The following is a 144,179-nucleotide window of genomic DNA, read 5'->3' as shown; positions in this document are numbered from 1 at the left end:
ACTTGTCCTTGTTTCGGAATTTACGACGACAGTACTTTCCACAACGATGGCTTTGGAAACGTAGAACTTTTTCTCTTAGGCTTTTCTTCTCCTTTGCGTTTGGAACAGCACACGTAGAATACTGTTGTATGAAACTCATCACTGAGTCTTCTGGATCTGTTCCAAATTTAGGTGCATCCTTGATCCACAACAGCATATGTATGTGAGGAGCACCTCTTGCTTGGTACTCCTTTCTCCATAAGAAATCCAACACCTCTCCAAGAGGTTGATTCTTCTTATTCATGATGAAAGACATCATAGCTTCAAATCTATGATTGAAGTACCGGCATACATTGACTGGATCCAAAGAGCACAGTTCTCCGGGTGTCTTGAATTCGATGTTTTCGATGTTTCCATTTGCCTCTCGTAGAAATTCAAGTAAGTCTTCCCAGCCATACTCGGCACAGCTCAGAGTGAGGAACCATGTGGGAGTTCCTAAGTTCCTCAGCATACATTTTAAATCACCATGACGACGGTACCAGTACTCATTAGTACCACGCTGACACGCCATGAGATTAATCAGGTAAGAATCCAAAATACTGTCTTGGACATTGACTTTATCCTTAAAGTCACTTGCCGAGATGTTTTGCATGTGTATACCACTTTTCAAGATGTGGTTCACTGCATATGACAGTCCAGACAGATCGCTTTCAAACAGGAGATGAAACAAATAGGGAATACATTGTCGAAACCTAGCATCTCCTGCATACAATCGCATAGTCCGGTATTCAGAAGCAGGAATTTGATGAGGTCTCTCATCATATCTTCCTCCCTGACCTGTTGGAAAAAGCTGTGGGAAACACTGAGCTTCCAAACTTTCCTCTCAAACACTAATGGGACTCCCTTTGGCTTGTTTCATTTGAAACAACTCAATAGCATTCCCCATGACTTCCTTGGAATGCAAAGGATGAACACTATAATGTTCATATATTTCTTCACTAGTAGAGGGTTCTACTTTCTCAATTTGACCAGCACACAAATCGCTATCCTCTTCCTCACTTACTTCCTCTTCTGCAACATATATATTCTTATAGTACTTATTATTTTTTTTCAAATACAATGTTGCCTTTTTGACTTTCCTAACATCCACTAAATCTTGCCATATTTTCTTATTCTTTGTTGGAACCCCATTAACTAAGATAACCAGAGGGTCCTCTTCCACTTTTTCTACTCCAATTGTGTTAATGTTTTTCTTGAAATCTAGAGGCAAATAAACAACTCTTCCCTTTAATCCTCTCTGTAAATCTGATGGAGGCAATTTCCCTGTCTTTGGCTCCATTCTTACAATAGCCTGAAAGGGATGGATACTTTGAATCAAAATAGATTCATAAGTATTTAAATCCTTCAATTCAGAAGGAATCTCAACCAATTCCAGATTATTATGAACTGCTCTAGCAGGCATCTGGTTTTGATTTAATTTGCTACAACAATAAGTACACACACGTTGATCCGATCCCAAATCAAAACAATTTTCTACCATCAAGTATGTTGTGAAATCCTTCCATTCACTATTATTTTCCCTTTCACTTTTTGCATATAAATCCACTAACTTAGTCTGATTCTTATAATAAGTGCGTCGACAACACACACAAGTGAAATTAGGCCTCTCACTTGATTTCACCTGAAACGTCGCAATTTCCCTCTGAAAATTATCTGTACTGGAAACCTGTACACTATCTTCCACATTACCCTCTTCTTCTTGGTCAATTTCAACATTCTCCTTTTTTACTTCCAAAGTAACAAAACTCAATTTCTTCACAAATATTCTTCACATCTATGTCAGAACCATGCAAAAGAGCAGCGCATAATTGTTTAAGCATAACTGCTGGACTCTTAGCATAATACAACATTCTAACTAATTTCCTCACTTTGTTATGATGCACTGCTAGCATCCTGAAATGATGAAAAACACTATGGCATACTCTCCTGGAAAGACAAGCCAGTGAATGACCATGCAAACCTGTCACTTCTCTCACTCTGCAAGGATCTAATTCTTGCAACAACTTCATTTTCGGCTTCAAACTTTTCTTATTAAATGTCCGTACAAAATCACAAAGCAAATTGATGGAATCCTGTCGCACACTGCAAATACTACTACACTTCCAGGTGTACACAGGACCCTTAGTACGTCTTCCTAAAACCTCATTACCTAACACCTCTTCTGTCTCTGTTGTCACAAGTTTTTCTTTTTCAACTGGACAACCATCTTTCACTTCATAAGCTCGACCACTGGTGTCAACTGCATGCACCAAATCATTATCCTGGAAATAACTCTCCTCATTAAAAAATGCCTCACAACTTGAACTATGCATCCATTCTCCGGAAAAAACTTCACAAAAATTACTACGATTAACTATTCTCTTCCATCTACTATTTCTTTTGAAATCATAAATTGCCTTGTTTAGCTTCCTAATTCTATTGATTATCAAAATAAATAACTTACGTTTAATTTCAAATGCCTGATCAATAACTTTCTCAACTTTTATTTTTCTCTTATAAAAAACCACTTTCTGTTGACCTTTCTTAATATTTTTTAACAAATTGCCAATTATCCTGTTGTGGAACATTCGTTTACGAATGTCCCTAAACTGTTGTTTCCTTCTACTATCATGCACAGAGTTATCTCTTGCTCTAGCAGTAACATTTTTGATTGGCCTTTCCTTTCCGTTTAAATTGCTTCTCTTTTTCTGGACTGAAACATTTTCTGTAGTAATACTTTTTTTACTACAAATATTTCTTATGAATGTTTTTGTGGTCTTACCCGGTGCTTTCTTGGTGACTTGACAAGTTTTTTTGGTAGAGGACTGCTGCATTATTTCATGGACCTGCTGTCTTTGACGTTTTGCAGCCTTTCTAAGTCTATCCTTGGTTGGCATGCTGAAATCTTGAAATGATCTGCAGTTGAATCTGTGGTAAAATATAATAAAAAATGTTATTAACCACTATTACCAAACAGTAAATCAATAACAGTCATCAAAAACTTAACACACTACTTCACATTTTTACATAGAATATTTTTTAGTGCTTGGCAAATTTAGAATACAGAAATAGCAGAAAAGAAATGGAATTCATATTCATTTTACCTGTGCTGTTTTATATGTGAATCTGATCTAATTTTATGAGCATATTTTAATATTTTATTGAAGACACTACACATAACCTGTTTTTGAAGGTGTGTTTAATTTAAAATTAAACAGTTTACATTTTTACTTTTCATTTATTGTAAATTTTAAAAAGAAATGTATATAGTTCCATAGGCTCAAGCAGGTCAGCTTCCCACCCTATGTCATACAATTCTGACAAATCTGCATCCTCATCATGTTCTTCTTCATCCTCAGGATTTAAATCATCCAAGGGATCTACTTCCACTGACGTTTCAATTACGAGTTCAATGATGAGGTCAAGATCAACTGATTGCTGATTGTCGCTCATGTTGATGTTGTCGTTATCTTTAAAGAAAGATAACAACAATGAGATGTTGCAGACTAAGAGACAAATCTCAGAGACTATAATTGTAAAATTGTTTAACAAGAGTAACATTTTGCAGCTATTATTTAGCCATGTCCAGCGATGCTGAGGAGGTGAGGCCTATGTCCAAGTTTTCAGTGAACAGGACTCATCTCTTCTTAACCTTGGATAAGCCTCACCAACTCTGTGTCCCCTGCTAATACTTAAATGTAAAGGGGCAGATTTATGTTAACTGGCACATCCCCAGGGATGCACCAGTTAACGTGCGCCGCTGCTCTGCCACCCATGATGTGCAGCATTTACAATGCAGAGCACCATTGAGCAAAAATAGCACAGATGCGTCACGCATCTGTTCCACAAAAATGGCGCATTGCACGAATCACGTCGTAAGCGCGACATGTCTACTGCAATGCACAGGGGCAAGCCACACATTGCATGGTGCATCACTCCTTATGCCTGTTTCAAACAGGTGTAAGGATTTGATTCAGCAATGCCATAAATGTGACTCAGTGAAATCTTCTTAATTTTACTGTGTTAGTTTTAAGGGCTTTCATGCAAATGACTGCCCACCCTACAACAAAACGCTCACATGAAATCTGACGCAGGTTTCATGTGGTACAGGACTTTACAGCATGACACATCTGCCTAGATGCATCAAGTTGTAAATATGTCGCAACATAGCAAATCTTTTGCACCGCCGCTGCGTCACAAAAGTGACGCACAGCGGTGCAAAAGAGGCACACGGCTATCATAAATCTGTCCCTAACATTTTAAATGATTGATTCAGGATGACGATAAGGTGTGGCCTATCCAGAGGTTTGTTTAAGGTGAGGCCTACTCAGGGTTGCAGATCAAATTTACGCTTGTTGAAGAATACAGAGGAGATAATACATGTGAAGGCCGACTAATGAAGTAAGTCATGTGCAATTCACTCTTGAACAAAGGCCAGACCTCTTTTGTGTCCGTGGACAGACCTTAACTTCATCTGCACAATGTCATTCGTAAACTTAAGAAACACAGGTGATGTAATTGAAAAATGTGGAGTTTCTTTTCCTCATTTCACAATCACATCACCTATGTTTCCTTTGCTTAGGTATCTCATAGTGCAGATGGAGTCTAGCATATCAAAGACTACGCAGAAGGTTAGAACTGTATGGAACATGGCTATGTAAGTCAAATAATCAAAATCTAAATTTGCCAAGCACAGGTGGGAGCATATTTACAAGGAACTTGCCCCACGGAGAAAGGTCTTAAATTAAAATGGGAAAAATAACATCAGAGACACTCAAATGCCTTATAAAGAAGCAGACACCATTATGTCCTTGTCATAAATTTTAAAAGCATTCCTTTTCCTCAAAAACGATTTTCAAGTCATAATTTGAACACACTGCACATGGGGAAATGACTGAAAATGTCCTTAAGACACATGAAAGCGTTTTTTGATTGCCTTTGCAGCATTTTTGGGTCACTTTTTAACATGGCTATGTAACTCAAAGACTCAAAATCTAAATTTGCCAAGCACAGGTGGGAGCATATTTACAAGGAACTTGCCCCACGGAGAAAGGTCTTAAATTAAAATGGGAAAAATAACATCAGAGACACTCAAATGCCTTATAAAGAAGCAGACACCATTATTTCCTTGTCATAAATTTTAAAAGCATTCCTTTTCCTCAAAAACGATTTTCAAGTCATAATTTGAAAACACTGCACATGGGGAAATGACTTAAAATGTCCTTAAGACACATGAAAGCGTTTTTTGATTGCCTTTGCAGCATTTTTGGGTCACTTTTAACATGGCTATGTAACTCAAAGACTCAAAATCTAAATTTGCCAAGCACAGGTGCGAGCATATTTACAAGGAATTTGCACCACGGGGAAAGGTCTTACATTAAAATGGGAAAAATAACATCAGAGACACTCAAATGCCTTATAAAGAAACAGACACCATTATTTCCTTGTCATAAATTTTAAAAGCATTCCTTTTCCTCAAAAACGATTTTCATCAGAGACACTCAAATGCCTTATAAAGAAACAGACACCATTATTTCCTTGTCATAAATTTTAAAAGCATTCCTTTTCCTCAAAAACGATTTTCAAGTCATAATTTGAAAACACTGCACATGGGGAAATGACTTAAAATGTCCTTAAGACACATGAAAGCGTTTTTTGATTGCCTTTGCAGCATTTTTGGGTCACTTTTAACATGGCTATGTAACTCAAAGACTCAAAATCTAAATTTGCCAAGCACAGGTGGGAGCATATTTACAAGGAACTTGCCCCACGGAGAAAGGTCTTAAATTAAAATGCGAAAAATAACATCAGAGACACTCAAATGCCTTATAAAGAAGCAGACACCATTATGTCCTTGTCATAAATTTTAAAAGCATTCCTTTTCCTCAAAAACGATTTTAAAGTCATAATTTGAAAACACTGCACATGGGGAAATGACTGAAAATGTCCTTAAGACACATGAAAGCGTGTTTTGATTGCCTTTGCAGCATTTTTGGGTCACTTTTAACATGGCTATGTAACTCAAAGACTCAAAATCTAAATTTGCCAAGCACAGCTGCGAGCATATTTACAAGGAATTTGCCCCACGGAGAAAGGTCTTAAATTAAAATGGGAAAAATAACATCAGAGACACTCAAATGCCTTATAAAGAAGCAGACACCATTATTTCCTTGTCATAAATTTTAAAAGCATTCCTTTTCCTCAAAAACGATTTTCAAGTCATAATTTGAAAACACTGCACATGGGGAAATGACTGAAAATGTCCTTAAGACACATGAAAGCGTTTTTTGATTGCCTTTGCAGCATTTTTGGGTCACTTTTAACATGGCTATGTAACTTAAAGACTCAAAATCTAAATTTGCCAAGCACAGGTGGGAGCATATTTCCAAGGAACTTGCCACACGGAGAATGCTCTTAAATTAAAATGGGAAAAATAACATCAGAGACACTCAAATGCCTTATAAAGAAGCAGACACCATTATTTCCTTGTCATAAATTTTAAAAGCATTCCTTTTCCTCAAAAACGATTTTCAAGTCATAATTTGAAAACACTGCACATGGGGAAATGACTGAAAATGTCCTTAAGACACATGAAAGCGTTTTTTGATTGCCTTTGCAGCATTTTTGGGTCACTTTTAACATGGCTATGTAACTTAAAGACTCAAAATCTAAATTTGCCAAGCACAGGTGGGAGCATATTTCCAAGGAACTTGCCCCACGGAGAAAGGTCTTAAATTAAAATGGGAAAAATAACATCAGAGACACTCAAATGCCTTATAAAGAAGCAGACACCATTATTTCCTTGTCATAAATTTTAAAAGCATTCCTTTTCCTCAAAAACGATTTTCAAGTCATAATTTGAAAACACTGCACATGGGGAAATGACTGAAAATGTCCTTAAGACACATGAAAGCGTTTTTTGATTGCCTTTGCAGCATTTTTGGGTCACTTTTAACATGGCTATGTAACTTAAAGACTCAAAATCTAAATTTGCCAAGCACAGGTGGGAGCATATTTCCAAGGAACTTGCCCCACGGAGAAAGGTCTTAAATTAAAATGGGAAAAATAACATCAGAGACACTCAAATGCCTTATAAAGAAGCAGACACCATTATTTCCTTGTCATAAATTTTAAAAGCATTCCTTTTCCTCAAAAACGATTTTCAAGTCATAATTTGAAAACACTGCACATGGGGAAATGACTGAAAATGTCCTTAAGACACATGAAAGCGTTTTTTGATTGCCTTTGCAGCATTTTTGGGTCACTTTTAACATGGCTATGTAACTTAAAGACTCAAAATCTAAATTTGCCAAGCACAGGTGGGAGCATATTTCCAAGGAACTTGCCCCACGGAGAAAGGTCTTAAATTAAAATGGGAAAAATAACATCAGAGACACTCAAATGCCTTATAAAGAAGCAGACACCATTATTTCCTTGTCATAAATTTTAAAAGCATTCCTTTTCCTCAAAAACGATTTTCAAGTCATAATTTGAAAACACTGCACAGCTCCTATGCACAAAAACACCCTGTCAGTACTAATACTTCACATTTTCTCCAATTACAATTTCTCAAAGAAACATAATCTATTTGTAAAACACTTGAGACAAAGCAACATTTTAAAAACACAACTTTCTTCATAATTTTCTCCTTAAAACACACTATTCTCTATCTAAATTAAATAAATCTTTCCTCACCTTAGCAAATACTTTATGAGTTTCAAAACAGTCTCAGAAATACACCAATTTGTCTTCAGCAGAACAATGGGTATGCACTCCAGAGGCTGCAGCTATAGAAAGCACAGAAATGCTGTAATTCTTCACACATATCTCTCATGTCACCCAATCAAAACTCTTCCCTCACTTTTTTCAAATCAAAACCCTTCCCCCCTCTGCCCTCTCTGCCTTTTTTACATAGCAACCACCTCCTGGAAGACCTCTGGTGTTTGCAAGTTCACACAACAATGTTTCAATTGAACTCTGAACTCTCAGTGCACCTGCGTATCCGGTGCAATCTTTCATTAAATGATTTTTTTTTGACCATTCAAATTACATCTTTCAAAGAACTCATCCATGCACCCTAACTTTCTGTTTTCAGCAATCAAAATCCACCAATCACTGTTACTGCTTCATTAACACAGAAACTCCACAGTTTTTTTCATTTTAAACTCTTATTTTTTCAACTGCCATTTCATTACCACACTTCATCTGACTGCAGCAGAACCTTCTCTCACCATGTTTTCTCTCTGGATTGTTGGACATAGTTACATCTATTGGGCTCAGAGGTATGCTGAGAACAGAAATTTACCTAACCTCAATTTACAAGATGTGGAAATTAAGTGGTTTGGCCACAGAGGATTAAAATGTCACCAATTGATACCATTGGTGAAAACCTTTATGCATTTGCCAAAACCTGACCTGTTAATTGTGCACTGTGGAGGTAATGATTTGGGCACTTTGACTGGAGTAGGTCTGGAAATGCTTTTAAAGGACACCTTTGAGCAATTAATGGCACTTTTTCCTCAAACTGCCTTGGTATATTCAAATATATGCCAAAGACAGAAATGGAGGTGGTCGAACCAATTTTGTCCACAAATTGAGAAGTCGAGGAAGCATGTAAACAAATCTGTTTCAGCTTACATGAGAGACCATGGAATGGGCTCCGTGTACAACAATAACTTGCGTTACTACATGCAAGATATCTACAGATGAGATGGAATTCACTTCTCAGATGAAGGGAACAGAGTTTTCATTCTGAATTTAAAAATGTGCATTGGTACCTACTTATAAGTACCTAAATGTACCATAAACCCAAAAGCTCTTCTCAGAGCTACCCTACATCTGATCACTCACAATTATTATTTTACTCTAACTGGTGACTAGCACATCCAGAAAAGGGAGATGATGCTTCTGTTTGGTATTGCTTATATATATTTTATATATATAATATATATATAAATATCTTCATGGGCAAACTAGAGAACAGTATACTTGCTACTTCTAGCATCAAACCACTGGTATGGCTACGATACATTGATGACATATTTATAATATGGAATGCAGGAAGTAGAACATTGGAACAATTTACAGCTAATATCAACAATATCCATCCTACCATCAAATTACCCAGCAGCAATACCAAACAGAAGCATCATCTCCCTTTTCTGGATGTGCTAGTCACCATTTATGAACACAAAATTACAACTGATCTGTACCACAAGCCTACAGATGCTCATTTGTATCTAAACTGGACTTCATGTCACCCTCATCACACTAAATTGAGCATCATCTACAGCCAAGCACTCAAAATAAGACGCATCTGTAGCAATGAGGAAACCTGTAAAGACTATCTACAGGAGCTTGCTACATTATTTAGAAGGCGAGGCTATCCTCTGCATATCATACAGCAACTAATTGACAAGTCTTTGCAGTTACCCAGAGAAACACTTATTTGAAATACCAACGCCAGAAACAAAAGTGACAGAACTCCATTTGTAGTTGACTATCATCCATCAGCTCCCAACTACAGAAATATAATGCAAAAAACATTTCCCTTACTGTCCACTTGTGAAAAACTGCAAAAGGTTTTTCCAAAACTGCCAGTCATTGCTTACCGCAGAGCTCCAAATTTACGATCTCTTATTGTGGGAGCTGAACTCAAGCAAGCTGTAATAAATGCAGGAGTTCATTGCTGTGACTCTAAAAGGTGCATCACGTGTGAATACCTTTTACAAACATCATCAGTTACTAGTTATGTTACCAGAAGAACCTATGCAATAAGGCAGCATCTAACATGTCGCTCAACATGCATTATTTATGTGATTCAGTGCCAACGCCAGAGCTGTAAAAAACAATATGTAGGCCAAACAGTGAATGACCTCCGCACACGATTCAGGAACCACAAATCAGCAATAATTAATAAGAAAATTGACCAGCCTGTAGCCAAGCATTTTAACCTTGTGGATCATTCACTATCAGATTTGAAGATTTTCCCCGTCGAACATGTCTCAAAGGAAGAACTACTAGACTCCAGGGAAAACTTCTGGATGTACCGTTTAAAATCATTGCATCCAGATGGACTGAACATTACTGACAATACAACCTGATTACTGCATATCTCAGGAACTCTCAGAACTGCATTGATTCCACATTCCAAATGGAATCTTCACTCATGATGCTGTTTGAAAATTCAGCTATGTCATCTGTGCAGCCACTGAGCTTACCATCTTGAAAGTACCTGAGGAAGGCGGAAGCTGAAACGTTGTAGTGGAAATATATTTTTGTTCTTTGGTAAATCTATCTGTTTGAGTCACTTCTTTCTTGGATATATATATATATGTATATATATATATTACCTACTGGCGGTCGCCAGTAGGTAGTTATAGTTAGGACCTAGTTTCTATAGGAAATCCTCAACATTCTATTTGGATCAACTTTGGCCCTGGTGGATGAATCTTTGCGAATTTCTCAAAGAAGATGGCTCGGTCCGCTGCGCTCCTTCCCTGAAAGTTTGGGGGGGATTGGTGAAGTGGGGGCTGAGATAAAAGGGGGGTCCCAAAACGTGTTTTCTCCATGTTATTTTCCATAGGACCTTTAGACACGGCTACAGGTCGAACGGCTGAATGGATTTATAAGAAATTTGGCAAAACTGTAGAGTCCGGCTCGCAGATTACGCTTTTTTTGGAATGGTGTAAATCTGTTCAGTAGTTGCTGATAAAATTAAAGTTAAAGTCAATTATATATCTATAAGCGCGCACGGGTGCGCGCACCCAAGCGGCTGCGCGTGAGCGGAATGTTTTGTTTTGCTGCGTGACGTCTGTTAACGTTCGATTCAAAGGAAATCAGGAAGTGTTGACCGCCATTTTGTCACTGCGAGTAAATATATTGTCATTTCAAAGCGTTGGAACATGGAAAGGGGAGAAGGTAGAGATTGTTTTGCTGCGTAGGTTCTCTCAGGGTGTGCAGTAAGGCCCTTAAACGCGAAAATATATATATATATTTTTTTTTAAAGTTGCGGGGTGCGCGCACTCGGGCGCGCACACCTATTTACAAGAGTGTGAAAATGGAGATAAATCAGAAGTTTGAGTGCTTTGATATAAGGTGGCTCTGAAAAGAGCCCTTGTGTTAATTGAGTTTTTTCTGCATTTATAAGTAAGTACCGATGCAGAGTCTGATGTTGCAGAGGAAGATTCTGTTTCCCTCATCCATGAAATGAACACCATCTGTCCTATAGATGTCTTGCATGTGGTAACGCAAGTTGTTGTGGTAAATAGAACCCATGCTATAATCTCTGAGGAAAGCAGAAACAGATTTATTAACATGTCTCCTTGCTTTCTCAATTTGTGCACAATGTTGATTGGACCAATTCCATTTCTGTCTTTGGCATATATTGGAATATACCAAGGCAGTTCGAGGAAAAAGTGTCATCAATTGTGGAAAGGTGTCTTTTAGAAGCATTTCCAGACCTACCCCAGTCAATGTGCCTAGATCGTTCCCACCACAGTGCACAATTATAAGGTCTGGTTCTGGGAGATGCATAAAAGTTTTCACTAATGGTATTAATTGGTGGCATCTTAATCCTCTTTGCTCAATCCACGTTATCTGCACATTTGGTAAATCAAGGTTGGAAATTCGTCTGCTTGCTGCATATTTTCCACTCCAGTGAATACAGCTGAGTCCTAAAAGCCAAACCTTCATTTTCAAGGCAGATGTACTCGTACTCCGATGGGTTCTGGAAGTGGAATGGCAGTTAGAAGCTGAAAGTCAGGATAAAAAAATGGATGAAGCTTGGTGTGGTTGAAAAACGAAAAATGATTGGTTGATTCTAATACGTGAAGATTGAAGACTACGTTGCATGTTAATGTTATGTAAAAGAAAAAGTAGTATTGGGTGTGAAAAAAATGACATGTAACAGAGCTGTGGATAGGCAGGTGTTTCTGGAGGGAAAACAGTGTTGTTAGTTTGCTGTAGAACGTTGAGATATGAACTTTTGACCAGTGCCTTCAGCCCGGTGCAGAATGAGGTGTTACCATGGAAACAGTCAGAGATGGCAGTGGGTGATGGGTGACTTTTATGTGACATTGAAAATATTGTGAGGGACAACCAACTGAAATGTAAATTTGAATACAAAATTTTGCGGGAGGAAATATGATTGGCTGAAGAGACATATATGAGTCTGTATTGACTGGATATCTGTGCCATTGAATTTTGGTTGCAGTGATAGCAGCATAATTGAGACTTCCGTCAAACGAATATCTATTTTGTGACTGTCACTGTTGTACATCGTACAAAGCATTGGTAAAGGTAAGTCTGTAACTGTTTGTTTTGTCATGTACCGTAAAATATGATTTACTCACAAACAATGATTGATTTTCCTCATAGTTTGAAACTAAACTCATTTTTGGCTGTCATAATGTGTTGTATTTCTAAAACTATTTTTAATTTAAATGTGAAATATGAAGTATAAAATATGTTTAATATAAAGAGTAATTATTTGTGTGATTTTGAAGCCTTTATATAATGAGAGAAGTTGTTTATGAAGTGAAAAAATTATATTAGCAGAGAGACAGATAATGCAGATAGAGAGAGAAATGGTACATTACATGTGATACCGTCTTGAAAAAGTGGTAATGCTTAATGAATTCTTAAACTTTCTGACAGACGACAAAATTACATTGTAGTTTGTGGCCGCGGCTTGCACTGGTGGGGTGAGAGGGGGAGGTGGTCGAGTAAAATAAAATGAAAAGTAAAATGCTAATGGTTAATGAATTCGTAAACTTTCTGTCACACGACAAAATTAGAGTGCGGTTTCTGGACGCGGCCTGCATTGGTGGGTGTAGGGTGAGAGGGGCAGGTGGTTGAGTGAAATAAAATGAAAAGTTGGTATATTACATGTGATACCGTCTTGAAAAAGTGGTAATGTTTAATGAATTCTTAAAGTTTCTGTCAGACGACAAAATTATAGTGCGGTTTGTGGCCGCGGCCTGCATTGGTGGGCGTAGGGTGAGAAGGGCAGGTGGTCGAGTAAAATAAAATGAAAAGTTGGTACATTACATGTGATACCGTCTTGAGAAAGTGGTAATGCTTAATGAATTCTTAAACTTTCTGACAGACGACAAAATTACATTGTAGTTTGTGGCCGCGGCTTGTACTGGTGGGGTGAGAGGGGGAGGTGGTCGAGTAAAATAAAATGAAAACTTCTGACCATGAGGTTGTACACAGATTTGTGCAGTAAATGTGTTCGTAAATTGAGGTACCAAACGGAGTATAAAAATATCTCTCTCACTCCTGCTGTTTGACTGCATCTTCATCTGCCTTCTGTTTTCCATCTCCGTTGCCCTGTGTTATCTTATTGTGTGTGTGTCTGTCTGTGTCTGCCTTCAGTCCGGGTTGAGGAACTTTGCTGTGGAGGCACACACAGATAGTCTCATCAAAGTAGTTGGAACGTTTTGAAAAAAATATTTATATAATTGAAATGCTTTTTTGAAGCGCTAGTGAATGTTTTCTTTCAGAATTACCGCTCGGTTGCTTCCATAGAGCAGAGGGTATGTTGTATTTCACTACTTAGTGCCTCTGCATCTGCACTCTGTTCTCTGGTGGCTGGCGGAGAAGTGTTTGTTATTGTGGAGATTAAAGCGTGATAAGGAGTGAAATACGACATAGCGTCTGGTCTGTAGAAGCGTGGGAGCAGTGATTAACACTGAGTGAAGCGGAACTGCGACGGTGGTTGAGAAGAGTAATAAATTATTTTTTTACAGAGGTACAACTGTCTGCATGGTGCGTGACCTACTAAGAAAGGGTTCACGGGCAGTTATAGGCCTGTGGGTTCTAGTATGAGTAAATCAGGTCGACAAAAGAAAATATTAAGTTAGTATAGCTGAAGTTACGTGGAACACATGAATACTGTTTCAGTATACAATCTTTTTAGTTGAGATTATGGATTAAAAGAGAGAACGTGTATATTTGAAATGTTTATTCAGAAATGCACTGTTTTCAAGGCAAGTTTCTAATCTAATACGAGTAGAGACATTGCAAAAAACAAAGTAATCGGTATAGTCAGTAGTACATAGAATACAAACGGTATAGTTGATGAAAAATGAATATGGTTTTGCAAAATTAATTATACACTCTTATGAGGAAGTATATTATATTTTAATAAATGGAAGAAGGTCTCTGGCCTTTCAGTTTAGGAACGATACATAAAAATGCTAGTGGTTAGACATTATGTCTTTATCAATCAGCTCTCTGCATGCGAAGCACTATCACGTTTCTGTTATGCTATTGTGTAAGGGAAAAAAAACGCGCCAAAACCAACAAAATGGCGAGAGGTGCATGTATGTAATCAAAATATTTTAGTTTATGGAAAATTAAATGATCAGAGGTGTCTGAGGCGGAATTAAGCAGTTCAAATGCGAAATTGCGTTTACAGTTATAAAAAACTCATTCTATATTTACACATTAATTAGGGCACATATAGCATATATTAGCGAGTTTTGGTTCGAGTACGTTTGAAATAACATAAGATAAGATATACAATAGAATTGTTGAGATTAGACTTTAATAAAAAATAAAGTTCAAAATCGAGTAGGTGAAGAAAAAAAATTTAGTCCACATAAAAGATCAAAATTTAACCAGTAGGAAATTATAATGTCCACTGTTAGTAAAGCCAATAGGTCTGTTCATGTTAAGAAAATATCCAAGAAAACGTGAAAAAGATAGGGAGGCAAAACGAAATGTGGACGTCAATGGCTTGCATAATAGTCAACCCAGGATTGTATAGGCAAAGTAGGCAGCAACTGCTTCTAACAAGAAGTCACTGTTATGATCCGAAAACATGTCAGCCATCCAATTGAAAAGAGGAAAGCAGCATTCATGATCTGTTATTACCGGAGCCTCTAGTACCATCAGAGGACAGCTCGGTGGGTTTTCAATGTAGCTGTCTGTCAGGAAATCTTGCGCCGCTGCGAATATATCCCAATGACCCAGAACTCCTTGTATCGCTGCAAAGGCCATAATCCCTCCGTTGCAACAAAACTGTTCATGATCAATTAACGGATTCATGAGATGATTGTAATTCACTTCAGGAGGTACCAAGTTGCAGAGACATAAGTCCAGGGCCCACATGAAATCACAGCTCAGGCAATGAAATACAGGCTGCACACAGGTGAAATAGGAATATCGAAATGATATTCGATATGAAGTATTCAGAGTCGAGAGTGCTAAGATGCCGTAGTAGTCAAGCATCTTCTGGCGAAATAGTTCTAAGTGTTCCGGCTTGTTTGCGAAGACAGGAGGGACATCCATTTTGAAATAAACGAGATGGGAACACAAACGTCGCAGCACTGGCAGTTCAACAGGAAGTCCACAGAAATAGGTCGCCGAGCATGGAGTGAAGAGTAGCAGAATGACTTGATATAATTTTTGGCAGTCCGGTCACTAAACCATTGCTTAGTAGTTATAAAAAAAATAGCCTGTCTTAAAGTGGAGGATGCGTTTAAAATTAAGGGAGTCACCTCAGTACATTGTAAAGGAAGGCCACTCTTTTATAAGGAATGGTGTTGTCTGTGAATATTAGCTAAGTGAAAGATATGTTCGCGAACCGATGCTACGCTAACTTCTTTTTGTGACAATAAGGCTGTTGTTCATGTCTTGTGATTCAAGGCCGGAATTTGCTGCCAGATGGAAATATCAAGGTTCACATGCGTGGGGTAGATAAACTACATTCTTAAAGGGAAGCAAATGCAGAGTGATTTTTACCGCATAAGCTTTGTCGTTTAAAAAGACATAGTGATTTTCATTATATGTAAAAAATAATATCACTGATGAAGAATGAAAAAAAATCGTTATAATAATAGGCACTGGTGTATTTTTGGAAAGATATGCAACATTACAGGGATTCCACTTAAATAAGTCATGTAATTGAAAGTGCCTGCATGTGGACGACTAAATACATGTTTAGGCGTTTAATACGCAGCTTTGAAAAAAAACGTGCGTTTGTTTTAAAAATGAAATGTAAAGGTTTAGAGCAGGAGTTTCCAAAGCGGTCGTGGAGGGCTAGATGCATGGCAGATTAAAAAAATTACTACATGTTTTTCAATGGGGTTATCTTAAACATATGGGGGCATATTACCAAGCAATAGCGATAATTATCGCTATTGCTTGGTTAGAGACAAAAATGTACCGCTGCGCTGCGGCAATTTTTATCGCAGATAAACCTTGGTATTACCAAGGTTTATCGCAAATGCGATAAAAAACGGCCGCAATGCATGAATATCGCTGAAAAGTCAGCGATATTTATGCATTACCGAGCTAATGCTCTTAGCCATGTTATCCACCTCCCATTGGATAACATGGCTAAGAACTGCTCAGGGCAGGTGTTAGCTTTTGGAGATATTTGCACCTAGCACGAATATCTCCAAAAGTTGGTAATAGGAGATAGCGATGTTAGCGACTGTTTCCAGTCGCTAACATCTTGGCACGCCCACTTTGCATGTCATTAGTGATAAATATCACTGACATGCAAAGTGGGGTCCAAGATGGTCGCTATCTCCTACTAGCTGTCGCTAACTGGTGTTAGCGACAGCTAGGTAATAGGGAGATCATTTTATCTCCTCTTTCTTGGCTTTTAAAGCAAAACAAGCGGAGATAAACCCCCTTGATATTATGCCCTTCGTTTCTTTATCTACTGTGCAGTTTTTCTGCATGTTGCCTATTCTTTGATTTTTACTGTTGCTGTGTCTTATACATTTTCCAGGGTCGGGTATAGGGTCATGGCAGCCCTGGGCAGGGAGCATAGGTAGGGGGCTCTGTAACAGGGGGTTTGGGTGGGGCGGAGCGTGCAGCCCACTGAAGAGGGGGGGGGTGGATCAAGGTGTTTGGAAGTGGAACAGAGGCAGAGTACGCCAAATTCCTGCCATGGTCTGCTACGCAAATATGTATGCATCCTTAGAGGATTATTATATTAAGGATATATATTAATATGGTGGCTCCTGGGGTTTGGTGGTCCTGTGCAGGTGTACTGCTTGCATATGCCCATGGTTGGCCCTGTATTTTCTGTCTATGCACTTGTTCTCCGTCACATGGGCTTTTAGTTATGAAGGCCTTGTGTCGCTGGTGCATGAGTTTTAACATGGGAAAAAGTGATATATCTGTGGCGCAATGGTTTCATAAATGAGACATTTTGTATCTTATTTTAATGATAGAGAATCTTGGGGAATTTATCTGTTATGCTTGTTCTTTGCTATAATGGCTCTATGTTGTGTAAGAAATAAGTCTGTAATAAGTTAATTAAATTTTATTATTTTCTTTTTTACAGTGTTTGGTGCTGAAAAGCAACAACCTGCCTTCTGAATTACAGAATTTGAGGAATTATATTCTTTTTTTCAGGTGAGTTGGTATTTTTGCATAGGCAATTCTTTTGGGTGCACATGAAAATAATGAAGAAGATTTTTTTAAATGTTTGTAAAATTTCATTTTGGAATATGATTTTATCTTGAATTATTCACATGGGTTGTATCTGCTTATACTAGATATGTATTTTGAGATATTCTCCACTGACAGTTGAAATTATCTTTTAATGGGCTTGGTGCATGTGTTCTTTTTGATGGAGTTCAGATTTACGGATCACTGGAGTATAATTCTTTCATGTTTCCATTACTTAAATCTTGTGAAGTGCTCATGATTTTTGAAATCTTGTTGCATTATGTTTGGCAGTTTTTCTCCTTTATTTACAAAGAGGTATTATATATGGTTCTAGGTGTGATGGGTATCTTTCCTGCATATCTGTGATTATACTATGTATAGGCATTGTTTTACATATTCATGCAGAGGTTTATTATGAGGTTGTTCTTCATGCTTAGTATGACATTTTGTATATGCTATGACTTTTACATGGTGAGTATGCTGTTGAAACATAAAAGGAACTGTCTCTGTGGGAAGTAGTAATCTGTTAAGTGAATGCTATGGTTTGTATAGTGTGAGCCTTCTCTTCAGAGTGCATATAGTTTACATAGCTCTTTGTACTGGTGAACTGAAAAAATGGGTCTCTAAAAATTAATTCTACAGATTATCAATATTTGTGATATCTAGAAAATCTAAAAAGAAATTTTACAGTAAAATGTCTTTCAACAACAGTAATTATTTAATGGAAAAAAAAGATCAGTGTTAATGTTTAGGGTTATATTGCCAATTTCTTTTCAAAACAAGAGGAACGTGGTATCTTAAAATATATAGAGTTAATAAGTTAGAAATTATAAAAATATATGTAGTTTAAAAATTAGTAAAGGTACTTTTAAGTTATACATTTATGAAAAAAAGATATAATTTAGTCTCTATATTTTTTTAAAAGGATACAGAAGAACAAACTGAGTCTAGTTATGGAGAATTCCTCAGAAGAGAAACAAATTCATTTTGAAATCATTAACGAAGTGATGGAGGAAATTTTAGACGCAGTCTTTGAAGAGGAAATAGATAAAAAAAATTATTTTATGGACATGTCTTTAGACTCCGCTTACTTAGAGATGGTAGAAGGAGATGAGGACTTTGGACTTGAAGAAGTCCCTGATGATATAATGGTGGAAGTTCTACAAAATTATGAAGATTTAAATAAATAAAAAATTTTTTGATAGTAAAGCATTCTTGAAGACAGTTTTCTTGTCCTATTCGTCGTTGATGTGCTTTAGGAGAGTGATAAGACATGTTCTCATGAAGTGTAAAAGAGATTGTAGTAAAAAAGATTACCCATAGTTCTTGAAAAAAGTGTACTGTTTGTATGCTTTAAAAATTAGAATTAACAACTGTCTATAATGTTAAAACAGATATGGAGTGTGATAAAATTAAGAACCAACATTCACTACAGGATTTCCTACTCTGTTCAGAGACTTTCTGTTATTTTCTTTATTCTACTTAGAAAATGTGTACGTTATATGCTAATAGTCAACTATAATATTTGTTATGTTTGTGTTTTACAGATTGAGAATTTCATCAAAATCTTAAATTAAGATGCCGACCAGAACTGAAAAAAGAAAGCTGTATAAACGGACTTACAATTTGAAGAAGAACGGAATTGAAGAAGTATCAAAAGAACATAGGACGGATAAAAAGAAGAGTGCTCCTGGTAAGCAAACCAAAAAGTTTTTGAGAGCAATATGTGGAAGGAAAAATGTTAGTATTGAAGTGCACAAGGAAAAAAGTATACCAGTATCGAGAAGGAGACATGGAACCAAAGATAAAAATGTTTCTGGAATCAGGAGACAGGAAAATCTGTACAGTAAAACTCGGATGAATCAATTTAGCCAAATCAGGAAGCGTATGTTTTACAACAGAGTAGTTTCGAATTTATTACAAAAGGAGAACGTTTCTAAAAGAAGATCTGCTTTTCTTAAGAAGAAACAATATATAGAGGGTATTGTTGAGCGCGCGTTTGAGACAAAAAGAAAATTATTTATTTTAGTACTTAATAGAATAAATACGCTAAATAAGGCAACACGAGTTTTAAAAGCTAAAAGTAAATGGAAGAGACACATAAATAGGAGTAATTTTTGTAAAGTGTTTTCTGGGAAGTGGATGCATACTTCAACGTCTGAACCATTTTTTAATGAAGAGAGTTACTTTCAAAGTAACGATTTGTTGCATGCAGTTGACACCAGTGGTCGAGGATACGAGGTGAAGGAGGGATGTGTAATTGAGAAAGAGAAAATTGTGGTTAGAAATGCAGAAGAGGTGATGGCTGGAGAAGCTTCAGGGGGACGTGCTAATGTTCCTGTTTACAGTTGGAATTGTAGTAGCATTTGTAGTGTACGACAGGATTCAATTGATTTCTTTCGCAATTTCTTACGTAAGTACACTAAAGAAAGTCTTAGAAAAAAAATTGTTATGTTGCAAGAATTAGATCATTGCAGAGTGCGAGAAAAAATAGGTCTGCAAGGTCATTCTCTGGCTTGTCTTTCTAAAAAAATATGCCAGAGTGTGTTTCATCACTTCAGGATGTTAGCAGTGCATCATACTAAAATGAGAAAATTGGGGAGAAAGTTGTATTATGCAAAAAGTCCAGCACTTAAACTTAAACAGTTAAATAGTGCTCTTTTGTATGGATGTGAATTAGATGTTAAGAAGATTTGTGCAGAGATTGAGGTAAGTTATTTTGGTCCAGAGGAAGGTAATGCAGAAACTGATATAATTATAGAAGGAAATGTGTTAGAAAATGTTGGACATGTTAATATTGAAAATTTTGAACAGGAAATAATAAAGTTTAAGGTAATTGCAGGTGAGAAATCAAATTTTTCTTGTGTCTGTTGTCGACGCATTCATTACAAAAGTCAAACTAGGTTAGTTGATTTATATTTAAAAAGTGAAGATGAAAGTAATGGTCAATGGAAAGATTTTGCAACTTATTAGTTGGTGGAAAACTATTTTGATTTGGGTTTTGAGCAACGTATTTGTAAATATTGTTATAATAAATTAAATGAAAATAAAATGCCTGCTAGAGCTGTTCATAATAATCTAGAGTTGATAAATATTCCATCAGAATTGATGGATTTAAATACTTATGAGACTATTCTGATCCAATGTGCACATCCTTTTCAGGCTATTGTTCGTATGGAGCTTAAGACTGATAAATTAAATCCTTCAGATTTACAAAGAGGATTAAAGGGTAGAGTTGTATATTTGCCACTTGATTTAAAAAAAATATGGAAACAATTGGTGTTGAAAATGTAGAAGAGGAACCTCTAGTTATTCTAGTTAATGGTGTACCTACAAAGAGTAAGAAAATCTGGCAAGATTTAGTGGATGTTAGAAAAGTCAAAAAGGCAACATTGTATTTAGTTCAAAACAATAAGTACTATAAAGATGTATACGTAGAAGAAGAAGATGTAAGTGAAGAAGAGGAGAGTGATGTGTCTATTGGACAAATTGAAAAAGTTGACCTATCCAGAAGTGAAGAAATTTATGAACATTAAAGTGTTCATCCACTGCATTCCAAAGAAGCAATAGGGAATGCTATTGAATTATTTCAGATGAAAAAGGCGAAAGGAAATCCTATTAGTGTGTGGGAAGAAAGTTTGGAAGGTCGTTGTTTCCCACAGTTATTCCCTACAGGTGAAGGTACACGATATGATGATCGACCTATGCAGATTCCTGCATCTGAATACCGGACAACAAGATTATATGCAGAAGATCCGAGGTTTCGCCAATGCATTCCATATTTGTTTCATCTTCTGTTTGAGAGTGACTTATCTGGTTTCTCTTATGCAGTAAATCATATCTTAAAAAGTGGAGTTCATCTGCATAATATTTCAGCAAAGGAATTTATGGATAAAGTGCAACAGAAAGATAGTGTTTTGGATTCACACCTAATTAATTTAATGGCTTGTCAGCGTGGTACTAATGAGTATTGGTACCGTCATCATGGAGATTTGAAGTGCATGCTTAGAAACTTAGGAGCACCAACATGGTTTTTAACTCTAAGCTGTGCAGAGTATGCTTGGGAAGATTTACTTGAATTTCTTCAGGAGGCGAATGTAAACATAGAAAATATAAACTACAAGACACCTGGAGAACTGTGTTAGTTAGATCCGGTTAATGTTTGCAGATATTTTAATCATAGATTTGAAGCTATGATGTCTTTTCTTACAAACAAGAAAAATCCGCCTCTTGGTGAAGTACTGGATTTCTTTTGGAGAAAAGAATACCAAGCAAGAGGTGCTCCTCATATTCATATGCTGTTATGGATCAAGGATGCTCCTAAATTTGGAAGAGACTCGGATGAGACTGTACTGTCTTTTATTGAACAGTATGCCACTTGTGACATACCTAATAGTACAACTGATAAGGACTTAAGAGGAAAAGTGTTACGCTTTCAAAGTCATCGTTGTGGAAAATATTGTCGGCGAAAATTCAAATCAAAGAGTAAATTCTACACCAAATGTTGTTTTGGATTTGCACGACCGGTACTTTCAAAAGGAAGAGTCAACAATTTGATGTCATCTTTGCGACATAACATCAGAAGAAGGTCACCTAAAAATACGTACAATTTAAGAAGAGGTGAAGAATCCAAATATATAAATGACTATAACCCAGTCAATTTGTCCATGTGGAATGCTAACATGGACATACAATATGTTGCAGACAACTCTATTGCTGTGGCTCGATATGTAACGTCTTACATCACAAAATCTGAAAAGACGGAACTGAAGGAGATGTGGGAAGACATTTCTCATGAAAAGAGCCTAAGCAAGAAATTGTATACGTACAGTTTGAAGATGTTGTCTCATCGAGAAATTGGAGCATATGAATGTTGTGACCGATTATCATCAGCAAGTCTTTATGCTAAATTAAGGACTATTCTCTGGGTGAGTTTGGGTCTTGCAGAAACACGAAACCGTGTTCTAAAACCTGTGCAAGAAATTGAATATTTAGCCCAGAAAGAACCAAACAGTACAGACATTCTGAAAACAAATATGTTGGATACATACTATCCAAATAGAAGTACTCTTCTAGAAAACATTTGTCTGTATGAAATACTTCAAAACTACACTTTTAAAAGGAATGTTACAGAGAACATTGATAAAGGTGTATATGCTGTAATTGGACAAGAAGGATGTCTGGTGAAGCAAAGAAAAGGACACTTGATTAATCATCGGAAACTGAGTTGCGAAACAGCTGACAAAAGAGAATTTTACTATTTTGCTCTTTTGCAACTCTTTAAACCATGGCGTAGAGAAGAGGAACTACTTGGGGACTTTGATAGTTATGAATATTCATTCAACGCATCTAAAAGTAGTATTGAATGTACTGTTTTTAGTAATTATCTGCAAATGTTGAATGATGAAATAGAGCAAGAAGTGACAACTGCAGCGGAGATTGCTAGAGATAGTTCACAAGATAGTCAAAGTTCGGCTTCATTAAGTCAAGATCCACTGGGACAACCAATTATCCAAAATGAAGCAGCCACTGCCATGGATGAGGTGGAAAGAGCAATGCAGCAAGGTCAAGAGGAAGTAATCAACTTAGAAGAATTAAAGAAGCAATTTAATATTGAGCAAAGACAGATATATGATGAAGTGACAGAGCACATTGAGCATGGCTTTCGTCATGAGAGAAAAGATTGCTCATGTATGTCATTTGAACCTATTCGATTATATGTAAGTGGAGAAGCTGGAACTGGTAAAAGTTTCCTAATTAAAGGAATTACTACATATTTACAGCAAAGAACTCAGTCAACACTGTCGTGTGTTGTTACTGCTCCAACTGGATTGGCAGCACATAATATTAAAGGTATTACTTTACATCGTTTACTGATGCTGCCAGTTGAACATGAAAATAAATTACAATATCACAAGCTATCTGGAGAAGCTTCTTTTGAAGTTTCTAGAGTGCTTAAAAAAATAAAACTTCTTATTATTGATGAAGTAAGCATGGTATCTAATTTAATGCTTGCTTTTGTGCATTTAAGAATGCAACAGATACTTAAGACAGAGTATGATGTGTTATTTGGAGGTAAACATGTCATAGTTTTTGGAGATCTACTCCAACTAACTCCAGTGAAAGGACAACCTGTATTTGAAACTGTTACGCATGAGGAGACTAGAAAGTGCCTGGGCAGTATTGGAAATGTTAATTTATGGTCACATTTCAAATATACTGAACTGATTCAAAATATGCGACAGGCAAAGGATACTAAATATGAAATATTCTTCAAGATATCAGGATTGGAAAACTAACTGAAGATGCGAAACACACTCTACGAACACGATTACTTTCCAAGCTGTTTCCTAATGAAGATAATGTACCTGAGAAAATATATAGTAAAGAGGTAGCAGATAAATCAGTGATATGCTTGATGCCAACTGTGAAAGAATGTTCAGTTTTTAATGAGAAAATGTTGAATTTAGAAAATCAACAAATTAGGAAACTGGAAGCTAAAGATAGAATAGAGCATGAAGGTAGTACTATTGTTTTGTCTGAAAAGTTGAAGTTAAAATTGGATTCTCTTCAAAAAAGTATATCTAAAACTGGTGGTTTAGAGAAAAATCTGTATGTATGTTTAAATTGTCGGATAATTTTAAGGAGAAATTTACATGTAGAAAGAGGATTGGTAAATGGAGCAATGGGTAATGTTGTTGGTTTTGTTAATTATACAAATAGAGATGAGATTGAATTTTTAAGAATAAAATTTGATGGAATTGAGGAAGTTCAGCAAATTAGTCGCTGTTCAAATCGTTTTTTGCTTGTGAAAGACTTATATGTCCGTCGGAAGCAATTTCCAATTTGTTTGGCATATGCAGTGACTATTCACAAATCTCAAGGTTTAAGTGTAGATTGTGCTTTGGTAAATATTGGAAGCACTGTATTCAAAGAGGGTATGGCATATGTTGCTTTATCGCGAGTTAGAACTTTATGTGGACTTTATTTAATTGATTATGATGAGACAAAGATTAGTGCAGATTTAAATTGTGTGAAGGAGTATAATAGGTTAAGAAGAGAATATGCTCCAAGTTTACCTCAATATCCTTTAATTGAAAGGCGTATGGTTGGTCAGAAAAGGAAAAATGAGGAGAAATGTGCTGAAGTAGTTGAGAAACGACAAAAAAAAGATCTAGCTGTTGTTGGTAGGCATAAGAAAACGGTTAGTATTGAAGAGATTGTTGGATTTAAGATTGAAAACAGGTCTGGTGTCAACTGTTATGCAAATGTAGTAGTTAATGTTGTTTTTTTTCTAAAAAATGTTAGGGAACAGATTGTAGAAAATCAGGAGCAAACATTTTGCTATTCCTTAAATTCTATATTTGAAAAATGTAGTAGTGGTGAAAGTGAAGTAGGAAGTGTTTCAGAACTAAGGAATGTTTTAGACATATGTGCAGGAGTAAATCAATTTTCACAGAATATTCAGCAAGATTGTCAGGAATTTATTATGTATATGCTTACAGTTTTGGAAGATGAAGGTGTAGATATTGATAATCTTTTTGGCCTTTCTTATAAATGGGAACATAACTGTGATAATTGCTCATTTTCAAGTAGTACTGATATACACAGTGAAAGATTTATATATTTAACATTACCAGACTGTAAAGAAGTGTCTTTTAATAAACTAGTTAAAGATGCGCATCAGAACATGGTCTGTTCTCAATGTAAGTCTGAAATGTTATCAACTTTATTTATCCATAGATATGGACAATATGTAATATTAATGTTTCAACGATGCAGAGCTGATGGGAGTAAATTGTCAACTTTAATTAAAAATGTTGTGGCTACTCAAGTATCTATTTCTAGACGAACATTTGTAACTGTAGCCATTATTTTTCATGAAGGGCCTTCCACATCATCAGGACATTATACAGCTTATTTGAAGTGTGGAAGTGGCTGGACGCTTTGCAATGATACCCAATTGACTTTTAAGAAACGTTTGCCTTTTGCCTTAACTAACTCCTATCTGCTATTTTTGGAACCCAAATTTCAGTAGAATCACTTGCTGTAGGAAGATTAATACTGTAAAGATATGAAACTTTCTTGTTTACAAATATCATGTGACTGAGGGTCTACAAATCTATAAATGAAATTTGTGTTTGGTATAGTGATAACATCAGGTAGAAATTTAGTTAATGTTTGGTGGTATAAAGCATCTTACACATTTTTACTGTAAAGGTTCACAAAAGAATAGATAAGATTAAGATTAAGAAATTTCAGAAAAAAACTACTTAACTCATAGTATTTGGCCATGTGGAAAAATATGAGAGAAGAAAATGAGTACTTTAGATAATTATTTTAGAACATATATGGACGCAAGTTTTTGGGAGAGGTATTTAAAAGGTAATGAGTTAACTTATACAATTTGGCCATGCGGAAAGGTATGAGAGAAGAAAATGTATACTTAAGATAGATTTTTATAGGAGATACTTGCACGGTGTTTTTTTGAGATATATTTAAAAATAGGTCGTATAGTTTAATTAGTTTGTAACTGTGGAAGATGTAGTGTGCTTACTCAAGAAATTGCGAATTTGAGAAAAACATTTAAGATATGGTTTTTCAGGTATTTATAATATGTATGGAGATTTTGGATGGGTTTTTTAAACACAATCATTTTGATTGTGTTTTTTTTTCCCCGCTGTTATATGATGATTAATATTGAAATCACTGTTTATAGTGAAAATCAATGTATTCTGAGGACAGCAAAAATAAACCATTTAATATGTTGTTTGAGTTATTTTGTTACATTGAATTTAGAAATATGTGTTATAACATATTTTTTTACTGTCTTCCACAGATATTATATTTATAAGGTAAGTACAACTAATAACATCCGTGAGTTTTCTCTGCCTCTCTCTTAATGACTCCTACTTTTTTTTATTTTATGAAATGTACATTATAATCTTATTTTTACTTTTCTTCCACAGGTACTACGTTTTTAAAAGAAATGTACTTTACTTTTTTATTATTTTTTAGGTAAGTATAAAAAATAAAGAAACTTTTACATCACTGTGTCATTTCTTTGTCTATCCTGCTTAAAGCAATGTCATGTTTAATATAAGCACTTCCACATAGGATTGGGTGCATTGTTATAAGGCATGCTTTAAAAGTGATTTAATGAAATGAGCGACATTTCACTGAGTGAGTTCAGCAACACTGATATATGAAAACATTGGTGGGAAATGATATTAAATGTTACATGTTGTTCTTTCCAGGAGTTTAAGTTCTTTGCTGCAGTGGCAATTCTGCCACAGCATTAGGGGGCCGGGGGGCTGAGTGGTACTTCTATGCTCATGATAGAGCTACTCCTTCATGAGCCACGGTTGAGATCTGTTCATGATACAGTGGTTCTGTCATGGCTCTTCTTAGTCAATAGAACGTGTCATGGAGGCGCAATATTAGTGCTGTGCAAGCACAGCGGCAAGCCCATGACAAAACTGGTCCATCCTGAGGACAGCTGAGGCAATGCTCGTGATGGAGCGGCTCTGTCATGAGCATGGAAGGACTTAACAGGTGTTAAAAAAACCTGAGGGGTCTCTTCAAAGAGTGTTGGTTGTAATTTAAAGGGCACTTTAAAACACATTGTGGCAGCTTTATGTTGACGTTGCGTCTCTTTGTGCCACAATTTCGTCAGTTTATTTAATACAATGACAGTGGAAATAATGTACCATATTTACAACGTTATGGATCTAGGAGATATGTCACATTCTAAAGCCCTGCACCATAAAGAAGTGTTCCTCTGAAGGAATGCGTCTTGAAAGTGGCTGACTGTAATGCATGATATTTCACTCAGTGACTTTCAGACCCATGCTGTTTCAAAACTGTGCATGTGCTTGAAGCAGGCGTAGGTATTGACGCAGTATTGTGAATATAGTGCATTGGTGAGCCTTGCTGGAGCTGCATCACACTTGCGATGCAACTCTAGTAATGTATTACTTTTTCAGCACAGATGTGTTACGCATGTATGGTGTTTTTGTACCATGGTGCGCCACATTTCAAATGTGGCACACCATGGGTAACGGAGCACTATCATACTGTGGTGCACATTAACTGGTGCATATCTGGGTATGAAGTAGTTAACATAAATCTGCCCCATAGGTTACAAATCCGCGTTTAGTAGAGTGTTCGGCCTTTGTAGTGTTATGTTTTTTCTGTTATTCTATGTAGGTATGTAATATTGCAAGATTTTTGTCACGAAAAAGAAGCCATGAGTATTGGGTTTGTGAAAGATTGCAAGATTTTTAAAATTAAAAAGCAAGAACCATGGCATTGTTTAATATAGCATTGTAAATACTTATCTTTAATAATGATGAGAGAGTAAAAAAAGGTTAACCTGATGTTTTAAAGTTATTCACAGGCTTCTTTAGAGGAAGTGTTCTATATGATTGTAGCGTGGGTGTTTGACTTTTTTATAGGTAATAGAATGCATTTTGTATGCTGTAGCAGGAGGAGTACTACATACTTGAATATTCTTCAGTGCTTATTATCATTTTGTAAGTGGTATTGAGACCGACACAGAACTTCAATGGATCGGAGGGGCTGTTCCTGTGCATCTGGAGGACTGCCAAGCCGTTGCAGCAATGGGAGTGAGGCCTCTCACAGGGGCGTAGCGCAGCTCCTTTTGATGCTCACAATTGCAGATAACAGGGTAGAGATGTCTGTGGAATTTATAGATGGTTAGTCACACTAGACTGTGGGCGGCGCCCCTAGCACTTCATTACGGCACACAGGGGAGCCGCGTTGCACAGTTTGAGAATCAGAGACTTAGGAGATAAACCTTCATAATAGGAAGGCTTCTAAGTGATAAAAATCGCCGGTGCTCGGCGTTAAAAATATCACTGCTATCGGTGGAATTTTCCACGGTGTTAGTGCTTCAACAGAAATGGGAACACATATCTGATAGAAAATCCTGTAACAATCTCAGTATTTCACATTATCGCGTGAAAAGAAAGTCTTTCGAAAGATGTTGAACGTTGTTCTCTTTTGAGAGTAGAAAAGATAGTGAGAGAAGTGGGTGGAGTTCTCCGTGTAAATTGCAGAATAGAAACTACTAAGAACCAATTGGAAGTGTTGTTTTCAAGTCACATGACTTCACATGCGCGTCTCAGGACGTGTACGCGGTGACAGTATCTGGTCACGTACGCCATTTGGAAGTAGCAGTCTAATTCAGCGAAGTTTCAAAATGTGAAAAGGAGTAAATCCAAATACATCCGCATTTAATATATCTTCTGAGCTCGATTCAAGCATACAATTGTTAAAGTATAAAACCTTTTATATATTTTTTTGAAAAAATACCAAGGTGTGTACATTCGGTCACGCACGAAAGTTTAAAAAGACATTCGGCTCCATTTAATGAAAATTTTCATAATAATAAAAAAGAAGCCTAGGTTTAGTGTCTTTGACGTAGTATAAGTTCTTTGATGGGTCTATGAAGAAATTTAATAAGTTGCAATTGCAAAGTTTTCACGAAATATATAGGCGGGTGCGCGCACACGGTCGCGCACGAACGAAAGGCAAAAAAGCGGAGATAAACCCCCTTTATAATATGCTCCTGGAGCTGTTTTTGGTACAATGAGTTAGTTCTGAAAAGAACTTTTTTTTTCTTTTTTTTTTAAACAACTGTTGATTTTTTAAACTTGCAACAACATTTTCAAGTGTGACACAGGATCAAAATGAAATGAAGAAATGTATCTTTTCTCGGGGCATTTATGACTCTCAATTTTTAGTTTAGTAAGAACGAGGCTCTGCTCTCCGTACAGAAGAATTTCTCCACACTCGTTGCATTTCATGTGCACCTTTGCAAGATATGGTCTCAAGTCCATCACAGCACTCGATGGAGATACAGGTCGTCCACCAGAAGATGTGCTGGCCACCTCTGATGGTAATAGCGTGGCCAGGGCTCTTGTCGATGCCTTTGCAAATTCCACAGGGTGCACTTGTTTGACATGCCGCACCATGGTATGTATGGAAAAGGAATATTTTTTTCTTGGATTTCCTCTTGAGAGAACCGAATTGCATATCGTGCAGGTAACTTTTGGCGCATTCACTTTCTTTTGTTCTTCAGGATAAGTGAAAAATTGCCAAATAAAAGATTCCTTTTTTCTTTTTAAAGGTAGTCGCTCATTTCCTTCAGATTCGGAAGATGAATGCTGGGCGGCAGCCATTTCAGCAAAGTCTTCCGAAGGGTGTTGAACGTCGTTCTCTTTTGAGTGGAAGTGTAGTTTTCAAGTCACATGACTTCACATGCGCGTCTCAGGACGTGTACGCGGTGATAGTATCTGGTCACGTACGCCATTTGGAAGTAGCGGTCTAATTCAGCGAAGTTTCAAAACGTGAAAAGGAGTAAATCCAAACATATCCGGATTTAATATATCTTCTGAGCTCGATTGAAGCATACAATTGTTAAAGTATAAAACCTTTTATTTATTTTTTAAAATACCAAGGTGTGTACATTCGGTCACACACGAAAGTTTAAAAAGACATTCGGCTCCATTTAATGAAAATTTTCATAATATTAAAAAAGAAGCCTAGGTTTAGTCTCTTTGACGTAGCATAAGTTCTTTGATGGGTCTATGAAGAAATTCAATAAGTTCAGATTGCAAAGTTTTCACGAAATATATAGGTGGGTGCGCGCAGTCGGTCGCGCACGAAAGCCTGGAAATGCGCTATCCATTTTATTGAGAACTGTTGCCGAGAGTGCGCACACCGGGTCGTGCACGAAAGTTTAGAAAGGCTATTTTTATTTACAGGCAAATTTTAATGCGTTGAAAAAAAGGCAAGGTACAGACTTTCTAATTCTGTATCGCTTTACAAGGAGTCTCTATGCAACTTGAACAGTGAAGAAAACGGCTTGTTTCTGAAAAAAATATTGCCAGAACTTTATTGACAAAAGTATAGGTTGTATACACGAGATATTTCTGAATTAGCATTTTAAAAACCAATGAAATTCACTGAAAAAACCATAGGTTTTACACACGTTATAGTTAGGAAGTAGCATTTACAAAACCTATGAAATTCACTGAAAAAACCATAGGTTTGACACCATTTATAGTTAGCTGGAAATTTTACTGATATAAAACCAATGAAATTCCACGTTATAGTTAGTTGGACTCACTATAACTTGCGCGTGTAATGCACTGCTGATGACGTCACATATTACATCACTCATGACATCACTGATGACACCATCCTTGTGACACAGTGACAGACCTCCTTTCACTGTAATCTAACCCTTGAAACGCATATTCAAAAATAGAAACTAAAATGTTCAAAAAAATGGAGATACCCATACCAGTTACAACAACCAATTCAATAATTCCACCATCTATATACACATGCACTAATTCACCAACAGTTCTATATAGTCAGTCATACATATATTCACTAATCATATTTAGTGATACACGTACACATCCTGTTACACACCGACAGTCATCCAAAAGTTATTCACACACATACTCACACATGCAAATAAACTATTGAACATCCATTTATTTGCATAAACAGCTATACACACACTACCACTTTACTTCTAAGGAAACTTACACATACTTACTCTCTTAAAAAATCACTTATAGAAACACATACTAATTTAAACAGGAACTCTTACAATCCCTCACTCTCACATATAGTCACTTATATACATCAATATTCACATATACTACATTAAAACATATGTAGTTACTGATAAAGACACTAATTAGACAGTCATTCACTCACTAACACAGACATATGCACACTAATCCACCCATACAGTCGTGCACATATGCTGTCTTCAAAACACATACAAACAGAGACTCAGTCATTCTTGCATCTATGTAGTAAGTAATACCCCCACCAAACCATGCAAACACTCATACTGATACTAAGAAAAACATCTAATAACCTATATACATACACATGTACCTACTCATCAACCCATGCAGCCACTTATACACACAGTGAAACACTAATACATATATTTAAATATTTAAGCATTACTCAGTAATATATGTATTCACTAAGATATTCAATAATATATACATATATAACACATATTTATTTTTCAGAAAGACACACATTCACTGGATGGTGTCATCAGTGATGTCATGAGTGATGTAATATGTGACGTCATCAGCAGTGCATTACACGCGCAAGTTATAGTGAGTCCAACTAACTATAACGTGTAATTTCATTTTTTTTTATATCAGTAACATTTCCAGCTAACTATAACTGGTGTCAAACCTATGGTTTTTTCAGTGAATTTCATAGGTTTTGTAAATGCTACTTCCTAACTATAACGTGTGTAAAACCTATGGTTTTTTCAGTGAATATATATATATATTGTTCGCATGAGTAACTAGATGTGTGAGTAACTATGGATGAGTGGCGGTGTGTGTCTGTATAGGTGTATGAATGCAAATAATAGTGCTGTATTGATGAGTGATTGCATGTGTGAGTGACTGTATAGTTGAATGAGTGGATGTGTGTATAGATCTAGGAATCAGTGAGTGTGTATGTAGTAACTGGTATTGGTGTGTTTATGGTTTTGAAAATGGTAGTCTGTATTTCAGAGTAGGTGTATCAAAGATTGTATCAGAGCGTGAGGTTGTGCCTCAGATTATCATGTGAATGACATCATCAGTGATGTCATTTGAGATGTCATAAGTGATGTCACTGACCATGTCATGAATGATGTAATATGTGACGTCATCAGAGGTGCTTTGCGGGGGCACGAGTTATAGTTAGCTCAACTTACTATAAGGGCAAAATTTCTCTGGTTTTGTATGAGTGAAATGTCCAACTAACTATAATGTACCTCAAACCTATGTTTTTTTCAGTGAATTTCAAAGGTTTTTTAAATGCAAATTACTAATTATAACGTGTCTGAAACCTATGGTTTTTCATATATATATATATGTACAACACCAATTGGTCCCAAGGAAAGCATGCTGTTTCACAGTGGGTGCCGGTGTCGAGGACTGACCAGTCTTCATTTTAAATTATTCACCAATTCTCTTCTTCACAAGGAAGAAACCACACACCAGAGATTGTGAGTAATCTATTTTATTGCAAATGTGCAATTGTCATCACCAAACCATCACCAACGCGTTTGAACCCCCACGAGTCTTGCTCACGGTCCTATGTTTGTGTTTGCTATTGATAGTTCTCCCATTTTTGCCAATTATGAGGCATTTTGGGATATGTAGTTTTCATGTTTTTTCTTCTTTTTTAACTGGTTTCCACATGCAATCTTTTTGCTTTGTTTTTTCTTTCTGCGAGATTGCATGCTTCTTAGATGCTTGAAGTTCTCCATTTTCAGTCATTTCAGTGCATTTTCATGTTTTACGTTCTACATACTCCTTATGTTTGTTTGCTCATTAGCTTTTCTTTGTTTCATTATGATGCTTTATTGATTTTTGGACAGTTAATTTGTTTTTCCTCCAAGTAAGTATGCCATTTTTTGATTTGTATCCTAATGGCCTCTTTCCAAGTATTACAACTAAAGAATATCAATAGTGGCTAAGAGCCCTTATGTTATAGATTGATGTCACTTTTGGTTTCAGAGGGTTGGCAGTTTTACTAAACAATCATTTTATGCAATTTACAGATGAACATGGAGGTCCTCGTCCGCGCTGATGCCATATGGGATCTTGGTTTTGAATCAAATTATCATTTTTGACTATAGTCTCCGCAATTTTAGGATTCTGTTTCCCCCTCTCTCATTTTTTGGAATGGTTACAAGACCATAATATTTGATGTCTCCCCAAGATTTTGTTGTCATTATTATGAACTGCTCTCAAATGTTCGAGCATTTGTTTTTTTAAGGGGCAGATAGTGCTTACAATTTAGTGGAGATAGCAGTGGCATTTGATGACATATACCACATATGTTGTGTCACATGTGATTCTTTTCATTATTTTAATAGGTTTTCCCATGAAGTCTGTTGCCATCTGTGTGTTCTTGCCTATTTTGCAAGCCTTACATTTGTTGCAGTGTACAAATCCTTTTTGTTTTTCCTTTAGCCAGTCTTTAAATGATGGTGCTTTTCGGTAGGAGATATCTGGTCTTTCACCAATTTTGTCCATTAGTTCCAGGTCTTTCTTGATAATATGTCAGGATGTTTACAATCTCTGATAATGGCCTTGCTCTTGTCATGGCTCTTGCTTTCTTCTGTCCTTGTTTCACATCTTGGTACCTGTAGCTCCGTTGTAAGAAGGGTCTTTCGGTCTCTTGGAATGTTTTCTCCATTTCTTCATTGTCTGAGCAAATGCGCTGCACCCTTAAGAACTCGCACTAAGGGATGCTTCTTTTTAGCTGTTGGGGATGGAAGCTTTTTCCATGTAGTATACTGTTTGTCGATGTTGGTTTCCTAAAGACCTTTGTTTTCATCTGATTCTGCTCTATATATATTGTTACATCCAAGAACTGAATCTCTTTGTTGATGATATTATAGGTAAATTGGAGTCCCTCTTCATTGTCGTTTAAGATGATCATATAGTTTTTAAATTCCTCTTTGCTCCCACTCTAAATGACGAAAAGATCATCTATGAAGCATAGCCAGAGTTCAGTTTTGGCAGTGAATTCTTCATTTTCATCTCTCCAAGCTATTTTTTTTTCCCACCAACCCATGGTTAGGTTGGCATATCTTGGAGAGAATGAAACTCCCATCGCACGTCCGCAGATTTGAGAGTAGATTTGATTGTCAAAGATGAAGACATTGTTCCTGAGACCTAATCCTATCATTTCTTCAAGCATTTGTGAAAGTTTTAGTTGGTGTATGTTCCGCTGTTTTAAAAAGTAATTGACCGCCTTCAAGGCTACTTCGTGACTTATCGATGCATATACCGATACCACATCTATGGTGGCTAAGTAGAATCCTTCTTGCCAACCCATGTTTGACAGGATTCCCAAGAAGTTCCCTGTATCCTGTATGAAGGAACTTAAGTTCATGACAATTGGATTGAGAGAGAAATCTACACATGTGGATACATTTTCATATAACTTCGATTTCCTTAAGCCCTCGGGTGGGCCTGGTCCAGAGGGCAATGTGTAATTATATAGTGGTGGCCCATAGGGGCCCCTGCAGCCCCGGGGACCGCCACCTCCATAATCCATAATGTGCAAGGGCACGCACTTCTCCCCGCAGCCATGGGACTGCAACCTCCCAGGGCTTTTTGATAAAAACTGTGTGGGGGATACTGCCTCCCCATGCTGCCTGGGGTTTGCCATCTCCACGGGCCATACCTAAATATGTGCTGGGGCCTCCAAAGCCACCCAAGCCCCAGGGACCACCACCTCCCTGGGGCACTTATTTATTTTTGGTGGGGATGCCTCGAGGGCCCTCCAAGACCCAGGGACCACAACCTCCCTGGGGCCAAATGATTTAAATGAGGGGGCCCGGGGAGCGCCACCTCCCCAGGGCTATATTTAAAATCAAATAATTATGTTCATGGGGGGGTCTGTTACGGAGCCACCTCCCCAGTGCTTTAAAAATGCTTGGAGGGGGGCCACATGCCCCCGCTCCAGGAGGCCTTGATGGCCCTGGGGACTGCCACCCTCCAGGTTTGGCTCCTGCAATTTCCTGAGGTGCCCCTCACTGGGACATTGCCATTTGCTATGACTTTTAAAACTGGAGAACAACCAAAATGGAATCAATTGATGAAATGGAACATGAAGGAGAAATTATAGTAACAATTGGATTATTTGGAGGAGTCTGTATCTAAGACTGCTGGTTTAGAAAATACTTTATGTTTCCTTCTTCTAGACGTTGGGGAGGGCCAATCTTTAGTAGTGATTGTGGGAGAGGGAGGGAAGGAAGGGAAGGGTTGGGGGCTAACAGAAGAAAAGGTCAACGGTTGGGTAAACAGCAATGATAAATGTATAGTGGATTATTGTACCCGGATAGGTAAGATGACTACTAAAAGGAGCCATGTATTTTATTTAACATGGAGTTGGGTAAATATGTAGCATGGAATGTGGCGGGGGCTAAATAACAGGATTAAGAGACGGTTAGTGGCAGAATAGCTAAAAATGTATAAGCCTAGCGGGGCTATGTTAACCGAGACAAATCTTTCTTATAATTGACCGGGGTTTGTTAAAACAGCTTGGATTTGAAGTGAAAGTATGTTCTACTCAAAGTGCTTCTATTCATGGGATCACAATATTAAAAAACAAATGGCTTAGGGAAACAGTCTGTAAGACAATATCGGATAAGGGAGGTCATTGGGCTATTTCACAGCTTATGTTAAAAGAGAGAAAATATGTGTTTTGTGTAGGTATGGCCCTAAATATGATATTCCTACAGTGGTGGATAACATAAATATGGGACTGCTAAATTGGGAAGGTGAATGGGTGGTGATAGATGATTTTAATTGTATCATGGATTACGGGATCGGAACCACAAAAAGAGGGGCATTTCATAGGATGCATAGGGCAATTTGGGAACTGGGCCGACTACAGGCTATAAGTGATGCTTGGAGAACATTGCAACCAAGCATACCAGGGTATACTTACTTTTCTGCCCCACGTAAATCATATTCGAGAATTCATATGGCATGGATATCTGCACAAATATTATGGTTAACAGAAATAGATATATGTTCAAAAGTAACATCAGAACACAATCCTATTCTTCTTACTTTTAAAATCACGGAAGAGAATAGGCCACCGAGATCATTCTCATTTCCTAGATATCTTCTATCAGATGTGGAATACGTAGCTAGCACCCGGGAGTAAATTAAAAGCTTTTTCGAAGGGAATACAGGGTCAGTTATTCCCATCGTGGTTTGGGATACATTTAAAGTGGTTCTTAGGGGCCATACTCAAACATATATTTGGTGTCAAAATAAAATTGATAGAGGGGCACTTAAAGAGACAATTTCTGCAATTCGTATGGCTGATGATTTACATGCAGAGGCAGTTTTGAAGGGGCGGTCAGTCAGAACAATTGGGGTTTGAGGTTATTATCTTAGATTGGGGCTGAAGAAAACACTCAGAGAGCAGAGTATGGTTAAATAAATAAATACCGGCAGATACAGTATGAGTTTGGAGAAAAAATGGGGAATATTCTGGCCTACAAAGTAGCTGACGATAGAGCTAAACCCCATATAACATCCATCAGGGGACCTGCTGGTAGACTTTAAGAACATCCACAGCAGATTTTGGAGCAATTTGTGAGGTACTATCAAGTATTGTATACATCTACGATGCAGCCAAGGCAGGCGGGTATTCTTGATTATATTCAAGGATGCTCGCTGCCAAGAAAAGGGGAGGAGCTTGCCGAGTCCCTGGAGGCAGAGATATCGTGGGAGGAGATAGAAATGGCAATTAGGGCACTACCATCAGGCAAGGCTGCAGTGGAAGATTCTGTACCCCTAGAATTCTATAAAATCTTTCAGAATGATCTGAGGCTGCCTCTTAGTCAGGTGTTAGGGTCTATTAGTGCCTGCGGGCAAGTGCATGACTCCTGGAATATGACACAAATTGTTTTCTTCTTAAGAAAAGATAAGCCAGCAAAGGACTGTGGGTCACATAGACCGATGTCGCTCATTACACTGATGCAAACATTTTTGCAAAAGTACTGTCAAATCAGCTTGCTCTGGTGATGCCTCGTCTGGTTTCTCCCAAACAACGTGGGTTTATTCAAAATAGAAACCCAACTACCCATGTACATACAGTGGTGACAGCTTTCGATGTGGCTAATACAACACCTACCCCACTCAGTATGATTTTATTAGATGCTGAGAAAGCATTTGACCGAGTGGGGTGGGAGTTTTCTATGGGCTGTAATTGATGCTTTTGGGATTGGGAGTTGATTTAAGAAATGGGGACAAGCCCTATATAATAAGCCTAGTGCTAAATTGGCATATTCAGGTTTACTGTCATCTGCATTTCCGGTGTCTTGCGGTACGCGCCAGGGGTGCCCCCTTTCACCTTTATTATTTGCCCTATATATATAGTCATTTATTTGTGTTTTACAAAATAATCCCCTAATTAGTGCCTTTAGCAATGGAACAACTTCCTTAAAGGTCATTGCATATGCGGACAATTTGGCAGTATTTTCTATAGACCCAGGACGACCACTAAGGGAAATAACAGAGACGGCCGTCGGGTTCGGTCTAATATCAGGGTATAAATGAAATATTAATAAGACCCAAATATTAATTAATCATAAACTGGTAAATTGTATACAAGGGGTCTGCCCAGTCGTTACTTACCTGGGGGTACAGCTATCAGCGCAAATAGGGACAATTATCTCTTTGAATTACGAGGAGCTGCTGAAAGGTACAGTTAAATCTTTTAAAAACTGGCATAAGCTACCGATAGGCATAATAGGTCGCATTAATATAATTAAAATGAAAATCCTGCCTAAGTTTATATATCATCCCGCGACGGGTTCCCAATTCCTTTTTTAAATAGTTAGAACGGGCAATTGGCAGCTTCATTTGGGTATATAAGAAATCTGGGTGAGCGATAGAACGATTAATGCTACCTTTTAGTCAAGGAGGCTTAGAGCTACTAGATTTTAAGATGTATTTCTGGTCAGGCTTCTTTGGCCACTTTCATAGTTTGATTAATCCTGCGAGTATCTTATTTTTTCATACATTTATGTTGGGGGAAGAAAGTAAAATGTTTCTGTATAGAATAATGGATCCTAATTATTTTAAATTGGTTAAATTTAAGAATTGTGAGGACAGCATATTGATCCGGCGGGTGTTTTTGCAAAAGGCAATATATCTCTCTACCATGATAAACTTGCCCTGTATTCTAATCCTGCCTTACCCAGTATGTTTCATGAAGGGGTGGGGAAAAATTGGGCCAGATTGGGAGCAGGATGCTTGGGCAATCTTTTTGATTATAATAGTATAATATCTTTTGAGAGACTACAGCTCAGCTATTAGCTGCCAATTCATATGCTGCTAAAATATTAACAGATCCGAGTATACTTTTTAAAGCACTTACAGTTGACAAATACAGCTGGGTCTGAGGTTTGGGACTTCATATATGATGAAGCAGGGAAATCAATGATTAGCAAGGTGTATACATGGCTAGGTGGATATAGAGCAGATGATTGTGAAAAGCTAGCTAATCAATGGAGTAAGATACTAAAGATTCCGGTAGGGTCTAGCACTACAATGCAAGCACTGGGTACTATAAAAGAGGTGGTGCATTTTACTAATCTGAGATGTCTCCTCTATTATACTCCAGAGAGTATAGCTAAGTGGGCGGTTAACAATATAATTACGGATAGGATGTAGTGCCCAAGATATGATACGTATAAGGCAGATATCAAACATACGTTTGTAACATGCTCAGAGCTAAAAACATTCTGGCAGGATGTTCAGAATGTCCTCCATCAGAAACTGGGGCTTGAAAATACCTCTGACAGTAGGGGAAATTATGCTGGGTTGTAGTAATACGGGATCTAAAAAAGTAATGGCTTATTAACTATTCTGTTAGTCTCGGCAAGTTTGACTATTGCCTAAGAATGGATATCGCCAAAGCCCCCAAATGTGATCGATTGATGGCTCCTTGTCCGACAGACGCATGATATGGAACAGGCATTGGCCAAGTCAAGAGGCATCCGGTCAGTGGACAAATGTAATGCAATATGGGGGTCTTGGCTTTAGATAAACTCCTGCTAATATCAGGATATTTATCGCAGTGTAAATAGGTAAGTGGGGTCCAATAATTATATGTCTAATATTAATTTCTGCATGATTTTTCCCCCTTCTTCATTTGTTATCTTTATGTGCTCCTTGTCTATTTACTTTATTTGTGATATTATGTTATGAAATTGGCTATTTGTAGTATTGATACTGCATTGATGTATTTGTTTGTATCATGTATAACCCAATCATTGGCAAATGAAAAAAAAATAATAATAAAAACCTTTATATGTATATGTAAACTGTAAGATAATATTACGCCATAATTTGGCTGTAGAAAAAGGTTTAGTAAATGGATCAATGGGAAAAGTTGTTGATTTTGTAAATTTTCAGACCAGACATGGAATTGAATTTTTGAAGATTAAATTTGATCAGATTGAAGAGGAAAACAGATTGGACGCTGTGCTGTTCATTTTTTGCTTGTAAAAGACTTGTATGTTAGTTGAAAAAAGTTTCCACTTTCTTTAGCATATGCAGTGAGCATTCCTAAATCTCAAGGTTTACGTGTAGACCGTGCTTTAGTAAATATTGGAAGTACAGTGTTTAAAGAGAGTATGGCATATGTTGCATTGTCTTGAGTAAGAACAGTATCTGTATGTGATTTTTTTTATGAGAAAAAGGTTATTGCTGATGCAAATTGTGTAAAAGAGTATTATTGGTTAAAAAGACTGTATTCTCCTAACTTAGGTTAATCTCCCATATTTGAAAAACATGTAGTGTGCCCTAAACAGAAATATGACAAACATTCTAGTAAGGTTCAAAGAAAGAAACCAATTCAAGAAAATGATGACGCTGCTAAGAAAATGCAAATGGACACTGTTGATGATATTTTAGGCTACCAGTTAAGAAATATTTCAGGTATCAACTGCTATGCTAATGTAATTGTAAATGTTGTCTTTTATCTAGAGGATCTTCATCATGAAATTATGAAAAATCAAGAAAAAAGATTTTGTACTTTACTGCATTATACTTTTCAAAAGTTGGTAACTGGTAGAACTAAAATCCATACTGCTTCTGGCATTCGGCATATTTTGGATATAAATTCTGGTTCTTCACAATTTACACTTAATATACAACAAGATGCACAAGAATTTCTTATGTTTATGCTTGCAGCATTGGAAGATGAAGGAATAGAAATTGAAAATTTGTTTGGACTAAGTTACAGATGGAATCATAAATGTGAAGAGTTTTCATTTTGTTCTACCACTCAATCAGACACTGAGCGATTCATATATTTGACAATACCAGATTGAAAATCAGTGTCTTTTAACAAATTAGTAAAAACAACTAATGAAGATATGAAATGTTCTTATTGTAAATCAGAAATGTTGTCAACATTATATATTGAAAGACTTGGAAAAATATGTTATTTTAATGCTACAATGTTGCAGAGGAAATGGAAGAAAATTGTAAACTAAAATAAAAGTTTTGTGGCATGTCAAGTGACAATTTCGGAAAGAACATTTAAAGTAGTAGCTATTATATTCCATGATGGACCTACTACAACATCTGGACACTCTATTGTGTATTAAAAGTGCAATCAAGGATGGACACATTGCAATGATGCCCATTTGGAATTGAAATGTAGGTTGCCGTACGAATTACAAAATTCTCATCTGATATTGTTGATGCCAACATTTTAAAAACATCATTCAGCCTATTGGGAAGACGTGAACACAAAATCACAAGTTTATTTTGAATATTATCAATGTAAATGGATTTGGAAACATTATTCTGCCTATTGGGCAGATGTGAACAATTACTGTTTAGATTGTTATTTGTGCCATTTTTTATTTCATTTGCAAAATTGTGTTTGAAGGGACTAGTTTATATATTTGTTCTTTATATTATGCACAATGTAAATGAGAGTGTATATTTTAGAAAATGTACTTCAGAGAAATAAATAATTTAATGTAGTTGAAGAATGTAATTTAAAACTATAGCTAGGTAAACAAATAGTTGAATTTGCTGTAAATGTTTTCGACACAGATTTTTTTTTAAACAATCACATTGATTGTATTTTTCCCCGCTGTTATATGATGATCTTTGTTGAAATCACTGTGTATGGTGAAAATTACTAGAATCTAAAAACAGCAAAAAAGGCAAACTGAATAAGTTATATAATTGTATAATTATGCTGTGTTCTAAAAAACATAATATTATATGTAATAACAGTTTTCCTTCTTTTTTAACACAGAAAGTAATAGAAAACCTTAAAAAGATTTTCAATTCAGTTTACAACAAAACAACTGTAAAATTGTTTCACTGAGTTTGGTATCTATTTGAATAAAGAAGGTAAGATGAAATAATGCAATCACCCTGCTACTACTCATGCACTCCTCCAATCACCCAGGAACTCCCTGTGCATTTATAAAATCACTAAGGCACTACCTATACACTCGCCTAATCACTCAGACACTGCCCATGCACTCCTCCAATCGCCTAGACATTATCCCTGCATTCATACTATCACCCAGGCATTACCAATGTACTACTTAAATCACTCAGTCACTGCTCATGCAATCATACATGTGCTCCGGAACTTCTGCAGCTCTCATGCAATTAGCCAAGCACTACCCATGTAGTCTTGCAATCACCCAGGCACTACTCCTGCGCTCATGCAATCATCCTGAAACTACTCATGCACTTGTGCAATCACTCAAGATCTTCACATACAGGCCTACGTGTACCCTGACACTACCCATGCACTCTTCCATGTATCGAGGCATTATCATGAACTCTTTCAATCACCCCGACATTACTCCTGCACTCACACAATCACACAGACATTAGCCATGCACTCCTTAAATCACTCAGGCAGTACCCCTGCAGTCATGCAATCACCCAGGTACTAGTTATGTAACACTCCTGCAGTCATGCAATCATGCAGGCACCACTTATGCACTCATACAATACCCCAGGTACTACCCTTGCACTCCTCCAGTCATCCTGGCGCTATCTATGCACTCCTCCAATCGCCCTGCCACTACCCATGCACTTATAAAATTACCAAGGCACTACATATAAACTCATCTAATCATTCAGGCAGTGCCCAGGCACTCCTTCAATCACTCAGGCACAATGCCTGAAGTCACACAATCATCCAGGCATATGTATTCACTCATGCAATAATCCAGGCACTACCCATGTACTCCTCCAATCACCCATGCACTACCTATACACTTATAAAATCACCAAGGCGGTACCTATACACTCATCCAATCACTCAGGCACTGCCCATGCACTCCTTTATTCACTCAGGCATTACTCCTGCATTGATGCAATCACCCAGGTATTACCCATGCACTACTTGAATCATTCAGGCACTGCCCATGAAGTCTTACATGTGCTCTGGCACTTCTAAAGCACTCATGAAATCAACCAAGTACTACCCTTGCAGTTTTCCAATCATCCACACAATAAAACTGCACTCATGCCATCCCCTTCTACTGCTCATGAATTCCTCCAGTCACCCAGGAACTACCCAGGCAGTCCTATATGCAGCCACACACTGTTCCATGCACCCAGGTACCCATGTACTCCTTCAATCACCCATACATTACTCCTGCACTCATACAATCACACAAACATTAGCCATGCACTCCTTCAATCACTCAGGCACTATCCCTGCAATCATGCAATCACCCAGGCACTAGTTATGTACTCCTCCTTCAGTTATGCAATCATGCAGGCACTACTTATGCACTCATGCATTAATCCAAGCACTATTCTTGCACTCCTCCAGTCATCCAGGCATTATCCATGCACTCCTCCAATCACCCAGGCACCACCTATGCACTTATAAAATGACCAAGGCACTACCTATGAACTCATCTAATCACTCAGGCACTGCCCTTATATTCCTTTATTAACCCAAACATTATCCCTGTATTCATACAATGACCCAGGCATTACCCATGCACTACTTCAATCACTCAGGCACTGTTCTTGCAGTCATACATGTCATACAGGCACTTCTGCAGCACTCATGCAATCAAACACACACTACCCATGTGGTCTTCCATTCATCCACACACTACTCCTGCACTCCTGCAATCACCCTGCTACTACTCATGCACTCCTTCAATCACCCAGGAAATATCCAGGCAGTCCTAAATGCAGCCAGGCTCAATCCATGCACTCTTCTATGCACTCAGGCATTACCAATGCACTCATACAATCACCCAGACATTAGTCATGCACGTTTTCAATAACTCACACAGTACCCATGTAGTTATACAATTATCCAGGTACTACCAATGCACTCATGCAATAACCCAGGCACTACCCTTGTACTCCTCCAGTCACCCTGGCACTAGCCATGCACTCCTCTAATCAACCAGCCACAACTCATGCAATTATAAAATCAAGAAGGCACTACCTATGCACTTGTGTAATCACTCAGGCACTACCCGTGCACTTCTCCATTCAACTAGACATTACCCCTGCATTCATGCAATCACCCAGGCATTGTCTATGTACTCTATCAATCTCTCAGGCATTACCCCTGCAGTCATGCAATCACACACATTACTTATGTACTCATGGAATAACCCAGGCACTACCCTTCCACTCCTCCAGTCATCCTAGCACTATACATTCACCCATGCAATAGGTCAGACACTACCTACACACACATGCAATCAGTCAGGGACTACTACAGCACTCATTCATTCCCTCAAACATGATCAATGCACTCATTCAGTGACTCAAGCAATACTGCTGCATTCATTCACTGAGACAGCACTTATTCATTCATACAATCACTCAGACATAACCATAACAGTCATTCATAGAACACATACAATTTTGTCTATTTTAACCAATTAGGCGGCTCTGAAAAGAACCATTGTTTTTCTACTTTTTTCATTTCATATTGTTTTGTATTTTTTACCCTTTTTTTAATTTGTGGCTTTTTAAAAATGTATAAAAAAATAAACAGAACTAACAGTGAACATAATGAAAAAGTTATGCAATTATAAACTCATTGCAAAGAAACAAAAATAACTGTGGTGATGTCTTATAGCAAGCAGGACAGCCTCCAGGGATTGCTCACCAAAACAGAGAATTTGTTTGTATTTTATGCAACGCTGTTCCACTCGAGCGAAGTCAGGAAAGATATTCGCTGTGGTAGAAGATGTTGAAGCACTTGACGTGCTCAGTCCAGCAGCGTTGTTGTCACTACTTTGCCTCTCTTGTTCCCTTCTACGCTGTTCCTTAGCTTGACATTGAGGATGCATTGTTTGTAGATGTTTAAACATTGACGACGTCCCACAGGAATATTTTTTATCAGAACCTCGTGAGAGTACATTTTGACAGATGATGCACGTAACTTTATAGGCATTTACTTTTATTCTCCTGGAGGAATAGAGAAAATGTCCATACGACACTTTCATACCTCTTCTTTACAGGTTCCTCCAGGTCTTCTTCTTCTTCACGGGGAAGCTGTACAGCTGCCATTTTCAGTTCTGTTAAAAAGAACACCAAAAAAAGGCAAGCAAGACCAGAAGCTATTAGGTGCTCTTCAAGGAATGAGAAAAAATGGGTGTGGTCCTTCAAGTTCTAGAATCAAAAGGTTCTTAACCGATGAAATGCTTTCTTTTGAAGTCACATGGGATTCACAGACCCAGCGCGCACCGAGCGAGCAGCCGACGCGATTCCCGAAAAATATATTTAGCAATAATATATCTTTATTCCAGTTACAAATATATGATATTTACAATTATCTTAAATAATATCTTGGCATAATATATAATAAATGTAAATACATATACTTTTAAAACTTAAAGATTTGTGATAGATTTGCATTCACGGTGCAAGCCCTGGAGCTATGTACGTGATGTTACGTGGGGCCAAGATCAACACACCCATTACTTACCAAACATGCATCCTACACAACTTAACCAACATGGCAGCAAAATTCTTGGACAGGTAAACGATCGGTATGCAAATCCACTTAAAAAAAATATATATATTTCTATTTTAGAAAAGAGAAAGTATTATATTATTTTTCTAACAATTAAAAAACTAACAAAAATATTTTTGGGACAATATACTGAAATTAGCATTTAAAAAACCTTTGAAATTAACTGAAAAAACAAAGGTTTCCGGGACGTTATATTTAGAAATGAGCATTTAAGAAACCTTAGAAATTAACTGAAAATACCATAGGTTTCAGGGACATTATAGTTAGTTGGATATTACACTCGTACAAAACCAGAGAAATTCAGCCGTTATAGTTTGCTGAGGTAACTATAACTCACGCCTCCGCAAAGCACTGCTGATGACATCACATTTTACATCACTCTTGACATGGTCAGTGACATCACTGATGACATCACTGATTCCGACTACAGATTCGAGTCGGACGGCACGATTTGGGAAGGCTGTCCGAATACAGCATTGTACTTGTTCGTTCGGAAACGCAGCCCATAAAGACGTACAAGTCTGCTCCTTACGGCTCGGTCATTCCGAATGCCGTCTGGTTCAGATTAGGATATTCATAAAGCCTAACTCGCATTGTACTCGGTTGGTCGGACACTATTCTGATTCAGTCGGAAAGACACGTTCCCAATCTGATTCGAACAGAGCAAATGCTGTTAGGAGGCCTTTCAAACAGAATCGTACTTGGGCTCATAGTGTTGATGTACAAGTTCAGAAGGGTTTACTCGTACCATTTGAATTCGTCCATTTGAAAGTAAAAAAAGTGCATACTATACTATCTGACTGCCTAATTCTCTTTAAATGCCTTTATATTCAAACTCTGAAATGTTCTTTACTAAAAATAAGTGTAGCCTTTGTCTACTTGAATTCACTGGTATTTAGTCGTTGTGCACTAACCTTGTTATCTTTGTTTGTAGATTCTTTGCTAGGCTTGAAAACTGCCGAGCCCTTCTCTTACCTGTATCTTTGTTCTTATATTCAAGGGAGTGTTGAAGAGATTCTGTCCAAGAACAACAGGCGGGGATAAATCAATCAATCTTTCAATCAATCAATCAATCAAAGCATTAGCATTTGTCGAGAGTGGCACTGTCATCTCTGGGGGTATCTGGGCGCAGGAGTACTTGATCACCCTCCAAAAGCCAGGTTTTGAGTATACAGCAGGAAAGGCAAAACAGAAGAGAGAAAAATGAGCGAACAGAAAAGGTAAAACAGAGGGCAGAAAAGGTCAAACAGAGGGCAGAAAAGGAGGTGAAAGGTAAAACAGAGGTCAGAAAAATGAGCAGAACTGGCAAAACAGAGGGCAGAAAAACAAGCAAAATAACACAAAACCGCAGGCAGAAAAATTTGCATAAAAAGGCAAACCAGAGGGCAGAAAATGAGCAGAAAATGCAAAACCGAGGGTAGAAAAATATGCAGGAAAGGCAATACACAGAGGACAGAATAATGAGTAGGAAAGACTAAACAAAGGGCATAAAAACAAGCAGAAAAGGCAAAACAGAGGGCATAAAAACAAACAGAAAGGCAAAATAGAGTAGAAGAGGGCAAAACAGAGGGCATAACAAATGCAGAAAAGGCAAAACGGAGGGCAGAAAAACAAGCAGAAAAGGCAAAACAGAGGGCAGAAAAATGAGCAGGAAAGGTAAAACAGGGGGCAGAAAAGCAACCTTTGAATGGCAATACAGAGGGCAGAAATACGAGCAGGAAAGCAAGAAATGAGCTAAGGAGGCATAAATAGACATCTGCATGTAGACAGGAAACAGAAGGTAGCGGACTGCAGGCAAGCTGGACAGGAGAACGGTCGCAAGGACAGCTGGCACAAGGACCTGCTCAGGGAAGAGGAGACAACAGGACTTCTTCTCAGGTAAGACTTTCCAAGTGTTTACTTCTCTTATTTCTAGATGGTGGGCGTGAGCCACCATACCTCCGGCTCTGGCAAGGGAAACACAGCCAAGTGAGGCTCTCATGACTTGGGTTTGGCATTTACACCTTTTACAGTCTAAATCAGGGTTCTCTAAAGTCAGTCCTGCAGATCCGAAACCATGCCAGATTTTTAGAATATCTCCCTTAGATAAATGTAGTTATCCTAAAAATCTGGGATGGATCTGGCCCTCCAGTACTGACTTTGGAGAACCCTGGTCGTAATGACAGGTAGATAAAATGACTGCACCACATTCAAATGTAACTTTCAAGAGGTTGTTTAAATGAAAACAGTGCTAATTTTCATGAGAAATTACCCAGAAGAAAGTCGTGGAAACCTCCCTCACATCCAATTTCTCCCTCTCACAATGGAGGCCCTAATTAAACAGCAGGGTGGCATGATAATTGGTACAAAGAAGTTGTACCTCAAAGGGAAAAACCTTTGAGTAAACATGACCAAGCAGTAATGCTTGCAGCAAACTACAGATCACACCTGAGGCAGGCCCAAAACTCATACATTGGAAGGTAGACTATTTAAGTAAGACTGCCCAGTGACTGTTAGTTGAGAATGCTGGATTGGGTGTAGCTCTAATGACAGACCTCAACATAGAAATCCTGTATATTCCTGGAGTTGATAAAGTGACAACCTGTCTGGAAATGCAACTGGTATACAAGCACAAACAGACAAGCGATTCTACTTGACGGAAGATTAAATTATGTTTTGTGATGAAACCTCAGATGAGAATTTCGCTGGCTCAGAATAACATGGGTCTCCACAGGGCATTTTGCATTATCAATGAGCGGTGCATAAGTGAGCACACAACATGAAAACAATTAAGCACAATTTAACAATAATGAACCTTGTAGAAGACGTTAGGAGAGTAAATAATATGTATGAAGCAATAAAGAGACTTCCTATGTGTGGGGGTTTCTGAGTAGCTGTATGTGTGTGTGTGTGTGAGTGGTTGTGTGGGTGTGTGAGTGGGTTTGTGAGTGGTTGTATGGGGGTGTGATGCAGTACCTGTGTGGTTGTGTTGGTGTGTGAGTTGGTGTGTATGTGGTTGTATGGGTGTGTGAGTCGGTGTGTAAGTCATTGTATGGGTTTGTAAGAGGGTCTGTAAGTGCTTGTATACACGTGTGACAGGGTGTGTCAGTGGCCGTATGGATGTGTGAGTGGGTGTGTTAGTAGTTGTGGTGGTATGAGTGGGGTGTAAGTGATTATATGGGTTTGAATGAGGGTGTGTGAGTGGTTCTATGGATGTATGATGGGGTTTGTGAGTAGTTGTATAGATGTGTGAGAGGTTGTGTGAGTGGTTGTGTGTGTGGGTGTGGGAGTGGTTGTATAGGTGTGTGAGTGATTGTGTGGGTATATAAGTGGGTGTGTGTGAGTGGTTGCATGGGTGTTTGAGTAGATGTGTGTCATTTATGCGTATGTGAATGGGTGTGTGAGTATCTGTGTGGATGAGGGTGGACATATCCCAGCAGTCTGCCTTGACACACTGGCCTGCCAGACATGGACACAGTGATGACCCTTCCCACCTGAGTAAACAACAAGTAGAAACCAGGAGGGCCTAGGAGGAGGTAAGGCACCCTCTGAAACAAACTGAGAGGAAAGGCAGCACACGGAGTACGAGGTAAGTGCTTTGCACTAGGCTGTGAGCTCCAGGCTTTGGTGGTGGCCGGCAATAGGTCCTTGTGGCTTGTGCCACAGCACGGGCCGCATGCGCTGACCACTTTGGAAAACCCCAAATTGCATCTACTGAGCTCCACAAGTGGCTTGAGAGAGGCCTATAGCTTCAGCCACAGAGCAGAATTTAGCCCTCACAGCAATAATATTCATTCAATACCATAACCAAATGTTTTAGGGATTTCACACATGCCTTGGAATCTTGGAGCCATAACACTGTGGCTTAAAACTTAGCCTAATCCATGGGCCATTGAAGTCCGGATTTGGAGGATCCTCTTAGTTTTTGAGCCCACAGACATCAACCATAAAGAAATTTATCACTCAGAACTCAAAAATTAAGAGCACAGCGTTCCAGCTGCACTTGTCAGTGTATGCCCTTGAACACTAATGTGAAGCGAGTGAGTCCACTGTCACGTTTAGTTCCACGGTATAAGGCTTGGCGAAAACTCTGCGTGCACTCTTAAAGCACAAGGCATACAAGCATAGAGAAGTAAGAGCAACCAGGAAAAGCTAGCTAGTGCAACAATAAAGAACAAGGTGCCCATGCCAGATAAACCAGCTCAAAAGGTTGCATGCCCATTGACATATTTGGTAACCTTAGCGTCTACAATAGTTCAAACAAGGCATTCTGGCAAAGAAGAACCACAGAACGGTCGAACAAGATACAACAGAAGGTCTCTGCCTTTCACACCAATTGAAAACTCTCATATAGTGTCTTCAAGGCCCGCAGGAATGTCACAGATTCTAGAAGAGCTCAGAGAAAAGTTGTCCCTCTAGACCCAGGCATTGAAGTAGAAAGGGCAAAGCAACAAGAAGGGCTGAGCGTTATGCCCGGTTGCCGAAATATGGGGCTCCAGTCCCAAAGCATCTCAGAGAGAAGACCCAACCCAGTTGTAGAGGGAGGGGCAGACCAGGACCTGTCGTGGGGCATACCAATTCAGGTCCGCAGCCTGGCCATAACAAATAAGCCCATACACAAGTATTTTACAAGACTGAAGGTGGACATGCTGGAACCACTAAGGTGATCAAATATGGGGCATAGGAACATTGGAGCAAGCTACAATGGGGTACATAGGAGTAATGGAGCAAACTAAGATGGAATTAAGATCTGCTGGCCCAGAAGGGGTGAAGCAGTGTGAGGTAGTTGCACACACCCCAGGCTGTACTGAAAATCATTGTAAAACTCCAAAAGGAAAAGCCCCTTTGCACCACACAAAAAAGTGTGTGACAACAGTGCCATTATCAAACACCAAAACCAACTGGACAGCGCTTGAAACAGATAGTAGCCCAAAGGGTTTAGTGAACAACCCTATCTTTCAGAAAAAACGAATAACTCCTAATCAGGCATTGCAAGCTAAAAATCACACCTGCCTGATTAGAAGCAGTACTATCGGTGTGAGTGTGCAACCAGCAGCAAGTTTTAAAAAAGTAAAGCTCCACTCAGACATTACCTTGCATAGCACATAATTTATGGGGTAGAACTTATTCACAGGTTGTGAATTCTAATTTCAAAAGCTCTCCGATTAGGCAGGTAAAATCATAGCTAACCAGACAGAAGAAGGTGTCCCAAGAGACCACCAGTGAAACTGCAGTACAGGCAGAAATATACAGGCCATTGGGAATGCAATCTGGCAAGCAAATGGGCAACCAGCTTTGGACGAGAAAGCTGCGCCAGGGCGCATCAAAGGAACAAACAGCATTTACTGAGGCACATTGCGAAAAGCACCATGTAAACACTCAACAAACAACTACAGCAAGGGAGATAGTACCAATTGACTACAGCAATATGCAACAAATCAGTACCTAGCCAGTCAGGTTAATACTGGTTGAACTACACTCAGGAAAACATCAGACATGGACACATTAACCTAAAATTATGAGTGGCAACAAACCCATGTCACGATGACAATGAAGAAAAAGAAGAAAGTTCGAAGGCATCTACATCAGCTACATTGATTTTTATCCCAATTTTAAAACAAGAGGGCCATGCGATATATTAAACCGGTCAAACATCTTATTTCTCCTAAAGAGTATATTCCCACTTGCCTATCTAACATCGGCTCACTTAACAATAGTGCCTTTCAAGAACTTTCCTTGGATTAGTCAAAGTGAGTCTACACTGATGGAGTGGGCAAAAATGGAAGATGCCCAAGACATCCGTGCAGAGAAAGAGCAACATATGGAGTTAGGTATACTCATAGACAACTTTGCAACAGCAAAATATCCCCATATCTTATCACAGAGATTACAACACATAGGGCCACAACAAACCCCAAAAACCTTATTGAGAGGCACCAAAGTCACTCCTCAGACTTGGGAAAAAAGATCACAGTCCAGTTGACAAAGGGCTTTGTAGACAGGTACTGCATGGAGGAACTAACAACTCAATCTTGGTGGGAACAATCTTATTGGGCCTGGATACATACATTCTTGCACTCATAGGGGATGCCACATTCCTAGGCTCTATGGGGACAAGGGAAAAGGTCACAAGATCCAGAATTAGGATAATACGTTGGAACGTGGCAGGGCTCACCGCGGTAATAGCTAACAACGAATCCATAGAATGATTGCAAATGGGCGACGTCTTATGCTTACAGGAAACATGGCTGACAATACCCAGCTCCATTCCTGGTTTCCAGGCAATCCACACACTGGCTCACAAGAAAAGCTCATTTGGAAGACTGATGAGTGGTCTTTTTGTGCTTGTAAATTTAAATCTGCAAATATGTGTCAAGGAATGGCGCAATTGCACCATGACGTGCAGATCCTCAGCATAAATGGTATAGTAATAGAGGGAACCAAGCTCATGCAAACTAATGCAACCGCAAAAATCTATACAAACAAAGAGCTAAAACAGGGATGAATTATTGCTCCCACGTTGTTTAATTTGTATACTGCCGACCTAGGGCCAATATTATCGCCAGAAGGTGGGCCACACACCCCCTTCTTTTTTATGCATCAGATGGCCCCGGGGAGTGGGTTGTCCCTGGGTAGTATATGGCCCAGGAGGGGGGCTGGGCACTACAGTCAGTTTTTTTTAGTTCTTTTGTGCCCCAGGGAAGTGGTGGTCCCTGGGGCAAATACTGAATAGGAGGGAGTCTACGTGGACTCCCTCATTTATAATGTATAAGCCATAGGTAGGTGCTTGGCCCCGTGGCCTTTAAAGACATGAGGAAGGGGTCTGCAAAGCCACCCTCCCAATTCATAAATAAATCCCCAGGAAGGTGGAGGTCCCTGGGGTTCAAAGTGGACGTGGGCAGCATGCACTCCCCTCCCCATTTTTTAATAAAAAGGATGGCCCCAGGACCTGGCCCACCAGGGGGCTGAATAAGTAACAGGCATCAGAGACAGTGCTTGTTTTAGAGGGGTTTTCCCACGGATTTGCAACACTGTCATGATTTTGGGGCAATTTTTTTTTTGCTTTTATGTCCTGGCAGGGTCCTAGGAGGACTACAGCATCAAGGTTAGGGGGTCTTGGTATCCTACCCAGCCCCATTTTTTTGTGCCTTGACTTGATCAGAGTCCGAAAATACTTCCCTGCCTCCTTTATTTGGGCCTCAGCCTGAGCAGAGTAACAGAATAGCTGCCAACACTTCATGGTCCAAGTGTTAGCAGCCAATCAGATATCCGCACAGGGACTGTCTTATCTTTGAAGGATCCGCATCCCTATATATACACATTTGGATTTCTATTACTAATCAGCTGAACGGATTTACCCCAAATAATAAAAAGGGCACTTTCTAGACTAATAGCTACCTTTCTGCCAAATTTGTTGTAATTCTGTCCAATGGTTTGGACTGTAGTCGTGTTTAAAATCTCTATGTGAATTAACATGGCAAACATACTTTTTTGACCCTCACCCCCCACTATTTTTGCAGCCTCTACTTGATGGGTCATCCTCAAACTTTCCATGCACAACTAGACTCACCAGCACACTTTTTGTGGAACATTTCATGAAGATTCGACAAACGGTGCCAAAGAAATAGGAATTTCGAAAAATGATTTTCCAATGAAAACATGGTCCTAACTATAACTGCCTACTGGTAACTGCAAGTAGGTGATAGATAGATAGATAGATAGATAGATAGATAGATAGATAGATAGATAGATAGATAGATAGATAGATAGATAGATAGATAGATAGATAGATAGATAGATAGATAGATGGATAGATCAATAGATTGAAAGATAGATAGATAGAGTTTTATATAAGCCCCGGGGGATGGGGTCCCCGGGGATACTAGAAATTAGTGATAGGGGCTACTTTTTTTACCGTAAAATTAGAAGTCGTGCACCCAGCGCAGCGCTCAACGCGGCCCCCTGGTGTGCACGCGTTGAATGCACGACTCCTAATGTGTAGAGTGCGAGACTCCAGCGTGCTTGGTGCATGACTTCTATTTGTTGGGTGCACAATTCTGATGCGTTGAGTGCATGACTCCAAGCAAAAAAATATATATATTTTGCAGATATACATCAAGCTTTTGTGTTTAGTTCTTGGGTGGCTCTAAAAATAGCCCTTGTGTTTATTGAGAGATGTTGGTACCTACAAGTAAGTACCTATGCAGAGTCTACATTCAAGAGGAAGACTCTGTTACCCTCATCTGTAAAATGTACACCATCTCTCCTATAGATGCCATCCATATTGAAACGCAGATTGTTGTGGTAAATGGACCCCATCTTATAATCTTGGAGAAAAGCAGAATCAGATTTATTGACATGTTTCCTAGCTTTCTCAATCTGTGGACAACATTGATTGGACCAGTTCCCTTTCTGCCTTCGGCATATGTTAGAAAGTTAAAAGTGACATCAATTCTGTAAAGGTGTCCTTTATAAGCATTTCCAGACCTACCCCAGTGAAATTGCCTAGGTCATTGCCACCACAGTGCATAATTAAGGGGTCAGGGTGTTGGAGATGCAAAAAGGATTTAACTAATGGCATCACTTGGTGTCACTTTAACCCTCTCTGTCCAATCCATTTAATGTCTACATATGGCAAAGCTAGGTCTTTGTCCATGCATATGTTGTTTGCATATATTTAGCTCCAGTAAATATAGCTGTGTCTCACAATCCACACTCTAAGCATCTTGAAGGGAGGTCTGGATGCACTCAGATGGTCTCTGTTGGTGAAACAGAAGTTTGAGAAGTGAGATTTTTCTAAAATGGTGGATAAAGTGCAGTTTTGAAAAAAGAAAAGAAATGATTGGCTGTTTGATATCATTCTAGTCTAAAACGTAGGTTGCATGTGTTTGGTTTTTAAAAGCATGTTTCTTATTGGTTAAGAAAAAGTATTTGAAAGGAACATTACATAGGATATGCTGATATTTTGAAAAGTCAAGCACACTTGCTGTTTGGATTAGCAACATTGTGTGCTGAACTTGTGACCTATGAGTTTAGTTAAGTGTTCCAGGAACTGTTTCTATGGTAACAGGCAGCAAGCAGATTGGGGGTAGGGTTCAAATTGATGTCACTTGGAAAAGGCTGAAATGTGTAACCAGTAGAAATGTGTGTTAGCTTTTGAATTGATGTGGGAAGCAATGCGATTTTACATTTACATGTATATGTGTACAGAATAAGAGGGAAAGCTTGCCATTTTTTGGTTTTGTTAAGAGCTGCACAGTACAGAGATTCTGTATAAGACAATCTGGTGTGTGACTGACATACTTCTTAATCTACAAATCAATTTGAAAGGTAACTTATTCTTTTGTGAGAGGTTGTATGTGGTGTGTTTGTTTTTAATAAGATTACTGCGTTTCTCTTGGTAAAGTCCAGGGAGTAGCCTTGCTTGTCTAGATTCAGGTTGTGAGACTGTGGTCTAAAATATGTGGAATGTGTGCAGTCATGTTACCTGTTCCAGACTACTAAATGTTTTTCGGTAAAGTGCAAGGGATACTGTTATTTGTCTAGAATCACACTGTGAGTCAGTGTGCATTTGGGAAAATTGTGAGAGAAGCATTTGGTTGCTTGATGTGTTTGCAGACACATAAGTGTTTAAAAACATTTCTTGTTGTTAAGTTTTGGTAGAATTAGAAAATAGACATTGCTTATGTATTTGGAAAATGAGTTAGGCTTTAACACTGAAATGCAGAAATGAAATATGTGAAATGTGTGCTGTCACCTTAGTTTTTGTAGATCAGTCAATGTGTTTTGCTAAAGTCCAAGGGATAGTCTTGATGGGCTAGAATCACATTGTGAGTCTGTGTACATTTGGGAACTGTTGTGAGAGAAGCCTGTGGGTATTTTATGAGTTTGCAGATATATAACTGGTTAAAAACTTATGCTGTTGCCAAGTTTTGGTAGAATTTGAAAGCAGTCATTGCTTATGTGTTTGAAAAATGAATAAAACTTCTACAGTACAGTGCATTTCTAAAATATGTGGAATGTGTGCAGTCATGTCACCTGTTCCAGACTAGTAAATGTTTTTTGCTAAAGTGCAAGGGATACTGTTATTTGTCTAGAATCACACTGTAAGTCACTGTGTTAAAAACGTATGCTGTTGCCAAGTTTTAGTAGAATTTTAAAGCAATCATTGCTTATATATTTTAGCCCCTTCCATGCTGCCGCGATTCTCCTCCTGTGCTGGACATTCCGATCGCGGGTGCGGTCATGACGGCCCCCAGCCGTCATCAGCACACAAGCACTGTAATGCATGACGGCTGGGGGCCGTCATCAGCATGGAAGGGGTTAAAATGTGTCAGGCTTGTACTCTCAAATGTAGTAATGAAATATGTGAAATGTATGCAGTCATCTTAATTCTTCTAGACTAGTGAATAGTGTTGCTTCTCTAGAATCACACTGGGAGTGTGTGTTCATTTGTAAAGCATTGTGAGAGAAGCATTTGGTAACGTTATGTGTGGTTTACTACTATAATCATTCAGGTATTATCCAAGTACTTGTATGCAGAGATTCAGAGCCTTAGCACATGTACTGCTTCAAACCTCTATGGACTATGCATGTAGTGATCTAACCACCTTCACCCTTGGGAGTGCTCTTGCAATCCCAAAGTGACTTTTTCAGTACCATGCACTAATCTTTTCACTAAAGTAAAACTCAATGAATTATGAATTCACCCACTGTCTCTTCTTATAATACTGTCATTATTCAGTCAGTAACCTGCAAAGAAGTGGGCCCCCTGTAAGAATATAGTGAAGTTCACCTAAACAGGGAAATACATACTGTAAATGGGCTAGGGCAACTTCAATCAAAAGAACAGCTCGCATTGAGCTGCCTGCTCTTTGCTGTCATTTATTGATATACAGCAGGGGCCTTATGAATAAACGGGATCAGCAGCTCGTCCCCATGTCTTCATTGCTGACACCTAAGAACATCCTATGATGACAGAACATTGAAACATTGAGGACATCAGGCTAGTCCAGCCCTATTCTCAAGCTTTTAAGTATTAGGTTTTTAGCACGTTGAACCATCTCTGGATCGTTTTGTGTACCATCTCTATTTTAACTTGGACCCACTCTGATTAATATATAGGATTTAAGGCATTGGCTATTTTAATAAGCGTGGTTACAAATTACCGTTTAGACTGCCCACAGTCCCCAACATTTTTCAGCATCACAGATCCATTGAATATACTTTTTGGGAGGTGGAACTCCTACGGAAACCACCTGATAAATTGTTGTTCTATGGACATCGTTCTCAACAACCTGTATTGGTGATTAATTAATTGTATTTTATTTATATGAATTATTGTATTTGAAAGGCTGAATAATTGACTGAAGTACATAATATTGCTCATGTAAATCCTTGCCTAGAGATGTATAATCATTATACAACCTCTTTTTAGAAACACTGCCATGTATAACAAATACAATTATTTTTGTATTTTTCTATATACCAGTGTCACTATTGATTATTCACTTAATTTTATGTATTTTTTTGCTACCGTTGAGCTGTTCATTTGATTGAAGTTGCCCTAGCCTATTTACAGTAATTATTCAGTCCGTATGCATGTACTTATGCAGTGAGCCAGGATTTAGGGCATGGAGTGCTTCAAACTCCTAACCACTATGCATGCAATGGTCTAACGACCTTCACACTTGTGTTTCAGGCCTACAATTTCCCAGTTAGTATCCATGCACTCCAGCAAACACTCTGGCAGTGCTCTTGCAAACCCATTGTGACTCTTTCAGTACCATGTAGCAATCCTTTCAGTAAAGTAAAACCGAATCAATTATGAATTCACCCATTGTCTCGCCTTATAGTACTGTAATTATTCAGTCAGTATGCATGTACTGATGCAGTGAGCCAGGATTTAGGGCATGGAGTGCTTCAAACTCCTATGCACTATGCATGTAGTGGTCTAACCACCTTCACACTTGTGTTTCAGGCCTACAATTCCCCAGTTAATATCCATACACTCCAGCAAACACCCTGTGAGTGCTCTTGCAATCCTATAGTGACTCTTTCAGTACCATGTACTAATCCTATCACTAAAGTAAAACTCAATGAATTATGAATTCACCCACTGTCTCTCCTTATAGTACTGTAAATATTCAGTCATTGTGCATGTACTGATGCAGTGAGCCAGGATTTAGGGCACAGAGTGCTTCACACTCCTATGCACTATGCATGTAGTGGTCTAACCACCTTTACACTTGTATTTCAGGCCTATAATTCCCCAGTTAGTATCCACACACTCCAGCAAACACCCTGCGAGTGCTCTTGCAATCCTATATTGACTCTTTCAGTACCATGTACTAATCCATTCACTAAAGTAAAACTCAAGCAATTATGAATTCAACCAGTATATCTTCTTATAGTACTGTAATCATTCAGTTAGTATACATGTACTCATGCAGGGAGCCAGTCTTTAGGACACGGAGAGCTTCAAACTGTTATGCATTATGCATGCAGTGGTGTAACCACCTTTATACTTGTGTTTCAAGCCTAAAATTCCTCAGTCAGTATCTATGTAGAATGTGTTTGTATAGTAATACAAAAGTATACTTTATAAAGTTATTAATATACTTTTAGTTATGTTTATTTTTTACAGATATTGTTCATCATTATTAAAATAAAGTTATCATGCCTGAGAAATTCAGAAAAAGAAAAAGAGAGCTAAAGGACAGTTACCGAAGAAAACTCAACAAGAAGTATTGAATGACCAAGATAATGTGACTAAAAAGAGAAAATGTTCTGGTAAGACCACTAACAAATTTATTAAAAATATTACTAGACTCAGACAGAATATTGAAAATGTTGAAACCACTGAAAATTTTCCAAGCACCAAAAAAAGTCAAACAAATAGGAAAGGATAAAAAGGCAATGTACATTCAAAGGATACAACTTATGGCAAAAGAAGAGAAAATCAATATAAAGAAATACGTGAAAAATTATTTTATAATAGAGTAGTACATAATTTGTTGAAAGATATGAAGAAATATAAAAAGAGAGCACTGATTTACAAAAAGAAGAAGCATTTTGAATCTATTGTTGAAAAGGCTTTTGAAGTAAAGAGGAAATTATTTATTTTAGTTTTAAACAGAATGCGATCACTAGATAAACCAATCCATTTAATGAAGGCCAAAAGTAAGAGGAAAAGAGTAATTAATAGAACTAATTTTTATGATTTTTGGGGGGGAATGGAAACTCAGTTCAAGTTCAGAGCCTTTCTTTAATGAAGAGAGTTATTTTCAGACCAATGATTTGTTGCATGCAGTTGACACCAGTGTTCAAGCTTAGGAGGTTAGAAATGGTTGTCCAATTGAGAAAGAGAAAATGGTTCCCAGAAATGCAGAAGAAGTGATAGCTGATGAAGTTCTAGGCAGACGTCCTAAAGGCCCAGTGTTCACTTGGAATTGCAGTAGTATTTGCAGTGTATGACAAGAATCTATTGATATTTTACGCAATTTCTTACGAGAATATAGTAAAAAAGGTGTTAAACGAAAGATTAAGATGTTACAACGACTAGACCCTTGCAGAGTAAGAAAAAAAACTGATTTGCAAGGTCATGCTCTGGCTTGTCTTTCTAGGAAAGTATGTCAAAGTGTTTTTCACCATTTCAGAATGTGGGCAGTACATCAAATGCGGAAGTTAGTCAGAAGATTGTATTACGCAAAAAGTCCAGCACTAAAATTAAATGAGTTGAACAGTGCTCTTTTGCATGGGTCAGTATTAGATGTGAAGAAGGAGTGTGATGAAATTGAGTTTTGTTACTTTGGTCCTGAACAAGAGAGTGCAGAAACTGAGACATTAATAGAAGAAAATGTTGAAGTCAATGTGGAACATACTATTACAAAACATTTTGATGATCAAATTACAAAGTTTAAGGTGATTTCAGGTGAAAGGCAACATTTTTCTTGTATTTGTTGTCGGCGAACTCACTATAAAAATCAGACTAGGAGTGTTGATCTGTATTTAAAAAGTGAAAGAGAAAATAATAATATGTAGAAGGAATTTGCAACTTATTTGTTGGTAGAAAATTGTTTTGATTTGGGTTCTGACCAGGGTATTTGTAAATATTCATATAATAAATTAGATGAGAATAAAATGCCTGCTAGAGCTGTCCATAATGATTTAGAGCTGGTTGATATTCCTCCAGAAGTGATAGATTGAAATAATTATGAGTCTATTCTCATTCAATGTGTGCACCCATTTCAGGCTATTGTTCGTATGGAGCCTAACACAGGTAAATTGCCTCCTTCAGATTTACAAAGAGGACTAAAAGGATGAGTTGTGTATTTACCGTTAGATTTAAAGAAAAATATTGAAACTATTGGTGTAGAAAGTGCAGAAAGTGAACCACTAGTTATTCTACTTAATGGTGTGCCTACTAAGAGTAAGAAAATCTGGCAGGAGTTAGCGAATGTTACTAAAGTACAGAAGGCAACTTTGTATTTGATAAAAAACAATAAGCACTATACAAATGTTTATATGGGAGAAGATGAAATACGTTTAGCAGAAGATACTGAAACATCAAGTGCACAAATTGAAAAAGTGGACATGTCAAGATGTGAAGAAGTCTATGAACATTACAGTGTACATCCACTTCATTCAAAAGAAGTGATGGGGAACACTATTGAGTTATTTCAAATAAAAAAAAGCAAAGGGAAGTCCAATGAGTGTGTGGGAAGAGAGCTTGGAAGATCATTGTTTTCCGCAGTTGTTACCAACAGGAAAAGGTGGACGATATGATGAACGTCCTGTGCAGACTCCTGCATCTGAATGTTGGACAACAAGATTATATGCAGAAGATCCAATGTTTAGATAATGTATCTCTTATATATTCCATCTTTTGTTTGAAAGTGACTTGTCTGGACTTTCATACGCAGTTAATCACATCTTGAAAACAGGAGAACATCTGCAAAATGTATCTGCAAAGGATTTTATGGATAAAGTATATCAGAGAGATGATCATTTAGAATCTCAGCTCATTAATCTGATGGCATGTCAGCGTGGCACTAATGAATATTGGTACCGTCGTCATGGAGAACTTAAATGTATGCTAAGGAACTTAGTAACCACTACATGGTTTCTTACCCTAAGCTGTGCTGGGTATGCTTGGGATGATTTACTTGATTTTCTTCGAGAGGCAAATTCCAATCTAAAAAGTATTGAATACAAGACACCTGGAGAATTGTTCTCTTAGGATCATGTTAATGTATGCAGGTATTTTAATCATAGATTTGAAGCTATAATGTCTTTTATCTGCAATAAATAAATCTTCCTCTTGGAGAAGTTGTGGATTTCTTTTGGAGAATGGAGTATCAAGCAAGAGGTCCTCCTCATAAACATATGCTGTTATGGATCAAGGATGCTCCCAAATTCGGAGCAGATTCAGATGATACTCATTTGTCTTTTATTGAAGAATATGCCACATGTGCTGTACCCAAAAGCACAGAAGAAAAAAACTTAAGACAACAAGCCTTACGATTCCAAAGCCATCGATGTGGAAAATACTGTCGAGGAAAGGATATGTTCTATACCAAATGTCGTTTTACATTTCCACATCCTGTAATATCGAAAGGAAGAGTGAACAGTTTTATGTCAGCTATGCGACATACCATCACAAGAAAGTCTTCAAAAAATACTTACAATTTAGGAAGAAGCAAAGAGTCAAAATACATAAATGACTACAATCCAATTATTCTATCCATGTGGAATGCTAACATGGATATTCAGTACGTTGCGGACATTTCCATTGCTGTTGCTCGATATGTAACATCCTACATTACAAAATCAGAAAAGACGGAATTGAAAGAAATGTGGGAAGAGATTTCTCACGAGAAGACTCTAAGTAAGAAATTATACAGTTTCAGCTTGAAGATGTTATCCCATCAAGGAATCGGAGCATATTAATGTTCAGATCGGTTATCATCTGCAAATCTATACTCCACAACTAGAAGAATAATTTGGGTGAGTCTAGGTCTTGCAGCAATGCAAAATCGGGTACTGAAATGTGTACAAAAAATTGAATATTTAGCAGAAAAAGACCCAGAAAGTACAGATATTTTGAAAACGAATATGTTGGATACATATCACCCAAACAGAAGTCATCATCTTGAGGACATGTGTCTCTATGAAGTGCTGCAAAACTACACTTTTAAATGGAATGCTACAGAGAACATCAATGATGGAAAATATGGAGTGATTGGTTCCGAAGACTGTTTGGTGAAACAAACGAAAGGAAATTTGATTAATCACAGGAAGCTGAGTTGCCACACTGCTGATAAAAGAGATTTGTACTATTTAGCACTTTTGCAACTGTTCAAACCGTGGCGTTCAGAATTAGAATTACTTGGAGAATTCCAGAGCTATGAAGAGTCCTTCAATTCTTGTAAAGATACCATATAATGCACTGTGTTTGCAAATTATGTGAAAATGTTGAACAATGAAATTGATTAAGAAGTTACAATTGCAGTTGAGATTGCTAGAGACAGTTCTCAAGACAGTCAAAGTTCTGCTGCGCTGAGTAAAGATCCACTAAGACAACAAATTCTTGAAAATGAAGCAGCAATCGCCATGAATGAGGTGGAAACAGCAATGCATCAAGCTCAAGAAGATGTAACGGACTTAGCAAACTTGGAAGAACAACTAAATGTTGAACAGAAACAAATATATGAGCAAGTGAGACAACAGCTTGACCATGGATTTCTTCATGAAAAGAAAGAATGCACTTGCACATCATTCCAACCTATCCGAATGTATGTGAGTGTACAAGCTGGAACAGGCAAAAAGTTTCTTAATTAAAGCAATTACTAGTTATCTACAGAAAACAACTGAGTCACATTTGTCTTGTGTTGTAACCGATCCAACTGGGTTGGCAGCACACAACATTAAAAGAATTACATTACATTGTTTATTGATGCTACCTGTGGAGCATGAAAACAAATTGGAATATCAAAGGCTATCTGGAGAAGCTTGTTGTGAGGTTTCAAGAGTGCTGAAGAAAATGAAACTTCTGATTATTGATGAGGTAAGCATGGTCTCAAACTTATGGTTGCTTTTGTGCATATAAGAATGCAGCAAATTCTTAAAACAGAGTATGACGTATTATTTGGAGGAAAACATGTCATAGTTTTCAAAGATCTATTGCAACTTACTCCCGTAAAAGGATAACCAGTATTTAAAAGACTTGCACATGAAGACACCAGAAAGTCTCTGGGTAGTGTTGGAAACGTTAACATTTGGTCATATTTTGAATACAAAGAACTCATTATAAATATGCGACAGGCAAATGATGTTGATTATGGAACTATTCTTCAAGATATAAGAATTGGAGTACTGGCAGAAAATGGCAAACAAGCTTTGCGGAGTTGTTACTTTCCAAATGAATATATAGTTCCTGAGAAAATATACATGAAAATTGCAGAAAACAAATCTGTAATCTGCTTAATGCCAACACTGCGTGAGTGTTCTATATTCAACTAACAACTTTTGAAGCTGGAAAAAGAAGAAATAATAAAAATGGAAGCCATCGATAAAATAGAGCATGAAGGAATCACTATTATTTTGACAGAAAAATTGAAGGCAAAATTGGTTTCTTTAGAAAAATCGATATCTAAAACTGCTGGTTTAGAAAAGAATCTATATGCATGTAGAAACTATCGGGTCATTTTAAGGCCTAATTTGGATGTAGAAAAAGGTTTCGTTAATGGAGCAATGGGCAAAGTTGTGGATTTTGTTAAGTATTTGAATAAAGATGGTATTGAATTTTTAAAAATCAAACTATATCAGATTGAAGAAGTGAAACAAATTGCTCATTGTTCAGTTCGTTGTTTGCTTGTTAAAGATGTATATGTGCCAAGACCGCGCCCAGCGCCAGACCCCCTGGCCCGCTTCCCACCCACCCCACCCGCATTACTTACGACGCCTCCACCCTCCGAACCCTAAACACCAGCCGACTCCCCAACTGCGTCCAAGCCGCTCCTGGACACACCCATGGACCCTTCACATGTAACTCCTGCAAGTATGACGTCACCAAGACCAACTCCTCATTCACTAACACCAAACAGAGATCTGACACCAACGACCTAAAATGCATCCTGCTCAACACCCGCTCGGTCCACAAACACGCAATCGACCTTTGGAATCTACTAGACACCATCTCCCCGGACGTCGCCTTCCTAACAGAAACATGGATGAACGCCTCCTCAGCCCCAGACATCACCATTGCCATTCCGGAAGGCTACAAGATCATCCGAAAAGACCGCACCCACCATACAGGAGGAGGCATAGCTATCGTCCACAAGAATTCCATCCGCATCTCAACCAGCTCAGACGTCAACCTCGCTAGCGCCGAACACCTCCACTTCCAGATCCACATCGACACCAAGACCACACTCAGAGGCACACTCCTTTACAGGCCACCAGGACCACGCGCACAATTCAGTGAAGACATCACGGACTTTATCACCCCACACGCCCTCCCCTCCGAGGACTACATTCTATTGGGAGACCTCAATTTCCACTTGGAAAAGAGCAACGACAGCAACGCCACCACCCTTCTGGACAATCTCGCCAACCTCGGACTCAAACAACTTGTCAATACCCCCACTCACTACGCAGGTCACACACTCGACCCTATCTTCACCTCCAGCAAACATATCTTCTTCAGTCACACCACAGTTCTCAATTGGACAGACCACAGCTGCGTTCACTTTTTCCACAAAAAGACCACAACCCACATCCATCCTCAACCTACTCTGCGAAGAAACTGGAACAAAATCACCATCGACCAGTACTCCTCATCGCTCCTTCAAAACCCCCCTGCCCACTCTTCGAACCCCAACCAAGCAGCCATTAACCTCACTCAATGGCTAACCAACAGCGCCGACAACCTAGCACCTTTGAAAAAACGTCAAATCAAACTAGGCAGCAAAAACGCCCCCTGGTTTAACGATGATCTTAAGAAATCCAAGAAACTCTGTCGCTCCCTTAAGAAGGCCTGGAAAAAAGACCCAAACACCAGCACCTGGGACGCATTCAAAAACGCCACCCGCATACACCACCAACTGATCTGGACTGCCAAGAAAACCGCATTCAAAGACCGACTAGACAACAACGCCCACAACAGCAAGGAATTATTCAACATCGTCAAAGAGTTCACCAACCCCACTGCCAACTCCAACGACATCACTCCCTCTCAAACTCTCTGCGACTCCCTAGCTTCGTTCTTCCATGACAAAATCACAAACATCCACAACAGCTTCGACAACCAACCCGGAGACCAACCCACCCAACCTTCGGCCGTACCTTCACCCCCCTTGAACATCCTTAATGACTGGAACCCAATCTCCACTGAAGACACCATCCGCCTGATGAACTCCATCCACTCAGGATCCCCCACAGACCCATGCCCTCACCACATCTTCAACAAAGCTGACTCCATCATAGCACCACACCTCCGTGACATCATCAACTGCTCCTTCAAATCCGCCACCTTCCCGGAAAGCTGGAAACACGCCGAACTCAGCGCCCTTCCGAAGAAACCCACTGCAGACCCCACCGAACTCAAAAACTATCGCCCCATCTCGCTCCTCCCATTCCCGGCCAAAGTCATTGAGAAAGCTGTCAACAACCAGCTCGCTGCCTTCCTCGAAACCAACAAATCCCTCGACTCCTCACAGTCCGGCTTCCGAGCCAAACACAGCACTGAGACCGCACTCATCGCAGCAACAGACGACATTCGAACTCTACTGGACAATGGAGACACAGTCGCCCTCATCCTCCTCGACCTCTCCGCAGCCTTCGACACAGTCTGTCATAGCACCCTATTACAACGCCTCAGAAACATCGGAATCCAAGGAAAAGCACTGGAATGGATCACCTCGTTCCTCGCTGGAAGAACTCAACGAGTCCGCCTCCCACCATTCAAGTCAGAGGCCACTGAAGTCATTTGTGGCGTGCCACAAGGATCCTCACTCAGCCCCACCCTCTTCAACTTATACATGAGCCCCCTCGCGGCCATCGCACGCCAACACAACCTCAACATCATCTCCTACGCTGATGACACTCAACTGATCCTATCACTCACCAAAGACCCTAACACCGCCAAAACCAACCTACACGAAGGAATGAAAGAAGTTGCCGAGTGGATGAAGCACAGCCGTCTGAAACTGAACTCAGACAAAACAGAAGTCCTTATCTTAGGTACCTCCCCCTCCGCCTGGGACGACTCTTGGTGGCCAGAGGCCCTTGGAAAAGCACCCATCCCGACGGATCACGCACGGAACCTGGGCGTCATCCTGGACTCCTCACTCTCGATGACCAGACAAGTCAACGCCGTTTCATCATCTTGCTTCAACATTCTTCGCATGCTCAAAAAAACATTTCGCTGGATCCCTACCGAAACTAGAAAAACGGTCACCCACGCACTGGTTACAAGCCGCCTAGACTACGGAAACACCCTATACGCCGGTACCACCGCAAAACTTCAGAAAAAACTCCAACGCATCCAGAACGCATCAGCCAGACTCATACTAGACATCCCGCGTAAAGACCACATTTCCGATCACCTGAAAAACCTCCACTGGCTCCCCGTCAATAAGAGGATCACATTCCGCCTCCTAACCCACGCACACAAAGCACTTTACGAACTTGGACCCGAATGCCTCAACACGCGACTTTCCTTCTACACACCCCCCCCGCCAGCTTCGCTCTTCCAATCAAGCCCTTGCTGCCGTACCTCGCATCAACAAAACCACCATGGGAGGAAGATCCTTCTCCTACCTGGCGGCTAAAACCTGGAACTCACTTCCCATGCACCTTCGCCTCACCCAGAACCACCTAGCATTCAGAAAGCAACTTAAAACTTGGATATTCGACAAGTAATTCCCCACCCCTCTTCAAGCGCCTTGAGACCCTCTGGGTATGTAGCGCGCTATATAAATGATATGACTTGACTTGACTTGACTATGTCCATAGAAAACAGTTTCCAGTGTTTCTCTGGCATATATAAATGACTATTCATAAATTTCAAGGTTTAAGTGTAGACAGTGCTTTGGTGAACATTGGAAGTTCTGTGTTTAAAGAGGGTATGGCATATGTTGCTTTGTCGCGATTCAGAACATTATCAGGTTTGCTTTTGATTGATTTTGATGACACAATGGTTACTGTAGATGCAAACTGTGTAAAAGAGTGTAATAGGTTAAGAAAAACATATGCTCCCAATTTAGGTCAATATCCTGTATTTGAAAAGTGTGTAGTAGGTCGAAAAAGAAGGTATGAGAATATCTGTAGTGAAAGTGTACAGAAGATTGTCATTGCAAGGAAAAAGAAAAAGGACACTGTTGAAGAGATTGTTGGTTATCAGTTTGAAAATAGTTCAGGAGTCAGCTTCTATGCTAATGTAGTGGTCAATGTTGGGTTTTTTTTTCTTGAAGGTTTGCAACAGCAAATTATGGTGAATCTGGAAAAAAGATTTTGGGCCATATGTATCAAGCTCCCCTTTTGCAATTCTCAATTTAAGATTTTTCGCGAATCACAATTTGAGAATCGCAAAACGGTATGTATGTAAAAAAGCGCAAAAAAATAGTGATTCTGTAAAAATCGCTATTTTCATTGTGACACCACAAATTGCGATTCCTTAATGGAAAAAATCGCAATTTTGCGATTTTCACAAATCTGAGAATCGTAAACTCAGGTGCAGCTTGATGATATCACAACCAGGAAGTGTGACTACCCATGCTGCACCTGAGTTTCTGAAGGACAGTCAGAGAGACGGAGTGGTGGAGAGGGAACTCTGCAGTGCTGCAAACATTGGAAGACACAGGAGACATGGCCAGCCAGGACACACAGCAGCAGCAGCAGGGTGAAACACAGAGGAAAAGAAAGCAACAGTTCTCTGAAGCTGAGTTGGAGGTCCTGATACAAGAAATGGTGATAAGCCATGAGCAACTATTTGGGAAGAAATCACTCCGGGTGCCTGAGACACGCAAGCTTTGCGTATATGGGAAACATCACTTACAACACAACTTTTACCAAGCAATCCTTTTACATCGCAGCTTTTACAACGCAAACCATTACAACGCATTGCGCTGGGGGGCGCTCTAGGATAGGGAATATATTTAATTTACTATCCAACACCTTCCCTACTATCCACGGGGACAGGAGTTGGAATAGTAAATTAAATAATTCACAATCCAGGGCCCCAAAGCACTATGCGTTGTAATGGTATGCGTTGTAAAACTCGCGTTGTAAAAGCATGCGATGTAAAAGCATGCGTTGTAATGTCGTACATCCGGCATAAGATCTGAAATCTAGCACAAAGTGAACGCTGTCGGTGTCACACACAGGAGTGTGGAAGATTTAAGAAAGCGCTGGTATGATATGCGCCAGCGCTCCAAGGAGAAGGTGGCTGGCAGGTTGGAGCAGGCCAGGAAGACTGCTGGAGGGACCTCCACTGCCACTGACTCCACACCTCTAGAGGAACTGGTCGAGGGGACCCTGCTTTGAGAAAGTGTAATGGGCGTGGCCGACCTTGACAACTCCGACCCCCCGGTACCAGGACAAGGTAAGAAGCATGCCATCACACCCCTGATACCCCCAACCACCCCCACACACCCACCAGCGACCCAGGGGCAGGACAAAACTAGAAGTCCAGTGCAGGTACACAAGCACACACAGCAATGCATTATGGAAGATGTAGTCACATGCACATTACAGTGGTACATTTAAACCCAGCCAGTCCCCTATAGCATGTGCACAGCAGGAAAGGCAAATACAAGACACATGTAATTCCAAACAGTGATATTTAATACATGACAAGTGCAAGTTAGAACAGTAAATAAATGTGTGCTTTTACGTCCACAGCACCATCTGGAACACAGGCAACAGGCAGTGGAAGACAGGACAATTCCCCTAACACACAAGCAGCAGGGTAAGAGGAGGAAACAGAGAAGGAGGACATCCCAGTACACCCTCCAAAGCGCCGCAGGAGAAATGTAGTTCCACCACTGCCCCTATTGGAGGACGAGGGCCAGGACACCAATGGCGATGTCCAACCTGTGCCAACACAGCCAGAGCCACAACACCGTGCACGTGCTGATCTGATACCAACAGTTCCAACCAAGCCCAGGTCCCGTGCATCCAGCAGTGCTGCACATGATGCACATGTTGTAAGTACAGCGCCTGCAGGCCAAAAACATTAAATTATTACAGAGGGAAGTCGGGTTAGGCTTCAGGGGCATGACGGGTGCCCTGGAGGCACTCTGTGAGGAACTTAAGGCCGACTGTGCTGCTAGGCGCAGGGAAATGCAGCACCTAGATCTGTACACATGCACGGTGAATCGCCTCTCCTCTGCTACAAATATGCTATCAAGGCGCAGCATCTGTATGCAGCGTGAGATGGCACACAACAGCCAGGACATTGCAAGGGCCCTGGTACAAGTCACATCTGCTGTTGATGAGCTGAGTGCAGCTGGCACTACTGGACCAGTAGTCCTAACAACCACAGATGAGGATGCACAATCAGGAAGGAGCAGCATCACCCCCCGCCCCCCCATGGATAGGCACTGTAGGGGGCATACTAGTAGGCATAGTGGGCCAAGTAAGGAGGGCACTGTGAATCCCCAAACAGGGGCTTCGTCCCGACAGCACCGCATTTGAGGTGCACTAAATAGGACCACTGGATGGGTGCAGCTACCCACTTTACATGGACATTTGCTCCTAATGAAACAATTGCACTGAGACAGTAACATGTGCTGGACATTGGGAGATACATTGTCAGTCATTCATCCTGATGTTAAGGAAATAAAACACAGTCTCACAAATTATATCTAGCATTGCGTCATATATTCTTACCTATAAATAGTTGCGTGTAATCTCATCTTGCCTCTGGCGCCCAGCAGCTGCACCAACTACACCGTATGGCATGCGTCCTGGAGCTGGCCCCTCCACATCTGATTAATCCGATTCACTGAGCTCCACCAGTGTGCCTTTCCTGGTGGCTTAGTTGTGCAGCATAGAACATGCTACCACTATCTTGCAACAGGTCTGGGGGATGTATAGTAGTGCCCCTCCACGCTTGTGTAGGCATCTGAATCTGCTCTTGAGTATCCCGAAGGTGCACTCAATGGTGCCCCTGGTTGCTATTTGGGTAGGGAGCCAGTATGAACTCACAGACCGCATACGCACTGTCATGTGTGGGGTGGGAGGAATATGGTTAAGCACTGTCCTGCACATGGTATCCTTAACTAGTGTGGCCTCTGTACAAAAGCATTTACCTAGTAGATATCCCTCACCAAACTCCCCACTTGTGAGTCGACGGTGTCTCCCTCTGTGGTGGAAGATGAAAGCGTTGTGCGTACTGCCTGGGTATTTTGCGACAATGTCTGTGATGATGTGTTTGGCATCACACACCACCTGTATGTTCAGGGAATGGTAGGATTTGCGATTCCTGAACACGTACTCATTCTGGGAGGGGGGATATTGCAACATGTGTCCCATCTATACATCCAATGACGTTGGGAAATTGGGCTATTTGATAGTACGCCTGCTTGGTCTGGCCTAGTGCCTGTGGGGTGCTTGGGAAGTGAATGTGGTGATGCAGCCTCTGTACAATGGCATCAAAGAACGCATGAAAAAAGCACGACAATGCACTCTGTGACACCCCTCCTGCTGAGGCTATCACCCCCTGGAAACTACCTGATGCCAAGAGGTGCAGTGAGCACAGGACCTGGATGTGGGTGGGGATGGAGTGTGTCCTGCATGTGGGGTGTTCAAGAATGGGTTTGAGTTCCTCAATTAAATCAAGGATGCTCTCCTCATCCAGCCTGTAATGTGTATGGATGTCCTCCTCAGTCCGCTGGAACAGGGTAATGCGCGCACGGAATATCCTCTCCTGGCGTCTCCTCCTCTGTGCAGCAGCTCTAAGTTGCAGCCTCCTGGCTATCACGTACAGCCCAGCCATTGTGGGAAAAGTCTGTTGCATTGTCGGACTGCTTAAACAGTTTGCACCTGGTTACCACCTGCTCATACTTGGTGTTAATTGCGATTCTCTAAAGTGCGAATTTCGTGAATTCACTATTTGCGATATTTTCATACATTGCATAGCGATTTCTTAATTTGCGATATCCCGTTTGTGATTTTTGCAAATTGAGATAATCACAAACTAAGACATTTCTAGGGAATTCACAGAATTCTGGATCTCGCAACGTAAGGAATCACTATATTTGCGATTTCTCATTTTGCGATGCGATTGTGCATTAATCGCAAACGCTGTTTTTTGTGAATCTCAGCGTTTGCAAGTAAAAATTAGGTTGATACATATGGCTCTTTGTTCCTTGTTGCATTGTATTTATGAAAAATTGAGAACCAATAAAAGTAAAATACAAAGTGTTTGTGATGTTCGTAGTCTTTTGGCTGTATGTTCTGGTTCTACACAATTTACGCAGAATATCCAACCAGATGCTCAGGAATTTCTAATGTATATGTTTACCGTATTGGAAAATGAAGGTGTACAAATTGAAAATCTTTTTGGCCTTTGTTATAAATGGGAACATCATTGTAAAAAACGCTATTTATACATGAAGCACTAATGTAGACACTGAAAGATTTCTATATTTGACATTACTGGACTGTAAATCAGTGTCTTTCAATAAATTAGTTAAAGCATCAAATCAAAACATGGAGTGTAGCCAATGCAAATCAGAAATGTTATCAACATTATTTATACAAAGATATGGACAATATATAATTTTAACGATGCAATGTTGTACAACTGATGAGAGAAAATTGGACACTTTAATAAAACATTTTGTAGCAGCTCAACTATCAATATCAGGAAGGACTTTTGTAGCAGTAGCAATAATTTTTCATGATTGTCCTTCCACAACATCTGGACATTACACTACATATCTAAAATGTGAAAAAGGCTGGACACTTTGTAATGATGCTCGGTTGGTTTTCAAACGTTTGCCTAGTGAATTACCAAATTCCTAAATACATTTTTTAAAGCCAAAGATTTAGGAAGATAATTCAGCCTCTGGGAAATTTAATATTATGATTTAATTGGATTGCTATTGGACAATTTAAATAAAAAGGATTGCAATAATACCATTTGGCCTCAAGAAAAGGTATAGGGAAGAAGTGTGGCGCCGTGGCCAGGGCGACTGACACCGGATGCTGGGGATCACGGTTTGATCCCCGGGTCCGGCGGCAGGGGTCTGCCCAGCACCATGTGACTCTGGGCAATAGCTTGCTTAATCTTCCCAACGGCCCCCCCCAGCGCCGGGATACCTCCGGGTAGCTGTGTGCTTTACAAATACTGGATTTATATGTTTGAATTACAGACTTTTTCTTGCAAATTTTCTCGGTGTATAGTTTTAAGCGACAACATATACAGTGTTTATAAATGTATTGATTGGTTTTTTTTTGCCCACTGTTATATGATGAGTACACTTGAAATCACTCTTTCTATTGAGATTGTATATATTCTTAGAACAGCAAAAAAGGCAAACAAAATAGTATGTAAAATGTTAAAATTATGCTGTGCTGTTAAAATATATTATTATATGTTATAACATTTTTTTCTTTTCTTTCACAGATCCTAATTCTAAAATATGCAATTTGCCACAATTTAGATTATAAAAAACAACTGAATGAAATGTGTAGCACTTTTTATGTGTATTAGTGTTGAGGTGAGTTTAACTAAGTATTAAAATGCACAATGACCTGTGTTTGCACACAGGTGAACAAAGGGGAGATGGATGGAGTAGATATGTGCCAGAGAATTCCATTGCAGACAGGTATCAAATAGGACACAGCTTCAGAGCACCTGTCTGCCACACACATTGTATGGTATTCAATAGAGAGAGATATGGTGGACTAGTACGGCCCAGGGAATTTCAGGATTAAAAGAGACAAAATTCCTTAACTTAAAACACATCACTGAGTGTGTTTGCACATGTCACATCAGGCCCCATCCTTTCACTTCAGTAATCTATAAACGTGTCCTATAAGTTTGCCAAAACGTAAGTACTTATAAATTTATCTTATTCTCTGTTTGTAGTACTGAAATTGTTCTACTTATTACTCATATAATAAGAATTGTCCTCGCCATTAACCGTAGTACAAATTCATTTATTTATATACTATGCATGTGCATCATACTTATAGCGCAAGACACTGTTTCATATTTACAAAGAGAGGAAAAGGCAATCTGTGGACCTTTTTTTCCATGTAAATACAACCTTATTATACATACCACTTTGCGTTGAAAGGGTGTTCTATGGGTGTTGCTGTGCGTGTTTGCACAGAACACAAATAGAACAAGACACATCTCCAGATTTATCAGAAATCTAAAATCTGGACATGTGCGTGAATGCTGCAGCGTCCTCCAATTGGTATAGCACGGCACAATAAGGAAAATTACTTTCCTTTCTCCTCATTTTTTCTCTTTGAATGTATGCTAAAATGTACGGTATACATTGAAGGAGAAAAATGCCTACACAAATTGTTTTTGTGCAAACAAAAAGTCAACAGGACGAACAAAACCAAAAACTTTGAGGGGAAAAGAAAAAAAACTAGCATTGATGGCACGACAAACAAGGTCCACTGACTGTTCCCTGTAACAAATTAAACAATTGCTTTGTTCACAATGCATTTTCACTCTCCCAAATTGGGGACGTATATCTGATGCCCCAGAGGTACTAGGAATTGCCGGTGGTGCTGGAGCATTTTGACACAGTTTTTTGCATTCCTCATTTGCATAGTTTACAGAATGCAGCGATTGCAGGTGTTTCCTCATGCTGCAGTGCCACAGGAGTACTTCTTGTGTGGGTCTCCTCTGGAGAGCATTGTTTTGCATATCTTACATGTCACCTTTGTGGCATTCACTTTTTTTTGCCCCTCCGGGTAAGTAAACATTTTCCAGACTATTGATGTATATCTTTGTGGAGGGGGAGGTTCTGGAAGAAATTCTTCTGCCCCAGAATGTTCAGACTCAGAAGATTCTACCACTGGTGTAGCCATTTTTCTCTCCAATAACCAAATTGAGGTCTACAATGAAAAAAATAAGATGTTCTTCTGAAGACAGGTCTTCTCTCAAGGAAGGTCTAAGAAGAGTGATTGAAATGGGTGGGATTCTTCAATAGTTAGAATAGGAAGTGTTATGAACCAATCAAATCTCTTTTTTTCTGGTCACATGGGTCTGTGTAGGGTGCGTGCACGCAGCTCGCACCCAGCTCGCCCCCAGCTCGACTTCGCGAAGTTGCATTTAAAAGTAATTTGACTTTATTAAAAGTAAAAGAATATCATTTTTATGATTAGCTTAGATAATGGCATGGCTTAATATTTATATTAAATACATATATATATCTCTTTAGACATTAAAAAAATTTCCCTGGAGTCGCGCACCCACCGCGTCCAACACGCATATGAAGTCACGTGCAACCGCGCGACCGTCATGTAAACGTAATTCATACATGTCGCGTATGCACCACAGGTCGCGTACCAGTCACGTAGGAAAATTTGTACCTGTGGCACACCCTACGCAGATCCTACACAACAATCCTAAAATGGCGGCTAGGTTCTGCGCAGTAAATTGTAAATTGATACTTGTATAGCGCACTACTCACCCGCAAGGGTCTCAAGGCGCTTGTACGAATACCGCTGTGGAACCTATCCTGGCTTTCCCTGTGAGGTGTCCACTCCTAGGCACCCCCAAGGTGGAGGCCAGGCATCCTTAGCGTTGTGGGGGCCGTTGTGGAGATTAAGCAAGCTATTGCCCAGAGTTGCAGAGTGGGACTCCATGATTGGAATAGGCACCGAGGCAAGAATTATCAGGTCTGAGAATTTTTTAGCCCAAGACCTGCCGAGGCGGGGAATTGAACCTGGTCCCGGGCTAGACCTCTGCATCAGGGTCTGCCGCTCCAACCATTGAGCCACACTTCTCCATCAAGAAAGGTGCGCTTTGGGTGCGTGACAGCAAAAAAAATAGAGAAAATAATATAAATATATTTAAAAGAATATAAAATAATAAAAAAATATATAAATATTTTTTTTAAATATATTTATATTAAATATGTGTAATGTAATTTAAAAAATAAGATATCTAACAGTAAATAGATAAAAAAATGTAGTAAAAGAATATGAAAAAAATAACAATCAATTCATTTAAAAATTATAATTGAAAAAACATTTGAAATTCACTGAAAAAATCATAGGTTTGAGGCCTTTTATACTGAGGAATCATCATTTAAAAAAACCTTCAAAATTCACTGAAAAAACCATAAGTTTCAGACATGTTATAGTTAGGGATTAGCATTTAAAAAACCTTTGAAATTCACTGAAAAAGCCATAGGTTTCAGACATGTTATAGTTAGGGATTAGCATTTAAAAATCTTAGAAATTCACTGAAAAAAACCATAGGTTTTAGGGGTGTTATAGTTAGCTGGACATTTCACTCATACAAAACCATTGAAATTAGTAGTTAGTTGTACTAACTATAACTCGCGCTCCCGCAATCCACTGCTGATGATGTCACATATTACATCATTCATGACATGGTCAGTGACATCACTGATGACATCACTGATTACATCATCCACGTGACAATGAGATACACCTCATCATAGTATAACCTTTCATCACTCACTATAAAATATAAACTGCAATTTTTGAAACCACTCACACACCAACACAAGTTTCTAAAAACCCACTCACTAACTAGTACATCTACACACACATCTAAACACTTACCTATACATTCACTCATTCATACTGACAAAGATCAATAGAACAATATTAAATATACTTATACGCCTATATCAAGATTACACAGCAGGACATATCCTACTCACTTATGCAGTCATGCTACTCACATACATTTACTCAGCTACACACTTATACAAACATGCCTTTATTTATTGGTATAGAAAGTAACTCATACTTAGTGAGCTATAACATCACTATTATAAGTATGCAGTTTTCCATACAGTTATGCAGATAACCGCTGATTCTTATATGTACTTATTTATATACACCAACTATGACATACAGTGTCTTTTATATTTCAACATTCTTGGACGTGTATCATTAGGAAATATATTTACTCCTCACCACACCCATAAAGAGATTCACTCACCCAAATAACTGTTGCTACATGCAGTATTAGAAGAAAAAAAGATTAAACTATGGAGCACAATCAGAATGATTTGCATGGCGAGGGGCAAGTGTTAGGTTATATTGACTCTCTTTGGGATATCATCAAAAAGTGTAAAGACAAGTAACTTATGACTGCAGAAGTTATAGCACAATTCCCACCCACACATGCCAGGAAAGGAATACAAGAGGGATGAGTACAGGTTTGAGAAGGTTAAACAATTGGTGTTGAATCTATAGATATGCTGCTATTAACATACCAGGTGCTACAAATGGTTAAGTTGTCCTTCTCTCTTCTTAATCTTTAAACTCTTCTCCATTGTATATCGTTCTAATTGTCAGTTCTCTGAATATTTGGCATTGGGATGATACCTAAGATAACATTTGAATTGGAATCTGACTGCACGAAAGTCTGAAAGGAAATGCTACCAGTTTATTTATCAAAATAATTGGGACATTTCACCCAACATATGGCTAAAAACAACCAGTTCAAAATATATACAGTTTATGTTTGTCTCTAATTTGAGTGTGGTTTTTTGTCACATGCACTAACACAAAATTAGCAATTTGCTTGACTGCAACATGTTTTGTCAGCCATTGTTTCTTATTATCATATAATCAGTATAACTGCCTAAATATAGATAGAACTTCTTTTTAGTCTATATCATTCAAAGTGTCAGGATGGGCGTTGCACTAAACAATTATTTCTCAGACTTTTGGCAATGTATCCTTTCACATGAAAAAACAAGCCGATGTTGAAATCTGCTCAGTAAAAATCCAATGGCATTATCAATGCTCGTCGATCCATATAGGGCAGGAACGCTGGCGATTGAGATCTGCTTGCGATCCACTGTCTGCTGGGCCTGCCTGTGTGACTGTCGCTTGGACTTTGTTCTGCGTTCTGGGGCATCATGTGGGCTCAGTCACTCTTGAGAAGCTAAGGAGGGAGTGGGACGCGTGCCTTCATCTTGGTGGAGTGTGGACTCCTCGCAGGAGCCAGAGGCGTTTGGAGGCCCATACCTGTGGAATCAGAACCAGAATTGTTTGCTTCTCGCCCGGGGCAGACTGTAAGGACCCTCCCTATAGCTGAAAACAGGCTTAACTATGCTTGTACTCCCTTCGGTGTAGCGGTGGAGGTGTATTCCGGCCGCATTGGTGCTCCTGGCAAGGTGTATGATCGGTAATAGCCAGAGCTGAGATGAGGGAGATGGCGGATGAGGCCAAGCTCCTGGTGAGGCTGAAGAGACCTTTGTGGCAGTGCTACTTCAGTGCACCTCGGAGCTCGCACTAGGGTCACATTATACCTGGATAACCTACTGCAGCCTACCGTGGATGGAGCTGACTGCACGCCGCAGGGGCACAGTGGCGGGCCAGTACGAGGTCTGTGGTCATCCACCATTTTCTCTTCCCGCATGCCGTGGTGGAGCCTCCATGCTGGGAAATGCGGTGCTACATCCTCTGAAACTCACAGCAAGGGACCGGTGATCACACCCGACTTACTGACCTGCCCCTGAACATACAGCGGACTACTGCGCCTGCAAAAAAGGACTTACAGGTGCGTCCCTCATTAAAAGGATTAAAAGGTCTCATTGGGCTGTGGTGGGACCCGACCCTTCACCCGCGAATGATACCTAGCCTGGCGACTGCCAGCAGAATGCTTCTTAGTGACCAGCTCAGCTGCTGGGTGCGGAGTTTATTGATCGTCAATCTCGGAGGCCTCAGAACATTGCAGATAGCCTCCAGGAGAGCTGGTGCTTCCCTTCTGCCTGATCCCCGAGCCTGTACAATTGGAGAGCCCTGTGCTCTGGGCAGCTTTCCCTCATGAAGCATCACTCAATACCCTGTAAGACAGAAGAGGGGATCTCTTGACTGCTGCTATTCGCTCGCACGTCACCCTCTACCCCAGGTGCCAGAGTGCTGTCTCCATCAGCCCCCCGCAAGGTACATCTGCACACAACATGGGGGGGTAATGTGACTCGCCACTCCCCACTCCACAACGCGCCAGGTGTTCCTGGCTCCACTCTAACATCCCCTACCCTCGTGCAAACCGAGGGGGCTAACCGCCGAACAGATGTGTCATCTGGCGATGCGACTCTCTGACCCCCACCCCACAATGAGTTGAATGTCCCACTGGCCTGGCTCCCATAAGAATACCCCCACCCTCTGCACTGATGCCGAGATCATCTGCTCTCTCCCCTGATGGGCTACACGCCAGGGGCTCCCCATGCCTACAATCACACCTGATCGCCTCCCTCCACATGGTGCCTTGTAGCTGGGCCCACTACCGCGAATGAGGTGGCCGTGCTGGGGAAAATATTACCCCTGCATCAAGGGCAGGACTACCCGGCTGTTGCCTCCTTGCCGAATAAATCACGATAATTGCCCACCTTGGGTTTTGCACCCAGCAGAAGAAACAGGATAACATGGGAGAAGTTCGTTCACATTTCTACATGTGAGGCGCAGGGGCTTGATCTGCTGAGACTGCAGGGATTTCTCCATTTAGCCAGCTCGTGTCCCCGCTGGTGCGCTGTGCCTCCCCTTGAAATATCTGAATGTCTACACACCTCAACGCTCATTATCCTGCCACTGGCCATCTAACAGCTGGTAGTTGGCGATGGCCATTCCTGGGAGTACGGGCCTGACCTGGGTAAGGAGAGCAGAGGACAGTATTGTGCGAGAGGCCTAATGAAGAACTGGGAGCCACTCCTGCACTGGGCTGGTCTAATTGAGTGGCGGCCTGCCTTGTGCACTACATGATACATAGCTGCATGTGACATTGTAGAGCCCCGTTGGCTCTGCTGAAGTTGGAGGGGCTTTCATTATCTGGTGCTGACAAGTGAGCTTCCTCATGACTTTGATGCAGAGCTGATCGTAATCTGAAGATGAGAAGTCCGCCCGCAGCCATAAGGAAATCGTTAACCCCTTACCTATAGGGTTATCCTGCTGCAACATAACTGTCCCTATTGGCCTGGCAGAGGTGAAGAGGCACGGGAACTGCAGCTGTAGGCGCCACAGCGACGTGGCCGCCATTTTTAACTTTATTCTCCCCAGCTGAAATCTTCCTAATAATCCTACCAGGACTGTGCCTGACCTCAAGATGGCGTCTAGAATTCATTTGGTCCATGGTTTCTTCCCCCCCCGAATCTGACAATCTCTAAGTACTCCTGATCTCGCTAGGACGCCTCAGGGTACAGCGCTAGGATGCCTCAGGGTACCTATCGCGCTCTATAACAACTAATTCCATTCCATGTCATTCCATCTCCATTCTGACAGCGGAGTCCGAACACTATGCCCAATGCCCGGTGGAGCTGCTCTGTTCAGTTATTGAGGAGATCAGCCTTGGTTCATCCTGTGACCGTCACCTACCCAGCCGGACTTTGGGCACAGTTTTTCTCTCCATCTCCCTGTCTCGCCCACCCCCCCTCATTGTACTTAGGTAACTCTGCTTTTTTCCTTGTCTCCTATCTATCTATCTGTTCACATTTAGCATTGTTTATTTGTCCTACTTCCTTTACTCCTATCCCCTCTCACCTGAATATTTCCCCTTGCCTGCTACACCACTAAGCATGGGCGGATTTTGCGAATTGGCAATCCGCGAACTTGCGTATTTACGGATTCGCAATCCGCAAAATCCGCGAACTCTCGCGAATTTGCGGATTTTTTATTTTTTTGTGTTCGCAAGGATTTCTGCCAGTTCGCGAGGGTTCTGTACCAGTTCGCAATTGCGAACTTACTTGTCGGCTCGCAACGGCCGCGACTATGTTGTTTCTACATCTGGTTCATCATCACAGGTTCGCAGCACCCTCTGTTTCACCACTGCCACCCTCTGGTACACCCATGCCACCCTCTGGTACATCACTGCCACCCTCTGGTTGGTTTATCACTGTAGATTATGGGGGTGAAAAAAAGCAAGCACACCTGCCCTGCTTCAACTGACATGAATTAATTTGGGGTTGATTAATGTGTCACTGAATTTAAACTTCCAGTCTGGCTGGCACCTGCTTCCTTATCTGTAATTTGCTTTCTGTTGCAGTGCACTTTTTTTTCACAGGACCTTTGTGGCCTATAGTTGCAAGTAGGCAACTGAACTCTGAAGGGGCCCCTCAGGAAGCACTACAGGGAATGGTTACTAATGATAAGATTGAACTTTTGCTCCTGCTGAGTGCTTTCAGTTTTGTCTGTAATTGCTTTCTGTTGCAGTGTAATTTTTTTAACAGGACCTTTGTTGTATACTTGTATCTATTCTCTGAGCCTGCTGTGAGGGTCAGAGCAGGGTCATAGAATAGTTGCAAGTAGGCAAATGAACTCTGGAGGGGCCCCTCAGGAAGCACTACAGGGAATGGTTACTAATGATAAGATTGAACTTTTGCACCTGCTGAGTGCTTTCAGTTTTGCAAAAATTCAAATATCCAGCAGCATCCACAAAAAGTAATCCTTCCAGGTCAAGATCCAAATCAAAGTGACCAGCACATGAAGAACGCACTGGTAGGAGCCTGGTGGACAGGAACAGGGAGTTGGAAACTGTGGGGCACTTACTTCCTCCCACCCCCAGCCCCCAAAATGGACTCCTTGCAAAGAAAAAGTGCAGGCAAATGTCAACCTGAGGAGTTATTCTGATAAAAATCATAATTTTCAAGGTTTATGCTACCTGCTGGTGGATTTCTTGTGCGAAATTGCAAATTTTGCAATCTCGCAAATGCGAGATTGTCGCTGCCCGCCGCATCTACGTGTTCGCAAGTGTTTACTCCCGCGAAATTGTATAGTATTCTAGTTGGCAAGTGCGACCAAGCAAAAAATCCGCTTCGCACGGATTTTACGAATTTTCGGCAAGTTCGCGAGAGTTCGCGGATTGCGAATTTACCGAAAATCCGCAAAATCCGCGAGCGGAAGGGATTTTACGCCCATGCTTATACACCACCTAGCCCCAGACCTTTTGTATCCTTTATCCAAACACTCCTTCTCCCCTTGTTGGGGGTTGATCCAAAAATGTATACTCTGGGGTCTCAGCGAACCCGCTGAGAGAGTCCAGAGTGCCTAGGGAGCCACTCACAGTTGAGGTATGGTATGGCATCCCTTGCCAAAGCATTCCCTCTCCCCTTTTTGGGTAAGGATCCAGTATGTAGGCCTTGGAGTCTCAAAGACCCCTCTGAGAGAGTCCGCTGCGTATAGGGAGCCTCTCGCAACAGAGATGGGGAAATGATACCACCTCCCTTGGGATCACAACTTACTGGACTTTGGAAGCAGCTCTGACTCTTCTGCCGGTTTGTGTCCCCATCACCCCTCCCTCCTCTTTCCATGCTGTGCCTCTCATCCTCCCCTCCTCTTCCCTCCTCCATTCTCTGTCTACCTCCCCTGCTCTTACCCCATCCTTCCCTGAATCTCTCCCCTTGCCTGCTTTGACCTTTACGTAGGCTCTAATAACTGTGGAAACTTTGTAACAATGTAACCTGCAATTATGGTCTGATACTCATGTAAAGCGCTCTTATACTTCTGGGTCTAGCCAGCGCTATATAAAACCTTTAAAATTAAAATAAAAAATAAATAAAATAAATATTGATATACCATATCTTAACTTGAGCTATGTGTTATATGTAGCCACTCTCATTTTGTGATTGCAAAGTGAGGCTCAACAGCAAAGACTTGAATTTATAAGTCCAGTAACCTGCAAAAAAGTAAATGAAAACACATTACGGGATTTATTTATGAGAAGCTAGTGCAGCCGGAGTGTCACTTTTTCTGTTGCTCCGGCAGCGCAAACCTCTCAACCATATCTATGAGACCAAGCAAAGCCAGGGCTACTCTCTTGACTGGAGCGGGTTTTGGCACAGCAGCTACCTCGTTACCAGCGGACCTTACCGCGGGTGCCGCTTCGCGGGTGCCGCGTCGCTCACTTGACCAGCGGGAGCATTTTCTTTTCTTTTGCTGTGGACTTCGTCCTTTGGGGGCAGATCACCACGTGAGGAACTGTGGCTGTGTGGGGGCTGCAATTGGCGTAGGCAGGGACTCAATCGCCCAGGAGTCCCTGCACGACTAGCACCACCTGGTCCCGCCTTCTTTGCCGGCCCCGCCCACAGGTTCCCGTGTGGATAAAGTCAGCCTGTCCCCCTCACTTGTGGGCTACTCTCTTGACTGCAGCGGGTTTTGGCACATCAACTACCTCGTTACCAGCGGACCTTACCAGCGGCCAGCGGACTTCACTAACAACTCGCCGCACCCGCTTCGCGGGTGCCGCTTCGCGGGTGCCACTTCGCTCACTTGACCAGCGGGAGCATTTTCTTTCCTTTTGCTGTGGACTTCGTCCTTTGGGGGCAGATCACCACATGAGGAACTGTGGCTGTGTGGGGGCTGCAATTGGCGTAGGCAGGGACTCAATCGCCCAGGAGTCCCTGCACGACTAGCACCACCTGGTCCCGCCTTCCTTGCCGGCCCCGCCCACAGGTTCCCGTGTGCACTATTTCCAGGATCTTTCCTTCCGCTGTGCGGGAGCGTCCCGGGAGAAGCCCGGGACAATGGCGGGACCGTTTGTGGCCGTTCGGGGCCGGTCGAGGCTGGGCTGGGCCCCCTCTCTTCCATCTGAATTGCGGACCAAGTCGAGCTAATCCAGCACTACAGGGGGTCCAGGTTAATTGTATTTATTTCCCTAGTATACAGTTAGTAGTAACTCTTTGATTCACAACACTGTGCCCTGCAGCAAGTATGTCTTTACGTTCTGGGAAGGAAAGAATAGTACAAGCTGCATCAAAGAGCGGGGTGGTAACCGGAACCCTTGACCATTTTTTCAAGCGGGCTACAGGTATTCTTGAAAAGGAAATTGCTTTTGCCGAGAAACGCTTATCTATCGATCTTTTATCAGGCAAGCGTTCGTCTCTGGGCAAAATTGGCCAAGCTGTCTCTCCCCCACCCCCAAGTAATTTAGGTCCGATCGATAATCACCACCTAAGCAATGTTTTGGCATCCATTGTCTCGGATGTTGAGGTTGGCAGCTCCGATATAGATTATATATTTTGTTCACCTACAAATATTTCATCTAATGGCCTTGGTGCACTGTCCAGTCCATCTAGCCCCGTCCCACAAACCCCAATTGTAAGTGGTCCATCTAATTCCAAACCTAGCAAAAGGAAAAGAGGCGACATTACACATCAAGGGGGGGTTGCAAAGATTTTTTTAAAAACCGAGATCCTAAATGTTAGAAGAGTCAACTGGGTGGGTTATTGCCCAAAGGATTTGGAAGTTTACTGTGTCATTATTAACTTTAGGGACCCGTGGGTGGTAGATTTTATCCGTAGAGAACCTAGATTTGGAAGAGTGGGTGATGTTCAAACTTAGGTCTCACATATTTTTACCCCCAAAGACGCAGCGATCCCCCTCTCAATACACTTGGGCCGCGGAGGAGTAACAACATTAGAGGTCCTCCTCCTCCACTGTTCAACAGGTTTGAGTCCCTCTCGGGCCTAGAGGGAGTCGACTGACTCACGGACTGTGTAAGCGCTCCAAATCAGGTGAAGAGACCTACCACCGGTCTTGCGTAGACTCGCCCACTCAAGGCCGGAGTTGCAGGTAGGGGTGGCTCGTTACTATGCAGACCCAAGAGATTGGTCAGGGATAGACAGAATGTTGTCATCGGGCTGAGCTGTCTTACCAAGATCCCCACCCTAGTGCCCCTCAAATTATTGTCCCAACAACGCCTCAGCACTCCAGTGAATGTGTGGCAACTAGTCCTAACTTACCATCACAGTTTGATCTAGGTGGCTCTCCTACTACCTTAACTCTTAGTCCCAGGCAGCTGTTGGATCTGGCACCCACTCATCGCGCAACTAGCATCGGGGGGCCCACGAGGGAGGGCTCTCCTCTTACTAATCTGGGGAGGGAGGGTGCCCTAAGGACTGAGCCCAGAGGGGGGCCAGTCTCGGTGACTCCTGCTCTTAGGATTCTTAGTTGGAACGTTGCGGGCATCTCTAGGAAACTCGATTTGCCTGACTGGAATTCCTTAGTGGAGGCGTATTCAATCTGCATATTCCAAGAAACATGGAGTAAGGAGCCTTGCCATAAGGTGGGATACGCAACGTTTTTTAAACCAGCAGTTCCCCCCTCCACAGGGAGGGGTCGCCCCTCTGGTGGTCTCCTTATTTGGGTTGATGTCACGCTTGGGTGCCAAATTCAGCAACACGAGACCAACTCCCCTGATCTTCTTAGGATCTCACTTAGGGGGCCCAGGAGAGGGCTTACCCTTGACATTATCAACATCTATGCTAGGGGCACGAAAGGAGGAGCTCAGTCCCCCATTTTTGCTGGCCTGGCAGATCTTCTTAGGCAGTGCCCTGATAGATCACATGTCCTGGTCGCCGGAGACCTCAACTGTATGTTTGAGCCCCTGGAGACGGAGGACATTCTGGATACTGCCGATGAAGACGTTAGGAGAGGTATTCCCATCTTAACCATTCCGCCTATCCGAAGGTGGTCCCAGCGGGCTGTACAGCTCAATTCCCTGGCCCTGGAATTTAGTCTGAGGGCAGCAAATGGGAGGACGACCTCAGACACCTCCGGAGCCCATAATAGGCCCAATCACACGTCGAGGATAGATTATATTCTCCTCAATTGTAAGCTCTGGACTTTGGTCTATGATATGGTAGTCCTTACCTCAGCTGATAGCGACCATAACCCCCTCTCTTTGGCCCTGCACCCCTTGTGGGGTGGGGAGCAGGGCGCACATATATTGACAAAATTGGCCCCAACTATGGAAGTACGGACCTCTAACTGTGGGAGGCGTTTGAGATGGAGCAAAGTAGTTATGGATGGGGAGAGAATGATAGCCATGGAGGCTCTTTTAGCAGCTTCTCTGTCTATTCTGGATTCTATCGCCCTGACGAACAGTGAAGTGTTGGGCCTCTTTTGCAACATAATTAAGTCTTTGGGCGATCTTCTCCTACTTCCAAGTAGGCCTCTCACAGTGGGTGGAGATAATAGACCCAAGAACCAACCAGGCTGGTTGACCAAGAAAGGTAGGGTGACAAAATCTGCCTTGATTTCAGCTGTTAAAGGCAAATCCCCGGTGGAGATCAGGTTGGCCAGAAAGGAGTACAATCTGACCCTCAGTGCAGCAAAGAAAGAATGGGAGGACAGGTACTGGATCGATCTAATGGCAGCAAGCACAGGCCGAGATGCTAGAGGGTTTTGGAACCTGGTAAGGACAAGGGACAGACCAGACTATACCCTTATAATGTGTAACATCCCAGCCCACACATGGTATAATCATTTTCAGTCCCTTTATACCTCCATGGAGGGGGTTTCCCAGGCAACCACTCACAGAACCTTCTTGTCAGTCGACCCCTTGGGAGACACATTGGGTGATCCCTTTACCCCAAAGAGGTTGAAAGCGTTATTAAGTCGCTGGTGCCCCTCAAAGCAGCTGGGCCCGATTGGGATACCGGGCGACCTGATGCGCGCGAATAGGAGGGAGTGGGAAAGCTGGTCTCATCCTTGCTAAACGCCATCAATAACGGTGTACCTGTCCCAGAGTCCTGGGAAGGGGCTGAGGTCGTCCCGGTATTTAAAAAGGGGTGCCGGGACGACCCAGCCAAATATAGGCCCATAAGCCTAATTGACTCATCACAAAAGGTAGCGGGGAAAGTGATACTGGGTAGGGTCCTCCAGTGGATAGATGAGAATGACATCTTATCAGATCTTCAGGCCGGTTTTTAGTTCCGGTACAGGGACTATCGAACAGGCCTTTCGATTGGTTCTTCTCTACTGGAAGGTGGTGTGCTGGGCAAGGGCAGTCTTTACCTGGCCTTTATAGATCTGAAGACTGCCTTTGACCTAGTACCATGGGAGGGGCTATGGAGAGTTCTGTCCGAGATGGGGTTGCCCTAGTATATCCTGTCCCTCTTGATCAGGTTACATACTGATAATTATGCACAGGTGCGGTGGGACAAGAATGGCGAAAAAACTGGCAAGATCCCAGTAGAAAGAGGTGTTCGCCAGGGTTGTGTGCTTGCCCCCACTCTGTTCCCTCTTTATGTGAACGGAGTGGTGGAGCATCTGCTAAAACATCCTGCAGATGCACCTTCTCTGGCGGGCAAGCGCATCCCCACCTTGCTTTTTGCCGCCGACACCCTCCTCATCTCAAAGACTCCCGTGGGCCTGCAGAGTCTTCTTAATAGTTATCAGGAGTTCTGCTCGCAAAGGGGCCTGATAATAAACAGTAATAAAACAAAGTTCCTGGTCGTAAACCCCCCCAAAAATATGGGCCGCCACCCGGTGCTGTATTCCCTTACTCTGGAGAGGGTGTCTGAATTTGATTATTTAGGCATCCGTCTCTCAGACTCAATGCGTTGGAACTCGCACATTCAAAAGATGCTTCTAACCCATAAAAGGGTGGGCAGTGCTTTACTTAAGGAGCAACGCTCCTCCACAACTAAGCCTATTGCCCCAGTCCTGGAGATTTGTCGAGCTAGAGGGATTAGTGCTGCTTTGTATGGGGCGGAAATGTGGCATACATGTAATCTCGGAGTGTTAGCCAGATCAGAGATTACATTTTTGAAAGATCTGATGGCTCTCCCGCAGAGCACCCCTACAGTACCCGTTCTAATGGACTTGGGTTGCAGATCGATTAAGGATCAAGCCCAAATTCGCCCTTTGCTGCTCTAGGCACGATTGTGGCGAGTGCCCGAGTTGGCCTCATACGCTGAGGCCCTAGCAGAGGTCATGTCATTGGAGGGCTGGTCCAAGACCAAGTTGTTGAGGGACGTGAAACGGCTGCTAGGAGCCTTGGGCCTTGGGGACGCTTGGGAAGAAAGGACCGCTCCCCCCAAAACTGTTCTGAAGAAGCTTTCCTGGAGCTGGATCCTTTGTAACAACTCCATTGATGTGAAACATTGTAAATCCACGGAGGAATTTGTGAAAATGAAGGAAGTGGTGGCTTATGAACCCTATCTTGACATTATCTCCAACCCCACTGATAGAGCTTTGTATTTTAAATTTAGAGTTGGGACACTACCTGTAGGTGATTTTATCTCCCGTTGGAAACTTTCTCACCTGCGCTCCTCCTCTTGTGCAACCTGCCCATTACGTGTAGAGACGGTCGCTCACATTTTCTTTGAATGTCCTGCATATGCACGGCAAAGGCGGAGATGGCTTAAACACCGTCTCCAGACAGTTGGGTACCCGGCAGTATAGAGAGGCGCTGCGTATTCTAAAATCTGACACTCGCACCCTGTTTGCATGTTGTGTGTCTAAGTTTCTAAAATGGGCATGGTTAATTCGTTTGAATAGGCTTTCTGTGACTATTTAATGCTTGTATTATCTGTTTTTATACAATGTTATCTGTGTAAATAGAATGTAATTGTTTTTATGTGATCTTAAACTTGTTGTATTTCTGCTTTTATGATATTTTTATATCGAAATAAAGCCATTCATTCATTCATTCATTCATTCATTCATTTTGCTTGGCTTTGCATGGCCTCATTGATATGAAGTAAGGCAAGGCAACGCAAGTCACTGTGGGGGTGTTCCATGGATGTTGCAGTGGATTTTCCAATGTACCACCAATGGGTTTAGAAGCTGCCCCAGATTCGCTTAATCATGTAAACCTGGATCAGCACACAAAACTTAAGCCTCTCAAGAGCAGGCGTAACAATGACAAATATTTATCTTCTCCTCGTTTTTCCTCTTTCCATGTGCATTCTGCCACCACATATCAAGAGGAAAACACCTCTCTGGATTGTTTTTGTGCAGGAAGGTGCCCCTTTGCGCACAAAAACAATCTTACAGGCAGCGCTGGATAGCAAATTGTGCACCAGCACAGGGAAACGACAGGAATGCACCATATTTCCTAGGTATGTTATATGCCTGCCCTTTCACATTGCCGACGATTAGTGCAGCAAGAAGACTTGCGGCATTGCCCTCCGCCAATTCCCCATTAATGAAGCCTTGGTTGATTTAGAGACAACTTAGAAAAAGGAAATGACAGATGACATGCGGTTACCCTACTGCCAATTTCTCTCATGCTGCATGTATCAATATAACGTGTGGAATGCTGATGCACCTTGCAGTGATGGAATCATGTGATGAGCCATTTTTCACCAGTTTGTGAAGCCATGGATAATTGCCAAATCTGCATCGTAAATCAATTGTGCTGCATGTGAGCAACTCATCTTTATGTTCTAGAAAATCTGCCTGTGCGACTTTGGTAGAAGGCCATGGGGTCATATTTACAAGAACATTGAGTAGCGCGGTGCTGCAAGCAATTTTGCTGTCCCAAACTGCATCATTCTAGGTACAATAATGTGCAGTATTTACAATAATAAGGGGTACACACATAAAAAGAGCAAGAAACAAAGGGAAATACAAGTATTTCTCCTCATTGCACCACTCTTACACCTCCCCTGTGAAGTCGTACGTTTTTGGTACTGCCTCAGATTTACAAATCCTTCTAAATCTGGGGCAGTGTCAAAAAGCAACATCTATTGGACGCCCCTTTGCAGCAGAAAACTGCATCGAGGAGAACCATATTTACAAGGTGGCGTTAAGTCATGCAAGTGGCTTTGCGCCACCTTCTTAATACTTAGCAGAGCACAGCGCCACCAGAGTATTGCAAAAAGTGGCGCTCCGGTGAGGAATGCCCTTGTAAATTTGCCCTGTGTTGTGTGTAAGCAGTATAACCCATCACTTATGAGAAAGATGCCAATCTATATAAAATTGTCTATAAACATATTTCTGAAACCTCCTTTGGAATCCATAAGCATCATATCCGAGGACTTATGGATAAATAATACAAAGTATGACTTTGAAGCAGTTCCCCGAAATAAACAATTAACCCAAACATATTTGGACTGTATGCTATCGCTATTTCCTTTAGTCCACCAATAATTCTACATTTTATGCCATTGTTGCAACTATATGATAACCACACTTTTGGCAGGTTTGGAAATATGAGCACCTTTAATAAAAAGGATTGAAGTATATGGGTATTCAAAGATACAGAAAATAACATAACTCGCAACATTATGAGAATGACCGATCTCTATAAAGGTTTAATCAGACGGGAAACAGCCATTATTATGTGGTTTTTACCACGCGTAGCTATTACATCGCATGCGTGACAACGCATGGGATGTAACAACGCGTAGCGTTTACTACGCATACCATTACTTTGCATGCGCTTTTATAACGCATGCGATGTAATGGCTATCCAAGTCGTTATGAGGAAACCGAGGCACCACGCCTCAAAGCAGGAGGCAGGAGGCAGGAACCGGAAGCAGAGACGGCGACGCTGTAGAGGAACCACAAGGTAAGATAGGTAAGGGTGTTTGCGCTTGGGTTGGGGGATACTTTGTAGGGTTTAGGGTAGTGTCAAAGTAGTGTTGTAATGTTTCAGTGGCGTTTCAGCATTTGCTCTGCTGCGTTTGATTGAGGCTCTGGTTTTCCAGGCTGCCGTGCAACGTCCGACGCTACGTTACGTGAGGAGGCACGTCACTTCCGGCTGTTCCGTTGTCTCACGGTGTATTTGCTGGGAGATAAGGACTCGGAGGAGCTGTGATTTACGAGCGGCTACAGTGGGAAAACAAAGAAGAATGAGGCACGGAAGCATGAAGCGAGTGCCTAGATAAAGACAAATATAGGTGCATAAGTGGTGCCAGTACTGCACCTTAAATCGCCTGGGATTCCCAGCAGCCCACCGCAACCCCAGAGGGGGAGGTTTACCCTGATTGGTAAGATTGGGCTAGAATCGGTCAAAGAAAGGTTAACCTTACGCAGTGAAGCAGAGTTTAACAAAGAGGTCAATTAACACGGCAAGCCTGATGTACCACAACTCAAGACAGCAGAGGTAAGTGAAAGAGGTTTTGGCAAACTTTGTTGTACTTTTTTTTTTCTTTTTTTTTTTACCTGAACTGCTCACTGTATGGCTTTACGAGTGCTGGACTTACTTGTGTACTAAAGTACTAAAGGAGTGTACTAAAGCACTAAAGGAGTATAAGGTCGCCTATAAGCTGCAGCAGAACTCTTGACTTTGGCGTTTCTCTGTCCTGACCAGTGCTCTTTTAAAAACTCTGTTGTGGACTTTTAACAACATTGTCTGGAGACTGTGGATTGTGTTCCTGATTGCAAGGACCTCTGAGCGGGAGCCCGGGACTGCGAGGACCAGCATTCCAGTTACTATCCTCAGCTAGTGCCTCTTCCAGGGCGTGCCCCGCCCCCTCTTCTAGATTTAACCGAGTGCCTAACGCGCATCGCGGGACGCGCGCGGGACTCAGCCCGGGGCTAAGCCCAGGCAAAGGGCGGGCCCTCTGAGGCCCTCCGAGGCTGGACTAGGCTGGGCTGGGCATACCCCTTTAGGACTGTACCCCTAGATATATTACTGTGCTTGACATATGTATTATTTTATTTCTTCAGCCCCTCTGTAATAGAGACAGACTAGATGTAAGTTGTGTCTATATCCTCTTTATATTCTCATAGTGGTCTAGGTTTATTAAGTCGGTATACGGCGATTGCGTTGTCTTAATTTTGTATTTCCGAGATTTTTTCATTCTAAAATAACGGCAAAAACAATTAAGATCTGGGCATGTATTAGTGGGTAGGACCTGTACTCCTGCTCTCTCACTAAAGGGAAAAGGCCAACTATATAGTCTATGGGAAAGGGGAAAGGATAAGGTTCTAATTGGGGGTTCGAAACTAGAAGAAATTAATTATAGGGGTCAACCTATAATTAATGGACGTAGTAAGCAGGTTGGCGCTTTACATTTAGATATGTCCGTCTGTAAAACCGAGATGGTTGGCCCTCCTGATTCCCCAAATTTACAGAGGCATCTAAAGTATACCTCAGGTGTTTTAAGTAAAAACAATATTGTATCTTCTTATGATGCTACCACCAAACCTATTGAGGTGTTAGTCCATAGTTCCCCTCCCTTAGTAGAGGAATGCTTGACTGTCTCTCTTGGTTTGTCTCCTCCTATGGCTACTACTGGAAATGATTACACCTTACCTGATATAGATATAGTGTATCATAAGAGACAACCTGACTCTGAACATAAATCAGACTTAGATCAAACCAATATTCCAAATGTATTAGCAACCCCAGGCCCTCAACTGTGTAATAGCACCCCCTCGTCTGATTCACAATTTTCTTTATCCCAAGTAAATTTTCTATCAAGTCCCGCTTTCAATATGCCAAATTCTCAGCCTAATCCCCCTACTAGGATGGATAAGCCAATTTCCGACTCTTTAATTTCTGTAGAACATCTACTATCCTCTATCCTATTATTGCTATAAAAATTTGTGGGGGGTTCGGATTGTGTGTTGGAGACGGTAACACAAATACTCAGGGTACTGTTAAATAATAAACAGGACACTAACTCCAGTTCACAATACAAGCTACCTCTGATAGTAGCGAAAGCAAGAATAGATAAGATGTCTGAAAAAGATCCTGGAAATATTTCGCAAGTTTTAGACTTAGTTTCTAATGAACAAAATAGGAAATGTCCTTACATCATTGAAAAGAAAGTAACAGCTATTCTGGGGAACCTCCCGGAAGGTAAAATAAAAACAGCTGCAGCTAATTGTATTTCTGAACTGGACCAAGAAATAGAAATATTGTCCGACCCTGAAAAACTGTGTGATAAGGAATTATTTCCTATATTTAAATCATACATAAATGAAGAAAAAGAGGATACTTTGGAGTCCTCAAATGACGGAAAAAAGGCAGAAATGGGAAAACAAAAAAGTATAGAGGAAAAAAGAGGAAACCTGTTCGTAGATATGCAAAAAAGGGGGAGAGGAAAATTAATTTTGACAAAAATTTAGATACTCATATTAAAAAAAATCTCCTACAAGAGCCCTTGCTAAACTTATCTCAAGATACTACTAGGCAAATTAAATCTGACTCAATAATTATGACCATTGAATCAACGGGGACAGTGAACAGCCATGGATCTGCTGATCAGAGAAATCCCCCTAACATCTTACTACTGGCTCTAAACCCTTTAGCCGAGTCTTTCCCCGATATGATTGAAAATAAAAGGACGTCTAATCGTTCAAATATAGTTGTAGAAAAGGAAAGTGTAGATTCCGCTTTCTTAGATTTCATTCCTTTATTTGACAAGGATCTTATTATAAATAGATCTGTCCTTCTGAATTGCTTTCGGGAAATTGAAGGTATAAGATTGATCCAAACCAATGACATAGATGTAGTTTCTATTTTAAAATCTGAGGTCGGGAAGGTAGCGAGGGTAACATTTTATTCCAAAATTATAGTAAACCATATTTTACAATGGTCAGAGGGATTGCAATGTAGGGGGATTGATGTTATTCCTTTTTTCATGAAATCTTGTAATGACAGTCGTATAAACCTGCCAGCATTCCCGGTTGTAACTTTAGCCAGCACAGACCGGTCCTTAAAAACTGACAAATTAAAAATGTGTATTTCAAAGAATGAAAGACATGTGATTTACAAAAACCCTGTCTCTTGTCAACCAAGCCTAGTGGAAGAAAGTCATAAATGGAATTGGTTGCCAGGTGTTTTGTCAAGCAAATCTACCTTTATTCCTAAACCGTATTCCTGTCTTTAACAACGATTTAAAAATAATTTCTTGGAACACGGCAGGAATAAAAACCAATGCTGAAAAATTAACATACCTATATACATTAGAAGCAGATGTGATCTGTCTCCAGGAGACTTGGGTTGACGAAAAATTCTCTATGGTAAAGGACTATTATGTGTTGGAAGGCAACGCCATCTCCTCTAGGAGAGGTCATGCCAAGGGAGGAGTAGCTTGTCTACTCTCGAATAAAATAAGATGGAATTTTGCCCATTATTTGGACCCTGATAAATTGTTTCAAGCAATAACTCTGTCAGATCTCGTCACTGAAGATCCACGAAAATCACTGGTATTAATAAATACTTATATTCCTCCAGATGCTTGTTTTAATGTTGGTTTAAAAAAGGTTTTTTCTTTCATACAGAATCTTTTAGATTCCGATCTCCCCCCTCCGTATTGTTATTGGGAGATTTTAATTGTAAAATATCTAATCGCAGCCTAGAGTTGCTTAGGAATAACCTTAAGGAGGAGTCACTACATATACCACAAGCTTTATTCCCTGGTAATATTAAGACCAACAAGAGAGGGAAATTATTACTGGAGGAATTATTAGAGGTAGATTGCATTATAATAAATGGAAGGCTTCCATCAGATATTCCGGCCAATTTCACACATAAATCTTATAACAGTAAATCTGATAAAAGTGAGTCCATTCTCGACTATGTGGTAGTGGACAGTTCTTCCTTTATCTTTAGGAAGACCTATTGCTAAGCGATACAGAATTTAGCGACCACAAGGTACTTACAATTTCTGTAAATGTAAACCCACCCACTGTGGATACGAGGCATATAAATAGTGATTTGGTAAATTTTGGAGTTAATTCCGGGATATGCTATTGGAACTTTAAGGTAATAGAGTGTTTGACGAGCATTTTGGAGACTGTCGTAGAGAATTTGGTTCACTGGGATGGATGTAAATTAATATGTTTTTCTGACTTCTTAAATAAAGAAATTTCAATAGCAAAGAAACCCTCACCCGCAAAAAATCCTAAAGCAGCCCCCAGCTGCCTTCGCTATCTTAACACTGAAATAAATAAATTGGTAAGGGAACAATACCTCCTATATACCCCCGCAAGATATCATAGAATCGTCCTATTGAGAAGACGAAGGAATAGGATGAAGGCTAAATTAAAAAGGGGGAAAGAAGATGCACTTTGGATTAGACTCCGTGAGGCAGCATATAAGAGTCAAGCTAGGATATTTTGGTCAATAATTGGGGAGGGATGTGGACTAAGATCTAGACCTTTGCCAATCCCCATCGAAGAACATATCTGGGTTGAGTATATCGAGATGTTATATGCTAGTAATGGTAGGGTCCATGAAAACAGTAGATCACAAGTGGACAACTTTCCTTACGGACCACCGTCCGAAAAGGATATTGAACTAGCGATTAAGGGCCTGCGCTTTTCTGGTGCAATGGGTCCAGATGAGCTCCCCATCTCTGTTATAAAACAACATAGTAAGATGTGGAGTAAAATTCTTCTCCCAGTTTTTAATTTTTGTTTTTCTAATAAAAGTGTTCTCCCCTCATGGAGGGGGAGCATATTAGTCCCCCTTTTTAAGAAGGGAGCACGTAATATGCCTCAAAACTATCGTCAAATTGCCCTTCTGGATGCCATAGGCAAGGTTTTTACTAAATGTTTTCTTAAATTAATTCATGAGTGGGTGTCTAGGGATGAAATTTTGCCCTTTGAGCAGACTGGGTTCAGGCAGAGACATAGCACCTTAGACAATTTGACAGCATTGCAGGTTATAACAGAGAAATATGTTAAGATCCGTGGAGGGAGAGTTTATGGTGCCTTTATAGATTTCTCCACAGCATTTGATAAAGTAGACCGATCTTTGCTGTGGAGTAAATTATCAAACCTTGGCATGCCATCTACTCTCCTGGAGTTAACACGAGCCTTACATTCGGAAACCTGGTGCAGAGTATTGTTAGGTGGGGAAAGAGGTCTTTCTCAAGTAATTACAACAGCAAATGGGTTAAAACAAGGTTGCCTATTGGCCCCTTTATTGTTTTCCCTTTACATAACCGATCTTCCCCACGTTTTGTCTGAAAGTGAAGGAATAGCTCCGATGTTGAGGGGTGTCCCAATTGTTTGCTTAATGTATGCAGATGATATGTTGATTCTAGACTTAACACCTAAAGGTTTAAATAACCGTCTGCACGCTCTATATAAATATGCCGAAGCACACCACCTGAAGATAAACACTTCAAAAAGCAAAGTAATGGTCATGACGGGTAGAAAAAAGTTGAAAGACGCGAATTTCCCATGGTCCGTAGGTGGACAAAGATTGGAAGTGGTACAATCTTATGTCTTCCTCGGAAAAATTGTTATGGGCAATTTAAGTGAGAAGGCTCATATAGCCAATAATACGCGGAAAACAATTATTCAAGGTAAAAGTCTAGTTTCTATCTATAAGGCCACTGGCAGACGGCATTTTGCTATCTTGTTGGAAGTATATTGTGCAAAAATTCCTGCATCATTACTTTATGGTATGGAAATAGTAGATATAAAAATTTGGGGTTTCTTAAACTCTACGGAAGGCAAAATTCTGCGAAGTCTTACTATGGTTAATACTGAGTGCTCTACAGCCGCACTTAGACTGGAATTTGGCCTACATAGCAGTTGGGTTCAAGGTTTAGCAGGAATGGTGCGCTGGGTTTTTAATATTGCACAGGGGGACCCAGGCACTCTAAGAAATATCATAAAAACTGAGCTGCTTGGAAACCTTAAAGAATCTTCGACAATTGTAAAAAATTTTAGAACTGCAGTTGATCTCCTTGAACTTGATGAATCGGTTTTATTTACTTTATCCACACATCAGTTGAAATCCATCCTGAAGTCAGCTTCTTGGGAATTAAGCTTCAGGTTGGACAGGGAATCACGTATTTCAAAAAAAGGCGTCCGCCTGGCCATAGATTCTTGCCAAATGAGAATAGCCCAACCATATGTCACCTGGAATCTCCAACATGGGGTACTGCGATTCCTTCTTCTATTGAGGGAGGATCTACTTCCATTGAACTCTCTGATGTCCAGATGGTATAGCTCTTCAGCTTTATGTGATCTTTGTAATAATTCTAATCAGGATATTAATCATGTCCTTTTTGTGTGCCCGGCTTTACTTGCGTTTAGGCGCAAGTGGCTGAGACCTATTTGTCTTCAATTAGGTATTTCCTCTGCTATTTCCTTTCTTGATGCCATCTATAATCCCCCAGATGAAATGTTTTGTTATAAAATGTTTAACTTCTTCAAAACCTTTTTAGTCTTATATTAAAAGATTGGAAATGTATATTGCTATTTTGTATTTGATTAATGATTGTATGTAAATGTATCTAATTGTTTTAAATTTTTATGTGGATCTCCTTTGAGTTCCGAAATCATAAATAAAATAAAACTTGATAGTGTTGTAATGTTTGTGTTGTGCGGGGTTGTGTTTCACGTTTTAGTGTAATTTTTGTTGTGTAGTGTAGTGTTTTAGGGTTGTGTCAGTGTTTCAGGGTTTAGTGTAGTGTTGTAATGTTTGTGTAGTGTAGTGTTTTAGTGTAGTGTCAGTGTTTTAGGGTTTAGTGTAGTGTTTGTGTAGTGTAGAGTTTTAGGGTAGTGTTTTAGTGTTTGTGTAGTGTTTTAGGGTAAAGGGTAGTGTTGTAGTGTTTGTGTAGTGTGGTGTTTTAGGGTTTTGTGTAGGGTTGTAGAGTTTGTGTAATGTAGTGTTTTAGGGTAGTGTTGTAGTGTTTTAGGGTAAAGGGTAGTGTTGTAGTGTTTGTGTAATGTAGTGTTTTAGGGTTTATGGTAGTGTTGTAGTGTGTGTATTGTAGCGTTTTAGGGTTTAGGGTACTGTTGTAGTGTTTGTGTAGTGTAGTGTTTTAGGGTTTAGGGTAGTGTTGTAGTATTTGTGTAGTGTAGTGTTTTAGGGTTTAGGGTTCTGTTGTAGTGTTTGTGTAGTGTAGTGTTTTAGGGTTTAGGGTAGTGCTGTAGGATCCGATGCACAGAACTAACTTAAGACACAATCCTAAACTTTCTACCATTTTGGTATTCACAGAAGGCACTTACTTATTTCGGTATTCACAGAAGTTAGGAGTCCTAACTTTAGGACTTCTAAATGCCTTCTGTGAATACCAAAAGTCTTAAAGTTAGGATTTTTCTCAGTTTAGGAGTCCTAAAGTTAGGAGTCCTAACTTTACTACTCCTAAACTGAGAAAAATCCTAACTTTAAGACTTTCGGTATTCACAGAAGGCATTTAGGGGTCCTAAGGTTAGGAGTCCTAACTTTACTACTCCTAAACTGAGAAAAATCCTAACTTTAAGACTTTTGGTATTCACAGAAGGCATTTAGGAGTCCTAAAGTTAGGACTCCTAACTTCTGTGAATACCAAAATTAGTAAATGCCTTCTGTGAATACCAAAATGAGTAAGTGCCTTCTGTGAATATCAAAATGGTAGTAAGTTTAGGATTTTGTCTTAATATAGTTCTGTGAATCCGGCTCGCAGTGTTTGTGTAGTGTAGTGTTTTACGGTTTAGGGTAGTGTTTGTGTAGTGTTTTAGGGTTTAGGTTAGTGTTGTAGTGTTTTTGTAGTGTAGTGATTTAGGGTTTAGGGTAGTGTTGTAGTGTTTGTGTAGTGTAGTGCATTAGGGTTTAGGGTAGTGTTGTAGTGTTTGTGTAGTGTAGTGTTTTGGGGTTTAGGGTAGTGTTCTAGTGTTTGTGTAGTGTAGTGCATTAGAGTTTAGGGCAGTGTTGTAGTGTTTGTGTATTGTAGTGTTTTAGGGTTTAGGGTAGTGTTGTAGTGTTTTAGGGTATAGGGTAGTGTTGTAGTGTTTGATTAAAGTAGTGCATTAGGGTTTAGGGTAGTGTTATAGAGTTTGTGTTGTGTTTTAGGGTTTAGGGTAGTGGTGTAGTGTTTGTGTAGTGTTGTGATTTACGGTTTAGGGTAGTGTTGTAGTGATTGTGTAGTGTAGTGTTTTAGGCTTTAGGGTAGTGTTGTAGTGTTTGTGTAGTGTTTTGGGGTTTAGGGTACTGTTTGTGTAGTGTTTTTGGATTTGGGGGAGTGTTGTAGTGTTTGTGTAGTGTAGTGTTTTAGGGTTTAGGGTACTGTTGTAGTGTTTGTGTAGTGTAGTGCATTAGGGTTTAGGGTAGTGTTTTAGTGTAGTGTTTTAGGGTAGTGTAGGGGGTCGTGCAGGGTAGCGTAGGGTTATTGTAGGGAGATGACTGGGGTCGGGGGAGGGTTGTGTAGGGGTAGCGGAGTCACTTACCTTGCAAACTTTAACCACAAGTATAGCTTTACCACGCATGCCTTTGCGTTGTAATGGTATGCGTGGTAAAGGCATAGTCATGGTAAATGTTTGTTGCGATGTAATGCATTGTCTTTGTCATTGACATCGCATAGTAATACCTACGCTGTAATGGCACGCGTGGCATTAGTATGCGATGTAATAACATACATTCAATCAGATTGGCTCAAAAGGACATATTATCAATATTAAATTAAAATAACTCAAATCAAGCATTTGCCAAAAGGGGACTGAGCTATGAGACAGTACCCAGCTTAGGTTTTGCAGCACATGAACACAAACAATATTGAGATCAGGTTTGTGTGTAGATACATCTGGGCAGTGACATTTGGAACAGCTATCAAAGTTACATTGAAAGGCAGATGTAAAGTTTATCAGCAAGTAAGGCACACGTTTTGTGATGGAACTCTATCTCAGACACTATGAACACCACATAAAGTAATGTTTAACCATGCCATTGCTGTTGGGAAGCAGAGTCTAGAAATCTATTTGCAACGCAACAAATTAACTTCATACTATAGTAAGCAATGTGCTAGACAGGAAAGCCAGATTGTGCTAGGGAACACAATTCAAAGGAGATATTATCAAAGCCAAGTAAAAAAAAGAAATGCAAGCGATTTTCTTGAGAGCGAGGTCAGGGTGGTGTTGAAAGATGTATCACTCTTTTATTCAAAGTGGATACAATGCACTAGCATTAAGGTCATGGGTCTCTTTTCTGCAGATGTTATTCAAAAATGGTTAATCAAGGATTAAAGGGTTTGTGTAAATTAGTATCTCTCATTCAGATATGTTAATCATTGGAAATGTGTTTTTGAATTTCACCTAAAGAGCATGAAGGCGTGGTTTTTGTGATTGTCAAAGACTAGGGTGTTTTCATATTTAGGCAAGCGTCTGGAGCATAAATTAAGAGAAACATGTGTACTACAAATTGAATATAATAATGTAAATCAGATGGATACTTTAACCATGCATTTCAGGGATATCTGAGGGAAGACAACTCAATTAAGATAATCACAATGTATAATCGCAAAAAATAGTAGTGTGCCATATGTGAAGAGTTGCACAAGCAAAAATATGATGCTATGGGACCAATTGAATCACCAACAATGCTCAAACAGGTTTGTAAATTACCTATCTGACCCTATTTCTTATTCTAGAACCAATCTATACAATTCTAATATGTCAGTTACCCGCCATTCCCTCAATAAATAGATTATATTCACCGGATATGTCTTCCTTTTTTGAAACTTTATTATATTTTCAAATATTTTATACTTTCCTTTTTTACTTCACTCTCTGTTGCATAGTATAAACATATATATTACACTATTTACAAAACAAAAATAAACAACATACAAAAATATATACAAAGCATTGGAAATAATATGTTAAACATTGACTCATTATTTATTATAGCCCCTACTGTTTAATTGGATGCTCTATCTCCTATTATCTAAAGAGCATCCCTAATTCCACAGGTACACCTTATCACCGCAGTATTTGAGAGATCCTTATTTGATCCATATTCTTTTAACTACTGCTGATAATTAATTGTCCTTGAATGTTAATTCATCGGGTGTCCATATCGAAGATTGTCGACGCGTTTCAGCCCATTACCTTGCGGGCCTCATCAGGACTAGGGCTTTTATAATTGCATAACAAGTATGCTGTACCTATTCCTTTGTACGTAATTTCCACCAATTGATGCCGGGTGTGTGGGCTATCCAAATGAAAAATGCGTAGCCTTTACAGTGCAATTCCGTCTTTCATTTGCACCACAATGTACCACTTGTTGGGACTTCACATCCTACGTCCCTGTCGTCTCTGTCACACAAATCTATTTCGGGATATTTTCTTTTAGAATGTAACATCCGCGTGCTGCCAATATTCTAGCAAGTTGTTTAAATTTCAAAAACACGGGCTATCGCAAAAATGCCATTGCCCACTTCCGCACGGTATGTCAAAGACTAGGGTGTTTTCATATTTAGGCAAGCGTCGGGAGCATAAATTAAGAGAAACATGTGTACTACAAATTGAATATAATGATGTAAATCAGATGGATACTTTAACCATGCATTTCAGGGATATCTGAGGGAAGACAACTCAATAAAGATAATCACAATGTATAATCGCAAAAAATAGTAGTGTGCCATATGTGAAGAGTTAGGCTGCGGGTGTGTGAAGAAATCCAACATCAGAGGCATTTGACGGTTCAAAATACCTAAGTGCAAGGGATATGTCGAAATGTTATGCCATGTTGCAAACACATATCTTGTTTCTAATACATTAAAACACCACTGCAAAGCAATTGGGTCAGACCGGGTAATGCTGCCAGGTAAGATTCCAGCTTTAAATAGATCATCAATCTACGGCACGTGACCAAATATCCATCATCAATACTTCTTAAATAGAATTGTCTGCATTCAAATGTTGAGTTATAGTGTTTGGCCAATCTCAGCCAGGCTGAGATTCATGTTACACAAAAGCATTCCATAAAGACACACTAAGGTTCCGTGGTTTGAATGTGGGGAATGACGGGTGGAACTGTGTCTGGCTGTGATGGGACTGTGTGTCTCTGATTTCTGAGCAAATAAATGTTTTGGAACATCAGTGTGGTCGGAGTGACATTCATTGATATTATTATTATTATTATTAATCTTTATTTCGATACAAAGTATCATAAATGTTACAATAACAAGACAAGTATTTCAAAAATATAAAAAAACATTTCATCGTGCAAAGCAATAGGTAACCATGAATACGGACATTTAGTACATCTCGGAGGGGTGAGATAATCATATTTTAAATCATGCTTAAATAGTTTAAAAAGGCACAATAAAATCAATTCCTTAAAACACAGTCGATTTCACCAATCTTCGCTAGATTTATAATTGTTCAGAATTTTTCTCCCGCTTTTTCCTTAGAAAATATACTGCAAGCAGGAACCTACTAATACCAAATACTAAAACCTGGCGCGTATCAGTTATTAAAATTCTTTCCACTACTCTATACATCCGCAAGCCAATATTTATAGAGAGGAGTTTGATAAATTTTTTCCTTGGAACCACGTAAGCTGGACAAAAAAACAAAACATGCGTAATGTCCTCCCTCACTTCCTCGCTACACATAGTGCATTTGTCATTGCCATTTTTGCTCCACCTTGCTAGACAGCTTTTTAACATCAGTGTTCCATATCTGAATTTTAGATATAGTGTTTTATCTAAAGGTGGGTTTACTTCGTTCAAGAAGGATTCAAAGTAGGGGTCTGCTTTGAACGCAAGAAATTCTTTAGTTAGGGAGCCATTTGATATATCATTGGTTCTATGTTCATTCATGTAAGCCCAAAAAGTAACTTTTAAGATCTTTTTCGAACAAGAAGTCAATGCAGTAGGACTTTTCCAAAAATGTGATAATCCAAACCTCTCTAACCATGCTCTAATATGTTTAAACCATGTAATGCATTTGGAAACATCCAGGTCTTTTATCTCCACTAAGGCTGCTCTATAATGAAGGACTATTCTGTATTAACAGCAGTTTACTTTTTTCAATTTGCGATTTCCACTGCATTTTAGAGTCAAGTGAAATGCCCAAGTAACTAAAATGTTGTACATATTCCAATTTTTGATTTTCTAAGACCAAGTTTCCCTTAAACCAACTGTGGGGATTTATTGCCATATATTTTGTTTTGCTGGTGTTTATCTCAAGACCTTTTTCGCTACATTATAAATGAAAAGTATTAAGCAAACATTGTAATCCTTTGGCAGTTTGGGAAATTAAAATAGTATTGTCTGCAAACAATAGGGCCGAAACTACCTCACCCCCCAATTTTGGTGAATCATTTCTACACTTGCTTAGAAAGGTAGGGATATCATTGTCAAACAGGGAGAAAAGGGTTGGCGCCAGGACGCAGCTTTGGCGAACTCCCCTTTTTATAGGGATAGACCTAGTTAGTTCGCCTCCAGGACCCCACCTCACCTTGGCAAAATTATTATGGTGTAGTGTTTTTGGCTGCTCTAAGATGTTAGTCGGTAGTCCCTGTCTGTCAAGTGCCTTCCACAACAAGTGCCTGGGGATGAGATCAAATGCGGCTCTTAAATCAACGATTACGGCAGTCACACATTTGAAAATTACCACTGAAAAGTTGTTCCTCATAGTTCTTCTGTTTAACTTTGTTCAACAATCTTGTATCGGCAAAAAAGGCAAGAGCAACAAAGCTGCCAGTGCAGTATCAAACGTCCTAGTAACATTAAACAAAATTACTATTTCAAGTAATAAGCCACTTATTTTACTATCTTACAATCGAAATGGCAATGGGCTTAAGATGAAAACTGAAGCTCCAATATAATTGAAAATATCTTACTGTTTGTTAGTAAACGGTCAAAGAAAATTACATTTTGTAATCATTTCACAAAAAAGAAAAAAACATGTTTGCTATTCAAAATGTATTTATTTCTCTTCTACGTTTTAATTGCTGCCTCTGCTAAACTTTGTTTTCATATAGTAATGAAATCGATTAGCTTTAAAAACTTTGTGCTAACAAAGGGTTTTCCTCTAACAAATATGTTCATTAAATCAAAAGCCATTATGTTCACATCTACTATATAAAAAAGTACAGCACGGTAAATCAACATTTGAACATTTGTACAGCAAAGCACATTCACCCAAGCATTTTTTGTGACTTGCCACTTGGAAATTGTTAGATATGGGATTCTTGGTTGGCTAAGGTATGCACTTAGGCTCAGCAGTCATTCAGTTCAAGATTCAGACGTGTCTGATTTTAGGGGGTCAGAGACCCAGTACTTATACCCAAAAGTGTGATTGCTGTAGGGGGTGACTTCAAAGAAACTCTCTGACATGTGCAAGGATCCCTTTCAAACCCAGTCCTGTCTGCCTGGCTAACCCTTGGGGGTAAATCAGTGCTTTTATGTGAAGGCAGGACCCAACCTATTCATATGTAAGAGTGAGCCACCTCACCCCCTTCCTGTCCAGGAAGGTTATCAGAATGCAGATGAGTCGCCTGTCACACCTAGCCCTTCCTGTGTTTGTGGCTGCCTAGAGGGAATGCACAAAGTTTAGCTTACACCTAGCCCAGGAGTATATTGGAGACACGCTGTCATGCATGAAGGGCAATAAATAAGGAGAAATTGCACTTTCTAAAAGTGGCATTTCTAAAACAGTCACAGTCATTCCATCTCCAACAATAAGGATGATTTATCATTACTATTCTAAAAATATCAAACATGAAAAAGCTACTCTTGTCTTATCAGGAATTACAGCCTTTAAAGTATATTAAGGAATTCCCAATGCTGGCCTATGAAAGAGGTATGCCTGACAATAGTGAAAAACTAAATTGGGTGTTGTCACTAACGGCATGAAAAACATACAGGTACGTGTCCTGCTTTTACTTACATTGGACCTGTCCTTAAGGGTACTTAGCGCCTACCTTAGGGGAGAATTATATGTAATAAAAGAGAAGTTTAAAGCTTGGCAAGTAGTTTTTAATGCCTAGTCAGAGAGGCAATAAACCACACACATAGGCACTGAAGTGATAGGCCTGAGACAGATTGGAAAGGCTACTTCTGTAGGTGGTACAATCAGTGCTGCAGCCCACTAGTAGCATTATATGTACAGGCACTAGGTATATGGTATACCCCTTTAAAAGGGGCTTACCAGTACATCAAATATGCCATTCAGGTATACACCAATGCCATCATGTTTAAGGGAGAAGCACATGCACTTTAGCAATGGTTAGTAGTGGTAAAGTGCTCTGAGTCCTAAGGCCAACAAAAGAATTAGCAAATATGAGAGGCAAAAAGAAGGGTAAGAGAACACCCTAAGGATGATAGTTCTAACATGTGCCCCCCCCACCCAGCTGAAAGTAGGGAGGTCTACCCAGCCTCTAGGGAGTTCTCATCACTAAGGTGCTAAAACCTGGACAGTCTGTCAGCATTAGTGTGCTCTACTCCTGGTATGTGTTCCACCCTGAAGTCCATACCCTGTAGGGAAATGGACCAGCTCTACAATTTTGGATTCTCACCCCTCCTGAGGGGCCTGTGGTTTCTCTGAATAAGGAAGTAGGTGCTGAACCGGCATGGCCTCAACTACTTCGGTGCCCAGACCACAATAAAAGTTTCTCTCTCAATAGCACTCCACCTCCTGGAGATGATGGCTACAGGATGGTCTAGGCCCTTCTCATTAAGTTTGCATAGACCTGCTCTGAGGAATCTGTATGAGCAACAAACTCCTTGGAGAAATCAGGGGCCTTGAGCACAGGAGCTGTGCACATGGCTTGCCAAAGGGAGTCAAATGCAGTTTGCATGCCTCGGTCCAAATCACATTTCTAGGCTGCTGCTTGGAAGTCAGCTTAGTCAAGGGGGCAACAATTGTAACATGTACCTTGACAAACCTATAGTACCCAAAGAGGCCCAAGAATGTTCTGATCTCAGTCTGGGTTTGGAGGGCTGCCAGGCAATGATGGTTTTTATCTTGGTCTGAAGGAATTGTACCTTTCCCCTGCCCACCAGGTGTCACAGATGTACACCACATACCTCTACCCTATCTGGCACTTACCTTGATAGTGAGGCCTGCCTGTTGCACTTGCTGGAGGTGAAGAAGGTGGTCCTTTCACCTGCTACTGAAGACAGCTATGTCAGCCAGATAAGCAGCAGAGAAGTACTCTATAACAGGAAGGACCAAGTTCACCTGCTTCCGGAAGGTGGCAGGGTGTTCTTTAATCCAAAGGGCATCATCCTAAACTGGCAGAGGTGATCTGATGATCTGCCATTATCCTGATGTAAGATCAAAGGTATTTAAGAACTGGGCAACCCCTAAGCTGTCAATGAGCTTATCAGCCCTGAGGATGGGATGTGCTTCAGTCTTTGCCACATAAATTAGCCCTCTATAATCCATGCAGAACCTCAGTTCAGGTGTGGTGTCCGCTGGAGCAGCTTTTGTACATGGGGCAACTGGAGGGATCTATCACGACCAGCTCCAGGATTTTGAACACTTCAACCTTAGTGTCTACATCATAGGTACACAGGTGAGTAGTCCCATGGATAAGAGAGAACAGATTATTCCCCTAACACTTGGTGGCAGTCTCTTTTCACAGACCTATCCTACTTCTTGGAGTTCAAGAGGTCAGGGTGAGGTTCACTTTCTTCTTCCTCTTCTCCATCAGTCACCATCAGTCAGGATAGTAAGGTCAGACCTCTCAAACTGTGGTTTGAAATGATTTGCATGCAGCACCCTGTGGGGTTGCCCAGAGGTCTTGAGGCTCACCAGGTATGTGGACTCACCCTTTATTTTAATCACCTCATATGGCCCATTCCAGCAGTCCTAGAGGGTCCTGGGCTCAACCGGCTCCATCACTCACACTTTCTGACCAGGTTGAAAGTACACACTGGTAGATTTCTGTGTCATGCCACTCCTTCATGACTTCCTGGCTGGCTTCAAGGTTACTGGAAGGTTGCTTCCATAACTTACCCTTCTGGCTTCTGAAAGGCCAGCATGTAGCACACTAAATCCGGGGGGTACCTTCCTGGGAGATTGTTCCCACCCTTCTTTCACCAGACTCAGAGGTTCTCTTAGTCAGTGCAACAACAACAACTCGAATGGGCTGAAACCCACTCCTCTCTGTGGCACCTCAAGGTAAGCAAACAGCAGGCATGGTAAGAGGATATCCCAATTTTTCCTCAGGGACTCAGATCTTGCACTTCAGGGTATTATTGAACCTCTCAACAGCCCATTGGTTTATGGATGATAAAGGGCAGAGAACCTGTATGTTATGCCATACTCCTTCCAGATTGACTGCATATAAGCAGACATGAAGTTTGTGTCCCTGTCAGACACAACTTCCTTGGGGAACCCCACTCAGGAAAAAATCCACATCATTGCCTTTGCAATTGCAGGTGCAGTAGAAGTCCTTGGAGGGATTGCCTCTGGGTGCCTAATGTCATGATCCACAAGAACCAGGTTGAAACTTTTGCCTGATGTAGTCTGAGGATCCATAGGCCCTACAATGTTGATGCCCACCCTCTAAAAGGGCTGTTGTTGACAAGAGGTGGGTTAAGGCGGACTTTCAGCCTCTGGAAATGTCTTCCCATTAGCCTGGGAGGTCACACAAATCATACAAAATGTAGCTGAGGAGTTCTTGATCATAGGCCAATAGAAGTAGGGGACATGCCAAGTCTTATCTTGGCCTAGGTTTTCTGCCAGGATAATCTCAGGAGCCAGCTCCAGTAGGAAGGCCATGTAGCATTTGGGGACCACCACTTAATGTCCCATACCCAGGAGTCTTAGGCAGACTGTCAAGGGGGCTGTCCTCCAAGTAAATTTTGTAACTATCAGAGGCATCACCTGCTGCGTGACCTTTAGCCTGTTGCTTAAGACCACAAGAATTGGGTACTCTCAAGTGCCCTACGGAACTCCTCCTTGGTGGGTACTAATTCCACATGCCATCCCGGATGCTCAAGTAGGTCATCTAGGGAAGCAATATTCTCCTAAGTGAACTCCAAGGGGGCCACCACAGGTGACCCGTCCATCTCACTGAAGGTACTGTCAGGGTCTGGATGACACACACCCTCTGCGTTCCTCCTTCTTAGCAGCCGGTTGGGCCATATTGTTACGGGCTCCAGCTCGTCTTACCTCCCTTCCTTTCCTGGGCAGCCATGGGTCTTGCCATGGCACAGATCTGCTTAGGTAACCCTAACATCGCCACATGAGCCTTGAGCTCCACCTCGTGCCAGATGGCATGCCCCAGGTCATTGCAAAACAAACAGTCCACAGGTATGGCAGGGCTCACTGTAACTTTCAGAAGAACTGAACCCCTCCACTCAAATGGAACCAGGACAACAGGATAGTAACCCTGTCTGTTGTCAGCCACCACAACCTGGTGGAATGCATTAGGAATGACCTGCTCTGGAGAAATCAGCTGACTCCTTAACTGACATCTTTCTTATCTGAGAGAAATCAATCAGTGCACTTGGGGAATTTCAGGTCGGCACCTTTTTCTCTCCTATGCGGGGTCCCACAGGGCTCCTTATTAAGCTCTATGCTTTTCAATATTTACGTGGCTGAGCTAGCACCTCTGATTAGAAGCTTTAATCTTACTCCAACATCATATGTTGATGATACTCAGCTGGTGATCTCTACAGTGGATAAGGACACTAATCATTCTCTTAATCTTTATGACTGTATGCTGTCTCTTAGGCACTGGATGAGCACTCATTGCTTAAAGTTGAATTCGAGTAAGACGGAGGTGATAATGTTTGGAAATCTTTCTCCCTCCTGGGACCCCGCCTGGTGGCCGGACAGTCTTGGATCTCCTCCTACACAGGTGGATAAAGCAAAAAATCTTGGGGTCATTATAGATGGAAAGTTGAATTTTAAGACCCAAGTTTCTAAAGTAATGTTGTCTTCATTTTATATGATTAAGACGATTAGGAAAGTGTTGCCATTCATTCCTAAATCCAGTAGAAAATCAGCAGTGACTGCCCTAGTTCTGTCCAAACTTGATTATTGTAATAGTTTGTACATTAAGGCTCAGTCTGCCCTCCTCAGGAAGCTGCAGGCAGTACAAAATGCAGCTGCAAGACTGATCCTGGATATTCCAAAATGTAAATTGGTAAGAGCTGAATTGAGAAAACTCCACTGGTTGCCTGTTTGCCAGAGGATAAAATTTAAAATCCTTTGCATTGCACATAAGGCACTTTACAGAAAAGGACCAAGGTTCTTAGAGAACTTGTTTAGATGGTATGTCCCAAACAGAGTGCTGCGGTCAGCAAATGCTTACCTTATGCAGCCAGCCAGGATCCATAAGATGAACTGGGGTGGGAGGAGTTTAGCTTTTAATGCCATCAAAGAATGGAACTCTCTCTTGTTATACCTCAGGAAAACTACCCATCTGGAATTCAGGAAACAGCTTTAAACCTGGTTATTCCAGTAGTAGTATAGTTGAGCACCGCACTTTTTGGTCCGCTAGCGCCAATACACCTGAGGGTATTCGTTGCACTGTATACATTCTATTAACATTAACATTAACATAGTCATACTGGCTCCAGTATCCCTCAGAGCCTCCAAATATTGTCCATGGATGGCGACACATTGCCTATACTTTGTAGTATTTGAAGGTACATGGACCTTAGGAGCCATTTTACTGTCACCCAAGGACAATAGGGTAACCCCTGTAAACCCCACACACATTAACTGGGAGAATCGCCTCCCTAGGCAAGATATTACCCAGCCCTGGAATCTTTCCTACAGTGGGAGGTGGGATTTTTTGGGACACTAAGGATACGCCTTGTAGTGTACATACTCATTAACACTCACAGCACTTGGGCTGCTGACTTTTGTCAGAGTAATCTTTCTTCTGGTGGCTCTGATTGAGAACGTGAAACAATGCCTTGAGCCTGTGAGTTGCTTTGAGGGGCCTTTAGAGAACCTAATCTTTTTATCTCCTCACTCCGTTGGATTGAGACCTGGCCACTCTTTTAGGATCCCCCCAGATACCTATTTGGACAGTTTGGTGCTGATCCAGAGGTTGGCCTCATCAGCAAGCTTCCTGGCGTCAGTAAGTTTGCTCTCAACCAGGTGTTGGCCCAGCTTTGGAAAACAAGTATCAAGAATATGCTCCTTCAAAATAAGTTGTATAATCCATCATATTCATTAACTTTTCTACCCCTCACCCAGCCCTTCAAGGCTTTATCAGCATGATCTAGAAAATCCACCAAAATGTAGGGAGCTTGTGACTAGCCCTGAAAATTTGTTGGTACCTCCCAGGTGTCAATCCAAACTTGCTGACTAAAATGGTCTTCATGGCAGTGTACTTTGTCCGGTCCCCCACCTCTAGTGTAAGGAGCGTGTCCCTCACCACTGTGGGCATGTACCTTCAAAGCCTATCCCCAACTCCTCTGGGACCCAGGGCACTTTCAAAGCCCTTCAGAGGCTGCCAATCATTTATCTATGTCATCTCCCACATTGTAACTGGGCACCATATATATTGGGATACAGAATCTGGACTTATGTGAAGACACTGAAGGTTTGTTGCCACCCTTACTGTTGTTTCTAGACCCCACTTGAAGGGCTCTAATATCCAACTCCTGAGGCTTAGCTCATGGGCCACCTTCCCTACCTCCATGGCTTGTCTCCTCTCTTCAAAAGCTTGCTTGCTCCTTCTCAAAGTTAGCAAGGGCAAGGGTCTATACATTGTCTTCCTCCAGTTTTCAATTGAGGACAAACTGTCTGTTTTTGTGGAAAAAAGTAAAGACATGGTAGCTACAATCTCAGGCTCTTTTAGTACCAAGAGAGATAAGAATCCTTGGGCGCCCAAAATAAAAATCTCACATGTAATTGTGAAGATTTGGAAAATCATCCATGTAGATCCGATTAAAGGGTTGTTGGGGTGCTCGAAGGCACACAGGGCATAAATGTACATTTAATCGACTGGTCCTCAAATGTAATCTCCCTCTATGTGCTTAGAAATAAACCAAAAGCAAGTGAGGGGACGGCTCTGTCCCTTGCTATTGCTAGAGCACAGAAAGTACCTCCAGTCCCACTGATGCCACAGAGTAAGTCTCATACTATCATTGTTTACGTTCAAGACTTTGAAATGAAGAAAACAGTTCCCAGCATCACTAAAGAATGCCTTAAATTCACCACTCAGGGTGGGCTGCTAATTTTAAATTTCTTAAGACCTAGCCTGGGAAACTGGCTCTAGATTTGGAGAAATTAGAGCCTTTATACCTAAATGAAAGGCTCATTCAATCCCAGAATCCTTTGCAAATGGAGCCCCCTCAAACATTAATTCTCAAGGTTTTTTAAAGCATTTGCTGACTATCACAAGGCTAAAAAATGTATACTTAAGATACATTAGTAACACCAAACCTTAAGGAAGTATGAACTCATGAAACTCAACCTAATAGTGAACACAAGGGAAATGGTTAAAAATGTTGTCATGGAATGTGAACACCATTAAGAAGGGAAGGGAAAAAGCCAAAGTGTTTTCCGAAGCCTGGCAGCTAAATCTTGATTGTCTACCCCTTTCGAAAATGAGGAAACACATTTCACTAAATTCTAAAGCTACGCTCAATAATAAATCTAAGTGTTGTGAAGGATATATTATACCTAGAATTTATGATCTATCCAGTGTTATGCTCCCCTCAGACAGAGAAGGATTTCGATAATTTTTGGACTTGGCCCTTTTTGCAGGGTCATCCCTGAACTTTTTGCTTTCCTCCTGGTATTTTTTCTGACTGACGTTGGTGGTTCTAGAACTCTAGGCACTTTATCACTGCTGCCCAGTGTAAAGTACATGTGCTCTCTATGGTAAAACATGGTAGGATTGGTCTACACCTGTTTGGTGTATTTAATTTACCTATCAGTCCCTTGTAAAGTGGTATCTCAGATACCCAGGGCCAGTAAATTAAATGCTACTGGTGGGCTTGCAGCACTGATTGCGCCACCCACCAAAGTAGCCTTTTGAACGTGTCTCAGGTCTCCGCCATTGCAGGGAATGCATGCGCAGTTTACTGCTGCTATGACCTGTCACATAGAGTGGGTGCCGCATCTGTGACTCCCCTTTTACTACACATTAGTCACCCTTAAGGTAGGCCCTAGCAAGGCTATGGGCAGGGTGTAAGGTAGGTAAAAGGTAAGGCATGTGCCTTAACTGTGTGGCATGTCCTGGTAGTGACAAACCGCCATTTTGGTTTCTCTCTAATGTGAGGCTGCCCTCCCATAGGAATGCATTGTGGATTCCCTGATAAATGTGTCAGTGGTAATTCCTGAAATGAGAGGAGTAGCGTTATCAAGTTTGGTATATTTGGATTAGTGGTAATAAATGCTGCGTAATGCGACCCCAAGCTGAGGAGCGGTTGCCTGGCTCTAGGATCCTGTTAAGTTGCTGCCAACCCCGCTATGTTCCACGATAGGAAGTTATTAGAGCTCAGCCTTGGAAACCCTACGACTGCATCCCTGGGATCCTGGGGCTGTGCGGCCGGCTCAGGCCCTGCAAGTAAAGGCCCCCGCAGTCAATCGCATTCCTCCATGCCTGTCAAGGCAGCAAATCTATTGTTTGAAACCAGTCTTTGGTCAGTGCCAAAATGCTTGTCCGCAATTGGCAGAGGTTGCACCAGGGAATAGAGTGATGGCTAGGATATGGTCTTATTTGTTCACCCCCGAAGCGGGATTCCCCTTGGCCATCTACTGTCGTATCCCTACTAGTAGGTGGCCTGTAGAACAAGCCCAAGGGTAGTGTCTTGATGACAGAGCCCACTAAGGGGGTGAGACTGCAATCCCTAGAAGTATGCGACCTGCAGTATAGTGGTTTTCAAAATTTATGATAATGCAGTCACCTATCCCTTGTTTACATGAGCTCCCAATCCAGTTGACCCTACGAGCCATGAGTATGTTATTGGATATATGAACACCTACAGTTGTATTATATGTAAACTAATGGTTTATTTTATTTAGTAGCTGCCCATAATATTCACTCTTCCCAGGTGGGAGGGCAGGAGCACTCCCCAAAATCACTATATACGGAGTGCATTCAGGTGGAAGATCAATAGTAGGAATAATTGTCACCTGAGGAGACCTGTCCTCTTGTCTCTTGTCCCTCTGAGGCATGAGGGGCCCTATTCTTATAGATATCTGCTGTCTACTGACCGGAGTATCTGTACTTGGAGGTCTTAGACTAGTTGAACAAATCTTATCTGGCGCCTTACTATTGGGTAATAGCCTCAGACTGAAGGCTCCCCTTCTCCGTCCCGCCCAGCTAATAATAATAATAATAAAAACATTTATTAAGCGCCTGAATACACTAAAACAGTGCGTCTCCGCGCTAAGATGTGGTCCAACACACAGAGCCAACAGCAGGCCACGAAGAGGAGGGTAACTCAGAGAAGAAGAAGCTATTCATCCGGAAATAAATAAGTCTTCAGTTTCTGCCGGAACCTGGATTCCGACGGCTCCATACGCAGTTCGACAGGAAGGTCATTCCATAGTTTGCTAGCCAGGAATCTAAAAGATCGACCTCCCATCCGCGTTTTATATATGCGAGTAATTGTGAACTGCATGCTGCCCATAGATCTCAAGAGTCGCCTAGGGCGATGGATGGTTAGCAGCTTTTGAAGATAAGCCGGACCCCTGCCATGTGCAATACGATGACTAAAACATAGGGTCTTAAAACTGATGCGTTCCCTCATAGGGAGCCAGTGCAGGCGCTGGAGCGCCCGTTTACCTGAAGACCTTCTCGGTAGCTTCAGCACAAGCCTGGCCGCGGCATTTTGAGCGCATTGTAACTGGGTCAATCCCCTTTTACTGAGGCCACAAAGCAGGACGTTCCCATAATCAAGATGGGACGTAACCAGAGCGTGGACCAGAGTTTTCCTATCTTTCATAGGTAAGAGATCCAAGATCTTCTGCAGGATTTTCAAGATGCCGTAGCATCTCCCTGCTATCTTACCTATGTGTTGGGCGTAAGTAAGCTTGGAATCCAAAAGAACTGTGTCAGAGGGGATCGGAGTAGGACCCAGATCAGTAGGCCACCAAGCTGATGACCAGATTGAAGGTGAAGGACCAATCACAAGCAGTTCTTTCCCCTTCAATAGTTACATGGGCATTGGGCTTATATGAACTTACTGTTGTAGTATCAAGGGGGGTATGCACCATCAGCCTTTCTAATTTAGACAGCCTGTCTTCAACTGTACTTATTTTTTTAAATATGGGGTCTATTAGGGTAGTCAACATACTTTCAAGCCTACCCTAAAAGTCTCCCTCCAATATACTGACAGATGATGGCCCTGCTCTGTTCTGATTCAAGATGATAGGATTTCCCTCACTACTAAAACCTGTAGAGGGAAAAACTAACTCAGTCCTCCCTGTTGTACCCCTTACAGGTTTTTTTGGCTTCGTTCCTCCCTGATTCTTCCTTGATGCAACAGGGGAGTTACTGGGGAGATTAGATTTTGTTTTTGCTTTCTTCCCTCTATGTGTCATTTTAGATTTAACTGGGCTGGGTTCCTGCTCCAAAGACATGGAGGAGACTGAGTTATTCTGTGTTACTGTGTCAGCAAGTAGAGATTGGCTCAGCTGATCTAACGGTGTATCCTGATTTGGAGCCGGCAGAGCATCAGGAAAAGCTCGCTAACTTATATGAAATGAAATTAAATGAATTTGTACTTGTAAAGCGCCCTTATACCCCAACTGGGGTTTCCTGGCGCTGTACGCATACCGCTGTGGAACCCTTCCTGGATTTTCCCTGTGAAATGTCCACTCCTGGGCACCCTCAAGGTGAAGCCAGGCATCCCAGCGCTGTTGGGGCCGTTGTGGAGATTAAGCAAGCTATTGCCCAGAGTTGCAGAGTGGGACCCATGATTAGAATAGGCACCGAGGCGAGATGTATCAGGTCTGAGGAAATTGAGCCCAAGACCCGCCGAGGCGGGAATTGAACCCTGGTCCCGGGACAGACCTGTGCATCAGGGTCTGCTGCTCTAACCATTGAGCCACACTTCTCCACGAGTGCACCTAATTATGAGAACCCTATTTATTTCTACCAAGGAGGTGAGCAACGGTTATCTTCAGTGTGTCACTCTTTTGCACTGACTAGAGTGGTGGTTTAAATATTAATAATTAATACATCATTTAAAAAATGAAATACCAAGAACGATCCTGCTGGCCGGTGGATAATAGGAGAGATAGTTAAGAACGAAAATAGTGATCAGTTTATCCTGGCTAACTCATATGCACCTAATTATGAGAACCCTATTTATTTCCCACAAATGCTGGAACTGATTAACTACAACATACTCATTATCTTTACAAGTGATGTCAACTGTATACTAAACTCTGCAATAAACACTATTAATGCAGCATATAGAGGTCGAATAGAAAAAGAGGAAATAATATAATTAATATGAAGCAGATTCTGGCCTTAGTAAATACTTTGATGTTTTGAGAAACATGTTTCTACTACACTGTAGTATACTTTCTACTCCAAACCCCATAAGCAATACTCCTGGATTGGTATGTGCCTAATTAGCACTCTCATTGTTTCATCCTGGCAAGCACACATTCAGTATCTTCTACAATCGGATCACTCAGCAATATTGCTTACAATGAAACTTAGGGACATATGTAGGAAAAATCTTTATCAGTACGGTTTTCCTAAATAAATACTTTAACAGGTTGATATAATAAATACTTACAAACTCGAATATCCAAATTCACTCAAATCAGCTTGAGCATTTGTATAGTATGAGACACAATGATAGTCTACTTTAGAGTCATAACATAATCCTGTATCACTCAGATTCAGAATGTAAAAAAGAAGAGAAAGAATCAGTCAGTCAGTCAGTCAAATTATCTTTATTCGGCTTTTTTTAAAAACCATACAAAGAGGTAAACGGTAAAATACATTTCATACAAGATTTATCATAAAATACATGATACAGATATCTAACAACAATTTAAAATTTATAGTAAACAGTTTAAAAAGAAAAATATGCTTAACATTTATAATTAATCTTGGAAGGCGGCTTTTGCCCCTGAGGCAGCTACCAAAAATTTAGCAACGCAGTAGGTAATGTGAGGGTTAGGTAGTAGTTGTAAATAGAGTAAAGCCGGCCTCACCTGTGTGAAGCCGGCCTCCTTGAGGATTGGTAGCAGGAATTTCTTCCTAGACTCTATATATAAACCGCAAAACATGACAAAATGCATTGTGTCCTGCACTGAGAATTGGTCACAGCTGCAGGGCGGGGCTGATTCTGGTTTCTGCCAATTTTGAAAAGAACCTAAATAATAATGCAACAAATTAAATCTAAATTTTGTTAAAAGAAACCTGTGAAAAGGAAGTGTGACATAGCCAAGATAAGGTTCAAGTGAAGGTGTAGTAAGCAACAAACAATGATCCCTCACTGCCGGCTTTGCTAATTCACTCTCTTCACGCACATCTCCATCCTTCCTAAAAAAGACTTTTTAACCGAATCAAGATCTTGGATCCTAATGGACTCCGGAGAGGTAAAAAGCTCCGGGCGACCTATGTCGGCAAAAGCTTTTGCAAGATAGGCCAGCCATGGAATTTTATTAAATCTGTCAAGGGACAGGACATCGGTCAGAATCTTATGGTTTAATGGAAGTTCTTCATTCATCCATATTTTTAACCATAGAATCAGAGGGGCCATACGCAACTTATCCGAGAGAAACTGAAGGCCAACTTCTTTGTGTATAGAGTACGTCGGAGTGGACTGAGGTACAGAGAGCAGGGCTCTAATGAATCCATTCTCCGCTCTCTGTATTGGCTCTACGTTTGCGTACCCCCACAATGCGGAGCCATATAGTGCAATAGCCACGGATTTACTATTGTAAATTTTTATTATGGCTTCCATAGGCCTAGCTCCTAGCCTAGCAGCAAAACTCAGAATTGCTGAAGATGATCGAGTGACGGCCAACCTCTTAGCTCTAACCTGTGGTCCCCAGGTCCCTTTCTGGTCAAACAAAATGCCTAAATAGGGAAATGTAGATACCCTGGTGACCAGGTCCCCCCTACAGGTGAATGTTTTGGTTCTCTTCCTGCGACACTCTGAACCCACCACCATAGTGTGTGACTTGGTTACGTTTGTTTTAAGGTCTAGTTGGTCCATAAACGTGCCAAAAGCATTTAATAGGCGCTGGAGACCAACTCCCGTACGCGCGATCAGCACTGCGTCATCCGCGTATAGGAGTGCCGGGATCTTGGTTGCTCCTACACGCGGGACATCGGCTTCCTGCCCCTCCAGATGTGCCCCCAAGCCATTAATGTAGATGGTAAACAGTAAGGGGGCCAAAATGCAGCCCTGCCTCACGCCCCTTAAGGATCTGAAGAGAGCGGTACACCTGCCCTCATTAGTCACTCGTACACTCGAGAAAAGTTCTTGGTGCAGGGAGGACATAAAGGTGACCAATGCTTCATCTATGCCGATCTCCAACAAGATGGACCACAACTTGGTCCTATTGACCAAGTCAAAGGCCGAGGAGAGGTCCATGAATGCAAGGTACAAAGACCCCTCCTTGGCTATAGTGTATTTGGAAATGAGCAGGTGTAAATTAATGCACTGTTCGATGGTACCCTTTTTTTCCCTGAATCCATATTGGATTTCGGACAATCCACCACAGCCCTCGACATTCTCCCTTAACCTAGATAGGAGGACTCTGCCTAAGATTTTTACCGATGAAGCTAGGAGGGATATAGGCCTATAACAGCCTGGGTTATCTCGTTGGCCTTTTTTAAAAATGGGAACAATGGTGGAAATGTTCCATGATGCAGGTACAAGGTTTGCGTTCACTGCATTAAACACATTTGTCAAGACTTCAGCCCACAATTTTGGGGAATACATGAAGAAGTCAGCGGGCACGCCATCAGGGCCAGGTGCCTTGTGCTTTGTGGTGGACATGATGGCTTTCTCCACCTCGTCTTGATTAAAGATAATGGAGCAGGTGGCTAATCTTATCGACAGAGCGTCTGTAGTTACATCAACAGTGTCCCCATAGACATTTTTAAAATGGGATAACCATTTTTCATCAGGAATAACGCAGTCCATAATATCATTATCGTCATCCGAGAAAAAAGGCTGTTTAATAATCTCCCAGAACTTTTTATTATTCTTCAGAACTGCCGCCGAAAGGAGATCTTCCCATGCTTCTTGTTTGATGATGTCCTTTCGTTTTTTTAATGCTAATTTATAGATTTTCCTGAGTCTAGTAATCTCATCATTTGCCCTGGGGATACTTTTTAGAGCTATCAGTAATAATCTATGTGCTTTTGAGCAGGCTGAGTCAAACCAGCGCTTATTACCTGGAGTTACGTTTTTGGTCTTTACCAGGAGATCCTGTGACACCTGCACACATATGGCCTCAAAGGCCTCTACAATTTCTTGACCCTGAGCGCAAGGATTTTTGCAGACCTCAACCTTTCCCTTAATCTTTGGGAAATTTTCAGCATAAAATTTTTCTGGAACCACCTTAGCCCATTTCAGACGTCTTCCTTGTCTGGTTGTCCTTAATGGATGGGAAGTAATTTCCAGTGGGGATGGTCCAAAATTGCCTCCCCAAGCCACTTCTAACTCTACAGGGTTGTGGTCACTGAAGTGTGATTGTGTGGTGCAATAAGCGTTGACCCGTGTAAGAGTGCTTAGGGATACAAATATATAGTCAATAATGGTACCATGCGGGATACCAGTAAAAGTTGGCTGTCTAATGCCACCATCTGGTTCATACAGGTCAAAATTGGCAAGAAAATCCTCTAGTTCCTCTCCCTCAATAGAATGTTCAAAGTGGGGTTCCTCGGGCCCATCGTCCCCATCAGGGCTACTTCTCCTGCAATTTAAATTGCACGGATGGATGTTAAAATCACCTAATAAAATGTAATCTGTATCAAACGTTTTATTCTGACTGACCGTGTTTAAAATCCTATCCAAATCCATAATATTACGGCCTCTGTGCTCACTGTTACCTGAGTTATAAAAATTAATAAAAATAGTCCTACTAGTGTTTTTGATCACTCTTTCGACCAACAAGATATTAGGAGAATCAGTGTCGATCTGCCTCCAGCTACCCTTTAAGTCTAATGAAAACAAAAATAAAAGGCCTCCCTTGGCCCTCCCCATACGACTATGGACAGCGGCTTTGGTAAAACTGATAAACCCGTCCCACCACAGATTATCAGAAGTGTCCCACGTTTCTTGGAGGGCAATAATATGATGACCTAAGACAAAGCTTAACCAGGATTTATCCTCACGTTTGCCATTTAACCCCGCAATATTCCAACTCACCAGCCTACAGGAATCCCTAGGAATCTCAGATACTAGGCCTGGAGCTGGTGCCGCATCCAATTGTTGAGCTGTGACATCTATACCCTGATTTGTAACCTCTGTATGTCAATCGCAGTCGTTTAGACTTGACAAAACCCCGTATCTATTTCCCATTCCCAATCCCCAGTCAAAGGGAGTGGGCACCTGACCCCATCCATTTGCTGCCGGATTCCACATAGGCTGGGGGGTATTGGGTCGTATTGACAGATGTTCATTCCCTTGCCTAGACATAAACCCAATGCCCTGGCCTCTGTTAACATAGCCTGGGGTATGTGGGCCCCACCTATTTAAATTGGGCCAAAGTGGCCCTGGTGTTCTGGCCATTGGCCCATGCAGAAAGTTGTTTTGCCCTAACCCACGGCTACTCGGGGGGCGAGAGTGGTTGTTATTAAATCTGGGCCTAGTTTCCCCACCCCAGTGAGCAATTCTATCATTTCTTCTAGGCCTGGAAATATTAGAGGAGGTCACCATCTGGGTCTCAGTATAGAAGAATTTCAGGGTAAGGGGAATTATGGATCCAGTTCTGCGTTGCGGTGGGAGGATATTAGCAAGAATGTTAGGGAGTACTTCAGCGCTAGCAAAGTTTAATATAACGCAGTCCCCATTAAATTTCTTAATCTTGCTCCCAATCCATGGTACCCTCCTTGCCATGACAATATCACCGGCTAGCTGATCAGCCCCCTGGTCTGCCATGCGCATATTGCTAGTAAGCCAATATAAAGCTTTGTCCTTAAGGCCTTGGGCGGATTCCCTTTGCTCCTGAGATAAAACAGGCACATTCGCCAAAACCAGGACTAATCGGGAGGCTTCCAAAATGAATTGTGGTGAATCATCCCCTAAGTGCAAAGGGACAGGTGCCGTAGGTTGAGACATGGGAGCCTCGCTAATTACATCATTGGTAGGCACAGATGGCAATGATTGGCCATCCAAGATGGGCTGTTGTTGTAAATCCATAGTGCCTGAAGCGGCACCCGGGTCTTCCTCTATGGCTACTATAGGTTTACAAATTTCATTGACAAAGTTCTCTAAATCGTCCGCCAACTTACTTTGCAACCCTCCCATCTTTTTTATTTCAGAAGTTAATTTATCGATCTTCCCAATAAGAGGCTTGATGATGGTTTTGATTTTTATGTCTATCATATCTGCAATCCTATTAAATAGGTCATCATCAATAATTTGTCTACGCTCATCAACGTCATCACACTCCACATTTATCCCTTTCTGTCCAGGGGGTAAGTTAACCTTCTTCTTTCCTGACTGTTTTCCTCCCCTTTTGGCTTGAGCTTTTCTACAATTTCTCACAGGACGTGTAACAGGGGAAGAAGATGAGGGGATCTCCGCGACAGTGTTTTGCTGCTGCTCTAAGTCAGGCACGACATTTATTGACTGATCAGCTAACAAATCAGAGTTTCCATCATCTACTTCCAGGTTGATTAAATTAACATCAGAAATAGAGGTAGACGGGTCAGGCAATGGGGTATCAGAGATTTGTGTACTTCGATCAGGGCTCAATGGGAGCAAAATTGGCGATTGACTTAGGCCCAAGGATTCCCTTCTATCATTATTAATTTTTTTAACCACGTGTACAAGAAAGGAGTCAAGGGTTTTAAGTGCTGCAGGGGTGACTGAAGCCGTTTTTTTAGACATAATTATCAGGTCAAAGATCACAGAATGCACAAGTAAATGCTGTGAAATTAGTAAAAGCCGTGTATTCTAAATTTGGCCCTATTATCTGTAACGTTTACCCCCCCTGCTAAACCTTATACCTGGGTGATTCAGTAATTGCTCATAAAGACCCCACTGACCCCCGTCTGGCAACAAGGAGAGGGATGGAGGAACACCACAGATGATGGACCAGACAGCAGTGTTCAGGGGCACAGAATATTAAAAAGCCTTAAAATTGTGTCTTTTCATAAATAACAAAACCTTGGCTGTACCATGGCGTAAGATGCAGGATGTAGGATGTTAGGGAGTGGGCCCAGCCCGGCCTCCTACGGCCCCGGACGGCCACAGACGGTCCTGCCCTTGTCCCGGGCTTCTCCCGGCGCCCTCCCGCGCGCTCCCGCGCAGCGGGGATGTAAGTTTCCCTTTATAGGTATGTGATTGGTGGCTGAGGGGGTGGGGCCGGCAGGGAGAGCAGCCCAGGTGGTGACGGGCACGCGGGGGCTCCTGGTCCTTGGAGTCCCCCGCCACGAGCTCGCAGCCCTGCCGGTAAAGTTCTCAGAGCAACAGCAACACCCCACGCAGGACTTGACTGGCCGCTGCTGACCGCGAAGCGGGACCCGCGTAGCGGGTCCGGCGAGATGTAGCGGCAGCAGCAGGCACTGGAAACCCCCGCTGGAGTGCTATGGTCCGCGGTCAGCTAGTTGGATCAATGGCAGGTCGGTGAGCAAAGCAATCCGTTGAAGAAAAGCGCGGCGCTTCTTTAAACTGTTCAGGTGGGGGTGGGGCCGGCAGGGAGAGCAGCCCAGGTGGTGACGGGCACGCGGGGGCTCCTGGTCCTTGGAGTCCCCCGCCACGAGCTCGCAGCCCTGCCGGTAAAGTTCTCAGAGCAACAGCAACACCCCACGCAGGACTTGACTGGCCGCTGCTGACCGCGAAGCGGGACCCGCGTAGCGGGTCCGGCGAGATGTAGCGGCAGCAGCAGGCACTGGAAACCCCCGCTGGAGTGCTATGGTCCGCGGTCAGCTAGTTGGATCAATGGCAGGTCGGTGAGCAAAGCAATCCGTTGAAGAAAAGCGCGGCGCTTCTTTAAACTGTTCAGGTGGGGGTGGGGCCGGCAGGGAGAGCAGCCCAGGTGGTGACGGGCACGCGGGGGCTCCTGGTCCTTGGAGTCCCCCGCCACGAGCTCGCAGCCCTGCCGGTAAAGTTCTCAGAGCAACAGCAACACCCCACGCAGGACTTGACTGGCCGCTGCTGACCGCGAAGCGGGACCCGCGTAGCGGGTCCGGTGAGATGTAGCGGCAGCAGCAGGCACTGGAAACCCCCGCTGGAGTGCTATGGTCCGCGGTCAGCTAGTTGGATCAATGGCAGGTCGGTGAGCAAAGCAATCCGTTGAAGAAAAGCGCGGCGCTTCTTTAAACTGTTCAGGTGGGGGTGGGGCCGGCAGGGAGAGCAGCCCAGGTGGTGACGGGCACGCGGGGGCTCCTGGTCCTTGGAGTCCCCCGCCACGAGCTCGCAGCCCTGCCGGTAAAGTTCTCAGAGCAACAGCAACACCCCACGCAGGACTTGACTGGCCGCTGCTGACCGCGAAGCGGGACCCGCATAGCGGGTCCGGCGAGATGTAGCGGCAGCAGCAGGCACTGGAAACCCCCGCTGGAGTGCTATGGTCCGCGGTCAGCTAGTTGGATCAATGGCAGGTCGGTGAGCAAAGCAATCCGTTGAAGAAAAGCGCGGCGCTTCTTTAAACTGTTCAGGTGGGGGTGGGGCCGGCAGGGAGAGCAGCCCAGGTGGTGACGGGCACGCGGGGGCTCCTGGTCCTTGGAGTCCCCCGCCACGAGCTCGCAGCCCTGCCGGTAAAGTTCTCAGAGCAACAGCAACACCCCACGCAGGACTTGACTGGCCGCTGCTGACCGCGAAGCGGGACCCGCGTAGCGGGTCCGGCAAGATGTAGCGGCAGCAGCAGGCACTGGAAACCCCCGCTGGAGTGCTATGGTCCGCGGTCAGCTAGTTGGATCAATGGCAGGTCGGTGAGCAAAGCAATCCATTGAAGAAAAGCGCGGCGCTTCTTTAAACTGTTCAGGTGGGGGTGGGGCCGGCAGGGAGAGCAGCCCAGGTGGTGACGGGCACGCGGGGGCTCCTGGTCCTTGGAGTCCCCCGCCACGAGCTCGCAGCCCTGCCGGTAAAGTTCTCAGAGCAACAGCAACACCCCACGCAGGACTTGACTGGCCGCTGCTGACCGCGTAGCGGGTCCGGCGAGATGTAGCGGCAGCAGCAGGCACTGGAAACCCCCGCTGGAGTGCTATGGTCCGCGGTCAGCTAGTTGGATCAATGGCAGGTCGGTGAGCAAAGCAATCCGTTGAAGAAAAGCGCGGCGCTTCTTTAAACTGTTCAGGTGGGGGTGGGGCCGGCAGGGAGAGCAGCCCAGGTGGTGACGGGCACGCGGGGGCTCCTGGTCCTTGGAGTCCCCCGCCACGAGCTCGCAGCCCTGCCGGTAAAGTTCTCAGAGCAACAGCAACACCCCACGCAGGACTTGACTGGCCGCTGCTGACCGCGAAGCGGGATCCGCGTAGCGGGTCCGGCGAGATGTAGCGGCAGCAGCAGGCACTGGAAACCCCCGCTGGAGTGCTATGGTCCGCGGTCAGCTAGTTGGATCAATGGCAGGTCGGTGAGCAAAGCAATCCGTTGAGGAAAAGCGCGGCGCTTCTTTAAACTGTTCAGGTGGGGGTGGGGCCGGCAGGGAGAGCAGCCCAGGTGGTGACGGGCACGCGGGGGCTCCTGGTCCTTGGAGTCCCCCGCCACGAGCTCGCAGCCCTGCCGGTAAAGTTCTCAGAGCAACAGCAACACCCCACGCAGGACTTGACTGGCCGCTGCTGACCGCGAAGCGGGACCCGCGTAGCGGGTCCGGCGAGATGTAGCGGCAGCAGCAGGCACTGGAAACCCCCGCTGGAGTGCTATGGTCCGCGGTCAGCTAGTTGGATCAATGGCAGGTCGGTGAGCAAAGCAATCCGTTGAAGAAAAGCGCGGCGCTTCTTTAAACTGTTCAGGTGGGGGTGGGGCCGGCAGGGAGAGCAGCCCAGGTGGTGACGGGCACGCGGGGGCTCCTGGTCCTTGGAGTCCCCCGCCACGAGCTCGCAGCCCTGCCGGTAAAGTTCTCAGAGCAACAGCAACACCCCACGCAGGACTTGACTGGCCGCTGCTGACCGCGAAGCGGGACCCGCGTAGCGGGTCCGGCGAGATGTAGCGGCAGCAGCAGGCACTGGAAACCCCCGCTGGAGTGCTATGGTCCGCGGTCAGCTAGTTGGATCAATGGCAGGTCGGTGAGCAAAGCAATCCCAAGCAAGAGAAAGAATCACTTCACTAACAATTGGATAGAATAATTAGATTACACATAAATAGTGTGTAAAACACATACACTACACATAACTAGTATGACTACACATAACTCAGATTACTTCTCTTTTGTATGAAGCATAGGAAACATACTGTTAAATAGTGGGTCTATAGCGGCATATTGGCATATAATTAACTGCAAGACTTAGTCAAAAATCTTTCAGTCTTGATTAAAAATCGGTGAAATTGAAGAAAATTCAGGCACAGTTTTATCCAGTATAAGCCGTTGAAATAACCAACCTTCACAACTGCTAAAATTAGAGAGGAAATGGGGGGACCAAGAAATGTTAGCAGTCGTTGAAGAAAACTACGTAGTGTTGTGCCAGGAAGATTTGAACAACGGTACTGCTATTCAGGATTACCTCAAAATTTCTAACTTGTACAAATTAGATTGCAGTGGTAATAAAATTTTCAATGTGAAGTTGACACTAAACGAGGTTACAACTAGGCCTGGGTGGGGTTTGTGGAGTTCTGCTACACAGAACTCTGCAAAGTAGCTAAAAAATAGCACCGCACATGCGGAGTTTGCTGGGCACCTACTAGCATTGCCATGGGCAATGCAGAGTGCATCCTCACATTGCAAATCACGCACAAACAGCATTACACAGTTCTCATGTGGGTCCTCACACTAAAAATCACGAGTGAATGGCACCACGCTGTTTCCATAGGCGCAGTCATGGGGATTTTTTACTCTCTTTTATGGTTCTGGGCTTATTTTCTGAAACCCTCTTAATATCTAAAATCCTTACCATTTCAATCATTTCTAGCATTTTATGCATTATATCAGTGTGTGTCTTTGTGTTTCTGCATTTTATGATTTTTGGAAACTTTGTTGTTGCTTTTCGTGACTTTTTGTATTTTGTTTATTATTTGCCTTTACATAATTATTTCTTCTTTCTATTCCTTTCCCTTTTCTACCCCACCCAGGGCCGTGGGTGAGGGATGTCTTTCTTGCGGGCGGCACAGCCACCCAGGTGTGCAGCCCCGGGCAACTTTAGCAAGGAGACGGTGGCAGTACTAATTTTTTTGTGTAGTACCACCTGCCCTCCATGCTGGTAGGAGGTGTGGGAGCATCAGTTGCGCTGGAGAGGGTAGGCCGGTGCATGTGGCACACCAGCAAGGTTCAGTGCACCTTCCAGCAGCTGATGAACCACATGCGCAAGCAAAGCATCAAAATTCTGGAGCACATTGAATAATAATTATTTGTGGGATTTGTGTTCTACAATGGTAAAAAAAATGGATTATCTTTTGAGATTACTAAATATTTAGCAAACCATCAAGAATAAAAATGCATTACATAGAGACCAAAAACTTTATTTCACATCAAAAAAGACCTTTCAAAAGAGAATTGTTAAATATGAATGCTCCATTGTAACGGTCTGTTCTTTCAATTGAAAAACTATTCTGTATGCCAAGATACTTCTTGCTGATGCCAATACACTTGGGGCCTGAATCAAAAAAAAAGTTGTAAACGTGAATCCACCAGTATATGATCTTGTATGTTTGAAGATATAAAACGGTCAGGAATTCACAAATCTTTCATAAAATTATGTATGCCAGAAAAGTTACATCAGTCACAGTTTTTCAGGCATATGTCTGGAAACCTTTGTGCATTCCTGTTTCTGACACTGTTGAAGAATTTCGTGACACTTAGTTGCATATGTTGGTCAATTAGTCTTAATGAAATGTCCTTGTCTTTGTGCAGTGGCAGATTGTATCTCCTTTTTTACAAATGGAATATATTTTTCCTCGAGAAAAAAACCATTTTGAACTGCCTTTAGAAGAACAACATCTTTAATCTTTAATCATATCCAGGTTTTGAGAAAATAGTACAAACTCCCTAATTCGTCGGTGTTCACAAAGATTTAAAGGAAACCCCTCCATCACAGTGAAATATAATATTGTCCACAATTAACAAGATTTAGGAGTGCAAGGTCACCGTTTCTGATTCCCTTGTGTGAGAAAGTGGCATCTTTATTGCCTTGGTATGCCCTCACTTTTTTATGAACTGCTGATGTGCTTTGACTGAGTGTGCCCTGGTTCCTGCCAACCAGGTACCCAGGGCCTGTGTTCTTTCCCTAAAACTGTGCTGAAACTAAAAACCCAATTGGCATCTCTGGCCATCTGTCAGCCCCTAGTAAATGGTACCCTAGGTAACCCGGGCATAGTGACCAGAGTAGACCCCTGAGGGCTGCAGCACTTATTGTGCCACCCTTGGGGGACCTGTACCCTGGCACCCACACCCTGCCTTTGCAGGGTGAGTGCCTAAGTACAGAACTAAACCAAGAGTCAAATTGGCACACATCCCTGTGTGCCATGCCCACAGAACCCACTGCATCAGCATACTTCAGTCACCCCTCTAGCTGGGTGCCCTATGCCAGAGGTGCGGGCCCAGGGGCATGAGCCTTGTGCCCCTACAGTACCCAGGGCGATTCCTGGGCACTGTAAGTGCAGTGATGCCATTAAGAGTATATGGTGCTGGAAAGTTGTCATTACAAACTCCACAGCACCATAATGGCTACACTGAAGACTGACAAGTTTGGTTCCAAACATCTCAGCACATTAAACCCGCACTGATGCCAGTGTGGGATTTAATGTACAATGCACCAGAGGGCATCTTAGAGATACCCTCTGAAAACCTAACCTACAATCCACGTCTGGCTGAGTGGCTGCAGAGACTGCCACACAGCAGACATGTTGCTGGACCCCTGGGTGGAGAGCCCCCGCTCTCCTGGGCCTGCAACAATGCACATCCTGGGTGAGGTGCTAGGTCTCCTCCCCCAGGATGGGCAGGGGGAAGCTTCAAAGGCTTCTTCAGACCATTTGCTGTACCCAGCAACTGGCCCCCACCAGTTCTAACCCCCACTTTGGCGGAAAGACTGGCGGGAAAAACTACGTCAGGAAGGGGGGGGTGCCAGCCTGTGCCAACCCCACCCCTCAGGTGGGGGAGACGAGGTGAAGCATGACCCCGGGCTCCGGCCATCCTGTAGACAGGGAGCCCTGCCCAATCCCAGCTAGGCTCCTGCCCCCCTCCCACAGGAGAGGAGCAGGCCAGGGGGTGTACTCACCCCAGGACAGGGACCCATTGGTCCCTGTCTTTGCCCTACCTGTAACGCCCCTAAATCCAGTATTTAGGGGCTCCCTGAACTTTCCTTCCTCAGATCCCGACATGAAAAGAAGAAAGAAGATCAAGAAGAGGTAGACCCGCCGTGCAGCTGCTAACAACCGGACGACAACAACTGACTTGGCCCCAGCCCTACCGGCCTGTCGATCCTGGAACCTGCTCCTGCCTAATCCCGGTGACTCCTGCGGACAGCAACCTTGGGACACCCAGAGGACCTGCCTGCCTTGACCCTCTTAAAGACTGGGACTCCCATCAGCAGAGGCTCTGCTGGAACAACCCACCTGGTGCCAACCAGGAAGGTCTGGACTGGCCCACTCTGCACCCACCGAGCCCGGGCCGGGTCCAACCGAACCAAGACCACGGGGAAGTCCCCCCAGCGACTGGGACCTGAAGTCCAGTGCCCAAAGACCCTCCTCGACGAAACAGCCGATGCCTGCAGACTCAAAACTAGGGGCCACCCCAACCACGACCAGCTGAGGGTAAGCTTTTCCGACACCCAAAGACACCCCTGCACCCGGTGCCCTACTGCCCCCTGTACCTCCCTTTGAGGTACCTACCTGTGCTCCAAGATCCCAACTTACCTCTCGAAGTGCTGGTCGCCCCTGGAGAGTCTCCATCCCCGAGCCTGCAGCCTTTGTTCCTTTTTGACCTTTCCCCATGGAAAACACTGTGCGCCCGACGGCTCAAGAGCACCCTGCACCCAGCTGCCCGAGTGCCGCTGGCTGTGCCACCTTTGTCCTACCCTACTTCCCCCCTTGCCCTGAGAAAGTGACCAGCAGCCCAACTCCCATAGCCGCATGGCCTGCTAGCCAGCAGCCACCAACCGAAGTCCCCCTTTCCCCCATTGGATATCATTGGGCCTACCTACCTCTGCACACGGCCGGCCCTGCGCTGCTGGGGCGGAACCGGCTGTACTTACCTGACCCTGGGGGACCCCTGAGTCTATACCCGGAACCTTATCTTCACCAGCCAAGTACTCACCTGGAAACCGGTAACTCACTTACCTGCCATTGGATAACATTGACCCATTTTGACTCGAGATTTTTCTAAGTGTGAAGTTTTGAAAACTGCAAATATTCACATAAAATCAGCCGAAGTCCGAATTCCGAAGTACTCACCTACATGTAGGCGAGAAGCCAGTACTGTACCTTGCAGTCCAGTACTGAACCGCAAAAGTAATCCTTACCGGGTTTACTAGTAATCTGTATTTTCTCCATAGGAACCCATTATCTGCTTTTCTATGAAATTTCTTCTAAGTGTCTACTTTTGAAAACTTGAAATATTCCTTAAAAATCATACGAAATACTGAAACGCAATTACCTACTTAAGTTCAGACCCCAGTGCTGGCCCTAGAAGCCCAGTACTGGATTACAAAAGTAACGCAATCATACTTTACCTGCAAACTGAATTTTCTCCCATTGAATAACATTGCCCGATTGTCATTGAAAAGTTTCTAAGTGTGGACTTTTAAAACAGCTTTATATTCATGAAAATTCACCACAGTAACTAAAACGTTTTTTCTAATCTGGTTTCAGCTTAGACCCCAGGACTAAATCTAGGATCTAGTCCTGGAACTACTAAAGTAATCTGTACTGTAATCAACTGTACTTTTAAGGTAACAATCCATTGAGCTCAATGCTAAAGTGTGTCTAGGGGGCGTGGCTTGCGCGCCGCTCGGACATGGCAGGTCGCGCTTGAGCTCTCAGGCGAGTGGGGGCCGGCGGCGATTATTTACCGCTTCCTGACTGCCCCTCCGCGCTGAATAGACATTTCCTGGTGGCGGAATATGTCAGGAGCCGCCTGACGTCCATTTGAGCGACTTCTGGTGAAGGCTGCATCTTTTCCCGGTCAGCTGCGGCGACGCTCGGTCTCTTCACGAGCGGCCGCCATTTTACAGCTGGTGACGGTGACGGCGCTTTCCCCTCGGAGGTGCCGATTTTGTTACAATATAGCCGGTGTGGGATAGCCTGGACATCTTTTTCTCACGGCGCTGGACTGGTAACATCTTTTTTCTATTTTTTATGCTCATTGGGCTGCGGGGCTAGATACTATGTTGCATGCCCTTTATTTTCTTCAGTGCTGCTATCTATGAATGGAACTGCTTTTGCCTCACAATGTTTTTTGGTGTAACCTATTGAAGTCTCTGAGGCTCTACCATATATTCTGCTGCCTGCTCACCTTATAAGCCCGCCGTTATCACTGCTTTTTACGCTTCTCACGCTTGGTGTGCTGTATTTCTTGTTTTTGAGGCAACTGCGCAGTTTTTTTTCTCAAGAGGCTGTGTCTATTCTTTGGGTTTGTCTCTTCATGGCTGCAAGCATGGGCCGTTCCACAACTACTAAAGACCCAAAAGAGGCTGGCGCTTCACTCAAACGTCTTAAGTCTGTGTCTCCTACACCTGAGACTGTTCCGTCAGACACCACCTCTACTCTTGACGCCATATTATCGCGACTTAATGAGGTGCATGATATTGCACAATCTACAAAGACTAATACGGATTTACTACAAGTGGAGGTGTCAGCGATTCGGAATGACTTCAAGGCCCTGTCTCTTCGAGTATCGGCCACGGAATCACGTATAAGTTCTTCAGAGGATAATATCCAGAAGCACTCCAGGTCTCTCAGCCACTTAGAGCGTTCAATGGCGGCGTTGCGTAAAGATCTCACTGAGCAGGAGGACCGTAATCGTAGATCTAACCTACGCATTTTTGGTCTGCCGGAAGATGCAGAGAAATCATCTTCCTCTATGATTGATTTTTTGTATCATTGGATTCCTGATACGCTACAACTTTCATTTCACAGAGACTTTGAGATAGAAAGGGCACATCGTGTTCCAACTTTTCGCTCTAAGTCTGCCACCCAGCCAAGAGCAATAATTTTTAAGCCACTGCGTCATCAACATACTGAACAAATTCTTTCGCACATGCGCAAGACTAAAAATGTCGTTTGGGAAGGTCATCGAATTTCAATCTCTCAAGACTTTGCCAGGGACACAGTCATAAGGAGGAAGGGCTTCCTTAATCTTCGGAAACGTCTTTCTGAGATGAACATTCCCTTTTCCTTTGCAGGTCCCTCCAAATTCCGCATTTCTTACAAGGGACGTTCCAGGATTTTTGATGAGCCGGCGGAATTAGCTACCTTCCTGGACAATCAAATGGAGATTCAGATGGAGATTCAAAGGGCGACTTCCCAGGATCCTGGTGCTTCGGGCACGTGAAATGTCTCCTTTAGTCTCCTTTATTGTGGCTTTCTGTTTTTTGCTGTTTCCGCTTCTCTTGCTTGCTGTTAGCATACTGCTGTGTTGACTTTTAACTCCGTTAATGGAGTTTTTTTTTTTCTTTTCTTTTTCTCTGCTTCATATTTTCTTCCTAGCCATGTTATATACTGTATTATTTCTCTCTCACTTCTCTTCCTTGCATTCTTTGCTATTATATATATACTGATTGCTTCTTCGATGATCTCTATCTTTCCTCTCTTTATCTCGTACTCCCCTTTGGGGATATATACTCTACGTTTCCTTTCTTTTCATGTTAGTCTCTTTGATTGAGGCTCAGTTTCCAATACAAGCTTCCTTTCTCTAGTGTGTTTCATCTTTTCAGTTTCTTTCTATGTTTTTATTCTCCTATTCTCTTTGCGTTCTTCTCTTACACTTTTTTCTACTGTTTATGCTTTTTAATTGTTCTCACATTTCGTACGTTATAAGGTCATCAGGCCTGTTTATTGCGTTACTGTTTTTTAGATTACGCTTTCCTGTTGAGCTTATGGGCCGACCTCAACTTCCATAGTTGTTAATGATATTTTTCTGTTCTTCTTGTGTTCACACTCATTTTTGTTATATCCTTCTTTCTGGCATCCACACTTGTTCGTTCCTTTTATCGCTCTCTTTCTAATAGTGCTTCTTGTATCTCTTTAATGTTTTCTTCTTCTCCTATTCTACTCCGCTTCCTCAGCTTTTTGATCTTTATTCTTACTCATTTAATCATTTCTTCTATTCTGATTCTTTCACTTGTCTTCAACTCTCTTATCTCTCATCTCTGTCATCTTTTCTTTCGACTTACTTCTCCGTTTTTTTTTTTCTTTTTGCTGCTCATCTCTTAATAGTTACATTGCTTTTTCTGGTATGGTTCATTTTCTATCTTTCTTTTTTTCTTTTTTCTCCTCCTATTCTGTTATTTTCCTACTTTTCTTCTCTCACATATATAATGTTATTATATACAGTTATAGTGTATTCATTGAATGTGTAGCTGTTTTTTTTAGGATATACATATTGTTTGCCATGCATTTTCTAATAATATTTAGTAATATAGCTATGTTTCTCGCCATTGACTGCTTTATATGTGCTTCTACAATATCTTAGTTCGAGTATGATTATTTACGTTATTAAGCTGTTTGGCGATACTGTTTTTGATGGTTACCAGTTTCTGGTTTCCTGCCACCCGGCTATTATAGTTTTTGGGGCTATTGTTATCACTTATTTTTTTCGACTAGTACTGCCCCTTACTTGCCTTTCACGTTCTCCCTAGTATGCTGTCGAAGTCTTAGTGTTATTACATACAGTTATAAATTGTTTATTACCTATACAGTTATCTTTTGTAGGATTTACACTTTGGTTGCCATGCTGTAATCGAGTGTTTATGATTTACCTCTTGCTGATTGTTTCTTTAGAATTTGTTCTATTCTATTTGGTACTATAACTATGTTTCTCTTCATTAGACTATTAGTTCAATGTGTTTATGTATTTTCTTGGCTATAGTTTTACTTATTTACATTATTAAGCTGTTGTGCACTGCTACTTTTGTTTCTTACCAGTTCCCCTATTCCTGCTATTTGGTCACCATATTTTTTTGGGCTTATTGCTATTAATTATTTATTCGCCTAGTACGGATCCCTTACTCGCCTTTCCACGTTCTCCCTAGTATGATGTTGGTCTCTTTTAGGCCTTCCCTCCTGCTTCTTCTCCTCCTTTCTTTTCTCTTTTCTTCTCTTCTCCCTTTCTCTTTTTCTTGGATTCCCCAAATGAACCCGCCTACAGTGTTTCTTTTGTTTGATGATTGGCTCCTTGTAGTTCTGGTGTTGGTTTTGGTTCTGTCACCCATGTTGTCGTTTTTCGATTTTTATGTTTTTCCATGCCGGGTTTGAATGTCTTATCCCTTAATGTTAAGGGGTTAACTCATCCGGTGAAGAGGTCAAACATTTTAGATTATTGTAAATCCCTGTCGTCTGATTTGGTTCTTTTTCAAGAGACCAAGGTCTCTAACAAAGAAGCGTTGTTTTTGAGGAAGGAATGGGTTTCGGATGTTTGCTGCTCTGATGCCCTGGGTAAACGAAATGGAGTTATTACATTAGTCTCCAAGAATTCTGGTCTATCGCTACTTTCTTCTGAGCACGACTCTGAGGGTCGTTGGTTGTTGTCTAAATTATCGGATGGCCAGCATGTCTTGTATGTGATGAATATTTATGCACCTAATATTGATGATCCGTCCTTTTGGAAATCGGTTACCAAAAAACTAAATGACACCCCGCACTCTGGCAATCTTATTGTTGGTGGTGATTTCAATTTACCAATGGACCCTCTTTTAGACAGGAATTCTGCATTCCAATTTCGTCCTCCTAAATCCCACAAACAAATGCTTAACATGTGCTCCATTACTCATCTTCAAGACATTTGGCGTCTTCATAACCCCACTGGTACTGATTTCTCTTTCTTCTCTTCCCCTCACTCTTCCTTCTCTCGTATTGATTATCTCTTATTTCATTCTTCTCTTGTTTCATCTTCTTCTTCTCCGCTTATACATCCTATTTTGATCTCTGATCATGCTGCGGTCACTTTTACTTTATCATCGTTTGCCCCTAACTCACGAGCTCGCTCGTGGAGATTGAATACCGAAGTGTTACATGATTCTTCTCAGGTTGATGAATTCTCTAAAGATATCGATACCTTTTTTCGTGAGAACGAAGGCTCTGTCTCTTCCCCAATTGTTCTATGGGATTCCTTTAAATGTACTTTCCGTGGTCAGGTCATTAAATGTATGTCCAAACGTAATTCGGCTATTAAAAAAGAACTTACGGATTTGTCATCTGAAATAAAGACTTTGGAAGCTTCCTTCAGGTATTCTAAGGATCCCAATTGTTTACAGCAAATCAAGTTACTTAAATACAAATATAACACCATTGTTACTAAAAGAGCCTATATTGGGGTACAAGCTCAGAAATCAAAGAAGTTGCTGTTTAAAAATCGAGCTGGGAAAATCTTGGCTGCTACACTAAAATTTCAGGACTCTTCTTTTAAATCCTCACAGATCTCTTCTATTACTGACCACGCCGGTTCTAAAAAATTCCAAACACAAGAAATACTTGCAGTTTTTCGGGACATTTATACTAAGTTGTATACTCCTTCTATTCAGTCCTCTTTTGACCAGTGTCAAGCTTTTTTAAAATCGGTTCCGATTCAGTCGGTTTCTGATGCTGATCGCTCTTTTTTAAATAAACCTATTTCCCCCGACGAAATTGAGTCTGCGATTAAAGCTACTCGGTCTGGTAAAGCTCCAGGTCCTGATGGGTATCCTATCTTATTTTATAAAACTTTTCTCCCTACACTTGTCCCCAAACTAAAATCTGTCTTTGATTCTTTTATTAAAGATGGGTCTGTATCTGGCACGGCCGCTGAAGCTACAATTGTAGTGATCCCGAAAGAGGGGAAAGATCATTCGGATCCTAAAAACTTCCGTCCTATCTCTCTCCTTAACATGGAAGCAAAGATTTTTGCTAAAATCCTGGCCAAAAGACTTGAATCCTTTGTCCCTCTTCTTGCTCATCCTTCCCAAACTGGGTTTGTGAAAGGCCGTCTTGCGCGAGACAATATCCGCACTTTCTGTCATGTTCTCGGTGTTGCCAAACGATCTCTACTTCCTGCCGCGGCCTTGGCCCTTGATGCGGAAAAGGCTTTCGACAAGGTCTCTTGGCCGTTTCTTCGTGCTGTTTTATGCGCGCACAATCTTGGTGACTCTTTCATTAATATGATTATGTCCTTATATTCTCAACCCAAAGCTAACATTAGGGTTAATGGTGCTACGTCCTCTTTTTTCAATCTTAGTCAGGGCACTCGACAGGGTTGTCCCTTATCCCCGCTCTTATTTTTACTATCCATTGATCCTCTTCTTCGTTTGATTAACCTACATCCTGATATCAAGGGTTTCTCTTTTGGCCCTCACTGTATTAAAACGGCTGCATATGCAGACGATGTTCTTATTTTTTCAGATGATATCGCTCTGGCAATCCCGGCTATTTCTAACATCATTTCCCTATTCTCTTCGGTTTCAGGTTATACCCTAAATAAAGACAAGACGGAAATGTTCCCTTTAAATGCCTATTGTTTCCCCTCGCATATGGGATCAGCGGGCTTTAAGTGGCAGTCTACACACTTGAAATACTTAGGAATTTATTTTTGTTCTACTTTGACTTCCACTATTGCCTATAATGAATCTCAGACTATACTTAAAGTGCGTCGTCTTTTGGATACATGGTCCCCGAAACATATTTCTTGGTGGGGTCGCCTCCAAACTCTCAAAATGATGATCACGCCGATTATTAACTTTGTTTCATCCATGCTGCCGATTAAACTGTCAGATTCCTTTTTTCGCGAAATCGATATTCTGACTTCTAAATTTTTGTGGAATGACAAACGTGCTCGAATTGCATACAAATTTTTGCGCCGTCCTTGTGACATGGGAGGTTGTAATTTTCCTGACTGGGAGAAATATCAGACTGCTTTTTTGGCGTCTCAAGGTGCTTTATGGTTTTCTCCGCCATCTCTGCATGTTCCTTCTTGGCTGCTCATAGAACAGCATTTAGCATCTCCTTTGCCTACTGCCTCTTTTTGCACTGCATCCACTTTGCATATCCTATTTTCCCGGTCTATCATTCTTGATACAATTGCGGTGGTCAGGAAAATAGACAAGAAGATGGCAATTCCGTTACATAAAACCAGGTGGACATCTATCTGGCGGAATTCCAAATTTAAGCTTATCATTTCTCCTACCCTCATCTCCTATTGGGCAGACAAAGGAATCTCTCTTGTTAAACATCTATATGGTACTTCTGACGAACCATTACCCTTCTCTACCTTGGCTCAGAAGCATTCCTTAACAAATCTTGATTTTTATACTTTTCTCAAAATTAAGGTGGCCATTGCTAAAGTTCGTCTTCATCCTACTTCTTCTACCATCTCACTTTTTAATATTTGGATCAAATCTGGTCACGTTGCCTCCAAAATTTATAAATTTTTGTCCTCTGCTTCACTCCCTGAACAGACGGTTGCTCATCGTAAATGGTTACATCATTTTGATCCTGCCACTACAGAACATATTTCCTCTGAAACTTGGCAATCAATTGGTAAATTCTCTCTTCGTAATAAAATCGCACCTTCTTTAATGCAGTCTAAGTTTTTTTCTATTAATCTTCTCCATTGGACGCCTGTACGTCTTCACTCACTTAACCTTAAAGAGGACAACTTATGCTGGAGCTGTGGCCTGTTGGCGGGCGACTTTCCTCATATGTTTTTTCATTGTTCCTTGCTTCAACCTTTTTGGAACCTCATTCAGAAACATCTCTCTCTTATCTTTGGTATTGAGCTCCAACTTTCCTTCCCCGTAATTTTATTAGGCCCACTGGCTGCCCCTACTCCTCTCCCTTTAGATCCATTGGAGTTACAGTTGTTGGACCTTCTCCTGACTGTAGCGGTGAAAATTATTCTTATGGAGTGGAAATCCTTTTCATCGGTTTCCTATCATACGTGGTGGGCTTGGGTCTCCTTTTTACGTAGTGCACACACTTCGGTTGATCAAGCTCACCTCTCTCCATCTATCTCTAGTGGGGTTTGGAAAGCTTTGGATGATTATATGGAATTGTCTTCCAAAGGGTTGGTTCCTCAGTTTCCTTTTGATGTGTCTGTCTAATTGTTGTCTGCTATTTGGTCTCTAGGCTGGGTTAGTCCTGTGGGAATCCTTCTTTTTGCTCTTTTTTTTCTCTTCTCTCCTCTCTGTCTTCCTTTCCTACTCATCCTCTCTTTACTCATTCTCTTTTCTCCTCTCTTCTTCTTTCTGTTTCCTCCCCTCTCCCCTTCTCCACATTTGATAGTGATACATATGTTTTATTGCCTTGGTAGAGGTTTTTTACTTGATTGAAATCTATAGCTCTCACAGGCTATTGTTCATTATATATATATATTATCTTGATTTACCTATCAATTTTAGCCCTTTTTTGCATATCTCTATTGCATCGATTGTATCACTTGTATTGCATTTTATATTCATTATCATTACTATTATTCTCATCAATAAAATTTTCTTGAAATCAAAAAAAAAATGCTAAAGTGTGTCTAGACTTGAGTTGCCTTCAGCAACTCCTGTACCTATTGTGTTCACCAACATTGTTGTGTTGGAATCTAGGACCCTAGTGTAATTTTCCCGATTCATGCCCATATATAGGTATAAATTACCCGATCTTTATATAAGCATAGAAATCATTACCATATTCAGACTGAGCCTATGGAGCCCAAATACGGCATGGCTACTTCCACTAAGTTCCGAGAATCAATAACGATTTCTTAGAAAAACCCGCCTTCAGCAGCTAGGGACTTCTCATTGCCTGAATACTAATTTATCTAGGAAATCATGGAGTTTTCAAAGAACTGAGTCTTTGATGACGTTATTATGTCCAATCATACGTCAAACTCGGCACCTTGAAGGTATAAATATGCCTACATTTGCCCAGGCAAACACACGGTGGTTTGGAGCAGATCGACTAACTACTTGCCTGACGCCCTGCAGCAGCAAGTGCCGAAGGAAGCCGACCCTCCAGCTGACGCACTGAGAGACGCTGTCTTTTCTCCTGCAGAGAAATCCAGCTCCAGTGTTTCCAGGCTACCCTTGCGGGTTGCTGGGAAATTGAGTTCTGAGAGAGAGATACAAGACCTCCTTCATTCTAAACCAAGGTATGGAGCTGATTAGACCCTTAGAGAATTCTTGGATAGATTCTTGGCAAGGAAATACTAAACCTAAGCTACTCCTCACTTACTTCTTCCCTTGTACTAGACTTAGGTTAGGTACACCGGGGAAGGCGTATTTTAGAAGCACCTGTTGAGTACTTTTAGTCATTATTTTATCACTGTATGTATTTTATATGTTTTAGGCAATTTATGGCTAAGAAACCATATCATGCTTTTACAGTACTACTTTATAATACTTTTCGTATTATATGCCTTGCACTTTATAACCAGTATTACGATTGTAGCAGTACATTTCTTATGCTTGAGAAAGAAGACTGTTCAATAAATACTTTTTATTGAAAACGCCCGTCTCTCTATTTTCTCAGCACCTCTGGTGAAACGAAGCATGCACGATTGACTGAGTAAAATAGCCATCTATTGTTTCCGGGACTCTAGAGATTGATTTCTTATTCTTGGGAAACAAAGTTGTCATGTTTATGCGGTTGTTAGAAACTAATCCCTTCTTGTGAATTTGAGAAAGTTTCTAGTGACCTCTGAGCTAGCTGGCACTCACAATTAAGTCTAATATTTACGATAGAGACCTAGTGTGACCTCAGTCCTACATCTAAACTATAGTATATGTTATTCCAATGCACAGAGCCTATTGGGAATATAGGAACTACACTACAACATTATTGCTTCCTTGCAAAGTAATTACATGAGAGTTCTCATATCTAGCAAAGTATATTTTTATGCCTGTTGGTTCTAAAAATAAAACAACCATATCTTTGGATATAAAAACCATTGGCCTGGCTTCAGTCTTTGAGTGTGTGAAATACTTTGCTGACTGAGTGTGTACAACAAATGCTTTGCACTGCCCTCTGGTACTGCCGTACTTTTCGACCAAGCTACCACTTTTGAGAGTAAGGTCAGTCCTGACTTTTTTTTTTTTTTTTTTTTTAAGGTCAGTCCTGACTTTAACCTCTGTTTTACTTTTGGGGTTTGTGGACTCTATACACACTGTACTTCATTATTGTCTAGTATATATAGAGCCACTTTCTTACATTGGTGGATCAGTGGTGGAATACAAACTTGCATTTGTTGGACTACTTACCATCTGATCACACGACAGAACCCATGAATTGCCTTTAGAATTCTGAAATTGGTCTTTTCCAAAAATACTAAAAGTCTGGTAGGGCCTTGCTTAAGTCCCATTAGAATTTTTGAAAAATAAAAGTCACTATAAAGCTAGGGTAGAGGGTTAGAACTGTCAGGTTAGAATGTCTCAAAAGAACCCAGCTGTTAGTGAAGATAATGTGGACCTGGTGGAGGAACTCGACCTCACACTTTACTTGCACTTGGACTTCAAAGAATTGAGGGCCCTGTGCAAGTTAAAAAAATAGTTGTAGGTCTACATCCAACTAAACAATGGCTCCAGGAGCTCCTGGCTGAGTATGCCAAGGACCACCCCTCTGAGCAGGGTCACACCCAGCCAAAGGAAGAGGGGGTGGAAGAGGAGGTGGATAATGGTCCCCCCACCATCCCTAGGGAGGAAAGGGTATCTGTACCCTTAACTCCAAGAGTCAACCTCTGGGAGCCTGAGAAACACACAGGTGGACTGGGCCCAAGAGAACCCATTGGGGAGAGCCCCAATGAAGAGGACAACTTCTTAGCAAAGTTGGCCAAGAGATTAGACCTAGAAACCAGGCTCCTGGCTCTAGAAAAAGTAAGGAAAGAGATGGGCTTAGCCCCCTTCTCTGGTGGCAGCAATACCATAATAAGGATAAAGAGCAATCTTATGATCCTAAAATCCCCAAAGTGATTGTCTCTAAATTTGAGGAAGGTGATGATATCACCAAGTGGTCCACAGCCTTTGAGAGGGCTTGTGATATCAGAAGATTAAAGAAACCTCTCTGGGGGGCACTCCTGTGGGAACTGTTCTCTGGTAACTCCAGAGACATGCTTCTGACCCTCTCTGGGCCAGATGCAGGGTCTTATGACCTCATTAAGAAAACTATGATTGAGAAATTTGGACTCACCACTGAGGAGTACAGAGTTAGGTTCAGGGGGGCTCACAAAACCCAGACCCAATCCTGGATAGATTTTGTAGACTACTCAGTAAAGACACTGGACGGTTGGTTAACTGGACACAATGTACATGATTTTACTGGACGTTATACTTTGTTTATGAAGGAACACATTTTGAGTAATTGCACAAATGAAAAGTTGCATCAGCATTTGGTAGACCTAGGTCTAATTTCTCCCCAAGAATTGGGAAAGAAGGCAGACCACTGGGTCAAGACTAGGGTGACAAGGACAGCCACTGGGGGTGACCAAAAGAAGGTGGTCACAAAACCTCCCCAGGGGAAAAGTGGTGAGAATCATCCAGATAAAAAGTCTGAGTCTTCCAAAGGGTCCCAAAAACCTGTACAGGTGGGTGGGTCCCAAACTACTCCCTATGTGCCTCAGCCCTATAGGGGAAGAAACTAACAAGGCCTATTATAACAACTGTACAAAGTTGGGACATTTAACTGTAGACAGAAACTGCCCCTACAATAAAGCCCATAAGGCATCCACTACAGCTACTCCAGGGACAGTAAATCTACACATGGGATCAGAGGAGTACCCAGATCAAATCAGGGAATACACAAAAGCTAGTCTAGTCTCCTTGGGGGAAATGGAGGTTGCCAATGTAGCTGGTTGGCCACCCAACCGTAACAAGTATCTGCAATACCCCTCTATTAATGGAAGTAGAGTTGAAGCCCTGAGGGATACAGGTGCCAGCATCACTATGGTAAAGGAAAAGATGTTTTCCCCAGAGCAATACTTGGTTGGGAAAACGTACCCAGTCACTAGTGCTGACAGCCTTACCCCCCAACGCCCTCCTGCTATGGTGCCATCAGGGTGGGGGGAAGTTATTGGCCTGAAACTGGCAGTGGTCTCTTCACAATTGCCAGCTGACTGTCTGCTTGGAAATGACCTGGAAACCTCAGCCTGGGCTGAGGTTGAGCAAGTAACCCATGCATGCAGCCATGCTGGGTATCCCTAGACTGGTGTGTGTACAAACCAGAGCACAGAGCAAAAAGAAGGATGAACAAGTAGGTTTGGAGCCTGAAAGTATGGCCCAACCAACCAAGAGAAAAAGCAAGGAGACTGGGGAACCAGCTTCTACACAGCCAGCCTCTCAGGACCCCTCTCCTCAGGGAGAGGACTTGGAAACCCTAGAAGGAACTGAGCCCATGGACCTGAGCCTTACCAGGCTGTACTCCTGGGCCCAGGGGGACCCAATAGGAAAGAGCTGTGCCAGGCTCAGCGAGACTGCCCCACTCTTGAAAGCCTGAGGCTGCAAGCTGCTGCAGAAGCAAAGGGAGATGTCAGTGGTACCCACAGAGCTTATTGGAAGAGGGATTACTGTATGCTGAGGCAAGAAACCCCAATCCTGGAGCTACCAGAAGGGTGGTAGTGCCCCAGAAGTACAGTGAAATCCTCCTAACTTTAGCTCATGACATCTCCCTAGCTGGACACCTGGGGTATACCAAAACTTGGGAAAGTCTAGTTAGCCACTTCTACTGGCCCCAGATGAACCAAAAGGTGAAGGATTTTGTGAGCTCATGTGTTACCTGTCAGGCCAGTATTCAGTTCAGTTCAGTTCAAAGACAAAGTTTATTTGGACTATACAGTCCTTAAATGTATAAAAATCGTCATAAAAACAGTGCTTCAAAATCACAAATTACACAATAAACAGTAAAATATCATCATAATTAATGAGTTAAAATTGTTCATTCCTTAAGTTCCAGCATAAAATATATCCTAACACGTTTCATGGGTTAAAACAAGACTCATTATTGGGAGTATTTCAAATTACTTTAGCTTGTTGCATGCTCTCCCTAAGGCACAACTTTAAATGCAACAAAATACAAATTCAGGGTGAGATCATATATCCTATTTTCAGCTGTGCTTCCTACACATATTCTGCAATCAGGCACCTTTTATGATGCTATTTGCATTCAAAAAATTATTTTATGTTTTTCATAAACCTTCCCATCGCACAGGCTATATCCAAATCTCTCATTTCTATTAAAAATTCTGCTCCCTGTGCCCTATTTGTTATATTATACTTTTTAAAAATCGGAAGTAAAAATTATTTCCATATATCTATAACCAGTTGGCAATCCAATAAAATGTGTGGAGCAGTAACATTTTCCCTTACTATCAATCCTTGCTCTTTTTACTTCATCATTGGAATAGCAAGAGTTAACACCAATTCTCAACTTTAAAACTTTTCTTCTCAGTCGTCGGCAGGGTAATCTATAGATATATGGAAAATTAGATTCATTTTGCCACGCGGTAGCCATGAAGCGTACCGATTTTTTCCCCATTAGGTACTCTTGATCTTTAACTCACGAGATTTCTTTCCCCAGAGACCTAAGTTCCGTCCTCTCGGTCTCAATTTGTAAAGACTGGGGGCTAAATTTGAGCCTCATCATTGTACAAACTTTTATCAGGGTTTTCCTTACCCCTTTAGCCCATGTAAGATTACTCCTCAATATCTTGTTTCTGCACCACTGTGAGACTTGGTCCACTAAATCAAATGCTGCACAGAAGTCCACGTACAACAATACGTACTTCCAGTTTGCTCAATGGACTTCCGCGCGATGGACCAGAGTGCAAAGCCGTGGTCGACTGTTGAGTGTCCCTCCTTGAACCCCCCCCTGCTCCGGGGGTACAATCTGATTCACCTCTGCCCACTCCTTAAGACTCTCCAAGATTACTTTGGTGAATACTTTTTCACCTATATCTAAGAGGTTGATTAGTCGATTGTTCTTTGGGGCATTTATATCTCCTTTTTTTGTGGATGGGTCCTATTATCGCGCCTCTCCAGTTTTCCTCTGTGCTCCCTGTATTAAGTATCACCAGAAATATTTTTGCGAAGAAGTCTGCCCACCATTCAGGCCTATTTTTTATTATCACTGCCGGGAGGTTATCTGGGCCAGCTGCTCGGGTCAATGTTAGATTAGCTATGATTTTTTTTATTTTGCTCGCACTAAACTGATCCTGGACTTCCTTTCTCACTCCTAGCCAAGGTTTTAGCATTGATCCCTCCGGTTCCTTCCAATTTCCATAAATTTCCCCCAGGTAAGTAACCCAATCCTCTTCTGGTACGACACAGTTCAAACCACCCAAAGATTTCCCCAAGCTTTCTTGGACCAACTTCCAGAAGCCTTTCAAATCTTTAGATTCTATCGCAGTGAGCAATCTAACCCCACAGCTCTCTTTGTAGGATCTTTTATTATTTCTTACTATCATTTAATAATCTCACCTTTGTTTCTGGAGGCTGTGATGTAAACCTACCTTGTACTTTACCCTAAGTTTTCTTTCTTGCTGTCTGATGCTTGCTTTCACTTTGCGATATTCTTCTTCGAACCATTTCCTCTCTATGCTTTGCGGTTGGTTTTTCCTCCCACACCCTGGTTTTATTGATTTAATTTGTACCCTTATACATTCCACCAGTTTCCTGATCATATTGTTAAACCAGATAATCTCACAGTTATTTGGAACATTTTCCAGTAAAAGTGTCTGCTGTAGGACTGCTAACTTTTCTGGAGAATCTTCTGATATCCTGGTTGTGAGGCGTTTTGGGTAATCGACATGGACCTGTAGCACAGTGTCTCTTTGTTTATTCTTCTTTGTGCCATATACTTCTGTCTTCAGGGGATAATGATCGCTTCCTTTCACATTTACCACCTCAAAGCATTTAATTAGTTCAAAGTTCCAAGCATGCACAAAAACATAATCTATTGGGCAAAGTTGGTGACCTAACTTAAAGGTGCGCTTTGCTGGTCTATCCATGTCCAATCTGCCATTCCCACAGACCAGACCCAAGGCGCCAAACATTTGACCTAGGGACACATCATGTGTTGACATAGCCCCCGTTGGGAATAGGGCATCCCTAATTTTATATGAACTTAACAATTCTTTGCACCATTGGTCGGTCCTACCTGGATACAGCTTATGGTTAAAATCACCCATCACAAGCAATACATCTTTTTGATAGTTATCGGCTGGATTTAACAAATCCTCATTTAGTTTTTCAACTTCAGCCTTATAAACCTTCTCTTCCCCCTTCTGAATGTATACATTTACAATAACAATGCCTTCAAATTGCTGCTCTGTATTCAATAGCAGAACTCTACACCCTATTGCCCATTTGCATTTTACATCTAGAGGTACCACCTTCCTGGCGATTTTAGATGAAAGCAGTATCAGTTGCCCTCCTGAAGGTCTGCAAAACGGTTCTTTTTTGCTACCTTCGTCTGATGAGCAAAACCCTCAATTACTAGGGTTTCGTCGCAAAGCCATGTCTCCTGCAGACAAATTATCTCATTGCTGTCGATGGACTTTTTAAAGCTATCCTGGTTCGCCATTCTGTTATAACCATTTATATTCAAGGATAGTATAGATATGCTGTGCGACGACCCGAGCTCCGAATCTATCTCACTCAGGCACCCATCTCCCTCAAATCCTGGGGATGCTAGAACTCTAAATATGTTTCCTGTTAGGTATCCTTCATTGTCTGGCACACATTTCCTATCTCTTATAGTGGTTTCAAGTTCATCTTTTATATCCCAGCGGGTATAAATCAATCTGACCTGCCTTTGGCCCAGCCCTGCATGGTTTTTAAGAAAAGATCTCTCATCCTTATTGTTGATTTGCAATTCTAACCTTTTTACTAATCTGATCCCTTCCCTAGAGAGCTCTTGTTCCGCTCTAATTATTACAGTCTTTACTAAACCAGAGTAAAGTAGGACCTTTGTTACATCCATCCCCTCTCTATTTTGGGTAAAGCCAACCTCTCTAAGGTCCTCTGTGCCGATATTCCATAGGCTTTTACAATTAGATAGGGAGGAAAGCAGTTGTGAGCGATTTAAAGGCACTAATTTCCTCACTTTCTTCCCTCCTTTACCCCGGCCAATCGGCTCCAAGAATAACCACATGTCCTGTCTACTTTTTGTCTCAGTCTCCTGGGCGTCTCCCTTTAGGTCGTACTCGCAACTATCTTGATAATGCGGCTCCTTATCTTTCTCCATGTGGCCTCTGATAATTCTTGTACCTCCTTGCGATGGCTTCACCAACTTACTTTCCCTTTCCCCCTCTTTTATCCCTACTCGTTCTTTAGTTATACTATTTTTCCTTGTCCTAAGATTTCCTGGAACTTTTTCATTCCTCTCCACGCTTCTGTGTTATTCACTGATATTTCTCCTCCGAGTTTATGTACCATGGGAGTATCTAACCGTACCTTCTTTCCTACGAGCCCTTGTTTTACTTCTTTTACTAATACTTTCTTCTTTAACCCCTGCTGTAATGGAGCTTGGCCCTTTCTAGTTTTCCTCTTCCAACTCTTTGGGTGTGGGATACTCTGTTTGTAGCTCCTCCTTTCCCCCTGTGTTTTTATAATCATTGGGTGCCGTGAGATATATACACTATACCCTTCTTTCTGTTAGGGGGACTCCGGTGATGCACTTTCGTGATGATCCCGACCCTCCTCTTCGTTGACCTCACCAACTGGTCTAACTATGGAGGGCATGAGCTCCCTGATTTTTTTCAGCTCCCCTATCATAATTTTAAACTGATCCCTTTGTGTTTTTATGACCTCAACATTCATTATGGCTAGCTCCAGCAACCCTTGTAAAGATTTTTGTAGAATTAGCATTGCATCCAGCATAGAGGCGCTAGAGGTACCTGTTACCTCCAAATTGTATATTGAGGGTCCTGAAATGTCATTTACTTTGTCCTGGGAATTTTCCACATCGACCTTTTTATCCACCATGCCTTTTATGATATGGTTATTACTCTGTCCCTCGTCGTCTGTCTCCAAGTCCTCGCTTTCGCTCCCCAGCTCTACTTCTTGAGCGCTCGCAAAAGGGGAGAGTCTCGGGGATGAGGACAGCCTTGGGTCCAGAAAGAGTCCCGAGAGGTTAAATTGACTTTGATTAGGTGAGGCTCGCTCCTGGGGGGCCACATTGGCTGGGGTTAACAGAATCTCACTTGCGGACAAATCTTTCCCTTTTGTACCCATTCCTTTAAAATGTTTCCCCACAAAGTCTTTAATTGAATTTGTTACTGAAGCTCCTATCATTGCCCCCCTCGGCCTCCTAATCTGCGGGGTTGTGGCCGGTGGTTGGTTTTCCAACTGTGCGACTTTTTTGCTTCTGGAGGTGTTATTGTGGATGGTTTTCCTTGTTCCTTTCTCTTTTGGGGACTTGGCTACCTCCTCTTCGCCCATTACACTAAGGTCTGGCTTTTTAGGATTTTGTTGGCCTTTCCGTGCTTTTGCTTTGCTTAGAGCCATCACTTTTTGGGTCCTTTTGCACTTATCCTCCTATATTACAGGCAAAACTCAGTAATATCTTTCTTCTTCTTGCCCTTTTAAAATTCCATATAGGCGTCCACGCACTTCTTTCTGCGTCACCTTTTCTTGCCTGGAGCCTTCTCATGCACACTTTATGCATCTGCCCCAGTCACCCTGCCCCTGCACTTACCTCTGTTCCACAGCTGCGTGCTACGGTTTCTCTGTTTCACCTCCACTGCCCATTTGATTAGCGCCTGGCTTATTCTATATTCTTCTTCCACCACATACGGCGGAAGGTCGAGAGCAGAAACAGGTGCAGCTCTGTGCTGTTCGGTGTCCAATACTGGGAGCACTGGGAGCTGTCTGCCACCACCAGGCTCACTCAGTGTGCTCCGGCCAGACCCAACTCGGTGCACCAACCTCGGCGTCCCAAGGCCCTCTCCTGGCGTCTCCGGCGTACTTCTGCGCCCTTCTCCCGGCGCTTTCGGCGTGCCCGCTACCGCTGTACTCTCCACTTTGCCAGCAACTGTGAAGTCCGTGTCACGTGATGCTGATGGTACGTCCCGTCGTTGCGTTGCGTAGCGCGGCTGGGAACAGAGTCCGAGAAAAGCAATGGTGGAGTTCAGGCCAGTGGCAAGGCAGGTGGCAAACCAAAGGCCCCCCTGATACCACTGCCAGTGGTGGGGGCACCCTTTGAAAGGGTAGGTGTGGACATTGTGGG

The sequence above is a fragment of the Lissotriton helveticus genome, chromosome 4_1 (genome assembly GCF_964261635.1).
Source record: "Lissotriton helveticus chromosome 4_1, aLisHel1.1, whole genome shotgun sequence".
Lineage (NCBI taxonomy): Eukaryota > Metazoa > Chordata > Amphibia > Caudata > Salamandridae > Lissotriton > Lissotriton helveticus.
This window is presented reverse-complemented; position numbering follows the sequence as displayed.